The 141357-nt window shown below is 40.6% G+C and overlaps 12 protein-coding genes across 21 annotated transcripts in view; 8 read left to right on the top strand and 4 right to left on the bottom strand.

The window, feature by feature from the left end:
* The first annotated feature begins 497 nt into the window (after positions 1–497).
* Positions 498–40794, top strand: arhgef39 (Rho guanine nucleotide exchange factor (GEF) 39). 2 transcript variants are annotated; one of them, XM_028398683.1, is made up of 12 exons: positions 498–574; positions 2756–2924; positions 3672–3766; positions 12794–12914; positions 18113–18231; positions 24724–24794; positions 27948–28076; positions 32008–32237; positions 36040–36128; positions 37233–37338; positions 39015–39112; positions 39889–40794. In XM_028398683.1, the coding sequence occupies exons 2-12, from the start codon at positions 2778–2780 to the stop codon at positions 39923–39925; spliced, it is 1242 nt and encodes a 413-aa protein (XP_028254484.1). In that variant the 5' UTR covers positions 498–574; positions 2756–2777; the 3' UTR covers positions 39926–40794. The 2 variants fall into 2 exon arrangements, with proteins under 2 accessions (XP_028254484.1, XP_028254478.1); XM_028398677.1 differs by having other exon boundaries at positions 39886–40794.
* A 1960-nt stretch (positions 40795–42754) lies between these two features.
* On the bottom strand, positions 42755–45720 carry rergla (RERG/RAS-like a). Its single transcript, XM_028399646.1, has 5 exons — positions 45559–45720; positions 45400–45456; positions 44242–44315; positions 43181–43329; positions 42755–43101 (listed from the first exon to the last, which is right to left on the bottom strand). The coding sequence occupies exons 1-5, from the start codon at positions 45608–45610 to the stop codon at positions 42816–42818; spliced, it is 618 nt and encodes a 205-aa protein (XP_028255447.1). The 5' UTR covers positions 45611–45720; the 3' UTR covers positions 42755–42815.
* Positions 45721–59345: 13625 nt separating this feature from the next.
* LOC114432565 (uncharacterized) lies at positions 59346–60344 on the bottom strand. Its single transcript, XM_028400642.1, has 4 exons — positions 60245–60344; positions 60019–60125; positions 59647–59925; positions 59346–59495 (listed from the first exon to the last, which is right to left on the bottom strand). Exons 1-4 carry the CDS (start codon positions 60342–60344, stop codon positions 59346–59348), a joined length of 636 nt encoding a protein of 211 aa, XP_028256443.1.
* Positions 60345–74667: 14323 nt separating this feature from the next.
* Positions 74668–78689, top strand: tmbim4 (transmembrane BAX inhibitor motif containing 4). The gene is made up of 7 exons (XM_028400465.1): positions 74668–74889; positions 75601–75709; positions 76040–76145; positions 76592–76625; positions 76699–76816; positions 77210–77255; positions 78121–78689. The coding sequence occupies exons 1-7, from the start codon at positions 74799–74801 to the stop codon at positions 78325–78327; spliced, it is 711 nt and encodes a 236-aa protein (XP_028256266.1). The 5' UTR covers positions 74668–74798; the 3' UTR covers positions 78328–78689.
* Positions 78690–80354: 1665 nt separating this feature from the next.
* Positions 80355–82217, top strand: LOC114432445 (beta-2-microglobulin-like). The gene is made up of 3 exons (XM_028400466.1): positions 80355–80508; positions 81269–81541; positions 81698–82217. Exons 1-3 carry the CDS (start codon positions 80439–80441, stop codon positions 81709–81711), a joined length of 357 nt encoding a protein of 118 aa, XP_028256267.1. The 5' UTR covers positions 80355–80438; the 3' UTR covers positions 81712–82217.
* A 601-nt stretch (positions 82218–82818) lies between these two features.
* LOC114432446 (beta-2-microglobulin-like) lies at positions 82819–85703 on the top strand. The gene is made up of 4 exons (XM_028400467.1): positions 82819–83049; positions 84482–84754; positions 85197–85225; positions 85633–85703. The coding sequence occupies exons 1-3, from the start codon at positions 82983–82985 to the stop codon at positions 85208–85210; spliced, it is 354 nt and encodes a 117-aa protein (XP_028256268.1). The 5' UTR covers positions 82819–82982; the 3' UTR covers positions 85211–85225; positions 85633–85703.
* A 1255-nt stretch (positions 85704–86958) lies between these two features.
* Positions 86959–96634, top strand: hspa14 (heat shock protein 14). Its single transcript, XM_028400464.1, has 14 exons — positions 86959–87080; positions 89727–89807; positions 90166–90248; positions 91103–91151; positions 91616–91721; positions 91820–91910; positions 91990–92094; positions 93194–93355; positions 94335–94490; positions 95089–95191; positions 95399–95614; positions 95727–95891; positions 96317–96384; positions 96472–96634. Exons 1-14 carry the CDS (start codon positions 87024–87026, stop codon positions 96554–96556), a joined length of 1527 nt encoding a protein of 508 aa, XP_028256265.1. The 5' UTR covers positions 86959–87023; the 3' UTR covers positions 96557–96634.
* Positions 96635–98071: 1437 nt separating this feature from the next.
* Positions 98072–99476, bottom strand: prl2 (prolactin 2). The gene is made up of 5 exons (XM_028399992.1): positions 99455–99476; positions 99095–99282; positions 98686–98793; positions 98360–98539; positions 98072–98266 (listed from the first exon to the last, which is right to left on the bottom strand). The coding sequence occupies exons 1-5, from the start codon at positions 99474–99476 to the stop codon at positions 98072–98074; spliced, it is 693 nt and encodes a 230-aa protein (XP_028255793.1).
* Positions 99477–106454: 6978 nt separating this feature from the next.
* Positions 106455–118351, top strand: rint1 (RAD50 interactor 1). Of its 3 annotated transcripts, XM_028398341.1 has the most exons (15): positions 106455–106713; positions 109779–109904; positions 110492–110607; positions 110861–111034; positions 111135–111275; positions 111577–111748; positions 112525–112635; positions 113086–113311; positions 113686–113823; positions 114103–114197; positions 114421–114525; positions 115394–115614; positions 116562–116742; positions 117288–117406; positions 117822–118217. In XM_028398341.1, the coding sequence occupies exons 1-15, from the start codon at positions 106510–106512 to the stop codon at positions 118033–118035; spliced, it is 2343 nt and encodes a 780-aa protein (XP_028254142.1). In that variant the 5' UTR covers positions 106455–106509; the 3' UTR covers positions 118036–118217. The 3 variants fall into 3 exon arrangements, with proteins under 3 accessions (XP_028254142.1, XP_028254144.1, XP_028254145.1); XM_028398343.1 differs by lacking the exons at positions 116562–116742; positions 117288–117406; positions 117822–118217 and adding an exon at positions 116176–116549; XM_028398344.1 differs by lacking the exons at positions 106455–106713; positions 110492–110607; positions 110861–111034; positions 111135–111275 and having other exon boundaries at positions 109790–109895; positions 111610–111748; positions 117822–118351.
* Positions 118328–121547, bottom strand: LOC114429642 (E3 ubiquitin-protein ligase TRIM39-like). Its single transcript, XM_028398350.1, has 2 exons — positions 121433–121547; positions 118328–120798 (listed from the first exon to the last, which is right to left on the bottom strand). Exon 2 carries the CDS (start codon positions 120789–120791, stop codon positions 119145–119147), a length of 1647 nt encoding a protein of 548 aa, XP_028254151.1. The 5' UTR covers positions 120792–120798; positions 121433–121547; the 3' UTR covers positions 118328–119144.
* A 1317-nt stretch (positions 121548–122864) lies between these two features.
* Positions 122865–130777, top strand: caprin2 (caprin family member 2). 4 transcript variants are annotated; one of them, XM_028398307.1, is made up of 21 exons: positions 122865–122955; positions 123470–123749; positions 123846–123908; positions 123981–124067; positions 124540–124778; positions 125479–125561; positions 126222–126335; positions 126440–126477; positions 126567–126797; positions 126894–126935; positions 127009–127137; positions 127229–127313; positions 127840–127889; positions 127970–128074; positions 128147–128248; positions 128332–128472; positions 128646–128790; positions 128871–128975; positions 129160–129221; positions 129400–129454; positions 129637–130777. In XM_028398307.1, the coding sequence occupies exons 2-21, from the start codon at positions 123483–123485 to the stop codon at positions 130209–130211; spliced, it is 2718 nt and encodes a 905-aa protein (XP_028254108.1). In that variant the 5' UTR covers positions 122865–122955; positions 123470–123482; the 3' UTR covers positions 130212–130777. The 4 variants fall into 4 exon arrangements, with proteins under 4 accessions (XP_028254108.1, XP_028254107.1, XP_028254102.1 ...); XM_028398306.1 differs by having other exon boundaries at positions 128871–129035; positions 129640–130777; XM_028398301.1 differs by having other exon boundaries at positions 128871–129035.
* Positions 130778–132984: 2207 nt separating this feature from the next.
* Positions 132985–141357, top strand: part of ipo8 (importin 8) — a 15180-nt gene continuing 6807 nt past the window's right edge. For all 4 annotated transcript variants that reach the window (XM_028400193.1, XM_028400192.1, XM_028400195.1 and 1 more), the window contains exons 1-14: positions 132985–133196; positions 134894–134975; positions 135564–135720; positions 135804–135962; positions 136150–136306; positions 136955–137044; positions 137161–137255; positions 137360–137444; positions 138200–138334; positions 138884–138983; positions 139127–139203; positions 139350–139466; positions 139560–139649; positions 141018–141183. In XM_028400193.1, the coding sequence (XP_028255994.1) occupies positions 133113–133196; positions 134894–134975; positions 135564–135720; positions 135804–135962; positions 136150–136306; positions 136955–137044; positions 137161–137255; positions 137360–137444; positions 138200–138334; positions 138884–138983; positions 139127–139203; positions 139350–139466; positions 139560–139649; positions 141018–141183 (1594 nt within the window). In that variant the 5' untranslated portion in view covers positions 132985–133112. The remainder of the gene's footprint in view (positions 133197–134893; positions 134976–135563; positions 135721–135803; positions 135963–136149; positions 136307–136954; positions 137045–137160; positions 137256–137359; positions 137445–138199; positions 138335–138883; positions 138984–139126; positions 139204–139349; positions 139467–139559; positions 139650–141017; positions 141184–141357) is intronic.

The raw sequence follows: 141357 nt of genomic DNA, 5'->3' as shown, positions 1-141357 counted from the left end.
CAGGGACTAAATACAGTATCAGCCTATCAGCAGATTAAAGCAGGACAAATTAAATAAGAAAATTTAAAAGGGGGGGAGTTTGCTTTTGGGTTCCACGATCAGTTTGTTTTCAGTTGTCATGATGGAGCTGATTAAATAGCAACACCCATATACAGTTGTTTTAGTATGTTCGCTGTAAAGTTGAAACAGAGGTCTATGGTGACTGACTTACATTTTGTAGTGGTAGGACTGACAAAAACTAGCTTTAGAGTTTTGTTTTAAAAGTCATTTTAATGAACATTTAACACACACAAACAATAATGAATACCATTTTAATCATTCTCTGTATTTATTATTAAACATTACATAAGACTGAGCTGAACACTGCAGTCATAACAAGAAAAAAATGTGTGTGTGTGTGTGTGTGTGTGTGTGTGTGTGTCCGCCCCGCTGCCTCCGTCAGTTCTCTTCCGCTTTCTGAAAGATGCATCCTGTGTGAAGCAGCCAATCGGCGTGCGCGTCAACATTGCAACCCGGAAGAAGGAAGCTCAACTAGAAAAGAGCGCTACGATTAAATTTGGAACGTTACCTGAAGGTAAGCCTCATTCGTACTTTTATATACGTGAACAAGCCATATAAAAAGCCACATAAATATGTATTTCAGGTCAATGCAGCACTTTTGTAAAGCGAAGCAGCTCATCCTAAACGTTAGTTTGTTGTTTGAAAAGTTTTGAGGAAGTTGTTTACGACGTTGACGACCTAAAACAGCTTCGACTGATACTACCCTGTGGACAAAAAAGACACTTCTAGTTTAAAAATAACGATTCTTTAATGGTAAAATCACGATCACGATTTTATCACGTTTTGTTTTTACATTGACACTAATTTGCATGTTTCTGTGTAAATGACTTCAGGTAGCCTACTCTGTCACCTCTCAAAAACTGTCAGTAGATTTTAACAGCAAACAACAACTCTGATAACGTGCACTCAGTATTAAAATGAAAATAACAATTACAGAACAAAATGAAGTCTTATTTCAAATAGGTTAAAAAGAAGACTAATATAATAAAGTATTATTCAACAGTCATTTAAACAGACTGAAGTGTGCCTCCTAAGGTTAAACAATAAATACAGTATGGAGACTTAAGTAACTGTTAAAATTCAATGTGATTTAGAACAAATGATCAAACTTTATTGGGAATCATATCTAAGGAAATACGGAGCTGCTCTGTCTCCTCTGTCCACCGTTTACTAGAGTCCTCATATGGAGCCTCTTCATCAAATGCCTGCGATATCATTGTTTTGGTTTAATGTCATTAGCTGTTGCCTCTGTCTGGATCTAGACAATTTTGCGCAATATGAGGGAGGTGAAAAAGGCAGTTTTATATGAATAAATGACAAAGTCAAAGATAACTCAGGGCATTGTCAAAACCAATCAAATCGTCGATCAAAGTAGTGTTAGAAAAAAATCACAGCAGGGCTATGAAACAACAAATCAGAGCAGGTCTATAAACCAGCCAATAAGAGTAAGTCTAATAAATAACCAATCAGAGTTACTGACTAAAAACCAACTAATCAGAGCTAAGAAACCCCCATTAACTTCTCTTTACAATCCGATAGCAACCGATTAGTTCGGCAGTTTCGCTTTAAAACGAAGAATATTAATCATCTGTGGAAGCTAAAAACATCAGCCAATCCTACGAGGCGCACCTGCGTGTAGAGTTGGCTGGTTGGCTGCTCTCTTCCTGCTCTGCGCGCACCAGAGAGGTACGTGCATGATGGCCAAAGTCACAGACTGGTTGGGAGGCATGGCTTTGGGGTGAACTCCGAGAGAACGGGGAGTGTGTTTACCTTTGAAATCTGGCTGACTCACTGAGTTTTCAAAATCTCCTACCCTACCTTTAAGACACAACCAGCCAGAGCATAGCAAAACAACACTTACAGCAGGGCTACAAAGCTACAAAACAACCAACCAGAGGCTAAGATGCATCCAATTTGAGCAGTTTTCCGAACAAGCAATAAAAGTCAAGTCAGGGCAGCGCTTTAAACCGATCTGAGGGCTATTAACTAACCCCTGAAAGAAGGGCAAAGAAACAAACTGCCCTAGCAGGATAACACAACAGTCAGACAGGGTCAGAGCCACACTGTAAACCAACACATTTAGACAAGAGTCAAAAACAAAAAGCTTTGGGTCAAAAATAAATGCTAATTACAGTAGGTTTTGATATACTGACTAATATTCTGTTGTTTAAAACACTGAATGCAATGGAATGGCAAAACAAAGAGGGCTAACAGTGGGCATTTCAGATAAAAATTAATAAGAATTTAAAGAAAATAAGAATGTACACACACATTACTGAACTTTTATGTTTTTGCTTAGTGGAGGGATAGAGTCTGTGTAGTAACCATGAGAATACACCTGACATGGCCCATTACTTATGAATGAGTAATGCATGTCTGTGTGTGGTTGTTGAGCTAATTTAAAGTTGCTTGTTTACATAGCTGGTAAAGTACAGCAAATGGCAATCTTTGGTTAGCAATTTTGTTTACAGTGCAGGGCTCCCCAGGGACAACACAGGGGTTAATTACTGCTAGTGCTATACTCTCTTGTTACTTGCTATGCTAATGCAAAGAAGATGACACTGGTGTAGGTCAAGTGATGGAGCTTATTTAGGCACAGATCAGCACAAAGTCAGACAACAACCAGTATCATATTGCAATGTGATTGTGCCTTTCTATGAATCTGACCTGACTGGCTGTTTGTTTGTTTTTTCAGTGTCCTTCTCTTCACTGTGACCATGAGTTTCTCACTTTGTCCAACTGGTCCCCCTGGGTGCAGTATCCAGGAGCAGAGGGACCGCTGGGAGAGAAAGCGCAGTCGAACAGCCAAAGAATTGGTGCAGACAGAGCAAAGCTACTGCCAAAATCTGGAACTGGTCATCACTGTATGTAGTTTATTATACAGTGAATTTCAATTTCACTGTTTTATTCTGTACTTATTATTTTTGCTCAATTTGCTAATTTCCAAAATTTGTGTCCGCAGATATTTCCAGATTAGAGGGGTTTGACCAAAATTATAAAATGAAGAAATAATAGAACAAACAAAGGCTATTTACACCATCACTGCCACAAACTCATACCAGCTTAGTGTGTACATTCAAACAGAAAGGTAGTCTTGCCCTACAGTACATATTCATGTACCCAAGGTAGCATTTGTGGTACTGTTCCTCCCTGTGGAGAGAACAGACTTTTTCAACTGCTGCTGCAGCCTAATTTCTACACAATTACTCACCCTCCATCCGTTCACTCCAATTAGGAGTCATTTTAAGCCTAATGCACATTCAATTTGCTAATCCCATTTTCACTTCAAATGACTTGAAACCAACACAGCTGTCGCTTTGTCCATGTTGTGGCACAACAGCGCCCCTCTGCATTAGTGTTTAGGATGAGCTTTGCCAATGTTCAACCGGGCAGCAGAGGCTGTGGGCTTGGTATTTTTTTCCTGCTATTAGATGTTACAGGTTTTGCACATTCAGGTGTTGTGCCCTTAGCATTGACCGAGTAATTTAGGTGTCGGCTGTGAATGTATCTCTTTCTATATCCCAAATGCTTATTCAAAAACCCAATTCTAGCTTTTACGAAAAAAATCTGAGGAATAAGATCCTAACGGCTTCCTGTGTTGTTTCATACAGTTCTTTGTGGAGATCTTGAAGGCCAAAGGAACGCTGAGGCAGGACATTAGAGAAGGCATCTTCAGTTCAATTAAAGCCATTCATTCAGCAAACCAGTAAGTATTCTCTGAATAATTTAAAAATATCAGTGCATTAGGAATGTGTCTCCTACATAATAATGCAGTCCAGATAAGCCCTTAGTTTACCACAATACAGTCTTTATCTTCACCATTAGCAGGAGTCAATGCTATTGTGTTCTTGTCTCTGGTAGATATATTACCAAATGTGAGATGTAATCACTACAGGTAATAAGTGAAATTATGGGGTATTATGGTTACCATAGGGAAGTCATGAACTCTCCTTGGCCCCAATGTGCTCTTTTCAGTATGCAGCAGAGAGAAGCTGATCTCACCACATGCTCAGACATCAGACTGATAGGGTTATGCAGTGCTGCTCGAAAGTTTGTGAACCCTTTAGAATGTTCTACATTTCTGCATGAATATGATCCAAAACACCAGCCGATTTTAACACAGGTCCTAAAGGTAGACAAAGAGGACCCAACAACAACAATTGAAAAAGAAATATTAGACTAAATTCTGTTTTATGTGAAAAAACATGCAAAATCATCTGATTGTAGTGGGTCAGTAGTTGTTGAAGATAGCATCACTTAAAGGTAGGGTAGAAGATTTCATTCTGATGCACTTTTTGTTAAATTAGTGTAACTTCTCTTTACAATCCGATAGCAACCAATAAGTTCGGCAGTTTCACATTAAAACGAAGAATATTAATCATCTGTGGAAGCTATAAAACACTAAAAACATCAGCCAATCCTCTGGGTGGACCCTGTGTGGAGTATTGGCTGGTTGTCACTCTCTTCCTGCTCTGCGTGCACCAGAGAGGTATGTGCATGATGGCCGAAGTCACAGACCGCAGCTCGTCTTCAGGTAATGCGCGTCCATGTGATCGGAGGCGTGGGTTCGGGGTGAGCTCCGAGAGAAAGGGGCGTGTGTTTACTTACTTACTTTTTTGCCTTAAAATAAGGCTTACAAAATAGTAATAATATTACAGAATAACCGTGTTTCAGGTCAGAACAGACACCTGGCAGGCTTTATGCTGTGCGTCAGGAGTACATTACTATAAGCACTCAAAGATAGAGTTAACCAACAGCTAACTGTTATATGGCATTATGTAGCTTGTTATTCTCTCAGCTGCAAAGCCAGCAAAGAGAAACCAAAGAGGATTGTTTGAGGAACTAAAGACAAGAGAAAAAGAAAAGCAAGAAACTGATGGAGAAAGACTTCTGTCTGTCTGCACTAGCTGCTCTCTGTAACCTTTGTGAACTTTTTGTCGCTGCCCGCTGCTCTCTTGGCTCACTAAAGATGAGAATGCTGATATTAAAATGTAACAAAGAAATACTTTAAGCCTGCATATGTCAACCCAACTTCAAACTTGGTACTTCATTTTCTTTGGGTTCCCAGAAATAGAGTAAATCGGATCAGGTGAACAGAAAACAGAAAGATATGGCACACAAACACATTTAATGAGCCATTTTGCTTTTTAGATTCATGTTCATTATTTTAGTTGACTCTTTTAGTCTGTGTCTAAGTCTAGGTCGCCTTGTGACATCAATTGCTTCCCCCAAAACATTCTATTCAACGTAAATTTAATATGTATTATATATTTAGATGACTATTATTGACATGCCATATTGTCAATCAGCTTATGTACTTATTTAAGACATTTTGCAGATTTCATTGTGCACAGTCCATTTGAGGAATCTATCAGGTTTGTCTACAGGCTGAAGTCTTGGACAAATCATCTACAGTTCGTTATCAAGCTGCACAGAATGGTAACTGTTGAGTCGGTGGTTTGAATACCTTTGATTAGGAATTCCATTTCCAGACTAAATAATGAGTGGTGTGTTTTCCCTCAGGCCCTCATCCTGAGACTGACAGTCTTTCTTGTTGAGAGTGCTACAATGAAGATTGAAATATGAATTACGCAGTCTGATATATTGGATAAACAGTTCCGCACTTCCCATACATCTTCATTATGACCCCCCTTATTGAATCAATAGTACATGCTCTCCATTTAAAAAATGGTCCATGGAGAGACAGTGCTGGAACACTTGCTCACAACTGATTGATAATTTGTTTCCCTCACATTCTACCACTGTTTAGGGAGTAAGTTCTTCTAGTAATTATTAAAAAGAAATCAAATGAAATCCGTAGTTGACATTTTGACAAAAAAAATACATAATGACAAATTGTTCAACTATTTAAGAAGATGACAAAGTTTGCAGACAAGACAATCTTTCTGCACAAGGATGTACGTTGACAACTTAGTCAGTCATCACTTTTTTATATACCTATATATTTAACAAGTCATACTGCTGCCGTGCTTTGCCCATAAATATATGTGTCATCTTTCGCTTTTAAATCGTCACCCTGGTGTAGGTTTACTACAGGTTTGTACTGAAGCTCCAGAACCCATAAAATGGATGCTGTGGCACAGAAGCAGAATTACATGACCGGGAGGCCTTACAGACTAAGCAGTGGCTACTATATGTTTTGCAGAATGCTAACATCCTGTTGCTCTCCAGTTTATTGGTAATCTCTATCCCTGCTTACACAACAAGACCTAAATCGAGACCTGTAGCTAGCAAACTTAGCTTGTTGTTCTGTCACAAGCTCCTTTGGATTTGATGGTTCGCTGACATGGGCACTTGTCACTTTGTTCTCTTGGGGTAGTTCTTCAATTAAAGAGAAGTATGCTTTGGATTGTTGTCATGCTTGGAGAGAAAACAACACAAGTTGTGCGGCTGACTGCTTTAGGTTTAAGATATTTAAATGGTCTTTTTTTCATAATTTCTTCCACTCTGACAAGATGCCCAGTTCCAGACTCACTGGTGCATCCCCACAGTACTATACTGTTGCCATTATGTTAGACAGTGGAAAGTGTGTTCTTTGGGTTATACACCTCTCCTTTTTTCCACACAAAGACAACATCTCTGTGACCAAGGAGACTCTAGACTCTGTTTCATACACCCTTTTGTCTGGCTTGGAAGTGTCTTTTCTGCAGAAGTGGAGTTTTTCTTCAATCTAGAATTTCATTCCTGTGCAGGACTTTAGTGACTGTCTTCTCTGACACTTCAATTCCAGACCTGGCTAAATAATTCACAGGTGTCCTAGCAATTGTTTTAGCCCCTTTAGACACATTTTTGATAAGTTCAGAGCCTTCCAAAATTTTCACTTCTTACCAGTCTTGATCTACACTGTTTAACTTTCAACATCTTGATAATGGAAGTTTTTTGACAAATGTGTATATGCTTTTCCTGCTTTGTAGGCATTTACATTCATTTTTCTCAAGTACTTCTTAGTAGTGTGGTTAAACAAGCAGTACAGTTTTTAAAGTGACTACCGTAATAATATCGACCCTGGTAGTTAATAGTTTTGTCTCTAAATTGTGTACCTTCAACCAGATAATAGTATAGGTTTTTGCATCATTTTCATGTCAGGTGACACTGGTCTTGTTTGAACTGTGCAATCTTGAGATCTGAGCAGGAAACATATAAATTAATTAATCACCATATCCACTGCAGAAAGCTTGTTACAGGATCTCCTAACCTCAGCTGACCATCTGTAATCCTTGTCCCTCTGACACAGCCATCTGAATGTTCATAGCAATATTAACCACAAGGTAGGCTATGTCTGATTACAGTTCTACTTCTATAGCATTTTTATTTTATTCTTATATATATATTCTTATTATATCTTCAGCTGTGGACATATCAATAAAATATCCAATGCTGCTGTAATTACCCATAAAATAAAAAAGTGGGAGGATTCTAATTTAGTAATGTATTCAGGGTATTCTTTTTATATTTTATTTAATCACCGGTATGAAATTGGCTACACTACATATGAGTTAACTGCTGCTGTTGAAATGATCATTTGCAATGAAACCATATCTGCTCGGTCTGAGGCGCAATAATTGAATTTAGAACATTTTTTAATAATGATTAGAATAGTAAATGAATGATTTACTTTTACTCCAAGGATCTGCAGAAATGTTACTAATTTGGAAGGTGTTTATTTGATGTTTCTGGCTTTAGTAACTCAACTCCAGAGTGAAACTGCAATAATAGACAGTAATACAAGGAAAGGAGACATAAACACATGAACATTGATATGTTGTGCTGTCCTTTCTGTTCATGAATGCATTCAGGAAGGATCCAATTATCTATGACAAACTAAAAATTAGCAACTTTAAATTGCTCTCAGCATATTCAGTGTGTCAACAACGGATATGAAAGAAAGGGGGGTCATAATGAGAATTTGAGCTAGATCAAAGGTGTAGTGATAAATATGGCATGGATCACCTCGTACAGTTCATTGAAAGCAGCAATTATTGCTGTTCCTCATTGTCTTTGTATAAGAAATAAGAATAAGAATTTTTTCCACTAAGTAATTCATTTAGCCAGGTCAAAGTCTTATTTGTAATAATGACTTGAACAAGAGAGCAGCAAGAACAAACGGCTAATGAAAACTGAACGCAATATCCAGTTCATATCCAATTACAGATCAAGTGAAATTTAGCAGAAATCACACTGACTAGGCTGTGCTAAAAATGTATTTCAGTTCCTCAGGTGAAGGTGTCTTTTGCTCAGTTGTTTGGTTGAGGTTGTATTCACCAAAGACGTCACGACTGCTTGGAATTAATGTAAATGAACGTGACACACACAGAATGCTAATGTTATCTACATCTTGCTGCTGATGGCCAGACAATTTAATTGCGGCGAAGAGTATAAAAATGTAATCTGTAATTTCATATTTATCATAATAGCCTCTGGCAAAGAGAGAGGGGGGAAAAAAGGAAACACAGTTTTTCCCGCCCTTTGCCCTCGTTAGAACCCTCTCGGCTGCTCCTGCATCTCCTGATTATGAACAGAGCCTACCTTGGCGCGCAACTTCATTAAAATCTATTTAAATCAACTTCAACTGCAAAGTGCTCCTTCTTACAGCATGTACGAACAGAAGTCTCTGGGAACATCATTAGAGGGTAAAATTGTGTATGTACATCCCTGTGTGTGTGTGTGTGGTACTTCTAAGTTTGGATAACAAGCTCCTTCACAAGTGTCAACACCCCCAACCAATTGCATCCATGTTACTGTAATGTGCCTGACAGGTTGAACGACTGCTTTGCCTTTTGCCTTGATCCACTTGTTTTGTTCCTGAGTTCAGCAGCCTTGTTCTCACTACAAAGTGGCCCAGGGTGCCCTGAAGGTAGACCTACTGTCTGGGTCCCAGTAAATATGTCACCCACAGGGAGAGGCCTTCAAACAACACTACAGAGCCTTGCCTGCTAAAACAGTCATTAGCTGGGAAGCGATCATCTGGACTTTGCTCAACCTCCGCACTTTCTCTAAACATGCACGCCTTTGCTGAAAATGACGCTTCAGATGTGGCTTTACTATGTAATGCACATATATGAGCTCCTTTTAATAGAGGCAGAGAAGCAGTGCACTCTCAGGCAGTAAATTGGTGTATGTACGTTGGAATTTAAAGTTAAAGTATCTACTGACTACCTAATATTTCTAAGGCTTCTTGCACCCCTGAGGCTGTTCAAAACTAAAGGGCTGACAAATAGCAGAATAAGCAGTTGACCCTGTCTGAATTGAAGAAAGTTCATTAAAAGCCATGGTGAAATATTTGTAATGCATATAAACCTAACTTTTACAACCACCTGCTTTCCTGCTAATGAAGAATTCTTTGCATCATAAATGAAATTCTCCCACCCAATTCACCAAACTTCATGCATGCCTTTAGAGTAAAAAGGAAAATAATTATACCAAAACTTAATGCAAAATGAAATGAACAGTTTTACTTTTATATTCTGGCTAATGAAATCTTTGCAGACAAATATATGTTTTCAGAAGGCTGAATAAAGCTCGTTAATATGCAGAGAATGAGGTTCGGACATTGTCCTCTGTGTCCGGTTAACACTTGCCGCTCGCAGTGGGTGGCTTTCTGTGCCAGATGCGCTGTCTATATATATATATATATATATATGTGTGTGTGTGTGTGTGTGTGTGTGTATGCAGAAAAAAAAGTATGCGACAGTAACGTCGGGTTTAAAATTAAGACTCACGCCCACTCACTGTGAATGTACCAGGCTATTACCTGCTGCATTTGCTCATTAGCTCATTACTCGGATGCAGTACTGTCTTAACGTATTGTTACCCATCCAGGAAGCTTCAAGCTGCACAGTACAGGGAACAGCTGTGACTGACGCCCACAGGCATGTGGTCGGACAGTAGTTTAGGTAGCATTTGCTTTACATTCATTGGCAGAGCATGCATTTTCAATATCAGGAAATCATGTTGTGGGAAGCTAAAATATTATAATGCAGCAGCAAATTTCATCATAGAAAACTTATCAGGCAAATAAGTTTGAAATTCATATATGATTAATATATATGAATTTTTGCAGCTCATCCCACTCATGCTATCCAGTCTATTATATAATAATTTGCTGAAACATTAGTGCAGTGTACCCACAATCTGGTCACTGCTTTACATCCACAACCACAACACCCATAGTTTGAACAGTATACAGTGGCAAGAAAAAGTATGTGAACCCTGAATTTCCCCGTTTTCTGCATTAATTGCTCATAAAATGTGATCCAATAGTTCTCTGTACTAGCAGACTTTTTTAACATATAAAATATATCAGGATTGAGCTTTTGGTGCTGATCTTGTCATCTAAGCTTCAAACAGTGCTTGGCAGACTGAAACTTTTGAGGGAAATGCAGTGGAAGTTTTTAGCAGACTCCAGTACGTGGATATAGAAGAGGGGAAAGGGAGCAGGCTTGTATTTATGCATTTATGTAAACAAACTGCTCCTTAGAAGCAACCATAACATCAACCCCAATATCTACTGAGACAGTTCCCAGCCATGTTTATTTTTTCCATCTACGTACCTCTGCATTCTTATACCCCGTTCACACTGGGGGAAAAATTTGGCTCAAGCAGGATTCGGGACGGCATGCTACTTCCGGTTAGCGATGTGCTACTTCCGGTTCGGGGCGTGACACGGGACAAAAAAACGCACGACGCGTGCGCACACGTGGTCCTACTGCAGCCTGAACGGACTCTGTATATTACAAGGCGCCACCTAGTGGTTTGGAGGACAGCAAACACACTGGATGAAGCCGGATTGAGTGCGGACACAAGTGTGTGCTAGCCAGATTTGAAAATAGGCGAACGCATCCAGCTTAAAGGCTGTCTGGGCTCAATCCTACTCTAGCTGGAATGACTTTCTCCAGTGTGAACGGGGCCTAATGGTAACAAGGCCTACCCGTTCACACTGGGGAAATAAATCTGGCTAAAGCGGGATTAGGGCCGCATCCAGATGTATCCAGATGGTTTTTTTTTGTGTGAACACCTCGAATCCGGCTGTATCCGGTTTGATTTCAATTAGGCTAGATCCGGATTGGCTCAAATGTGGCTCAGGTGTGAACGCAAATGTGGCTAGCAAATCTGGCTAGCGATGTGCTACTTCCGGTTCACAGGGTGCGGCACGGGACAAAAAAACGCATGACGCGTACACATGCGCACACACGGTCCTACCGCGGCCTTAATGGACTCGGTATATTATGAGGCGCCACCTAGTGGTTTGGAGGACCGCAAACAAGCCGGATTAAGCCGGATTGAGTGCGGACACTCTTGTGTGATAGCTAGATTTGAAAATAGGTCTAAGCTCCAGCTTAAAGACTATCCAGATACAATCCTACTCTAGCTGGAATGACTTTCTCCAGTGTGAACGGAAAAACAGACATAGAGCTTTCCCCCGCCCCCACCTCAACTCCCCACATCTCCATCAGGGGTAATGTGTGACATTTGAACACCTCACTGTCTCAGGCCATTGTTCCAACATACCTTAAGACATCAACCATCATCCCTGTGTGTCATAGTGTCATGTCTAAACGATTATCGGCCAGTCGCACTGACCCCAGTGTTGAAATCATCTCTATTTGTAGCCTATTTGCTTAACTGTAAACTGGTGAATACCTAAAGTACTGTATTTGAGATGACTTTGTAACCCCTTGCAGTCTTATGCAGCTCAACAAGGCTTCACTTACTTTTTCCACCAGCCCTCTGAACATGTATGGTAATAAAAATAAGGACAATATATATATTCTAATTTTTTGATTTTTTTTTGGTTGGCAGACTTGGTTTCCTAGTTTGTCTTTTAATCATTTTACACAAGTAATTACTTTTCCTTCATGTGCGATTTTAGGACAGTTTCAAACTGCATGTTTGGGACTATGCCACTGCTGAGGTGTTCAGCTTGTCTTCCCAGTAACAGCATCAAGCTGAGGTGCTGTCCAGGAAATATTTAACAGTGATTTAATTAATGGCAGATATTAATAAAACAAAAGCAACCTGATATTTAGATTCATGCCTGTTTTGACATAAGGCATCGACATAAACTGATCACCTAGTTTTACCCTAGCGCACACAGAGTTATTTTTTTTTCAATATTTCCCCCAGAGTGATCTTTTGATTTGATAAACATTCTTTGAACAAGATAAGAACTGTTTTTATTAGGCTAGCTCAGATTTATTAATTGTTGTGTGAATAGGTTCAATCAATCAACCTTTATTTATAAAGTGCCTTTACTACAACCGGTGATTGCCCAAAGCGCTTTACACATAAAATAAAATTAAAAGCAAAGTGCATAATTAAGAACAGTAACGAAACAATAAAACAGATAAAAGAATATCAGTAAGACACACTAAAAAATTAAAAACATAAAAAGGGATAAAAGTGTCACAGTGATGTATTAAAAGCCATCCTGAACAGGTAGGTCTTAAGTTGGGCCTTAAACAGTGGCAGGTCCGTGATTGTGCGTAGCTCAAAGGGAAGGCTATTCCAGAGTTTAGGACCTGCCGCTGCAAAAGAACGATCACCCCACTGTTTGTATCTGGACCGAGGGACCTGTTAAAATCTTGGATAAATAAGAAGGTGCAGGACCAGTTGTCATAGGTGGCCTTATATCTTTTTAAGACAGAGCTAATTCAAAGCATTTTGAATCTTTGAAATAAACCCATCTCTGTCAACATGTTCTTTTTGTTTGCAGATCTCTGTTGGTCCATTTGGAGAATGGCTACCTGGGCCGAGGCTTTGACCAGTTCTGTTTACATTTACACCACTACAAGACATATGTGGACAACATCTACAATGCCAGGAAATTACTTGGGGTAGGAGCAATGTTTTGTCATGGCTTTATGTAGTATTTCACCAGCTGTGTAATCCTTTTGTTACTGGACCTTTGTCAAGTTGTTGTAAGAGGCATGCTATACTAATGTGGGAACCAGTGATCACCTGCTCAGTGCCGTAATGAGAGTAAGTCTAATTGACTTTTAATGGAATTCTGCTCAATAATAAGATTCCAGCTGCAATGAAATTGCAATTATTACGTCTATGAAGAGTGCAGTTCATTATTTTACACATCTGGTTCACTTGTATCTTATTACACACATGTAGATGAAGATTCTCATTCATCCAAGTCATTCAGTTCAAAAGCTTGAAGCAGGGCAATTGGTCTTGTAGAATTTTGCTGCTTGGTGGTGGACTCGGACATCTTTTAGCCTCATGCAATGCAGCACTAACATCCACCCCCAAGAAGTTTTACCTCAAGTCACACTTGTCCAGTAAGAACAAAGGGTTCTTAACCAGTCTCACCACCACAACTTCCCTGTAGTCTCATAGTCGTTAGCCTGTCATTAGACACGCCTGAGCTTCAACAGACAGTCAGAATAACAAACACAGGTAAGTATGGAGACATTTTGAGCTTTAGTCATGTAAAAACAGTAGGGATGCACCGATGCATCGGCTAAGCATCGGTATCGGCCGATGTTTGCCCCGTTAACTGCCATCGGCCATCGGCAAATAAAGATGACAATTGCCGATGGCAGTGGCCGATGTTTATACGTTACTTTACATGTCGCATGAACGCTGTGCTCATGAGAAACTCCGTTTTCTCCTCATTTTTGGGAGATGTATCTCTGCCGAGACGGAAGGTGGCGCCCGCGCACTTTCCCCCGTAGAGTAATAGAAGATGGCGGTCGTGTGGCAATACTTTACAGTTTCGGAGAAAGATGCGCGTTATGCGGTTTGCAATACGTGTTCTATTGAGATTTCAAGAGGGGGGACGGTAAGAAAGTCATTTAACACAACAAATCTCATTGGACATTTGAAAAACAGACACGAGGAGGTGTACAGGGATTACCTGCAAGCTGACCAAAAACGGAAAAATGAAGCCGCCAAGAAAGCACAACCCACCGCCAGCAAGACTCAGACTTTAATTGACACAGCATTTGGGAAAGCCAAACAGTTGCCTCCAGACAGCGCCAAAGCAAAACAAATAACAAACAAGGTGATGGAGTTCATCGCTTTAGATGACCAGCCTTTCTCTGTAGTGGAGGACATGGGATTTCGGGGTCTGATGAAGTTTATGGAGCCACGCTACGTGCTACCTAGCCGACGTCACTTTGCAGAGGTCTGTCTCCCCGAAATCCACAACATTGTGGCCACACACATTCATGAACTACTGGCTCGTGACATCGCTGCGATCAGTTTTACCACTGATATATGGAGTTCCGATGTAAGCCCTGTGAGCATGCTTAGCCTCACGGCACAGTGGATTGACAAGGACTTCAACTTGATAAAGGCAGTGTTACACTCCCAGGAGTTTAAAGGTACCCACTCAGCATCTGCCATCTCGGAAGCATTTGAGAAAATGTTCCAGACGTGGAAAATCGACAAAACCAGAGTGCATGCTGTCGTAAGAGATAATGCTAGGAATATGACGAAAGCTATGACGGACAGTGGTCTGGCTAGTTTTGGCTGCATGGCACACACTCTGCAACTGGCAATTCATGACGGTGTTTTTAGCCAGCGCAGCATCACAGATGTCGTGGCTATTTGCCGAAAAATTGTAGGCCATTTTAAACACTCACCCCTCGCCTATTCCCGTCTTCAGGCTGTGCAGATCCAGTTGGGAATGAAACCAAAAAGGCTCCAGCAAGATGTTTCCACTCGTTGGAACAGTACCTTTTATATGATGGAGAGCCTGCTGGAACAAAAGCGCGCACTTGCTACATATGCCTCAGACTACGACCTCCCGGCCACTCTCAGTGCGCATCAGTGGCAATTAATTGAAAACTTTATAACACTCCTCTCCCCGTTTGAACAATTGACAAGAGAAGTTAGCTCATCAGAGGCATCAGCTGCCGATGTTATCCCCTCTGTGACCGCCCTGAGACGTCTTCTGAGTAAGCAGGCTGACACAGACCACGGCGTTAAAACAACAAAGGCCTCATTATTAGATGCTGTAAATAAACGCTTCGATCAAATCGAGAATGATCCAATGTTCTGCATTGCTACCTTATTGGATCCCAGATACAAGGATCGTTACTTTGATGAGGACGTTAAACAACGCGCACGAGCAATACTTGACGCGCACCTGTTGCCTGCTGCCGGTGCCGAGGATGGCACACGCGATGGAGAGAGCGCATATCACCCACAGCTCAAGAGGCAACGAGCCGACGGAGGGTCATCCCTGCATGATATGTTTGAGGAGATTCTGGAGGAAAACGGACCAGAGAGGCCAAGTACTTCTGTATCCCAACAACTGGATATTTTCTTGGCAGAGACCCCTATTCCCAGAAGCGAGACTGCACTCGGCTATTGGAGAAATAACCACCTGCGCTTTCCAGAAGTGGCACAAATGGCACGCAAATACCTTTGTGCGCCATGCACCAGCACGGAGAGTGAGCGGTTATTCAGCTCTGTGTCTCATGTCTTGGATGAAAAGAGAAATAGACTTTGCTGCAAAAAGGCAGAGATGCTTATCTTTGTAAAGAAAAACATGCATCTTACTAAAAAGTAGGCGAGAGACACAGCAGGTGACTTATGTATCATTAACGTTCAGAAAAGGAAGTCCGCTGTATGGGACTGTTTTTTTTGTTTTATAAAGATGCCCCACGTTCCAGCCTGTGAGTTCTGAAACACTGTAATGTTTTAATATGAGTATTATGAGTACATAAGTACACAAGGTGAAAGGTAGCCCTATTTATGTTTGTATTTTGTATTGTATGAAGAACATAATTTATTTTATTTCCCACTTATTTTTTTGTATTTTTATTCATACTTGATGTGTTTTTATTTTTTGCAAAAATATTTTTATTGGGCCATAAAAAATCTTCTTATTGAATAAGTTTTTGTTTATCAGGCTAAAACCATATTTTGTTTTGCAATTCAAGTACAATTTATTAATTGATTAGGTAGCAGTCCAAGAAAAAAAAAAAAGAGGGTTTTTGAAAGTAATTTTTAAGAAAAGAATTTACATGTGAATCTTAAATGTCAATTAAAAGGTGACATTAAAGGTTGTGTCATAAATTTGTCTGAATTTGTGCTCATTCAAGGATAGTATGATGAAGAGTTGAAAGACTTGTATGTTTCTGTGCACAGAAGAAGGAATAAATAACAAAAAGAAAAAACATCGGCATCGGCCAAGTTATTATGTTAAACATCGGTATCGGTATCGGCCCAGAATTTCACAATCGGTGCATCCCTAAAAAACAGTTTGTGGAGGCAATGCTAGCTTGGACTAGGGTATGCACGTATAAATATTAGTATCAGATATTGACTAAATAGCAAATTAGGTCTAATTTTCTTTTGGCCTATCTATTCACCTCAGTTCTGTCTTTTGCAAAGTGTCCTATGTCATGTAGGCATGGGGTGGTTCAGGAAAAAAATCAGAACAGTTCAGTCCACGTGTCTCAGTTCGGGGCGTGTTTTTGGTTCGGTTCAGGACATTTAATGCAGGGAGGCATTACTGGGACAGCCAATAGCTACTTGTCTTACTGAGGAGCTGGCAACACTGGAGCATCTCTCTGAATCACTAACACAAGTGGTGACAGAATTAAACTTCAGAGGACTGATTCTTAAATGTGGTAAATGTTGGATAGGGCTAAATATTTTATGCTGAACTATTCTAGAGTGTTAAAAAAGTAGAAAAACCTCAACAATGTAAACTGAACTGAACCGAAAAACGTGACATCAAAACCGTGATACAAACCGAACCGCGGAATCCACTTTTTGTTCTTATGCAGACAAAACAGCAGAGCTAGCTTTTTATCCTTAATCAATAAATCTAATCGTAAGGTATTTTATGACGCTAACTACTCTCTGCTTAATTCCTCTCACACTGTCGCCATCATTTTACTGACTCCTCACCTAACAACTGACAGTCTCTAGCTGCCACAGGCATAACAAGCAGCCGTATGTGAGCCGTGCACACTCTATCTGAAGTCAAGTGGCATACAGTCATATTTTTAAAGCTGTGAAACATGGATGAGATCTCTGCGGGTCTATTTAAATAGAGCTGCAATGTTTATTTTGACAATTGACATGAATGACAAGATAAAGCTTTTTGTCATGCAAATGTTGACACATACTCATTCTGACATGATTTGAAAACCCATATTTAATGACGATGTTTCCCTCTACCTCCCCATAACACAAGTGGAAAATGAGGGATTTATGCCCATCATAAATTCCATATGCATTAGATGTGTCAAACCTATGTGAGTTTTTCTATGGTAGATGCTGATCTTTAGGAATCAGGGCAACCAATGGCCAATACAAAAGTATAATACTTTAATAATAATTGATGCACTGCTTACCTCAAATAAAGGTACTTATATACACTTTTATACCTACTCAAAGGCACTCAAAGTGCTTTACACTTCTCATTTACCGTTTCGCACACACAAGCACACTCTCATTTACACACCAATGGTACAACCGTTGGGAGCAACACAGGGTTCGATGCCTCTGGGTTCTCAGGGTTCAATGCCGATGTGCCCAAAGACACATTGGCATGCATTGGCATAATCACAATCAAAATTTTGTCTTCCCACAGTTAAATGAACATGATCAGCTAATAATAAAATGTGCGCTCCCCTGAAATGCAAAGCAAAAGCAAATCAAACGCTTCCTTACCCACTGCCCGACCACTCGCCTCTCTGTGCCAGTCAAAGTTATTCCCTGCACTGAGCAGTTTGCACTTTCCTGGATGTTGTCTGGATGAGTAACCATACATTGAAAGACGGTGATGGTGTCCAGTTTATGATCAATAAAGGCCTGTTATATATATTAATGTGAAACGGATATTATTCCTAACAAGTCCTCCTCTTCTCCTGTACTCCTGCTGCATGCCTCCGCTCACTAGAAGGACCAGGAATATACAACAAGTGTGAAAGCAGAGTCAGGAAGTTTTCTTATGGAGTGATCAAAAACAAATTAGAACACATAGCTAAATCCTATTAATGCATAAACTAAATATCCATTCATTCATTTTTAATTAAATCTGTCTCATGTGTTGTTTCAGATCCAGTTGAAGAAAAACAAGGCATTTAGACGTTTCAAGAAATTACAGGAAGGCCGGACAGAGTTCAACAACCATAACCTAGAGGAATTACTTCAACTCCCCGCTCAGCGAATTGATCAGTAAGACTTTTTTGTTGTTGTTTAAAATAAAAGCCCATATATTGTTTCGCTTTTTCTCTATTTCTCTTTTTAACTTCTTACTGTTTGCTTGTTGTGTTTGGTGCTAACAGTCTACAGTAGTGTGTACTGGAGTGTCAAAACTGCAGTCCCTTAAATTACCTCTGGGGGCAGGTTTAAACAGTGTTTTATAATAAAGCCTAAAGTTGTCCAGGATTACAAGCATGACCAAGGCTGTAGCCCTACTTCAAGCTTCCTTTTTACGTACCTTAGCTCCAACCACGCTTCACCACTTTGTGGATTTTTAGATTAAATTAGGTGGTGTTAGGTGCTGTTAAAAGCCAGAGTCTCCACACAGACCTTCACCACCACTCTTTAGGAAACATGTAGGTAACATCACCAAAGGTTCATTCATCTTTATTTACAAACTCCTTTTAGTCAGAGGTGAAATGCTACATTTGTGCTTTCAAAGGACACGCTGGTGTGCCGGGTGTCAGTTGTTTACAGTCTCATGGCCCAGCTCAGAGGCACAGCTCAGCAGTGAGGTTGGTTAACGGTGCAACAGTGCCACATGGAACAGGATATTTAGCCACAGAAAGTCATGAGTTTCTTTGCTTGTTGACCGCTAGGACTGCTGTGGTCACAATCATTTTAACAACTTTGCAGATTAAAACAATACAATACAAACATGGTGGCAATGAACAACACAATGTAAGGTCAACCAAAATCATTTAGTGAAACTGTTGGGTAGAAGTGGGTAATGGACATACTGAGAAAGTTGAGGAAGAGAGAGGCTAACAGTATAATATTCATCAACGTTTTTTGTTCATTTTCAGCTTTGCACACATTTCATTGTTTTTCCACCAACTTGATTATTATTATCACCACATGCGATGCATAGATCCTCAGGGAATTCACAGGACATAAGGACTACATCATAGATTACTTGTGCTTCTGATTGATTGTAATTGTCAGATAAACCATATTTCCGGTACATCATCTGTTTGTAATTAGCATTCTCTGTTTAAAATAAACACTGCTCTTCCACCACTGAGAGCATTGTTGTAGGTGGGTCACAGATTTCATGCTTAAGTTCTTTAGTTGTTTTCCTCTCTGGAGTCATCCACCACACTGCACAATGTATAGTCTCTGTGACAGATGTAATTATTATTATTTGATGATGATGTACTCAGGCTGTCCAGAAACTGTCAAAATCTCTTTTGTTAAGCAGCAGCTTTTGTTGGCTGTAATTTCATGGAGTCTTGATCTTGCTTGTTAATTAGTGGAACAAGAGGAGAAATGGGCTGAAACATGCTTTCCAAAGCATCAGATATCATGACACTAGTTTATCAAGCTGCTAGCTTGTATCTTAATTAGGCCCTTATCTTCTCATCTCTCCAGATGTACCGTCAAGCACATTCATCCATCATACAAGAGAGAAGTTTCCAGTGAAATGAGCCTTCACCTTAAGATCTGAGACACTTTAGTTTTCATCTGATTTATGTCTGCTTTTTCTTCTAGACAAAAGAAATCCATTTTCTTTACATCAATTTTGTTCTAATCCAAACAGTTTTGCAGGATTTTTCACTCCTGGTAGTGTTTACTGCAATATAAAGTCCTGCACCTCTGTGGAAACAGCACAATCATGGCTAGAAGTGGAAACTGCAATCATAATGTGCAAGATGTTTCCAAGTGCTCACAGGTTGTTACCCTTCGTACTGCCTCAAAGTAGTTTATTTCACTCTACTCTGCTCTAAGTATACTGTCTGCAGATATCAGGAGAAAAATAAAATTAAAAACAATTATCATTGTTTTATGCATGAAGTAGCGAAACAATTCAATTTTTGAATGTATGGCATGAATGAAAGTTCTTTTTATCAACTGGTTAAGAGACCCAGGTAGATATTTAAATGATAGATAAATCTAAATAATTTAAAATGTTAGATTAATTAAAAAATTTTTAGTAGTAGTCATACAAAATTTAAATGAACTATCGATCAATCACAGATTAATTAAAAAATAATTAGTGCTCATAGCCCTGGTTTCCAGCTGTGGATACATCAGCAGAGAGTAGGTAATAACTGTAGGATATGTAGAAGGAGAGAATGGCATGTTGGGAAAGAGCCTGTGAGGGTAGAAGAACAAGTATTATTTAATAATTCATTCATGAATGTGTGGGTGTACTTTCTTTTATATACACACACACACACACTTACCTGGACTCACACCCTCTGTCCCTGTGAGCGACTGTGACAAATAGAATGTAACTCTGTGGTAAACACTGCAGAGCACGTTGTGAAAACACATTTGGGTGTATTTGTCTGTGTCACTGAACATGTCCTTTACCAGTATTATGAAATCTTTAGGAAACAATTGAGTAGCCTTGTTTTCTCATTTGTATTGTGTCCACAGTCAGGCTCATTCTGTCCCAGTCAGCCCTCTCTTGCCTTTTTCTCTACTCTTTCCATCATCATCATTGATTTGTCAGCCAGTCTTGGGGTGGGAGTGGTGGGGGGGAGTGAACTCATGCGACTCGAGGGAAATGTGTAATTGTTTGATGATTTTCAGTGGCAGGTCTAGATAATCATCCATGTCTGCAGCCTTACTTGCTGCAGCCATGGTTCTGTGGATGTGAAAAGCAGAATATTGTTGTCACTTATCACCATTCAAAGATGATAGATGGCAAGCAGGCTCTGGAGTGTGGCTACTTATGTTGCTGCTGGGGGGAGGAATCAAATCATTGCCTTTATTAAGTGGCATTCACTAGAGCTGGCTGAAGCAGTCATCAGCGTCCTCCCCACTGAAATCACCATTATGACAGTGATGGGGTCTCGAGTTGATTGTGGCATTGCTCTCTCTCTCTCTCTGCATTGGTTGTGTTTGTTCGATAATAGAGTTGCAGCACTCAGAGAAGGCCGCATTTGGTGGCCTTGGGATATATCTGCTCTAAGCCATGCGCCATTTAAATATAACAAGGGAATGGCCCAGTGGTCGGCTCGTTGTAGAAAACAAGCCTGCTCTATGTAAAGGCTGTGCAGCTCTAGAGGTTCAGGGTCATTGTCATGCTTGATAGGCATTGAGAAGCCTGGAGCAGTGTGCTATATGAACCATGGTGAATTTTTTTCCCCCTCTCTCTCTCTCTCTGTTGTCAAGATATTATTTCAGATTGGCTTTTTTATGTACTTAGTTCCATCATCTCCAACAGCAGCAAGGTTCTAACCACAAGGTCAAGTTCTGATTAAATTTGTAAAAGAATTCTAAAGGATAAGAGACTCTCTGAAGTGGTGGCTGTGCAGGTATCAAGTTGTGATTCAGTTAATAATTTGCTGTATATTGTTGAACCTGTAGTTCATAAGAAAGTTTAAGGTGAGCATAGCAATTAAACAAAGTGCATAAGTTCTGGTTTGAGTCGTCGGGTAATTTTCTGCACCATGAATGTAAAGAGACACTTAAGTTGAGAAGTCAACTTCAATATTCACATTATTCAATATAATCTCTTGATAATCAACAGACCTGTACAAACTTACTTGAGAGTGTAGAACCCTGTGTTTTCAACAAGTAGTAACCTCTGGGGCTGAGATATGAAGCCTATATAGAAGTGTTATAGTTCATCCTGCAGTCAAACAAGTCAATCCCTATAGACTTCCTTTTGTTGTAACAACTGTGTACTCATTCATTTTAGTTATATGAGGACTTGGAGTGACAGGTAGGTGCTGCCTGCTGCTGGACTGCCTGCCTGTCTTAGCTCCATTTGCGCTCCACCTCTGTGGTTACAAATTTAGATCCTGATCCGAGTCTTTTTAAATAGTCAATCTGATCGGCCATTGTCGTAGAATGACGGCCACGGGCAGTCTGTCAGTCACAAATTTTAACATATCGCCCAACCCTAGCCTTTTGTGACAGTGTTCATTCATAAAGCTGCAGCCTAAAAATGCCGTAGGTCATTGATGCTAGTAATTACCCAGAACCCCATGCTATGTTCTTTAACCCATGCTGTATCCTCTTGTCTCTTAATTACAAATTTGAATCACAATGCATGTATAGGAGGCAAAGTAATTATACAGATATTTCTTCCATCTCTTTTTACTTACTGATGTGTGCCGATGCCCAAATGACCTCACACACCGGCTCGGGGAGAGAGCCTACATATCATCTGCATATTACAAAGGCATTAGCAACAGCAGGTACATCACTACACCCGCTCATGATTTCTAAAGTGGCATTCCTCATTAGAATATCTGAACTGCTAGGAATATGGTTCAGATTACTTTTATTGTCTCATTATTTTTTTCTTTGCGTTGCTACTAATGAGCGGACAGGGTAGCTAAACGAGAGCGTTCCATTTACATTATTTGAAATGTGCCGTAGTAATGCTCATTAGAGTGTTCCCTTTTTGTTACACAGTTACTTTAATTAGATTTCAGCTCTACTCCTTAATTTAAGAATGAGGGCATCCATTGCTAATAATGCCTGTAAAGTATTTGTTATTACAAGATGAGACAAGAAGAAGTGAAATTATTTCTCTATTTAAGTGTCTCTTAATTGAAAGCGGCTTAACTGGAGCTTGTTGGGTGTTCATTTTATTTCCAATGTGTTATTGACTACATGAACATTACTCAGCCCTCTTCCTCCTAATCCATCCTACAAACCCACCACAGTGCTAACTTTCTGTTCTGTAGTTATGCTCCTATAAATTCATGGCAGGGCAAGATACAAAAATTCAAGTTTTCTTTCCTACTTCATGGTCTCTTCTGAGGAGATGTTCAGTTAGCATGGCAGAAATGTTCTCATATAAGCAAAGCCTGGCTCCACTGAAAGCCATCACACAGTGATGGCACCTAAATCTCAGCTCACAACTCTGTCACTTGACACTGTTACATTTGTTTTGCTATATTATGAATATTCGGTAAATTAGCTACCAAAGAATGTAAAAGTAAAAAATCACTAGTTTACCATGAATAACATAAAAATCAGTCTTTCCTCTTGTGAATTTGCAATGAATGTCATATTTGAGAGAATTAAATGCTTGGTTCTGATCAACATGTCTGTGTTTATTCAAGACTAAAAATATTAGGATTTGTTTGTGGAGGACTTTTTTGTGGGTAGAATGTGGCAACGGTCGTTTAGCACACAATGCATTTTCTTCCATGTGGCTGGTCATTGGTGATAACGCACAGGGCAGCTATCTTGAAAATGATGTCTACATAGGTTGGACTAAACCGTCTGTAATTTTGTTTCCCTTTATTAGAATGAAATGAAACTTGGCAGAGATAATGTCCACATGCTTAGCTACAGCTTGATATATTGGTGCTGCAACTGCATCATTTCAAAAAGATATTCATTGTAAATGTGTAAATTTTCAACAGACAAGGAAAAAAGTTGTTCATACACAGAGGCATACAAACTAATACTTACACATCTGAGCAAAGGTGTTCCCTTTATTATGACATCTATATTATTCAAATACATCTTGTGGTTGCTGAGATATACTCTATTCATCATGGACATGTCATTTTCAAGCTGAGGCCTTAAAAATAGGTTTGGGTGGAATGGGTTAACTGGCTCTATTTTGGAGCTGCATTAATAAAAGTGCATGACCCCTTCATGATGTCACCCATATGTTTCTTAAGAGAGGTTCTGAAGCTGCAGCAGAATTTTTCAGTTAATCCATATATACATCCAAGGAGACTGAAAGTTGAAGTGTAGCAGAGGTTGGGTTAACCCTTCACTGGCTGCTTTTGGCATTTCTGCAGCTATAAGCATCTCAATGAAACACCTTAGTGATCACCCTACACAAACACTATCACACTTGACTGCTGTCACTCCTACCTCATACCTCTCACGCCACTAAATGGTCCAGTAACAATGATGTGCCATCTCCAAGCATCACTAATGGCCTCTTTTAGTGGCACCAGTGTGTCGCTAAAAGAACCCCAGACTAAGCAAAGGGAGGGCTGCAAAAGCAGAGACAGACATAGTGGAAATCAATGTCAACTGTCAATGCACTTCAAGGTCACATCATCTTAGTTAAAAGGATAAAGATTTTGGAGGAAGCTGACGCTCTCGACAGCTGTTGGCAGTGTTTCAGTTTCCATCATTTACAACAAATTGATTGCACTTCCGAACTGTTTTCCCCGTTCATTTAGACCAAATATATAAATATATTTAACATAAATATGAGTGACTGCTAGAACAGTGGGTAATTCCTCTGTACTTTTCTGTTAATAATAATAATAATAATAATAATAAAATGTATTGTGTAGGTTTTTGTTTGTGTTGTGTGTTTGTGTCTGAATCCAGTTTGCCTTTGCAAGACAAAGGATGTAGTGTTCCAACACTGGTTGCAGCTCTACGTGACATTAACTCTTGGCAGAGACTCATTCTGTATCACTGTTTTTCTAGTGTTGTTCCAGTTAACAGCTATCCTTTTTCTGAGTAATATTTTTTCAGACAGTGAAAGCAGAGTGACTTTATTTATTTCTCATTTTCCCACAGGTATAAGCACTTCCTACAAGACCTGACTGCCAACACAAGTCCAGAAAACCCAGAGTTTGAGCAGCTTTCAAGTAAGTGTCTTTTCCAATCATGCTGCTGCCTCTGTAATCATTTTTCGCTGCATTTCAGGGACAGTTTCTGAAGATTAACCCCGAGTGCTTTCATTGCAGAGCAGGGTGTCCACATTTGCAGGTGTAAAGATGAGGTTTATGTTGTCATGTTTTTCTCCCTCACTGTCAGTGTTGTAAGGGTTTGTTCGTTTCGATTTGTCAAAGCAGACACCTAACAACAAGTGATGTGTTGTGCGATGATGTCCCTTTTAATCAGACATCAGACGTAAGAAGGTTGTGGTGCACTCACAGTAAACCTAATCTTAAATGCATGTGACAAGGAACACAGGAGAATTAATTAGTGCTGTATAATTATAATATGTATGGCATGTCCTCCATCAGCAGGAAAAAAATAAAATAAACAAAAACAACCTGCAACAACTTGCATCACAAGCAGACTCTGTCGAATTAATAAACAGCACTCATTATTTTAATTTGAGAAACAAAGGAAGAAGCTCTCTTTCCGTTTTATTGCTCATTTGTTGTTATTGTCACAACAGCATTTGGCTAGCAGAGAAATTAAAGCAGAGCTTCAGTATGTATGTAAGCTGGAGTTTGATGTGGATTTTGACATAATTAATTAGGAGCGGACCAGAAGACATTTAAGTGGGAGCTAAATTAATAAATAAAATCTTCAACATCAACAGGAATTCCGATAATGACTAATTTAAATCGTCAAACATACAGCAAATCTGACCGGAATGCGAATGTACACAAGGAATTATTTATGTGTATCAATTAAAATCTTATTGCTGTGTGCTGCCTTTGCTTACAAATTAAAACAGCCTCTGATGCTAAGATAAAGGTACATATCTGCTCCAAGCATTGCTTCTTCCTCTTCTCATTAGAGATCTTTTTTTAAAACTGCTGCTTTTTATCTGTGTGTGCGTATGTGTGTGTGTTTGTGTGTGCGTGGGTGCAAAAACATCCTATAGCCAGCCTGGTTGTATTGTAAAGGGAATTGTTTAAAAAAGAAATTCCAGACAAATCATACTGTATCTGATTAGACAAACTAGCAGATAGAATCACAAGAGGCTTTGTTGTTTGTGTTTTCTCTTGTTGTGCCACTTGTTGTGTCATTTTGCACCCCCCCCCCTTAAGCTTCCAGTTTTCCTAGATTGTACTCAAATGTCTGACTCTGCTGTACTAACCCTAACCAAACCTGACCTGACTAGAAACAAATCTACATCTCTCAGAGATTTAACAGTAAAAGTTAACAGTCCTTGTTCCATGGTCAAACACTATTTAAGCAGAGAATAAATGGAATAAAGAGCTGTAAGAAGTGGAAGATGTCATCAGAATGTCTAATGGGTTAGATGCATTATTAATGCCTCAGCCAGAGCTCAGCCTAAGAATACTGTAATTAGACGTTGTTGTTTTTCTAAAGCAGACAATGGAATATATTCCAAACATGTACAACAAAGGAAAAAGTCTACACGGATGCCTTGTTTGGTTTACATTGTAATTGTTGTGAAGTTAAGCGAGCCAATTAGGCCGTGCTTATTTTAGTGTAGACAAGTTGCCCTGAGGATCAAGTTCATCCTGTGAGTTTCATTGCTCAGAACAAAAGCAGGAAAAGTTGAGCTTGAAATTACAATCCATCTGATGTTGTTATTTTGGACGCGTTAATGATGTAGTTCTAAATGTTTACAGCAATTATTGTGGCTGGCACGCAGTAATTGGATGCTTCTTTCTATTTTGACTATTTGCCTATTTGTTCTGGGGCAAAGATTTTTAAAGCTTTGTTCACAAAAGTGAGAAAGGTAGTTTGGAAAAGGTTTTTTTTTTATTTTTTTTCCCCTCGCAGATACAGTAATCACTGGATAATACAGTGAGCAGAATGACAGGACTATGAATTCACAGGGTTCAGGTTTGACTGAAAGAATAGCACTGGGTTTTTGCATGTGGTCTATTTTAAGGTTAAAAAACACTAACCTCTTTTGATGTGACAAAGTTTTTGTTAATGGTAAAGTTGGCAACATATTTGTTATATTTTTGTTTATGATGATATTGGGAGTTCAATGAATTGTACCTATGTGTACACATCATTTACATACACAAGTAATCTGAAATCCAAAAAGAAGATTAACAATTTAGCTTTATTGAGAGAAAATCAAAACATTGTGAGTGTCTTTTATGACTGGTTGAATGTTTTACCAAAATATATGTAGTATTTAATCTGGGAGGGACCGAGGTAGTGTCCTAGACTAAGACTTTGACCTCTTTTTTGAAACCACAACATAACATTTTGTTTTATTATTTAATACATTTGGAAAATGGATGGAAAAAATAAGTCGTTATTATCAAGTTGTATTTCCATTTCTTCCTTTGAAAGTGTTCTGGTTATTATCACTTCAGAGGATCCACCTTGCCTGGTTTCACACATTAACAACCTTATGTGCACTCACAGGTCCCATGAATTTTCAGTAATGATATCAAGCCCAAGGCTATGTTGTCCACCTGGTGTGTTCCTCAGGGAAATATGATACTATACTAAATACCATTTGCAAGCAGCAGGTTTTCAGCTCAGAGTCGTTGTCGACACAGACACAGGCTGATGGAAGATTTAGGTATTTCCACTAGTTCCTCTACATCACTGAACCTTTTCTCTTCACCTTTCTAGTTCATCAAAGATAATGGCGCTCAAAAAAGACACTATATGGTCATTCAGGCTTAGTCGTATTTACTACTACTGTGCCCTCTAGAAACATCCAAGAGCTCAGTCTATACATTCTCTTCTCTGCATCCTCAGCATTGCTCCATAATTATTGTGCTATTGATTTTATCTTAAAAAATGTTTAGATGTATGTGTTTTATGTGTACGTGTGCACTTTATTCAACCTTGACATTGTTTGTCAATATTGTAAAGAATATTTATATTTAAGAAAAGCATCCTAACAATTCTTTACTAATTTTTTGTATTTTTGAAACATCATTTAAATTAAAAAAGAAATCTGTAAGCAAGATAATTAAAGACCATTTGGATGTTTTAGAGAGATCAACAATCTGGTAAAGAAGAAAAAAGGGATGAAATTTAAGAGATACATCATTAAGCTTAAGTTTTGTCTCTAGGCATTGATTGACTGAATACAAATGTTTGTGTTTGTGCCACAGAGGCAGTGACTGCAGTGTGCGAGGTGTCCCAGCGTATTCAGGACAATGCCCGGTGCCATGTGAACCACCTGCAGCTTTGCCGTGTGCAGAAGCTGCTAAAGGGCCGAAAGACCAGGGTGTTGGCTCCAGGTTAGACCATCTGATCATATATTCCTTTTATCCCTATTTCCATCTCCTCTTCACCTACTTTTGCATCTATCTACTGCTTGATGTCCTGTGGGACACAGGTGGGCAGAGCTAAATCAAGACGAGCACAGATAAACAGACAGGAACCTGGAATGATCTAAATGTGTTCATTTATTTGGGATGTTTGAAGGGGAAAGACACACACGGAGTGCAAATAGTAGAAATAAAAGTTTGCAAGCGATCATGCGCTGACCATTTATCTGCCTTCTGTCTTGTCCGTGTTTCTTTCCACTCTTTCGTTCTGGTTGCCTCTCCACTTGTGGAGCAATGGCCCTTTTCTTCCTGCCACTCCCCCTCCTGTTGTTTGTCTCTAGAGAATCTGGCCTCGTTGATGCTCAGCTCGCCCTGCCAACCTCCCCCAGGACCAATTAGAGCCCAGCCGCATCTTGCGGACCAGCAGATAAAAAGAAAGCCAAAGTGTGTTTGTGTGGGTGTGTGTGTGCACGTGTGCGTATGTGATGGTGTGTGTTTTCTCAAATGTAAGTGTGCATGGTGCCACGAGTGTGTGTTTGTTTGCTTGGATATGCAGGCTTGTTTTATCTGTGTATGATGTGTTGGGATTGGCTGGGAGCAAATGCTGAATAGCAGCTCATCTCTCTAATGCCGGTGTGGGAAGTTTCAAAAGCTTCCTCTCATTCAAGTTCTCAGGCCCTCACAACTCCGCCGGCTTCCTTTCCAGCCACTAAAGCTCCAGTCCCACTAGGCAGACTTCAGAGCTGCAGCAACACCACCCCGCCCAGCAACCCCGCGCCGACCCATTCTCCTTCCTCCCTTCCAACCATCACCTCTAATGTGGGTAAAAGAGAAGCTCTGTCTTTTACAGATGAGAAGCATTGGATCCCCTCTAACATATTAAGTAGCTCTGTAGGAGATGGGAGGGGGGGGCGATTGTGAGACACAAAGCCTGAATCAATGGGACATCGATACAGCAGACAGTCAGCCCCTTTCCCTAGGAGGCCACAGATTTGTGTCTGCCTGCTGATTTCTTCAATTTAAAACAAAGACGTCTTACATTTCTATCTTGTTTCACATTGATCTTTTTCCTGTTTATGTCTCTCTACATTCCTGTCTATTGCACTGATTTTATTTTCTGCATGCCTTTTTCCCTCTTAAGCTTGATGAGACTTGCTCATTGAACCAGCATAGAACACACTTTGAGAAAAAGAGAAATGATGATTTCAAAATATTACTGCCAATCAAATTCCACAAATATAATTCTTCTTTTCAGCGCTAAAACATTTAGAGAATTTACACTTTATCTTGTCATTGACAAAAATTAATTGGCAACATGTTTGATCATTAAAGGTCTTCATTGAGAAGCAATGCAATGATATTCTGGTTAGAATGTGCTGCTTTCTTCCAAATCAATGTAGTGTTTTTTCAAAACTGCTGTTTTTATAGAACCCAAAGCCTAAACCTCCTGTTAACAGGAGAAAACCTTGAGCAGCACCAGGGAGGTATTGGACAGAGGAAGAGTGAAGAGGATGAAAGCTGGAAATCAGAAATAATACACTTAATACTAGCAGGTTTGACAGTGAATAATAAAAGAGAGAAATTGCAGTAGTGTCTGGAAAAAGCTCAGTAAGAGATGGAGGGTAGAGGAGAACTCCTCAGTGAATGAATGGTCCCTAGCAGCTAATGCTCATACTAGTATTTTTAAAGTATGGTTCACTGTTACCCCATCCATCCCAAAATATCTTTTTTTTTATCTTTTTATGATTTAAAATGATTATTAAAAAATGTAAACACAAATAATGTATGTGTGTAGTGTAGCAGTCCATTCTCCCTGGTCTCCCGGGAGCTCTGCACTCTTTTAAAGGTTCTGGATCGGAGGTGTTTATTGTTTATTGATGTCAGAATATTTCTGAATGTTAAGTTAGTTATCAGGTCTACAGACGCTCCACTCTCAGCAATACAGATACCAAACTGGACTTGTTCTCATATTGTCACTGGCTGACCTTTGCTTGTTCCTCTTGTGACCTCAGACACATCAGGAGGAACAAGAGCCTTTGTAGATCAACCTTTATTTCCTACCCTACCTTGCTTAGACCCCCCACTACGTTCAGCATAGACTTGAAGCAGAGGTGCTCTGTGACAAGATAAGCTGAAAGGCCTGAGCATGCAGAGTGTTCAGCACTTCCTTCTCTTTGAACCTGCTGTGGCTCAAAGCACTGTGGATGGTCAGATGTAGGCAGGGGGGTCTGACAAGAACCTAGCCCACAAAGAGACTCCACCCTCTCCTCACATGTTCAACTTTGGGATGTTGGATACAATTTTTACCTAAAGTATTAGGAATCACATAACCTGTTTTGTGTTAAATTTTTTACATGTGAGCACTGTATGTACTGGACAGAATATGTAGATTGAGACCTTAACTACATACTTCCTGGCCAGGTGTACAATAACTAACAGAAGGTATCCCAGCATGTCTGGATAATCAGCAAACTTTATGTCTACTGAAATGTATCAGTTTCAGCACAGTGAACACTGGCAGCAAATATGTAACACATTACTGGCCATGCATAGATTAAAAGTGATAACATATTTTGTTATCACAGAATGGTTATGCATTGTGCTTTTACCCGGTCCAGATGTTTTTACCAGATTTGGCATGATGTTTTCAACATCACAATAGTTTGCATTTAGTCTTATACTGATCAATAAACGCCTTTAGATAACGATAATAAAATAATTATGAGAGGTGCTTAGGCAACTTTGTAAGTTGTCATAATTTTGTGTTAAAATTGGTTGTTTTTGGCTTTTCTTGTACATTTTATACAAGCTATCTCTGTCTCCTCTTGTCCAGTGCAACTACAGTATGTGTGACTATATATATATATATATAATCATTTGCAAGAACCCCAAACATGTCTGTTAATAATCACAGTATAACAGGACTGGGTTGGCTTGTACATGTGTACAATGAAACCCAATTTTATCATATATATATATATAATCATTTTAATGTATGTACATTAAAATGATAACTTGTACTCCAGAAAATGTCTTACAGGATGCAATAGGCTCAAACAGGGCTTCATTCATATCATATTTAATAGAACGATCACAACCACTTCTCCAATCTCCACGCAACACCTGAGAGAGTCATGGTATGTCTCCTGACTGTTTTTCTGTTTGAGACCCATGGCATTTTAAAAGCAATTTGACCCCCACCTGGCCCCACCACTTAATCTCAGTGGGCATGTCTGTGGCTGGAAATGTCCTCTGTGAGCCCCAGAGGCAGTGCTCCAGCCACTCAGGCTAGCTGCAATCACAGACTGCTGGCTGGGGCAATTACAAAAACACTTGGACCCAGGCTGAATTTTCATCTTATCTATCCAAATGTCAGCCTCTTGCTTATTAGCTATCATCACACCGCTGCCAATCACAGGGGGTGGGGTGGCGTGGGGGAGAGACAGGAGCTTTCTTTAGCAGCCACACCCCATAATGCCTACCTCCCACCAAGTCTGTCTTAGAATTTCTTTTGCCTCTTTGCTCCCTTCGGTTTATCTTTTCAGTTTAGCAGGCTTATTTAGTCTCATTATTTGTGTTTTCAGCGGTTTGATGCAAATGAGTGATGAGTGATGTTGTTTAGAACAGCACTGCCACGCTATTGTGATTCATCATACGTAAGTTGTTATAGCAATTAAAAAACATAGGTTTTATTCGGATCAATATGTGTAATTCCATTGTGTTTAAATACCTACAGCTGATCATGTTTGTGTGTGTTTGTAATTAAGCCATAGGGCAAATGTATCTTCAACATGGTGTGTTATTATGTGTAAACAGAATGTCATTTATAGCATGTTTTCAACACAGACTGAACAGTGGAATATCCATTTATGTTTATCTGTTTGTTCTTCCCCTCTCACAGGGAGGTGGTACATCCGAGAAGGCTGGCTGAAGGTGGTTCCTCCAAAAGGTGCGGAGGCTAAGCCCAAGATGTTTTTCCTGTTCTCTGACATACTGCTGCAAGCCAGTCGTTGCAGCCAACTGCATCCCACCAGGGGAGACAAGTTCACTGGCCAGCACGCCTACCCACTACAGGACTGCGTTTTAGAAAAGGTGTTTGGCCACACCAGGAGCCAGGGAGGCCTTCTCAGCGTGAGTGGCACTCTTTAATAATGTAGTAATGTACATCCTTTGAATTATGTTACATTGTTCAGGGGAAAAACAAAAACAAACTAACTGCTGGGTTTGCTTGGTAAAAAGGTGTTTCCTTTTTCAGATTTCAAGCTGCTTGGAGACAACACAAAAACTTTATTGCACATTTATTTATAAAATTAAAGTACATAATTATAGTCATTTAATATATAACTTCTGTTTTATAGGGTATTAAACGGGGGAGTAAGTACTTCATAAAGGATGCATCCTATAAGTCACAGATAGGCTTGTTGCTAGGGAAAAAAACAGGGTGCATTTTTCCAGCTATTGGAGGTGGGTCCATCGCTTGTTGCTTGTCAGATGTAGATGAAAGTAACATTTGTACATTTGCACATAAAGAAAAAACGTCATAAAAAAAGAGACAGCATATTTATTCAACATTTAATCTTCAAAGATTACACAGTATTCACAAAATCACACACGTCATGCAGATTAGTGATGACGCTTACAACTCAGCAGCAACATCTGCTGTGTCTTTGCTGCAGAGGGCGCTTTCTGGTGTATTATATCCACACAGAAGTTTCTCCTCAGTTGTCATAATTGTGGGATGACCTGTTGAGTAGGTATGCTCAGACAAACACCGAGTGCTGTAAAGGCTGGGCCCAAGGATAAACATCCAACTGTGAAAACTTAGTACAGTACATGCATGTATTCTCTTCTCAGTGTAACTGAGTCTACAGATTCCTTGTATTATAACTACAAGAAAAAAACACATACATTTATTAGTGTAAACTAGCAGTGAAACTGCCAGGACCTCCGTGTCTTCAGCTCTTCCTTGGCTAATCCTCACCTTCTCCTAGACCAGCTGGAAAACGTAATACCTCCCGTGAGTCCTGGGTCTTGTAGCCTCCACCCAGCTGACCACGCCTGGTTACACCTCTAGAGGAAGGCTGTCAAGGGGCAGCCTCTGCAAGTGTTTAATTCACCTCAACTGGCTCGTTCATTGTGCAGGAGCAGCAGCTCTACTTTAAAGCTCTCATAGATTTTTTTCAAAATTCTCATCATGTCTGTAAGTTAGGGAAGGGATATCTTATTGCTTAGCTTCCTCTTTACTTCTCTGGCACTGTACCACCATGTGACTGCAGAACCCAGCTGATCTCTCTGTATATGTGAAGCATTAATAGAAATTGAGGCCACTTTTAGGCCACTATTTTAAAACCATGTCTGACATAATATGAGTAATTACATGTCCCAAGCTGAACTTCAAAAGAAGATGCTCAGAGTGGTTCTTGTGCAGCAGGTGGGGAGACATCTGTTTACTGATTGGACTATACACATGAGTGAATCTTAGCATAGGTATTATTTAATTTCCTGTTATGATGTGTGTACTCTTGCTGTGATTTGCATAGCTTACTTCGCCTTGACAGTTGTTGTACAGTATGTCAAACAGAGGCTCCTGAATGTTTCACCAGTCTCACTCAATGAAGTGTCATTTATGCTTGTCAGAGGAGACCTGTGTTCCCACACCTCTTCTTCTCCCTAATCACTTCGAGTCCTTTGTTGAAGTAGCCCAAAAGTTGAACTTCTAATGTGTCATTCCTCTCAACCTGATCTGTCTGACAGGTTTTAGTGCAGCTGCTGGCTGACAAATTGTGTTTAAATGATGTAGTTGCTGTCATGAAACATTGAAAGGAACGAGTCATGCATCATTGAGCAAGTAACCAAAACGTTTATGCAGCGTTTATTGTCAGTGCTGCATGATATCAGTATTCATTTCAGCTGATGGGCTCGAAGTCAGAGCGCTCTTTATGTTGTGATGTTAATTTGCTTCTCTATGAAGTGCAGCAGTTTGATCACTCTAATGTCCACTTCTCTCTCTATCTCTAAATTTTGGCTAAATTTACTCATGACTTGTTGTATACTGTACTGTACTGTTTTCATAATCAGTTAAATTGTCATCAGGTTTCAAACATTTATTTTAATATAGTGATTGTCACAAAGCTGACTTTCTTGGCGAGGCTAGACGAAGGCAGACTGTTAAGAGCATACGGTCCAAAATTACACACTTGTGGGACTCACAGTCTATAATAACATACCTGTGTGTGTGTGTATATATATATATATACACATATACATATATGTATGTGTGTGTGTGTCTCCTCCTCGGAGACTCCTTTCACCACCCACACTCTGTGTGTGTGCATATGGAGCTGAGGAGTGTCATGATGGCTGGCTGCTGTAACAGAATCCCTCACTTGGTGGATCAGATTAGGCTGCAGATCCATCTCTTCCGGGCCTCCAGTAAATACATCTTCCTCAAGCCTGTCGCCGCTCTTTGCGATCCCGCACCACGTTATCTAATGGCAGAAATGGCATTTCATTAGCCTCTTATCCCATCGAGGCCCGAATGCATACTCAATAGCATTACACGTAATTTCTCATAAGGACACATTATTGATCTTGGGCCCCTGCTTGAGCTCAAGGAAAAGGGCTGTCAGCACTCCAGGGCCCTCCTCATGCAGGGCCATGAAGAATTAAAGCCAAATTAAATTTGACAGCTGTAAATGCCATGGCAATCTATATGCAAAGTTTGAAAAAAAATCAGTTTTATTAAAATTCCTGGTGCCCCCCCCCCCCTCTGTCACACATGTTTGTAGAGTGCCGCCTGTTATTTGTGGCTTACCTCCTTTTTTCCTCTCCCTCCGACTGTCTCAACCTTGCTCGTTCTTTCTTCTCTCCCTGTCTGCAGCCTTCCTCCTGCTAATACCCCCTCACTACTTGAATATTTTCCCACATCCCTGACAGATTCTCTTTGATGTATAAATAATCAAGCTAAATTATGTGCAGCGATGAGGCTCCGTGCTCTGCCGTTCTTATTATACAAAGTAATTTCTACCTAAGAGGGTCAGATTTCCTGACAAATCCCTAATTACTGCATTGCAAGAGAAGTGGAATCTATTTATGCATAAATAAACCAACGTCCCCCAAGTGGCGAGTGGCTAATATCATGCGCAACTCCGTTCGGCCTCACTCGCTGAACTCTGTAATTAGATAATACTTTTGATGATGGTACATTTGAAATCTTAATCCATTTAAAGTATAATGAGAGACACTCCCCTCCACCTGTGTAAAAACACCCTAATGTTTGATGAGCTATATCCAAATACACATGGAAATGATCGATATGTCACTGCTCAACAAGCTAGTTTACCTTTGTAAAGGCAGCTGCTGCAGGTAAATGTGAAAGGTCATTTAATATGTGAAAGGCCTAATTTTGATCCCCTGTAATAGCTTTCTGAATGTAATTATGATGCTCTAAAAGCCCCTTTTGTTTGGGCTTGGACATCTCTCATTGGTTTATTTGACAAGGACAATCTGAGGCTGGTCTTAGCAATGCGAACCAGAGTTGATAATTACTGTTGACTCAGAGAAAGAGGACTGCATTACTCTGTGGTCAACAAGAGATCTGAGCTGAACATTTTCTGTCTAGCTGCACACAGTGTGAAATGTATGTTTCCTGTAAATCTGGTTGCATATAGTTCTGTCATGATGAATGCCTTCAACAAGAAGCATTATTTTTGTTTGTTTTTTCAGATTGACAGTCTGATGGTAAGCCTTTGTTGGTTTTGGGCTGCCCTCTACTGCTCTTATAATGTTACTGCTTCTAGTATCTGTAAGATAAGCAGCAACACATTTTTAGTCTGTAGCACATGTTTACAATGTTGGTATAGTATGTGTATTGTGACACACCATGCTGCCAACGACATCTCTAACTACTGTCCTCTACCTCTTCTTGCTTTAGTTAACCTTCCCCAAAGCCAAACTCCTGCTGATGTCCAGCAACCAGGAAGATCTGAATGACTGGTACCAAAGCCTAAGCTCAGCTATCAGGTGTGTTCCTGACATATATGGGGTATCTGTGAATCAAAGGCGAATCTTACATTCACAAACAACTACTATCTAAATACAAGAACTGCTTTAAATGATAGTTAATGTATTGTTTAGGATTTCTGACTGATGTGAGGTAAATGTTCTTCCTGGCTTAAACTATGCACTGTAAGGATTTTATTGTCAGCAGATACAGAATGACTGTAGCACTGTACCTCAGGGCTGCCTGTCTCTCAGACAGCCTTTCAGCATTGATCAGCCAGACCTCAGTAACTCTAATGCCAACCCGCCTGGCCCCAGCTCCCCGGAGGAGGGTCCGGGGTCAGCCCCACTATGTGGAGGGGCTGGCTATGCTGAGGGCCCCCGACCTTGGCGTGCCCAGGCAGGCTAATTAGTTTATCACTTTGTCAGAAAAGAGACAGAGGGGGCTGTCAAAGAGCTTGGACCACCCAGCAGATGGGGGCCCAGGCTGCAGGCTGAGGGCTCTAAACTCCAGGGAGTGTAATTAGCTGTGGTGGAGGACTGAGGAGAGGACAGGCTGGGAGGACCAGGGGTCAGCAGCACTCACACCACTGGGGAGGAGTGCAGGGCTGAAAGGTGTGCGATTGTCTACACATAGCTGAATTATTGATTTAACAAAGACTATGGACTGACCTGACTGACATCTTTGAGGCTATTGGATGCTGCTCTCAGTGATGGTCACAGATGCATTGTTTTGACATGTCATTATGTGTTATTATGTGCTTTTGTTTAGTCTAAAAAATATTAAGAATGGAGCAAGTGGCAGCCCTCTTTATTCCTGCATTAAATTATCTTTCTAATATAAACAAAGCTTAAACACATGAACAAATTCTTATTGTCGCTAATGCTACAGAAAAGAAAAAAACTAATTATAGTATCATACACACACACACATCTGTTGGTGGTTGGTGCACAAATGCATATAAATAGTAAAACCAATAGCTGAGGGACATATTATTCTAGAACAATTCTTCTTAGTAAGGAATGAAGGCAGAATGAGGTTGTCAGTAAGATGTAGATGTAGACGGCATTAGGCATTAGGGTGCCATTAAAGCCAATAAGTTACCAAGTGTGCTGTCTTTACAGGAAGCTGCAGTCCAAACAGACAGCAGTCCATCGACGAGATGAGCCGTGTGGTCGACCTCTCCAATCCGCCACAGATGGCCACAATCCCAGCAGGAAAAGAAACATGGTGAGTCTCATGCATGCGCACAATACAGAAAATAATTTCTGCCAGCACCCAATCATGCATTTATCTAAACAGCTTGCGTTTCATGGCAACTGCTTTTGGACTGGAGCAAAACTGAGCCTGAAAATGCCACAAATAGACATGTGACAGAGCAGAAGGTATTATAATCCATAATCATAGTGCTGGAATAATAATCATAATCTGAATTTTATTCTGACATAAGACACAGAAATGGTAGCCAGTAAAGAGGACGTGTGTACTGTGTGTAAGTGGTTCCTCTGCAGCATTTGTTTTTTTTTTTTTTTTTTGCTTAAAGGTTTTGCATAATTTGTATCTAACTGTAGTAACTTTCTCCAAAATGAGGTCAGTGTTATTTCTGTTAAATAGCTCTGTGATACTAAAGCAACTTTCACCAAACTGTAAAAAATCCCTGTGAAATCCTCAGTAACTTACCGTGTTTCAGGGCAGTAAGTTACAGTATACCAGTTTACAGTAAAATACTGTGTGTTCATAGAGAAATTACACTATTTAAGGAGTTGCTGTGAATAATACAGTAACTACGCTGTGCTATAGTTGCACATACAGTATTTGTGTTAACTGATTCATGTGTGATTAAAACAGCGTAGAGGGAGAGCAAGAAAAAAAATGACATGATTTTTACACCATATATTTGACCAGATACTATAAGATAATACACACATACAGCAGACTGGGCACACACAAATATGGAGAAAAGAACAAACCAAAAAACAAAAATGTAATATGTAAAACAGACACATACATATATACATACATATATACATGTCAAGCACACACACATATATATATACTCAACAAAAATATAAACGCAACACTTTTGTTTTTGCTCCCATGTTTCATGAGATGGACTTGAAGATCTAAACTTCATTCCAGATACACAATATTACCATTCCTCTCAAACATTGTTCACAAATCTGTCTAAATGTGTGATAGTGAGCACTTCTGCTTTGCTGAGATAATCCATCCCACCTCACAGGTGTGCCACATCAAGATGCTGATCTGACATCATGATTAGTGCACAGATGTACCTTAAACTGCCCACAATAAAAGGCCACCCTGAAATGTGCATTTTGTTTCTGCTTTATTGGCGGTCTGGGGACTCAGAACCAGTCAGTATCTGGTGTGACCACCATTTGCCTCATGCAGTGCAACACATCTTCTTCGCATAGAGTTTATCAGATTGTCTATTGTGGCCTGTGGAATGTTGGTCCACTCCTCTTCAATGGCTGTGCGAAGTTGCTGGATATTAGTGGGAACTGGTGCACGCTGTCGTATACGCCGGTCAAGCACATCCCAAACATGTTCAATGGGTGACATGTCCGGTGAGTATGCTGGCCATGCAAGAACTGGGACATTTTCAGCTTCCAAGAATTGTGTACAGATCCTTGCAAGTCAGTATATATATATATATATACAGGGGTTTATATATATATATATATATATATATATATATATATATATATATATATATATATATATATATATATATATATATATATATATATAAACCCCTGTCTATGTTCCATATGTTCTATGTCCATTTCCTATTCCCAGAAAGTTCATTTTTTTTATTTAACTTAGTCATTAGATTTTGTACATTGCTGAGAGCAGCTTCTATTTATTCATTTATTTATTTTCAGATGAACACTGACACCAGAGAAAATGCTCAGAGGCCTCCGGATGAGCCAGAGTGCAGCGCTCCCAAGAGGATAAAGCAGCCTGACGCTCCAGAGCACAGGTGGGCCCTTCTATTCTGTCACATAGTATAAAGTTTTCTCCCTCATGCAAAAATGGGTTTAGCTGTTCAAAAATTCTGCTTCATTGTGTGTGCTTGACAAATACAAAATCATCTGCTGTGCATAATAATAAAAATACCTTTTATGTATAGGCACCCATAGCCAACACCCACCTTACAGAGTTTGCAAAATACCACAAATAAATAGAATAAACACTGCAGCATTAGAATATTACAATATAAAATAAAATAAATGTTACAGCATGATATACATCATAAAAACATGAAGGAGAATGATAAAATCTAACTAGGCTAGTAGGCTAGTTTCAAAAGTCGTGTTCTGAGCTGTGGCTTGAATGCAGGCAGAGAGTCAGAGTTACGGATGTGTGGTGGCAGAGTGGCTAAGGGCTCTCTGTCCCTGTAGTGGACAACTGTCAGACAGGTGGACTCACATTTGTCTCTAGAAGTCTCTGGTATACAGAGGAGTTCAATGACTGCAAGGTGTCCAGGTGCCTGTGTCTGTCCAAAGCATCAGTCTTCCTCCACCGTGTTTGACACTGTGTATAAGGGGTAAATTTGTTGGAAAGATTGGCAACTGTCTGATGATCAGCAGCACCTGCTGCAGCTCACCTTCTATGATCCTATGGAAGCAGTGAGAGGGCATCTTAATTTTTAGTGTCCCACCTGTTGACCCTTTTAAAAGTAGTCCGTGCATTAGCAGTGATGTCTTCAACACTGTCAAAAAAACACTGACTGCAATTGTATTGTGTGTCCAGCAGGGCAGAGCCATCCACCTCCAGCTGTGTGATCCTCTGATGTGTTTCCTCTTCAATCTGGGAGTTTGAAGAGGCACACATGCTGCTGCTGACACTCCATATTTGATGTTTGTGCATTCTTATTAACAACAGGCTTCAGCTTTTAAACATTTGGTGAAATATACAAACTACCCTGATGTGTCAAATGTTACCAAATGTCTGATGATGAATGTAGCTTCTGTTACAGTTTTTATTCTACACCTTCTTATTCTACCCTCCTCTGCACTTTATTCAGTCTGTGCATTTTACACTGTTTAAGTGTGTGTGTGTGTGTGTGTGTGTGTCAATGTATCAAAATACTCAATGTATTACCCATGGACCACGATGGTTAAAAGGTATCAGCAGAAATTGATAATTCAGTTGAACTGTACCATCTGTGAGGCTTCACATCTCCATCCACACCACTGATTTTGACCTCCACTTCAAATGCACAGTCATATTGATATTGCCTAAGATGGCCACTATGAAAACATGAAAAATATATCATCATATACATAGGAGAGTAGAAAGTATATATGAATATTCCAATTTGTTTGATCCTTAACCAAAGAAATCAGATGGTTTTTTGTGTTTTTTTTCCTTCCTTTCTTTTTTTACAGTGGCAGTCATGAGACAAAAAAAACTAGTCCTACCGACCTACTAGCTGCATTACACTTATTTTATTTTATTTTTTTTTAGTCCCCTTACAGCTTTTGGGATGCCTCCTTTGATTGATTGTGTTTACTAATAGGCTAGAGATTGTTGTAAATTCTGTCTGCTGCCAGGCAATCCTGCACACTTATGTTTTATTATATTTATTATTACAGCAATAGTAAATGTACTCTTAATTCTACTACTTTTTAATTACTACATTATATCCTTTATCAATACATCGACAAATATTGATTTATATTCTACATATATATTATAATCCTGTTTCAGATGATTTATGAGTTGGAGATGATCACTTCCCAATAAAGCTCTACAAAAGTCATTCTGTATTTTTTTTCTCTTACACAAACATCCACTAGGTGGAGACACAAGATGATGATCTCTATTTAACAACTTATAATTTATTATTAATTATATTTAGTATGCCAGCAAAAGTGACCCAATACATAGCAGCCTATACAGTTTCCAGTTCCAGAATGTCCTGTTACATCTGGCTGCATTTTTAAAAAAATAAATAAATTATATATATTTAAAAAAAAAAAATACATTTAGGAGTCTGATGTTTCAGCAGTATTTAAAGATCAGATCCACTGGGTCCTCAGACTTGAAAGCATTTAATGGTAAAACTGTGTCTTTAATAGTGAATTGGATCATTAATTCTTGTGCAGTAGCAGGTCTGCACGATATTGATGAAGATATTTTAAATATTTAACATTTCTATATGTGGACTGTAGAGAGAGTGAGAGAGAGAGTGATTGGGGTTCTATTTTAGATGACAGGTAATGAGTGGTCACTTCATCTGCACCGTCACTTTCTCAGAAAGTCACTTAAACATAAGCTGGTTGGAACAAAATGTCTCAAACTGCAGTACTGCTCATGAACACAAGATGGAGGCAAAGAGATTCTCTGAGTCAGAAACTACTTACCCTGCTCATGGCGGTCTACATCAGTATTTCCTGTATTAACTGGAAATTTTCCAGTTTCACTTACTGAGGGAAAATTTCTCTCCCAGATTTGAAGATTTGTGCATCTGTGCTGCGTTCATTCTCAGAACAGATGGGATGGTTTTGGTTACAGAATACAAACCCTGGCTCTGACCTCAGTTTAAGCCATTCATATTTCCTGATTAAAGGAGTGGAAGTGACTTCAAAGCTTCAGGAAAAGGAAATGTTTCTGAGAGCTGAGAAGAGATGAGCACAGCAAAGCCAAGCTCTGTGCTTAAAGAATTGTTTACAGGCAAGCTTTGGCAGTGAGTTTGTGATACTATTTAATGTTATAGTGTTTCATACGTGGTAATATTTGAGTTGTCTGAGGGAGAGAGGTAAAGGTTTCTGTCTTGTCAGAACAAGATGTGTTTGCTCAGGTAAGAACTACTCTGTGTGGGATAAGCTGAAGGTATTTTTCACTGAGCTGTCAGTCAGGCTGATCTGTGGAGTAACAGTGAGTAAAAGGAGGGATTTATAATGGATGGGATGGATTAAGTGCCAGCATGCACAGCGCATTGTCATAACAGAAGGATAAGATCAGGCGGCTAATGGCCAAATGGACCGTCAACGAGCTCAAAGCGTGGCCATGTGTTAGCCATCATGATGCTTCGCTACATCAAACAGATTCCAGGCCTCTAAAGCAACCGCAGCCCTCTGACCTTCCCCTGGATCCAGTCAGGATTTGGGTACGCTCTGCTGCATGTGCAAACCTCTCAGGACCCCCACTCACAAAGACATACAGCCAGTATGATGGTTGCATAGAAGTGAATGTGCGGAATGTTCTGTTAAATCAAAGTCAACATCTACAGTAGTTTGCATTAATAACAGCAGGTGTTCAGTAAGAGTCCCAACAGAAAGACTTTGTCAGAGACCGAGAGGCTCCTCTCCACTCAGTCTCTGAGAGTAAGTCCAACCGCTCTGTGGACAAATATCATTTCTGCTTTATGTATTTGTGATATTGCTCACCCGGTTCCAAATGTTATGACAGTCGGTTAGAGTATAGATGGACATAGACACCCTGTTGCTCATAACATTAGAACAGAAAAGATATTTATTTAACAATGATAAATGGATACTTAGAGAACCATCTTCAGTGATGGTATGATAGAGGGGAAACTACTCAGCACATAGGTCCCAATTACATGCTCATTAACAGCAACACGAATATGAAGATACAGACAGGAGAGGGGGTATGTTTGAGTCCGACACCACTGGTCCAACTTTTTGATTGACAGCTGTCCTCGTATCAGATGCTTACACCGATTTCCTCCTCTTGCCGAAGACGTTGTTGATGAGTTTGGCCATGGACTTGGAGCCGCTGGGGCGCCTCCTGCGATCCTTGGCCTTGCCACTCAGGCTAGTGTTTTGCACCGTCTTGGAGAATACGAGTGTCACTTCCTGGTAGTGTTCGGCCGCTGACAGCTCAGAGAACTGGCAGCGAAGCTCAGTTGCCAGGCATTGGCCTTCCTCGTGCTGCACCTCTCTCACGTGGCAAAGGTCCTGTTTGTTACCCACCAAAAATATGAACGAGTCTACGTCTCTGTGGGCCAAAGAGCATCAGAGTTATTAACTCAATGATTTCCACTGGTTATATTTGACATGTGAATTCAAGTCCATACCTCTTGGCGCTCCTCAGCTGTAGCTCTCTGATTAGGCGCACTATGGCTTTGGCAGTGAGGAAGGAGGAGCGGTCGCTTATATCGTACACCACGATGAAACCATCAGCCCAGTGAATCTGGTCATTTAAAGTAGGCTTTCCCTCACAGGCCTAAATAATAAAAATATTAATATAATTTGTAATATACAAACCTCACACAGAGTTTATAGATTGGTGTACAAAGTACATTAGTCGACATGAATGAAGGCAGGTGGCGGAGAAGCTCATGGTGGTGTGGAGGTCGGGTGTTAACTGGGAGGGCCTTGCTGTCTGTGTGCTTTGACTCAGATTAATGGACTGGACTGGGGCTGAGGTGGTTCAGCTCAGGACAGCTGCACACTTGACTGGCTCTACACACTAAGATGGATGGTGCTCACCACCAGCTTTGGGTTTCCACTCACTGGGCCTGATGTAAATCGCTGTTCGGTCCAATCAACAGTTTTGTTGTATACGAATGGAAAATATATTATAATAATTATAAATATACAGTCAGTCATGTTATTGAGCCCATCTAATTCATTGTTTATTTATCATGGACATTTTTGTCCATTTGGGCATTTTTTTTGTTCTCATTAACTGACCACCATTTTGTCTGTGTTGGTGTTTTTTAGTTTTGTTTTTTTTGTAACAAAGAGTCTCAAATTTTAGAATTCAAATTTTAATTTTAAAATGATATAAATTTTATAATAAAGTGTCAAAAAACTGCTATAAAACTTGATTAATGAACTTGAACATGATTAATGTTTTCTTTTTCCTGCATAAATCTATCAAACAACTTCAGCCCTGCTCAAAACTACCACATATTAAATTTGGTGAAGGAATTTAACCCTTTCAATATATCAATTTCAGTCATGATTCAGTCGACGAATAAATATTGACTAATTATCATCGGGACTTCAACCCTTTAAATGCCTCAATTGCATGATGCTAATTTTTTATTTTTTTTATTCTCACTCAGGTCTCATTAACTATAACTATACGTTCCTTTTGCTGTGTGCGTGTGTGTATGTGGTGTAAACTAACCTGGGAGCAGGGGTCATATAGCTGTAGATTAACCTGCCTCCCATCTACAGAGAGAAGCTTCCGGTATATACACTCTGTGGATGAAAACAGAGTGGAGAAAAGCAGTTTAAACAACAAAACAGTACCTAGTAGCTTTAATACTTATAATACTGTAGTCTAAGTGAGGTGAAGATAAAAGTGAAGTGACCATAAGACCCTCCAAGTACATTCACACATTCTTATGTTGCTGAGGCGGTAATGGTAAAAATAGAATCAGAGTAACACACAGCAATAACAAGGTAAAGGTTCTTAATTAATAAATAAATAAATAAATGTAGGGTGTCTGTAAACTGCACAGCATAGGTACAGACTGAAAATACGTCAGTGAATCCATATCTGTCTGGATAAAGGAAGGAAAGGCTCAACATCAAAGAGAGAGAACCTGGGTGCCAGTAATGGAATGACACGTCTGACTGTCCTGATAGACAGTTTCTGTCACCTTGTCAGTTCAAATGTCAAACAGCACTGAATATGGACAAGCTCAGGTGAAACTAGATCATACTCAGGAAAACAAAGACCAGCTGAGCCACTATCAGAACCTGATGTGACTCATTCTGCTCACAGGTGATATATACAGTGACTGCAGAGTTCAGTATTAGTCACTCTTTATATTCATTGTAGAACTTCAACAATGTCACCTTTATTATTCAATAAAACGCAGTGTTTGATACCTTTTCTTTTATATATTTTTTCTTTATTTATTTGACCTTATTATGGCACTGCTAAGATGCTGTACCATAAAGGATTATCTTAACTGGTAGGGGTTTTGTTTGTGTTTTTGTTTGTTTTTTGTTATACCAGAGTGCAGACTAAGTTTAGTTTCCAGCAAACCAAAAAACAAACAAACACTGAAATATGATTTAGCTGAGAACCTTAATCGGCACTGGTAAATATGATATCCTATTATAATGCATATTCATTACATAAAATAAACCATCAAAACACAACAACATATCGACAACAAGACTGCACAACTGTGCGTCCTGTTCCTTTTAACCCTGTCTCACTGCTGAGTTACACCATTTGAACTTCGATAGGAAATTGTGTATATCACCAGAGGTTGTGCATATGTCAAATTACAAAGTACAACAAAAACAAACGTATCGTTGACGCACGTACCTGAGGAAGACGCGTACTCGCCAATAAAGCGCCTGGTGAGGAAGCGGACGATCAGAGCTGCAGACAGACACACAGAGAGACAGACAGACAGGTGGGTCCTTCAGAAAGCATGCTTGTTTTTCTGATGCTCATCGTGGTGCGTCACCACTTCTATTCTACCTGATTTGCCGACACCGTCACTGCCCAGCACAGAGATCTTGATGTCATTCATGTTGAGTGATGTTTATGTCAAAGTGTGACATTTGTGTCACACTTTGAATAGAGAGACAAAGTGCTGCCTGTATCCCGCGGAGCAGCTCTGTGTGCGCTCTGTGCGCGCAGCCAGGCTGACCGGTGGGCGGACTGTAGGCTAGGAGCGCCAGAGCGCGCGGGGACGGGGGGCGTTTCTCTCCTCAAAATAAGGCGACGGCGACCTCAAACAGCTTCTGTTGAGTTTGTACAAGTCTAAATGTTGCAATCTATAATAATCATAATCATAATAGAGCTTATTATTACGCATCCAATGGACACACACTGGCACTGCTGCGCTCTAAAAGCTCATCAGTACGGTTCCTGGTGCAATGCTGCATCCAGCATTACCAGTGCTGGGACTTTATTTCATTATATGGATTTCTACTGCTTTATATCATATGTACAGATGATGTGACCAGCGCCTGTCTTTGAAAGTGTTTCGTATCTTCTGAAGTGTGTGTGGTTTCATGTGGAGTGCTTCCAGGTGTGATAATGTGTTCCTTGATGAAATATGTATAATATAACTGCATGTTTGTGCAGTCTGATCCTCCCTGACATTCCATTTCTTAAAAAAAAGCTTGTTACATAAGCTCCATGTTTCCATCAACTGTTAACACACTGCCTAAATAGAACAGCTGAGCTGCCAGGATCCCTTTTTCCTTTTTAGGGCCCGAGCACCGAATGGTGCAAGAGCCCTATTGAAACCCTTAGGATTATTATTAGGGCCCGAGCACCGAATGGTGCAAGAGCCCTATTGAAACCCTTAGGATTATTATTTTTCATTTTTAGGGCCCGAGCACCGAATGGTGCAAGAGCCCTATTGAAACCCTTAGGATTATTATTTTTTTTTTTTTTTTTTTTTTTTCCCCCTCCGAGATCGCCTTTTTGGAGGCCTTAACATGCCCAAAAACTCACCAAACTTGGTAGAAAAATTCATTCGCCCGAAAAATTTTGAAATTTGCTGACTTTTGAAATGCACATATAAAAATGGCTCTATAGCGCCCCCAACGCGTAGCCCCTCTGGCCGGTTTGACACAGGATTATGAAAATTGGCACACATATGTATCACCTCAAGACGCACAAAAAAGTCTCTTGGACCCCCCCTCCAAACCCAACAGGAAGTCCGCCATTTGAAGGTTTGTGGCCATTTTTGGCGATGTGTGACCCTGCTGCCAAACTTTTCACGCCTCGCATACTTCAACGGATTGAGCTGAAATTCGCCGTGTCCACTCAGGACACCATAGGGAATAGACGCATTCCAAAACTCTTACAAAAGTCTGACGGTGTGGCCGGGGCGTGGCCTCAAAGTTTGACCATTTCTGAGGACACAGAAAGTCTCTATAACTTCTTCGTTTTCTGTCCGATCTGTACGAAATGTCACATGTATGATCAGAGTCTGACCCTAAACACATCTATACAACAATATTGAGGCTTTGACAGAGCGCCACCTACTGGCTACACAAAATGTTGTGTTTTCATAGGTTTTTCTGCCTGCCCCTGTGGCCTGTTTTGAGTAGGGTCACGAAAATTGGCACACATGTGTATCACCCCAAGATGCACAAAAAAGTCTCTTGGACCCCCCCTCCAAACCCAACAGGAAGTCCGCCATTTTGAAATTTCTGTTAATTTTTGGCGATTTGTGACCCTGCTGCAAAACTTTTCACGCCTCGCATACTTCATCCAAATGAGCTAAAACTCACTGTGTCCACTCAGGACACCATAGGGAATAGACGCATTCCAAAACTCTTACAAAAGTCTGACGGTGTGGCGGGGGCGTGGCCTCAAAGTTGACCATTCGCCATTACAAAGGAAGTCACTGTATTTATTGCCCTAATGCGTAGCCCCGCTGGCCAGTTTGACACAGGATCACAAGAATTAGCACACATGTGTATCACCCCAAGACGCACAAAAAAGTCTCTTGGACCCCCCCTCCAAACCCAACAGGAAGTCCACCATTTTGACTTTTTTTTTGTAATTTTTACCGTTTTCTGACCCAGCTATAAAACTTTTCGTGCCTCGCATACTTCATGCAATTCAGCTGAAATTCACTGTGTCCACTCAGAACACCATAGGGAATAGACGCATTCCAAAACTCTTTCAAAAGTATTACCGTGTGGTGGGGGAGTGGCCTCAAAGTTGACCATTCGCCATTACAAAGGAACTCACTGTATTTATTGCCCTAATGCGTAGCCCCGCTGGCCAGTTTGACACAGGATCATGAGAATTAGCACACATGTGTATCACCCCAAGACGCACAAAAAACTCTCTTGGACCCCGCCTCCAAACCCAACAGGAAGTCCGCCATTTTGACTTTTGTGGCCATTTTTTGCCTATTTTTGACCCAGCTTCAAAACTTTTCACGCCTCACATACTTCATGCAATTGAGCTGAAATTCACTGTGTCCACTCAGGACACCATGGGGAATAGACGCATTCCAAAACATTCAAAAGTGTGGCGGTGTGGCCGCAAAGTTGGGCAATTTCACAGGGAACAGGAAGTTCCTATAACTTCTGTGTTTATTGTCTGATCAGTACCGAATGGCATGTGTATGATAAGAGTCTGAGCCTTAACACATCTATACAACAATATTGAGGGTTTGACAGAGTGCCACATACTGCCTACATAAAATGTTGTGTATTCATAGGTTTCCTGCAAATTTTGTTTTGTTACTTTTTACACATACAACCTTCATTTAGTTGGTTTGAAACAAACAGAATAATGAACATATGTGAGCAAAGAAAGCGTTATGTAGTACTCACAAGTGCATGACCACATTAAATCCTATTTCCTGAACAATTTGGCATGTGAAAAAACCAACAGAACAAAGCTAGAACTACTCAAGGCAAGTTTATTGTAGTGCAACAAATACTTACAGAAATGGTGTGGTATGTGTACTGTATATAATCATTATATAAAAAAAATAATGCCACAGTATTGCTGTATATGCCAAGACATTCAAGCTGTTGTCTTCTTGTCATAGATGTACATTTGTACAAACGTAAAGACAGATGCACTCACAGGGTAATGCAGTACTCACAAGTGCATGATCACATTAAATCCTATTGCCTGAAAATACATGGGGAAAAAACAACAGAAGTAAAGTTAGGATTACTAAATGCAACTTTATTGTAGTGCAACTAATATTTATACAGAAATGATATTGTTAAGGTGTACAACACATTATATATGTTATCATAGATACAAAAAATTATGTCATTGTACTATTGTCTTGTAGCTGTATAAATGTGCTTATGACAGAGAGGAACATGCACAAATGTTATACATTACAAAGAACAAGTGTGACAGGTTGATGTATGTGAAATGTAGACAAACAATGTAATGTATTTATATGTATGGTATTCAATAAAGTTATAGTAGTACTGCATCTAAAATCACATAGGCAGGTCTTAACAGCAGACAGTGGATTTTGTCAGCGAGCCGGATGTTGTGCAGGATGTAGGCTGTCTCAATCCTCAATTCAGGGTCTGCATGCTCCGGAGTGCGCATTTTAAGGCCGCTTACGTCACAAAAATGCGCGAAGGCTGTTCCAATTCGCCAAAAGTTGAAGGGTCCTTCAAATGCATCCTCCAAATGCGTCCTCCTTTTGCCTGAATTTGAGGATGTTTCGCTACCATCCTTCATGGCCTTACATATCCCAAAATGCTTTGCGGGCCTACTTTTTGTCCAATAGTACAATGACGGAGCAAGCCAGCGGCAGCGGCACCGGCAGGAGTGCCGAATTCACATTTAAATGTAAGCAAAGAGCAGTAGTTGAAGTTTTAAAATGCTAGTAGTTAAAAAAATTAGTTTTATATTACAAACATGACGTCCTGTTGATACGAGGCGCTGTAAACTAAACGCTTTGATTGGATGTTGTTTCTTGTTGTTTACTGTAGTATAGTATAAAGTATAGTTCACGTGAGGAGCAATATTATGGTTATTATATCAAACGGTCATTCTGCCTGTTGTCATTTTGTTGTAGGAGGAGCAGAGGGAAACAGAAGAAACCTGACAATTGATAAAGGAGGAGATGATGCTGGATAGGGAGGGAGAGAGAGAGAGAGAGAAAGAGAGGGAGATAGGGAGAGAGCGAGGGAGAGGGAGAAAGAGAGAGAGAGAGAACGGACAGACCTCAGCTCATACAGAGGATGTTGGACAGCAGTGATTTTATGTTCTGTGTTATTTAAATGTTACTTATTAAATTGTATATTAAATCGTTCTTGTCTTTGTGTTCTGAAACTCTTCTAACCTTGTTACATCATGTGTTTCATTACCTACTTATAATTTAAGTAAACTTTTGAACAACCTCTCAGTGACAACAGTAAATTATTTATTGTTCTGTTATGTACAATATTTACAAAGACACAGTTTGAACATTTCTAACTATTTACCAGTGGGCATTATGAAAATGTACAGTTATATTATTATTTATGAAAGATCATGAGAAAATAATATTTACAAAGAACATATATATAAATGTTTGGCTGAGCAGGAGTCCTTGGTGCTGCTGGACTGGATGGATGGAAGACCTTGGAGTCCTCTGGCTGTGAGTGGGACATCATCTGGGGGAGGGGGGTGCCAGTTTCCTTTGTCCACCACATCGTCCATCAGGGTTTGCAGAGCTGACGATCGGCTGCAGCCATGTTACTAAAGATGTTTGTAAAAAGGGCAAAAATAAAATAATAACTTCAACAGAGTGGTTTACAAAGCAGCTTAAAATATGGAAAGCTATAAAATATGTATCCTCACCCTCCAAAGGTGATGATGGCCAGTACACCTCCTCCAGGACAGACAGCTGGTCCTGCCAGGGAGCACCACTCTCCTCCACCCAGCAGTAATTCTCTGGTGTAGTGACAGACAAGGGGGGCACAAGGACACTATACATACATACAAACACATAAACCATACTATAGCTGATGTTTTTACAGACCCGCATGTGTAAAAGTACACAAAATACCCTCGTGGTCACTAAAATACATAGGCACAACTGTAGCTTCCACAACATAATCCAAAGACTTCATATATACATGGTCAATCAGAGTACCTTTCTCTGTTGTTGCCTGAGACACCACCTGAACATACCCTCTGCTTGTCATATGACTGCAAAATGATGAGTCTTTGAAGATATCATCGTTAAAATCTCCCACAATGGCTACTGTCTTACTTAAAGGTTCAAGCAATTCAAGGAGTCTGTTTACATTTACTTTAAATAGTGACATGGGATAAGATGGTGGACGATAAACAACAGCTACTAAGATGTTCTGCCTAACACTGTTGTATACCAAACATTCCAAATTCAACACAGGTAAATCAATGATGTTATTTCGTACATTGTCTGCAATGTAGAAACCAACACCCCCATGTTGTTGTCCTTGTAATGTTGTCAATGCTGGGTGGCTGCTATTATATGACAGAGTCCGAGGAGAAGCAGTAAATGTGAAACTGTCTATGTGCACTTGTGGCCTTGAAAAACCAGGAAGTAACCATGTTTCAGTAACAGCAATACAGTCAAGCTGTAAATGTTGTGTACACAATGCCAAATCAGAGACATGACTAACTAAACCCTGCACATTCATGAGGAAAACATTGCAGTCACCCTGTTTTTGCCCGTTTTTAAGAAGGAATGGGGGCATGCTTTGAATTGCATCTTTAATGTTGTCTTTACAGTATATCTTTTTCTCTGAAAAATCTTGAATCACCAAACCAGATAAAGTGCGAACTCGGCTTAAGGCCACATATGCCTGCCCTGGAGCAAAGATCTTAGCCAGTGAGACCACTGCACTATCAACAGTTAAACCCTGCACTTTGTGTACAGTACAAGCCCAAGCAAGTCTAAGAGGAAACTGTCTGCGCAAGCCACCTTTCTTTGTGACACGCTCTTCCTCTGGTTCTATACTGGTAGAAGCCTGTAGCTCAGCCGATACACCTGCAGACTGCTTCCTCCTCTCTGCACCAACATGTGCATCATCAAACCTGACATACACTTTATGAGGAAACTTCTTTCCCTCCAACATAACAATATTTGTAACTGTACCACAAACACCATTGACCAAACCATCTGCAACATCGATGTTTTTACATAACATGACACGTGCCCCTATTCCCAGCAGTAGCTCCTCTTCCAAGCATGTATTGTATGTCTTAGCATGATGTGTAGCTAACCTGACCATTTTGCCTGTTGTTTTGTCATGTACAAAATCCTGTGCCTCTATTGCAGCATAATCAGGGCAAACCTTAAACAAGTGGTTCAAGTTGTGCTCTTTAACTTGCTCATTTGTGGCAAATATGTGCAATGCTGACAAAACCTCACCTGTCTCACGACTTTTCAAGAGCTGAACATCACTTTGTAACATTGCTGTCCCTTTTGATTGCATTCTGACCCTGTTCAAGACCTCTGCAAACACTCGGTCTTTTTGTCGAACAACTTCTTGTAACTCTACAACTTTAAATAAAGTAGACCACAGAGGCATTCCCACGTCTTCTACATATAATGGTTTTCCTTTAACTGGTGGCAATTGGAAAAAATCTCCAACTGCTATAACACTCACATTCCCAAATGGGGAGAAATCACCTGTGTGCTTGATTTGCCTCAACCTACCATGCACATATGTCAACAACTTGTGATCAACCATTGATATTTCATCAATAATCAGCATTTGAAGGTCACTAAATTTAGCACGTAAAGTGTTCAGCTTCTCCTCACTCAAAGGAGTGTAAGGTAAGCTTACATCTTTGCTGATGCAAAATGTGCTGTGAATTGTTGTTGCATGCAAATTGAATGCAGCAATCCCTGTAGGAGCTGTTAATAATACACAAATGTTGTCAGGGTGACGACAAATTGTTGACAACAACCTTGTTGCCTCATACTGAATGGCCTTAACTAAATGACTTTTACCAGTCCCTGCTCCACCTGTGAGAAACACATGCAGAGGCTCTGGATTTTTCCCGTTTACCTTTTCTAAACACCAGTGTCTAACCTGATAGAAAACCTGCCTCTGTACCTCATTCAAAGACCTAACTAAAGCCAACCCCTCACTTCTGCACAACACATTATTCCTGTTCTCCACATGGGCAACATGTGCTTTGTTTGTTGTTAAATCAGGAATGTTTTCAATCTCTTCTTCTGCTATAACAACTCTTTCCTTTTCCTGTATACACTCTAAATGCTCCACCTGTTGTTCTGGACAAAGCTGACACCAGGCATCCTCCACAACACCATTCACATCTATGTTATTCTGGATATTAACAAGTTCATCAGCCCCAACTTCAAATCTGCTCCTATTTGCATCCACCAGTAACTTCACCATATGTGCAGACCCATCACTCAACCTAACAGCACCATTCTTGTAAAATTGTTCAAATGTCTCATAACCATGTGGCTTTAGCTCAACAGCTTCTCTATGTGGCAAAAACAGCTGCAAAACAGTCTGATGAAATGCTTCAGAATTGTTAGACTCTGAAAACCTTGGATATCTAATAACAGCAGGTTGTGTCCGTGTTCTTTTAAGAACAAAACCACAGTTATTTTTCAGCTGCACTCTGGCCTGGGATCTTTCATTCTTACTCAACACACGATATTCCGATGCAAATGTTGCCAAACACATATCTGTAAAATCCCCCTGATTTGGTCTATTTTTATATCTATCAACAACACTTGTCATCCACATATCCTCATTTGTGAGCTCCTTAACTGCTGCCTTCTCTTTCAACACATTCAGGGGCAAACTCATTCTAACTGAGTTGTTCCCTGTAGGTACAAACACAACCTTTCTAGAGCACTCTTTCAAATGCATACTGGGAACTAGCCGGTACACTGCCTCCTGAGCACATACGTCCCTGTTATGCAGATAAACAGTCCCCAACTTCTTCAAAGCATCCTTTGCACTCACATTACCATCCTTTTTGGCCTCTCTTTGAGCATTGCCTAATAACAAACCAATCTCCCTCTCTGCCTTTGAAATATAAGAAATTATGTAAACTACACATGCATATGCATCCACAACATACTGGATGTCCATATTAGCATTCCAGCACTTTAACAAAGGCTTACTGTATTGGTTCACCCACACCTCATTAATCTGGCGTTTCAACACTACCTGAGTATTTCTACTGAAACGCTCATACGCAGCCTCAAACACCACCTGATTTATTCCAACACTTTCAAACAACTGCTCCACACTGTCAAAAGTACTGTCCTCTTTTGCCAAAATTTCTTTAACCTTGCTTAAAATGTTGCTGGCATGTTCCTTATCCATGAGATTGTCATCTTTCTCACCCTGTTGTACACATGCACATTTTACTAACCTGTCAGCCTCATCAACATTACACTTACACACCTTTCTCCACTCCTCCTCACTCCTACCACGAGAAATGAACGTCCTACAAGACACCGGCTTGGGAAAATTGAATCGACAGACTGTGTTCTTCTTCTTACAAGTCTTAGAGTGACTCTTTGAATGTTGCTGCACTGATGTGACAATATCTAACAAGTTGTCATCATCTGCTGGAAGTTCACACGTTACATATTTTTCTATAAAGGCAACAACGTCTTCATCTGTGTGTTTGTCAATCACAGGAGCATTCTCTATCCAGAACAAACAATGGACATGAGGTGACCCACGCTGCTGAAACTCGACTCGATAAAAGTAATCCTTGATCTTACCAATTGGCTGCAATGGAGACATTAAAACCTCCCTTAAAAAACAATGGAATCGAAAATCAAACATTCTTGCAGCTGTCACAGGATTACGACGCAATAATTCACATCTTTCTGCCCACTCCAACTCCTCAGCTGTCTGTGCCCTACCCTCCTGTTTTAGAATAGTAGTAAGTAGATTTGTCCATCGCATATCTGCTGAAGAAAAGGAACAAAACCATGTTGGGACACCAAGCTGACGAACACAGGCCATGAGGTCACGCTGTGCTCCCTGCCAAAATGCTGGAGTTCCTCGAATCGGTTTAAGGAATCGGTAACCATTATCAAACTCTAACAGCTGCTTCAAGGAGTCCTCATTATTCAACAAGTCAACATTCTGAGCAGCTGTATCTCCTTTCCCTTTACGCAATGCTATGGAAACACTTGATATCACCTGTTCAACCTCAGACATATATTGAGCATAAAAGATATACTCAACATTACGAGCAAACCTTCCATCCGCATGTAAAATTCTGTTATTAAAATAACGTGACAATGTCAAACGGTGCTGCCTACTTTCATGATATGTATTACAGCCTCGTGGAAATAACACAGGAAAGCATTTAGCTTCATTTGCCCTGTCTGCAAGCAATCTGACTGGATTATTTCCCTCTGCTGGAGCAAGATTCAACACACCATCAAAATACTGATCTAACACTTCCTGCCCTATGTCTACCGGCATAAGACAGGTGTCCTGAAACATACAGTGCTGCTGTCTGTCATGTAACAGTTCATCATCCTCAGCCTGTGCAGACTCACCATTTTCTACATTACCATCATTCACCTGTTGTACCTCACCGTCATCCTCTCTAGAAAACACATTTAGCCACTCAGGGTTGAAGTTTACATCTGTATAATGGACATTGGCCTGCTTTAAATACTGCAATGCTTCCTTCACATGCAAAGGATCAACAAACTGATACTCATAATGGCCTTTATAAGTCAACTTGCGCTTTAACTTGACAGGCAACAATGATCCTTCCATGTTTGACCTTGGCAGTAAATTACTGGTGTGCTCAATATTGGATGGAACACAGGTCACAGGTCCATGTACTCCATTCTGTCCTCCCTTTGGTAAAGCTAACACTTTCATAAACGGAATGTGTTTGGCTATCAAATGTTGCTCTAAACCATTCAAACAAGCCAACTCTGGAGGAATTGTGTCAACATCCAAATTGTTGACAGCACATTCTGGTGGCACCTGACCTTTGTTAATCTTATAATGACAACTATAACAAATCCACAAGCGCCCTCTAGGTGAATCCACTAACTGACATGGCACAGCACAGTCCTCACCGCATTTATGTAAATATACTTCACTGATGCATTTCTCTGCTATAGAAGCTACAAGTTTGCTGTTACCATAGTCTTCCCTTTTACAACGTAGCACCTGGTGCTGGAACAACAACCTATGACAAACACAACACACAAATTCTGGCCCAACTGCCACCTTCTTTAAAAACCGCTCTATAACAAAGTCCAACTGCTCAGACATGATTTTCACTTTGTCGTGTCTCACCTTGTTCCTTCTAATAACACGCTTCTTGAAATCAGCACAGCCATGATATTTTTCTCTACTACTTTCCTTAACGGAATTCCGGTGCAAAACATTTTCTGCATACTTTTTTCGACTCATTGCTTGAAGTTTCTCTCTATACAACGCATCATTGTTATATTTGCTTTTGACAGACTCACTGACTTTCTGCCTATACAACACATCATTCTTATACTTCCTTTTTACAGAGTCAATAACGTTGCGCCTATACAACACATCGTTCTTATACTTCCTTTTTACAGAGTCAATAACGTTGCGCCTATACAACACATCGTTCTTATACTTCCTTTTTACAGAGTCAATAACGTTGCGCCTATACAACACATCGTTCTTATACTTCCTTTTTACAGAGTCAATAACGTTGCGCCTATACAACACATCATTCTTATACTTCCTTTTTACAGAGTCAATAGCGTTTTGCCTATAGAACACATCATGAAAGTATTTATTTGTAACTCTTTGATTTACTTTATCCCTATACACAATGTCTTCCTGATATTTCCTTTTGCGTTGTTGTTTTTTTTTATGGTTTATAAATTTAGAGGTCACCTTAGTACACCGTTCTGCTTCATGATCCATTTTTTTTACTTCAGAGGAGCTGCTTGCAACTTCACTCAAGCCTTTATCAGAACCATTTCTTTTCTGTCCACTCTGTCTACATCTAATAGCATATCCTGCTGAAGAAGGCACATTCACTTTACAATAACTGTAACAACAGACACTGTGAGGCTGCTCTACACAAACAACTGTCTCATAATGGCTGCCATTACAGTTCTCCAGATACACACCCTGACTTGACAAACGTCTGTTCTTACAACTGTATTCTAGCCATCGATCATTAACATAGGTAAAAACATTAACGCCTAACAAATCTGCTGTTGCTTGAATTTCTACTTCAGTTGCCCAGTAGCCCACATATCGCATTTTGGATCTGTTAATATAGTCAGTCATTGAACAATACTCACTCCTCAAAATACTTTTATATGCTGCTGCATTATCCTCTAACTGCTTCACCACCCCAAGTCTAACCTTCCTATGATATTTTTGTCTGCCACAAACAGCTTGACTTACAGCTCTAAAGAAACAGTTGCCATCAGCAACTATTTCCTCCTTCCTACATGGGACCCCCAACGGTCCCACTTTGGTGGAGACAACATCAGCGTTAAATAATTCAACATTTAACTGTGAGCACAACACTTGTTTAACATCTTCTGTAAGAGGATTAAATTGCAGCTCTTCACCTATACTTTCCTCAACAAACACAACATCTACATCACCCACAATAAGATTCATCTTACTTTTCTTTGAAACACATGCTACAGACATATTTCGCTTCACACCTTTCTGGACACTGCACTCAGCCTCTGTCTGCAGTTCACACTCTGTAGTTACAGCGCTGATGCACGGACTGTCCCTTCCTACAACACCTGATGCCACAACACTGCTATGTACTGCTCCTTTCAAACAAACCCCTGTGATCTCAAACCGCTTTGGCTTCTCCAATGTTTTTGAAAAAGCCAATATATGATTAAACAAACAGTCCACAGATCTAAAATACACCACAACACTCTTCCCCGTTGAGTCTATCATCCCATCACTGCTACGTGCATGGGAATCAAACAACGCATACTGGTCGTCTCTCCTAATAATAGCACATGTATACGCTTTTACTGTCAAAAGACATGTGTCATAGTCCTGAAACATGTTCTGCAATCCACCCATCAGACTAGTGTCACCAAAGTCGTCTAAACTCTTTCCTTCAACTACATCTACATCACCAGTAACATATTGACCAAATTCACACTCAACTTTCACTCCATCGACATCCACATCGTTGGGCAACTCTGTAACACACAACATCTGGGACCCACACTTGATCTTTTTTCTGTCACGCAAAGAAGTATATAACGTATCGCCTTGAACAACAACCCTGTCTAAATCTTCTGGTTGCCAAGTAAACACACTGTCAATGCTATGTTTTGCAAGGCCTACCAAACAAATAGCCATACACTGTAAACCACCATACACAAACCTATTATCACCCTGATGAAAATTTCCCCTGACAGACCTTACAAGCCTGGGAGACCTACTCTCTGCTACAGGTAAAAGGTGTGAGACACTCTGACCTTTCACGTGGCTGGCTGTCCTTGATGTGCACGGCACCTCCCTCTCATCGCCTGGCACAGCCATGGTTGGTGACAGCACAGAGGACACAACAGCAGTGGATGACGCCTTCTAAAAAAACACAAATATGTGTGATCAGTTGCACATCTTATAGTCATCATAACCAACACTTTTAACTACCACAACATTTACATGACATTACACGCTCAACAATTTTATTAATACTTTCCACACATGCACCACAGGTGTTTAGCCTTTTGTCATCATTTGATATATCTACAGTTTCACTTACCCGTTGCTGCTTAACTGCCCTCCTTCGCACAGCTACTACTTTCCTGCGACATTCCACAGGCGCTGCCTGATAAACACATCCATATTATTACTTTGTCAAGAATATAACCACGTACACTTCTCACTACACAAACACATTACATTATCACATGAGGCTACAACGACATTTGCATTACCATTCCCTCTTGTTGAACAAAGCTGGACAACTCCGAAGGTGCAACCTTATCCATCTCATCCAAAATGGCGCTGCTGAAATGAATAGGATTTAGAGGAACACTACAATCCCTTGCTGCACTGGCTGTCTTGACCATCTGTGAAATAAAAATGCACAAAGAGCAAATACATTTATGTATGCCTCTTTCACATGCTTATGATCACCATTCACTACAAATTCCATTACATTTTCTTTACAACAACTACAACTAACCTGCTTTGCCACCACCCCCTCTTCACACGCACCAGACAACTGCACAGCCTCAGGATGGCTCCTCTGTAATTACAATAACAAATGTTTGGAATACATCACACATTACATAGACACTACTTTCATCAACTCCACACACTAACATTATATAAACAGTATATTTACCTTCCTGCTCCGTCTAACTTCAGTCCATTCAAACACATTTGATGGACGAGGCACAGCAACCTTTCCTCTAACCACCACCTTTGGAACAATCCTCTGCTTGCTTGTTGTTGCCCTGGGAGACATCTCAGGCTGTGAGGTTGCACTGTGCAGCTCGTAACATGCTGCAAACCGCAAACAGGTAGCCAGCATGTACATTCCTTCATCATCACTCAAGTGGACCTGCAACATTGATGAAATGACAGCATACAAATCTTAATCTCAACATTTCATGACACCCTTGTAAAATATATCGCCCATTTCATAGCTACATGCTGTACTTACACCATCCCTGCTCCACATCTCTAAACGCTTCAAAGGAAACGAGGGCGCAATGGAGTAGTAAGTCACCCCTGTAAAAAAAGAGTAAACATATTTGTTGCCTGTTTACTTTTCTTCACCACACACCCTTCTTCATAACACAATTACAAAGGGTTCCTATCTTTCGCTACATTGCATTTGAAATTCTTGCCCAACGTACCCAGGCGTGCTGCCACACGGCGAAACTCTTGACGCACCACGTCCTGATAAACTGGATCCACAGTCAACCGTGGGGGAAAGTCCACAACACAAACCTACAAAAAATAACATTTGATCACACTGCCATAATTGACATCTAACAACCATGCTCATTACACTTAATCTACATAGTTTTGCTACCTCTCCAACAATTGCCCACCATTACTATGACAACCATGACCTAAGACTATATCACATGATAGTTACCTTTGGCCACCGACTACAGGCACATGCCACCAAGTTTGCAAAGCTGGCCCCTGCCTCCTCAAAGGTCCTACTGGATGTAAGGTTGTTGCTTGGGGCCAACAGACAGACTGCGTCTGGTGTTCGAGGCACATCAGCATGAAGCAGTTCCGCTGTCAACTCTGCCGCTGAGGCCCCAGGCGTGCACATGACTCCAAAGGACATAGAATCCTTGTCTAACATGATTGGCACAATGCCATCTGCAATGGCGCGCAGATGGGAATCTCCAACAAGCAGAACAAACTGCAAACACAAAAACCAACATATTTTCAGACATACATACTTTTTTTCACATCAGCACAACCTGTTTACTTGCAGTTTCTATAACAACAATACCTTTTCATTTGGAGATTCAGGTGGAATGCTCAGCTTGTGACTCAAACCAGTCACAGCAGACCTTGGCCACCTACGCACTCTGTGCCGGTGACCTGTGCCGCGCCGGTCTGCACGAAACATTTAGGTTGTTACACCACTTATCACAACATACATGCCATAAACACCAATCTTGCATAAAACTGCAACCTTGCACACACAAACAAAATATGACTGCAACATTGCATACTTGCAACTTCCTCTCTGGGAGGCTGTGGAGGTCCAAGCTCCACCTGCTGCTCTCCTTCCCTCCTCCTCGCTGCCTGAGAACGCCGGGTAAACCTTGGCATCTGTAATGTACAAAACACGTACCTTACTGGTGTCCATTCCACACACCGAGGACAACATTCACATAACATGTAGCTTAACTTCACCACAACCATTCTAATTATTACAATGACAATACCAGCACTGGTGGAGGTAACACCTCTAAGACTATGGAGCAGCTGCCAGACGTTTGTTACACTATAAGAAAGGATGTTTATTGCCCTCCTTGATCAATGGCCAGGGCAACAGCAGCTGCTTTTTACATGTCTATGAGCACATGGTGATCTTAAACTTAATGTCATCAGAAGATATAGGGACTGCAACTCACATTCTGCATTGATTCTACATCAACAGAAAGTACTTCCAGTGTGCATTATTACCAACGCGGTGTCATTGCTAGATAGTTTATCTGCCTGCTGTATTATCCGCTCCACTCTTGTCTACCCTGTACTGTGGCATGCTGCGCATGCGTGACCGTGTCTGCGTGCGTTCATGTTTTGCACGCAACACTTTTACAACTGTATCTATCCACTCCATAAATGCACAACATGCTTCTGGCCTATGTGGCATGAACATCGTTACACCACTGCGCCTTTATGTAACAGACAGTAAATAATGCTACTTCTGTTTTTGTAAGCTAACATACAGCTACCCTTCTACAACAAACAAACACACACCTATACTCACCGTGTTATTCTGCACCGGTCCTTCGTTGAAGAAAATCTTCAAAGACGTTGTGTATGTAATGTTTTTAGTGTGTATGTGTTTTTCGATGTATTGAAATTGCGTGCTAAATCGCTCGCGGAGTCGCTCCTCAGTATTGCTTCTGCTCACCACAGATGCTCCTGAAAGCAACAGAGGGCCACGGCGCGCTCAGCCCTTGACTTACCTGTGTGGGCGTAACCTTGCAAGAGGCGTTGTGTTCTGCAACCTCATCCACCAATCACACCTCAATATTTTTCTGCGCGTTTACAGAGTGGGAGATGTGATTACCTACAGTACTTTCCATGTCTTTAACAGGATCGCCATGAAATTGCAAACGTTTGTAGAGCTAACGCTTGTGATGCTGACGGTTTTTACATTTTTTTTTTACTTCTTCGGATTGGACACACGAAGCAGTTTGTCAGAGGGTGCAACCCCCATTACAATACATGGGATCTGCCCTGAGAGGCAGAAAAGGAGTTTGACAGCTGTCTGTCCACGCTTTACACTGACAGCTTACCATGGTGACAGGCTGACACACGGAAGCATGCAGAGGACTCATCTTATGTTCAGATTAATTCAGCTGTTGTCACTGCTGTTGTATGACTGATTCAGCTCATGTTTCATGTTTTGAGCATATGTTCAAGGTAATTCAGCTCTTGTTCTCTCATTCCGCTTCTGTGATTAATTCTGATGTGTTTTTATGAATTACATTCAGATCTCACATCAAAGAGTTCAAAGCAATCACTCAAGTAAGCCTTCAGAGCAATGCTTCAGCTGCTGCAATCAAACATGCATTTTCTTCAGGAAATGCTTTTTCTAGGTTGTACTGTATTCTGTTACATTATTCCTTTTGAAGGCCATGTGTGTTATTACAAAGACTTTAAGGAACTAGGAAACACAATGGCAAAATTGTGAAACCTTGTGTTGTACAAATTCTGATGCTTTGTCAAGAGTTCTTTTGCACACCCTCTGTTTGTATAGACTATGCTAATGTCTTCCTGTGTGTCGTTTGCAAAGGTTTCAGATGATAAGCTGTTGTCTGCCACAATGATGCATAATGCTGGATATTTGCATAACACTGAGGTGCTGCCATCTGTCTGGTACTTCTCATGTCATGTGTTTCTAGGACAAGACAATACAGAGTACTTGTGTATATACAGATGTTTAGATGTTTACCAAACATTTAGGAGATATGAACATTATGGAAACAATGTGTCCACAGACACACAAAACACACACATGTATAACTTCAAATTATGCACATACCTTGTGCATGTTATGTGTTTATGGGCATGGAAGTGACAGTATAGGCCTGTTTATTTCTGCCTTTAACACCAACTATGACATTACACTCTACAGTAGCTTCAAAGCTATCAGGAAATATGTGTTTCATGCACTACAACTGCATACATCTCTGCCTTTTTCCAATGTTTTCTTAAACATGACGTTGGTGAATGAAGATAAATAATGACTGATTATTCTTGTGACACAGGGATACAGTCAAACTGCACAGCACAGTGTACCTTGCTAAAAGCAGCGTGTTTACTTGCATTGCTTTGTCATGCACTTCTTGCCACTTATTGTGTTTGTAACGACTATGGAAATGCACTAATGGGTTGCCATTAGCCAGGTGTGTACTTGCCAGGTTTCTGTCTGGCAAGTTCTCAGCTGAATGCAGGCTACTTGTATCACAGAGATGTGTACTTATTTTTTCTGGCAAGTTTGTACCACAACTGCTGGTGTGAATAAAGCACAGCACATATGTCCACATGCAAAATGTCTATATACAATGTTGTGATCAAACAAACCTACACAGTCTTACTGTATTTACATGTGCAGTCAAACACACCGTGTCCACTATGGCAACTGCTTAGGTACTCTTACTAATCATACAGAGGTACTGAGGAGTAGAAGTAATACTGAATGCAGTTTTTGTTTTTGATGCGCTGGTATGCTACTCTGCAAACACACACACATGAGAGAAATCTACGAGATCTGACAAAACAGCTAATGTGACCAAGATGGACAATGAACAGTACCGTGTGTAACAATGTGATGAGAGCCTTTAGAACATTTGTCAGTACCTCGCATGTGTTTTTGGAATCTGGTGTGAGTCATGACGTCAAAGATTGCTGTGGTAAAACACATGAGGACTTGTTATTGGTGATAAAAAAACTAGGTTAGTTGTATGGGCACACTCTGATGACACTGTTACATGTAACACTGGACAAAGCCAGTGTGTTTCATATGTAAATGTTTTGACACAATGTCTGCAATGATCTTTCTTGGGATTGGTTGCCTGGAAAAAAGTGATGGCACAGTCGTGGAGGAAAGGATAAAAGGCCAAACATCTGTGGCCAGCACATACAGACAACAGCTGGAGACTTGGACCGAAGAACCCCAAACGAAGAAGCCCAAGACGACACATTTTTGCAAAAGCAGGTGAGAGAAATGTCTGTGTTTTTTGAGTGTTATAGACATGGAGTGCTGGTGTGCATGAGGGCATTAACCTGCTGGGCAAATGACGATACAGTGGTACTTGTTGTACTTACATGGGAGTCTGGTACTTACAACAGTATGCCAGTAAAACACAGTTTACTGCCAGAATATATATACAGTTTTTGTGCTCAGGTATAACAATAGGTAAAACCTGGTATGTGTAACACATGGTGTCGCTTCAGCTGTTTGGGGGACGTATTTGTCATATTTGTGTATTGTGTTGTTGTTCTCAGGAAATTTGGTCTGTACCACCAACTGTTGTGAGTCTGTGTAGATATTTGCATGCTCTAAAAAGTTGTGTCTGTTGTGTTTTCTTTAGTTAACATGGCTTCACCCGCTAAGTGGCCTAGACTAGCCACCAGTGCTAACAGGAGCATTACACACAAAGTCCATCTGCTCTATGTAAGTATAGACAAAGGCAAGACTAAAATCTCTGACATTACATGATGTATGTATAATGACGATGTTATGGTGTCACTATTCCACACAGTACACTGTGGCGGATGAGTCACTACCACGAGCAGACGCCCAACAAGACGTTGCCATAATTGGACAGGAGCTTACAGAGCACCTCTCCACAGTTGAGCGACGTGAGAGGGCCTCTGACCAACAGTTTTCAGTACTGCGCACACTATACCAACAACAACAAACTCACATTGACAACCTCACAAGACGCTTGGATGCAGCAGAGGCACAGCTGGCCTTTGTCCTGGATGGTATGTTGCCCAGTAACAGTTAACACATGCATACATGACTACCTACTGCAACGTAAAACTGTGTCATCTCTGTGATTGCAGAACAGCAAATTGCACAGAATGATGCAGCCACACAATGCGACCTTGACGTGGAGGAGGTCACAGTTGAAGTAGATGCACAGGCAGAGTAAAAGCAACCTGCCCCACTTCACATCACTCCTGTATATAATGTATATTGTTTTGCGTGTTTTGATTTGTATTTAATAAAAATGTTTGCTGTGGTTACATGTGTGTCCTGAATTAGCTGGTGGTGTCAACAGTCCATAACAGTGGTACTGTAGTGGTGGTGTAGATACACTGACTTTTTACAAGTACTACAAAACATCACAGTAGATAAAATACACTATGCTGAAATAACCTGGTTGAAATGCTGCTGTCGCTGTAGAAAAACAAATACAAAGTATCAAGACTCACAATGTACACGTCAAACTAGGCAGATGATACAAACTGTTGTGTAAGCATGCTAAATATTATACATACAATCACAAGGTGGAAAAATGTTCTCCTATAAATATAGACTCCCTATACAGCTGATTATGTCTGTTTTAATTAGGGCCCGAGCACCGAATGGTGCAAGAGCCCTATTGAAACCCTTAGGATTATTATTTTGCATTTTTTTTTCCTTCCCCCCTAAGACCGCATTTTTGGGGGCCGTAACATGCCCAAAAACTAACCAAACTTGGTAGAAAAATTCATTCGCCCGAAAAATTTTGAAATTTCCTGACTTTTGAAAAGCACATAGGAAAATGGCTCTATAGCGCCCCCAACGCGTAGCCCCTCTGGTGGGTTTGACACAGGATTATGAAAATTCGCACACATATGTATCACCTCAACACGCACAAAAAAGTCTCTTGGACCCCCCCTCCAAACCCAAGAGGAAGTCCGCCATTTTGACTTTTGTGGCCAGTTTTTGCCTATTTGTGACCCTGCTACACAACTTTTCACGCCTCACATACTTCAAGCAATTGAGCTTAAATTCACTGTGTCCACTCAGGACACCATAGGGAATAGACGCATTCCAAAACTCTTTCAAAAGTATTACCGTGTGGTGGGGGAGTGGCCTCAAAGTTGACCGTTCCCCATTACAAAGGAACTCGCTGTGTTTTATGCAGTACTACCCATATACTTCATGCCATGTGGACAAAATCTTACAGTACTGCTATGGACCCGAGTCTGAACAGATATATATGCTAATAGGATGATACGGTCATAGCGCCACCTACTGGTAGCAGGAAAGTTTGGTTGTAAACATGTGTCTGTTGTATATCTGTGGAAATGAGAGGAGGAGAGCATAGGACAGGACAGTATAGGAGACGACAGCATAGGAGAGAAGACTGCGCTGACCCCGCGGACCGCAAGGTGCGCGAGGGCCCGCAATGCTGCTTGCAGCTTTAATTAGGGCCCGAGCACCGAATGGTGCAAGAGCCCTATTGAAACCCTTAGGATTATTATTTTTTTTTTTTTTTTTTTTTTTTCCCCCTCCGAGATCGCATTTTTGGAGGCCTTAACATGCCCAAAAACTCACCAAACTTGGTAGAAAAATTCATTCGCCCGAAAAATTTTGAAATTTGCTGACTTTTGAAATGCACATATAAAAATGGCTCTATAGCGCCCCCAACGCGTAGCCCCTCTGGCCGGTTTGACACAGGATTATGAAAATTGGCACACATATGTATCACCTCAAGACGCACAAAAAAGTCTCTTGGACCCCCCCTCCAAACCCAACAGGAAGTCCGCCATTTGAAGGTTTGTGGCCATTTTTGGCGATGTGTGACCCTGCTGCCAAACTTTTCACGCCTCGCATACTTCAACGGATTGAGCTGAAATTCGCCGTGTCCACTCAGGACACCATAGGGAATAGACGCATTCCAAAACTCTTACAAAAGTCTGACGGTGTGGCCGGGGCGTGGCCTCAAAGTTTGACCATTTCTGAGGACACAGAAAGTCTCTATAACTTCTTCGTTTTCTGTCTGATCTGTACGAAATGTCACATGTATGATCAGAGTCTGACCCTAAACACATCTATACAACAATATTGAGGCTTTGACAGAGCGCCACCTACTGGCTACACAAAATGTTGTGTTTTCATAGGTTTTTCTGCCTGCCCCCCTGGCCTGTTTTGAGTAGGGTCATGAAAATTGGCACACATGTGTATCACCCCAAGATGCACAAAAAAGTCTCTTGGACCCCCCCTCCAAACCCAACAGGAAGTCCGCGATTTTGAAATTTCTGTTAATTTTTGGCGATTTGTGACCCTGCTACAAAACTTTTCACGCCTCGCATACTTCATCCAATCAAGCTGAAAATCACTGTGTCCACTCAGGACACCATAGGGAATAGACGCATTCCAAAACTCTTACAAAAGTCTTACGGTGTGGTGGGGGCGTGGCCTCAAAGTTGACCATTCGCCATTACAAAAGAACTCCCTGTATTTTTTGCCCTAACGCGTAGCCCCTCTGGCCAGTTTGACACAGGATCATGAAAATTGGCACACATGTGTATCACCCCAAGACGCACAAAAAAGTCTCTTAGACCCCGCCTCCAAACCCAACAGGAAGTCCGCCATTTTGACTTTTGTGGCCATTTTTTGCCTGTTTTTGACCCTGCTTCAAAACTTTTCACGCCTCACATACTTCATGCAATTGAGCTGAAATTCACTGTGTCCACTCAGGACACCACAGGGAATAGACGCATTCCAAAACTCTTACAAAAGTCTTACGGTGTGGTGGGGGCGTGGCCTCAAAGTTGACCATTCGCCATTACAAAGGAACTCCCTGTATTTTTTGCCCTAACGCGTAGCCCCTCTGGCCAGTTTGACACAGGATCATGAAAATTGGCACACATGTGTATCACCCCAAGACGCACAAAAAAGTCTCTTAGACCCCGCCTCCAAACCCAACAGGAAGTCCGCCATTTTGACTTTTGTGGCCATTTTTTGCCTGTTTTTGACCCTGCTTCAAAACTTTTCACGCCTCACATACTTCATGCAATTGAGCTGAAATTCACTGTGTCCACTCAGGACACCACAGGGAATAGACGCATTCCAAAACTCTTACAAAAGTCTTACGGTGTGGTGGGGGCGTGGCCTCAAAGTTGACCATTCGCCATTACAAAGGAACTCCCTGTATTTTTTGCCCTAATGTGTAGCCCCGCTGGCCAGTTTGACACAGGTTCATGAAAATTAGCACACATGTGTATCACCCCAAGACGCACAAAAAAGTCTCTTGGACCCCGCCTCCAAACCCAACAGGAAGTCCGCCATTTTGACTTTTGTGGCAATTTTTTGCCTATTTTTGACCCTGCTTCAAAACTTTTCACGCCTCACATACTTCATGCAATTGAGGTGAAATTCACTGTGTCCACTCAGGACACCATAGGGAATAGACGCATTCCAAAACTCTTTCAAAAGTATTACCGTGTGGCGGGGGAGTGGCCTCAAAGTTGACCGTTCGCCATTACAAAGGAACTCGCTGTGTTTTATGCAGTACTACCCATATACTTTATGCAATGTGGACAAAATCTTACAGTACTGCTATGGACCCGAGTCTGAACAGATATATATGCTAATAGGATGATACGGTCATAGCGCCACCTACTGGTAGCAGGAAAGTTTGGTTGTAAACATGTGTTTGTTGTATATCTGTGGAAATGAGAGGAGGAGAGCATAGCACAGGAGAGTATAGGAGACGAGAGCATAGGAGAGAAGACTGCGATGACCCCGCGGATCGCAAGGTGCGCGAGGGCCCGCAATGCTGCTTGCAGCTTTAATTTTTTTTTTTCTTCCTTCCCCCCCTTAGATCGCATTTTTGGGGGCCTTAACATGCCCAAAAACTCACCAAACTTGGTAGAAAAATTCATTCGCCCGAAAAATTTTGAAATTTGCTGACGTTTGAAACGCACATAGGAAAATGACTCTATAGCGCCCCCAACGCGTAGCCCCTCTGGCCAGTTTGACACAGGATTATGAAAATTAGCACACATATGTATCACCTCAAGACGCACAAAAAAGTCTCTTGGACCCCCCCTCCAAACCCAACAGGAAGTCCGCCATTTTACCTTTTGTGGCCATTTTTGGCGATGTGTGACCCTGCTGCCAAACTTTTCACGCCTCGCATACGTCATCGGATTGAGCTGAAATTCGCCGTGTCCACTCAGGACACCATAGGGAATAGACGCATTCCAAAACTCTTACAAAAGTCTGACGGTGTGGCCGGGGCGTGGCCTCAAAGTTTGACCATTTCTGAGGACACAGAAAGTCTCTATAACTTCTTCGTTTTCTGTCCGATCTGTACGAAATGTCACATGTATGATCAGAGTCTGACCCTAAACACATCTATACAACAATATTGAGGCTTTGAAAGAGCACCACCTACTGGCTACACAAAATGTTGTGTTTTCATAGGTTTTTCTGCCTGCCCCCCTGGCCTGTTTTGAGTAGGGTCATGAAAATTGGTACACATGTGTATCACCCCAAGATGCACAAAAAAGTCTCTTGGACCCCCCCTCCAAACCCAACAGGAAGTCCGCAATTTTGAAATTTCTGTTAATTTTTGGCGATTTGTGACCCTCCTACAAAACTTTTCACGCCTCGCATACTTCATCCAAATGAGCTAAAACTCACTGTGTCCACTCAGGACACCATAGGGAATAGACGCATTCCAAAACTCTTACAAAAGTCTGACGGTGTGGCGGGGGCGTGGCCTCAAAGTTGACCATTCGCCATTACAAAGGAACTCACTGTATTTATTGCCCTAACGCGTAGCCCCGCTGGCCAGTTTGACACAGGATCATGAGAATTAGCACACATGTGTATCACCCCAAGACGCACAAAAAAGTCTCTTGGACCCCCCCTCCAAACCCAACAGGAAGTCCGCCATTTTGACTTTTGTGGCCATTTTTTGCCTATTTTTGACCCTGCTTCAAAACTTTTCACGCCTCACATACTTCATGCAATTGAGCTGAAATTCACTGTGTCCACTCAGGACACCACAGGGAATAGAAGCATTCCAAAACTCTTACAAAAGTCTTACGGTGTGGTGGGGGCGTGGCCTCAAAGTTGACCATTCGCCATTACAAAGGAACTCCATGTATTTTTTGCCCTAATGTGTAGCCCCGCTGGCCAGTTTGACACAGGTTCATGAAAATTAGCACACATGTGTATCACCCCAAGACGCACAAAAAAGTCTCTTGGACCCCGCCTCCAAACCCAACAGGAAGTCCGCCATTTTGACTTTTGTGGCAATTTTTTGCCTTTTTTTGACCCTGCTTCAAAACTTTTCACGCCTCACATACTTCATGCAATTGAGCTGAAATTCACTGTGTCTACTCAGGACACCATAGGGAATAGATGCATTCCAAAACTCTTTCAAAAGTATTACCATGTGGCAGGGGAGTGGCCTCAAAGTTGACCATTCGCCATTACAAAGGAACTTGCTGTGTTTTCTGCAGTACTACCCATATACTTTATGCAATGTGGACAACATCTTACAGTACTGCTATGGACCTGAGTCTGAACAGATATATATGCTAATAGGATGATATGGTCATAACGCCACCTACTGGTAGCAGGAAAGTTTGGTTGTAAACGTGTTCGTTGTATATCTGTGGAAATGAGAGGAGAGCATAGGACAGGAGAGTATAGGAGACGAGAGCATAGGAGAGAAGACTGCGATGACCCCGCGGATCGCAAGGTGCGCGAGGGCCCGCAATGCTGCTTGCAGCTTTAATTTTTTTTTTTTTTTTTTTTTTTTTTTTTTTTTTTTTTTTTCCCCCTCCGAGATCGCATTTTTGGAGGCCTTAACATGCCCAAAAACTCACCAAACTTGGTAGAAAAATTCATTCGCCCGAAAAATTTTGAAATTTGCTGACTTTTGAAATGCACATATAAAAATGGCTCTATAGCGCCCCCAACGCGTAGCCCCTCTGGCCGGTTTGACACAGGATTATGAAAATTGGCACACATATGTATCACCTCAAGACGCACAAAAAAGTCTCTTGGACCCCCCCTCCAAACCCAACAGGAAGTCCGCCATTTGAAGGTTTGTGGCCATTTTTGGCGATGTGTGACCCTGCTGCCAAACTTTTCACGCCTCGCATACTTCAACGGATTGAGCTGAAATTCGCCGTGTCCACTCAGGACACCATAGGGAATAGACGCATTCCAAAACTCTTACAAAAGTCTGACGGTGTGGCCGGGGCGTGGCCTCAAAGTTTGACCATTTCTGAGGACACAGAAAGTCTCTATAACTTCTTCGTTTTCTGTCCGATCTGTACGAAATGTCACATGTATGATCAGAGTCTGACCCTAAACACATCTATACAACAATATTGAGGCTTTGACAGAGCGCCACCTACTGGCTACACAAAATGTTGTGTTTTCATAGGTTTTTCTGCCTGCCCCCCTGGCCTGTTTGGAGTAGGGTCATGAAAATTGGTACACATGTGTATCACCCCAAGATGCACAAAAAAGTCTCTTGGACCCCCCCTCCAAACCCAACAGGAAGTCCGCCATTTTGAAATTTCTGTTAATTTTTGGCGATTTGTGACCCTCCTACAAAACTTTTCACGCCTCGCATACTTCATCCAAATGAGCTAAAACTCACTGTGTCCACTCAGGACACCATAGGGAATAGACGCATTCAAAAACTCTTACAAAAGTCTGGCGGTGTGGCGGGGGCGTGGCCTCAAAGTTGACCATTCGCCATTACAAAGGAACTCACTGTATTTATTGCCCTAATGCGTAGCCCCGCTGGCCAGTTTGACACAGGATCATGAGAATTAGCACACATGTGTATCACCCCAAGACGCACAAAAAAGTCTCTTGGACCCCCCCTCCAAACCCAACAGGAAGTCCACCATTTTGACTTTTGTGGCCATTTTTTGCCTATTTGTGACCCTGCTTCAAAACTTTTCACGCCTCACATACTTCATGCAATTGAGCTGAAATTCACTGTGTCCACTCAGGACACCACAGGGAATAGACGCATTCCAAAACTCTTACAAAAGTCTTACGGTGTGGTGGGGGCGTGGCCTCAAAGTTGACCATTCGCCATTACAAAGGAACTCCCTGTATTTTTTGCCCTAATGTGTAGCCCCGCTGGCCAGTTTGACACAGGTTCATGAAAATTAGCACACATGTGTATCACCCCAAGACGCACAAAAAAGTCTCTTGGACCCCGCCTCCAAACCCAACAGGAAGTCCGCCATTTTGACTTTTGTGGCAATTGTTTGCCTATTTTTGACCCTGCTTCAAAACTTTTCACGCCTCACATACTTCATGCAATTGAGGTGAAATTCACTGTGTCTACTCAGGACACCATAGGGAATAGATGCATTCCAAAACTCTTTCAAAAGTATTACCGTGTGGCGGGGGAGTGGCCTCAAAGTTGACCGTTCGCCATTACAAAGGAACTCGCTCTATTCTATGTAGTACTACCCATATACTTCATGCAATGTGGACAAAATCTTACAGTACTGCTATGGACCCGAGTCTGAATAAATATATATGCTAATGGGATGATACGGTCATAGCGCCACCTACTGGTAGCAGGAAAGTTTGGTTGTAAACATGTGTTTGTTGTATATCCGTGGAAATGAGAGGAGGAGAGCATAGGACAGGAGAGTATAAGAGACGAGAGCATAGGAGAGAAGACTGCGATGACCCCGCGGATCGCAAGGTGCGCGAGGGCCCGCAATGCTGCTTGCAGCTTTAATTTTTTCTTCTTTTTGTTTGGCTGGAACATCATTGAGTGAACGTGCAGATCAGAGCAGAGGATTTCCTGAAGGATTTGGTTGATTCTGCAGCAAAACATTACCATTCATGGTGCAAACTGTTCCTCCTGCACAAACAGCTGAATTAAATGGCCAATATTTACATTCACTTTGGAGTTTATGTGATCACAAATGAATGAATGATGCTGCCGATGTTCAAATCAACTTAAAGTAAATGACGCCCCGGTCTTAAGGACATAAAGGGCTGGATGACCTCCAATGTTTTACTATTAAATTCAGACAAACATTAACTGCATGAAACCAAACTTAGAAATGAGGTGGAAACCAAAGGTAAGGATTATGCTAAGAGTTAAGGTCCATGGCTTTGGATAATCCAACCATCCAGCCCCTACCTACCTGACTTTTTTACATTGATCTCATAATAATGATGTTGGCCAATACAATCATATGCTTCGTTAATGTGACTAAATCAGGTGTTTTTGTCAGGGCTTAGCGAAAAAGAGGACACAGACGCAGAATGCGGTGCAGTACTCTGAGCAGAGTCTTTATTAAAAAAGGCCAGAAGGGCAAACAGTCCAAAGACTAAACACAAAATCACACTTGAGGTGGAAAAATGCAAAAAGCAAAACTTGATCTCTAACGAGAGTCCAAAGCACAACACAAGGCAAGGCAAAGTTACCAGGAGATCACGAGGTCAAGGCTGGTAATGTGCACCCACATTACCCAAAGTGACGAGACAAACTGGCACCGAGTGCAGGGAGGACGAAGACTAAATACACAGGGAGCAGGGTAGACAACTAGACGCAGGTGTGACACATGAGGGAGGATCACATAATCAGCGGGAGGAGGAGGGAGAACACAAGGAGGGGGAAGTCAAGACACCTGAAACGAGAGGAGAGTCAGTGATACAGAACTTAACAGGAAATACCAAAATAAAACAGGAAGTAACACAAACCAAATTCAACACAAAAGCCCTGGCTCAAACCTGAAACCCTGACAGTTTTGTTGGGCAGCTGTGAATAAGTGGGGGATTTTAGACAGCCTATCCCTCTCCAGGTGGCATGAAGTGATATATCCTCACTCATAATGAAGGATTGTACTTGTGTGCACTGAACATCATACACTTGGTGCGATGCATCAACCGTATGACTGGATGACATCTTTGATGGAGTCTGATGACCACTTCACTGCATGCTGCCCTTCCTACACTCCAACAGCAGTAGCTATACTTCCTGTATTGGCACTGAGCTTGTAAATGTTAAGACATTACAAACACAGGAACATTTGCTCTGAATGGTTCTGCCTCTGGCTAATGTAAAAACTGATATGAAGAAAGAATGATTGGATTATCGCTGCTATGTGTGCTGGTCGCCATGTCTTATCACAAAATGTAAATAGGCCACAGCATCATAAATATAAGCAGATGTGAAAGTTTGGCAGGTTTTCCTCGTGTTCTGTTCAGTGTATGAGATATTGTGTACTCACTGCCCTAACAGACTATTTATGGGACAACATTCCCGTTCAGTGTTCCTGTGAGTTTAGCATTATACTAAAATATCTAAAATTTTGTCATTGTAGTCTGGTCAGTGTGCATGTTTTTGTGTTCATATAAAGCTGATCAATATGTTTTGATAAGAGATATTACTGTCAGCCACCAACTAATATTTTATACCTTACAGTACCATACCTAACAAATTGCACATGCACAAAATTGCATCTTGTGCTATATTATTATTATTATTAGTTGTTGTAGTTGTTCAAATACAAAAGCCAACTAAGAAGTATATTAAGAAGATATAAAACTGTCATTATTAAATATTAATTTATCAATATTTATAAATATGCATTATTATTATTATTATTATTATTATTATTATTATTATTATTATTATTATTATTATTATTTAAAAATAAAGATTGCTAACAAAAGGCATCCCCATTGGTTGAGACACTGAAAGCTGCTGCAGCAGCTGGTTAAAAATAATTAAAAAGCGATATATAGATAATATAATTTAAAAAGGAGCCTAAGGCAGAAAAAACCCGAGTTATAAAATGGCAACGTATAAAAGTTTAATCTCATTGTACATGTGTATAGTGACAATAAAAGGCATTCAATTCTTTTCTATTCTAAAGTTCAAATAATTCAGGTGTTCACGTAGTGTAACCAAGAGTCCAGGAGGTGGCGCCAGATCGCCATGCAAAATAAAATTATTCCTGGTTGTTCACATTTTCATTTCCATTACAGCATCGATCATATATCAGAACTGAATTCACAGCAAGGCAAACATCCTTTCCCCTCTGTTACAGCTAATGTGACTGAAAACAACCTGTTGAATTATGTTAAGGCTCCGCGCTGGCTGTGAGTTCCTCGGATATCTGTCACAACAGAAGCTCTAATAATGCAGCTTTTTGGAAATCAAAATGGCGCAAGGGTTAATGACGTGTCACTCTTTGTGTCTCAATTGTTTTTTATATTTAAAAAGCCACGAAGAGGAAGCGGGCTGTTGTTTAACCCTTCTCCCTCCGTATATTGAAACACAATCATAAACCGTACCAGAATTAAAGTCGACGTTTTTACTGCAGGTTAGATACAATTCTTAACAAACTCTAGAGCGCCCCCTATGACACTGCGACTTCGCGCTAATGAGAATATCTCTGGTTACGTCCTTACGGTCTATGGTTACGTCAAGCCTGAACATCCTGGGAATGAGCCGTCATTTCGCATTTGTATGATAGCAGTGAAAAGAAGGAGTCCGTGAACCAGCGGGGAAAACGCCGAAAACAACCATGAGCAGTGAAAAATACCCTCGGTCTTCAATTGAAGACGACTTTAACTATGGAACCAACGTAGCTACAGCCAGTGTCCAGATACGGATGGGTAAGTGTTTGCGTGGTTGCCTGTTAGCACGTCGCCTGGAAAGCTGTGGCTACCGTAACACTTCCTGTATTACAATTAATTTAACGAGCTAAATGGATGCAGGACGTGACACGGCGATGTTTACATCGAGGGCGATGTAAAATGTGCGGAGATGATAAAATGAGAGTAAACAGCCTTTCCTTTAATGTCTCGAGTGTACCCAGTGGCAAAATATGTTGTCAATATATTAGTGCAATAATGACACAACTGCAATGTGAACAAATTCACTGCAACATTTTCTGTTTCTGAATGTATATGACAATTTTGAAGAAACTCAAAAGCAGTTATAAAGATTATGTGGCGCTACAGTAAGTTGAGTTTCTGTCTTAAAACAAGAGCTAGACCGATATAGGATATAGGATATAGCATTTTTGCATTCTTTTTTTAAACAATTGATTCTGCCAGTTTGCTCCCCATATACCGAGGCCATAGTCCTGTTGGACTGCCACCCTCTCCCTCTACTCCCATTCTTCCTGTCTCTGTAGTTTGTTCAAGTTGTCTTCGCAAGTCTAGGTTTGGTTATGCAGGTCTGATCCCTCTTAGAGCCTGGAAACAGGTGGTCTGATACCGAGAATGTCTCTTGTTTAAATATGAGTGTTCAGATTTGCATCAGGTTTAAGCTATAATACTGTAATGTTGTGTATCTACTGTTTTTTGTTGTTGTTGTTGTAGGCTTTCTGAGGAAGGTGTACATCCTCCTGAGCTTGCAGATCATCTTGACTACAGCTACATCTGCTGTCTTCATGTTCTCTCAAACCATCAAAGATTTTGTTCATGGCAGGTGAGGATGGTCTGACTGTATAACCGAAATAAACAACTAAATTCTAAGAAGGTGCAAGAGCATCCTGGTCCACTTAACAGTAAAAGTGGGGATTTGTTTTTGTGAATTCTGATGGTTAGTACAAAAACACAACTTGAGTTTCTGTACTACAGAACACAATAAAAATAATAACATAAATGGTGTTAAATTGAGCAGTGTGTTTATATAAAACTGGTTGCAGCTGAACCTGGACTGGCCCACTGTGTTTCACTTTTTGATCTTGCTGCATCCATCCATTGATCCATTGTGCACATGTTTCAGTGACTGTGGTCTGGTTTCTTTCTTTTTCAGTCCGGCTATAGTCTTGGTTTCAGCTCTGCTCTCACTGGTTCTTCTGCTGGCCCTGGCCGTGTACAGGCACCAACATCCAGTCAACCTCTACCTGCTATTTATATTTGTAAGTTTTTTTGTTGTTTTTATTAGTCACCACATACATACTGTCATGCTTTGCTCTTTATATTTATTCAGCTGGTGCTGATGCATTGCCACCAAATAAATACAGCAAACTCCCCATGTAAGGAGTAGGAAGTGAATGGGTGACATCAGGCTCATCCTTAATAAAGTTAATAACAAAGCTGACATAGTAGTAAATGTTGTGCTAGCTGCTCTGTAGATGTGTGTGTTTTCTACTTCTTGTTAGTGCCCCTTTGCTCTGCCCTGGCTTTACTTATTTATATTTATATAATGTGAATCATTTCAATATTATAGTAGTAAACAATCCAATGTTAAATTACAAAGGAAACAGATGAGCTTGCATGTTATGGTGTAGGGCAGTGTTATGTATAATGGCTGCTCTTTGACACTTGGCTATGTATGTGCCACTAATTTTGTGTTGTTTTGCAGACTCTGCTGGAGGCAGTTTCTGTAGCCACAGCTTGTAAGTTGTTGTTTTTTGTTGTTTTTTTGATAGTTTGCCATTTTCTGAGTCCTGACAGGTTTTCTCTCCACAGTGACTTTCTATGAATACGCCACAATACTGCAGGCTTTGGTCCTGACTTGCTCTGTGTTTGCTGGACTAACAGCTTACACCTTTCAGTCTAAGAGAGACCTCAGCAAAATGGGAGCAGGGTGAGTCTCAATACTTGTTGCTACAAAGTCAGCGAGAAGAACACCTTCTCCATCTAGCTTAAGGGTGTTCTCACACTTGGTGAAAGAACCAAAATCCGTCCTCTTTAAGTGGACCAACAGAAAAAGGTCTTAGTTCTTATTTTACTTTATTATTTTTTTGTTATTCTTGTTGTCAACCAAACAGACCTAAGAAGCCAGAGCATGTATATGTGTGTCTACATAACATGAGTGCCGCTTTTGCCAATGGTAGTTGTTGTCAAATACTATAAGCTATAAGAAGTCTGTTCAGACAGTGTGAAAACACAGTGTGATGCAGGCAGTTGTCTGCCACTGTGGTTGTATGCTGGAGGCTCTCTCTACTAGAGCATGTCATGATCTGCTCTGTCTTCACAGACTTTTCTCCTGCCTGTGGATTCTCATCATCGCGGGCTTTATGAGGGTGAGTGGAGCTGCACACCTCTCTGTCTGCAACAGAGAAACCAGAATAGATCCAAGATTCAGAAAGAGAAACATTTTTAGGAAACAAAAAGTGGTTTTACATTGTATTATTATTAAAAATCCTAAAGGTAGGGTAGGAGATTTCATTCTGATGCACTTTTTGTTAAATTAGTGTAACTTCTCTTTACAATCCGATAGCAACCAATTAGTTCAGCAGTTTCAATTTAAAACGAAGAATATTAATCATCTGTGGAAGCTATAAAACACTAAAAACATCAGCCAATCCTCCGGGGGGACCCTATGCAGAGTATTGGCTGGTTGTCACTCTCTTCCTGCTCTGCGAGCACCAGAGAGGTATGTGCATGATGGCCGAAGTCACAGACCGCAGCTCATCTTCAGGTAATGCACGTCTATGTGATTGGAGGCGTGGCTTCGGGGTAAGCTCTGAGAGAGTGTTTACTTTCGAAATCTGGCTGACTCACTGAGTTTTCAAAATCTCCTACCCTACCTTTAATGGAATATTTACAAAGATACACAGAGGCCCTTTTCCAGCAACCATCACTCCTATGTTCTAATGGTATATTGATGATTAGAAAACTCCTGTGAAATTATGTTAGCACAGCAGACCTGTTATGCTGATCAGAGAAGCTATAGAACTGGCCTGGGGTCCCTCTTCCTGGATCTCTCTGTTTTAGTTTAGTTTTTACCTCCCAGCACCCTCCCATTGTGTTTGTTTTGTAATCATACACATACAGAGGAGTTTTATGTAACGTTACACAAGCTGCTGTATCACCCATGAAATATAATCTATATTCAGACCCATCATCATTGGCTTCTTCTGTATGCCGTGTCTGCTCTTTCTGCAGTTCTTCTTCAACAGTGACAGTACAGACCTGGTCCTGGCCGGAGCTGGAGCTCTGATTTTCTGCGGCTTCATTATCTACGATACACACTTGCTGATGAAGCAGCTCTCCCCTGAGGAGCACATCTTGGCCTCAATCAACCTCTACCTGGACATTGTCAACCTCTTCCTGCACATCCTGCGCGTGCTTGATTCTATGAAGAAGCACTGATCACAGCAAGTTGCTCTCAGACATGGTCATCAATCATCACGGCCTCACTCTGAACCTGTGATACGCACATGCTGGGATTATTGTTCATGTGCGTTTTCTGTGCTCACCCAGCTGTGATTTTAAAATTTTCACTTCTTAGAAGGATTGTGTTGTATATCTGCTAATGCTGTACTTAAGTCAATATAAGCTTCTTTCTAATTGGTGACAGTGGTTATGTTGGTTAAGTATAATTTTCTGACTAACTTTGTTATTTTTATTATAATTTATGATGAATTGTGGTGAGTCTCTTAAGCTGTAGACTTGTTAAGTATGGAACTGTTGATTCTGAAAATAAATGTCAGATTTTTGTTGTTACATTAAAAGTATGCTATGAATTACTTAAATAACTTTATATTACAAACATTCAGGCATGCCGATTCACATATGTGAAGGTTTAATAAAAAGGGAAAAGGATATAACTAATATACATAATAATTAAAAAAGTCACCCACTACCTGTGACAAAAGATAATTGCTGAGTAAACATTTCTGAGTAAATATTGAACTTTAAAGTCAGTGATCAGTTCACACTACCCGACTGCATCAAGAATGCATTCAAACACGTTTGATTGACATCGACTGAGGTCAGGTCAGGTCTGTTCCCTTCAAACGATAACAGATTTCAGCTGTCAGACTGGTTCTAACTGCTCGACAGGGAATTATGGGTAATATCAGGCGAAGCTTATAAGTCTTTATTGCTTAGTCTGCCCTCTCTGTTTTGCATTCTCATGTTATTCTCTCCACTCAGGTGATACATAACACTCTTACCACTAGGGCCTGCACTTCCTGCATTGTTCCATCAAGCCTTCATTGTGCCCAAAGTAGATACAACTGTAAAAAGCATATAAGGCTGATAGGTTATGGGGTCACACCAGCCACCGACAGCCTGATGCAGCACAGAGCCAGTCTGTCAGCACAAAACTAGGCGAGGCGCTCCAGAACTAACCTTGTCTTTACGAGATGCAGCGGGTTTTAGCTTTTAGTCAGGAAAGGAAATGCTGCCTCTTGAGGCGGCCATGATGACTCTTTGTTGACACCTGGAGAGAGCTGACTGGCAGAAAGGCACCGCACAGCCACTCATCTCACAGGCATATATGCTGTAGTTAGTAGTATAGTACTGGATAACATTCAGTTGTACATAATAACATTTGTTGATGCTTTCTTTTATCTCTAACCATAATAAGACACAGAGTGCATTTCACTTTCCCTTTTGGCTGCTTCTTTCTCTTTGGCTGTACCGCCCACACTTCTGTCACCACTGGATAAAAAACAAGTTTATGGAGCTATGTGTATCCATCATATTTACATATGGATGTACGATCTATCACAGCTGGTAACTTATGTCATTTCTGTAATATAACTTTTAGAATATCAAAGTCATGCATCAAAATTGCAAAACTGCTGCAACATAATTTGCTATAGTGATGCATATATAGAGTATCCATCCATACATTCTCTTCACTGACCTGACAGGGTCATGGGCAGCCTATCAGACTATCAGCGGGTGAGGTAGTGTGTGGTTAACAGAAACAACAAACAACACCTTAATTCACAATATAGTGTATATTGACACTGTGTATTTACATAATTATATTACATTTGTATCTCATACAGAAATAAAATCTATATCTTTGACATATTTGATGACTTATCACCACCTTGTATAAAAAACGAAGAGGACAGAAAAGAAATAGTAGAAGAAAGAAAAGAAACAATTATAGAAAAAAGGAGTTTAAGACTAACACAAAACCCTTCTGTTTAGTGTGTGTAATTATCTCCTTCCTGAAACCATATGGAGGTCACACTTGTAATATAAGTGCTGTTATGAAACTGGTGACTTTGGATGTTTTAGGGAGTTTCCGCAAAACCTCCTTCGTCCACAATGATCCAAACCTATTTGATCATGTTTTACCTGGTAACAAGGTAACAGAAATTAATGATTGGATGGTGGTGTGGTAATGGGCGGAGCTACAGCCCTTGATCATATAGTACGACTGCAATGCTTTCACTTTAGTTTAGCTCGTCGAGGGAGGCAGACAGACGTCCAGAAAGAAACTGCAAAAATAAAGACAGATGGCCGTGAAACTTCTTCTGTGTTTTGCAGCCCTGGCAGCTGTCTACAGCACAGTGGAGTCCAAACACAGTAAGTATTATTTATACTGGCTCTCCTTCATTATAGAGTTATAAGCTACAGTGACCCGGATGTCCCAAAATTTCTCTCACACGCTCATCGCTCTCTTTTTATCTCGGTCTTTTCGTGTTGTCTAGCTGGTATTTGTGTTCTTTATCCTTGAAAGCAACAGAAAATTCTAGACTTTAATTAGACTTTGTGTTGTTGATTATAGACAGGCCCACACTTAACATAAATTTAAATTTTAACAAGAATACAGTAATCTGTATGTTACAGTATGATGAAATGTTACTGTAGAAACAACGAGAGAGGTGAATATGTTTTTAGTTTGTATTCAGTGGAATTCCCCTCTGCAGTTTGTTTTTAGTTTCGATTTTCTGTAAAACCATTTTCCCCTGTCTAATATCGCCCTCTAGTGGCTAGGACTCACAAAACAACAAAAAGTTCATCTTCAAAGTCTTTGTAATTTAACGCACATTTGTTATTTTATGCTATGAGGCCAGTTACTCTTTAAACTCTTTATTGACTGAACCTTGTGACCAGTAGGGAAGTAAATGTTATGATTTTGAAATGTAGATTTTACATAGGATTAATAGATAATCCCAAAAAAGAATAATAAAATAAATACATTTGGGAATAAAATATGTTGACAGCATAATCTATTCTACACATCTATTAATCTATTCTACACATATTATTTTGATGTGTAGAAAGCTGTATTTTAGTCAGTGAATCTACATAAATATCTTTTTTTTGCCTTCTTTACCCATAGCTCCACCCAAGGTTCAGGTGTACAGCCGTGACCCCGGAGAGTTCGGCAAGGGTAACACCCTGATCTGCCATGTCAGCAACTTCCACCCTCCTGACATCAAAATCCAGCTAATGAAGAATGGAGCTGAAATCCCTGATGCCAAGCAGACTGACCTGGCCTTCAAACAAGACTGGCACTTCCATCTGACCAGGAATGTTCCCTTCACACCAAAGGAGGGAGAGGAGTACTCCTGCAAAGTCACTCATGGGCAGAATGTGAAAGTTTATGCTTGGGGTGAGTCAAACGTGTTATTAATACGCATTAGATAGATAGATAAATATACTTTATTGCAATCCAGCTCCAGCTTTGTGAAAGGAATGAAAGCAGACGGAGAAGGAATTAGTGATGAAATCCATAATTTTTTTCTTTCTTTCGTACTTTTTTTTACAGAGCCAAACATGTAACTGTGGACAACTGCTCACTCTGTACCAGACACAGCTCATTTGACTCGTTCGTGTCTGCAGCATGATACCACTGCGCCATGTCTTCGTCATCTACAGCAGCATCTATTCAACATAATTCAGTTTCTTACTTTTCTTCCAAAAAAACCACCAATCAATCAATAACAATGTTTCATACCCGGTGATAGAAAATTTGCACTTATGGTTTTTACATTCTAGTGGGCTGCATGTTATGTAGTTACATAATTTATGTGTGTGTTGCTTAGATTATTTGCCTCTTATAATTGTGTTTATAAATTGAATACAAAAAGGCTTGTGTTTTTTTCACATATGATTCTTTCTATTTTAAAACTGTTCTTTTATCAGCTGTAATGACTTATTACAACTGTTTTTCTAAATTAAATGAGGGGCTGAATTGGTAACTGGTTAGATCTGTACCAAATAGAAGTGTGTTATTTGAAATGAAGATATTTGTAAACACCCTCAACAATAAAAAAAATTAAAAAATGTCTAAAATGTGTTGATGTCTTATGATTTGAAATTATTTCATAAATCAGTCCATAATCAGGATTCAGCTTTAAAACTTTGTCTGTTTTATCCGGGTGAATATTGATCAGAACTTACAACAGAAAAATAACATTGATGATTACAAAAAAATACTAAATGAAAATGTTATGCTACTAGTGCGGTTAATGCACACAGGTTTATTGTATAAAAGGTACAATACATGCATTGCTGTTCAAATTGAATTGCATAAATAAATTTCATTTAAAATTACCCTTTTTCGATTAGTAGTAGAAGTAATCCCAAAATTGTTATACCATTTAAATAATAATGGTCAGATGGTGCAAAAGAAAGAAGAATATTAAAATAGTTTTTCGAAGTCAAAGGAATAAGTTACATTCAAAATTATTATGTTGATTTCAAGCCTGTATGATCTTACATATTATGATTTTCTCCCCACATTAAACTCACGTCTTTGTATCAAATCATTTACTTAAACTGCGCCATCAGAAGCAACATGTCGGAGTAAATTCTGCCTAGCAACAGTTCTTGATAATATTTCATTGGTGGAAAATGTGTCCAGGAGGAGGGTGGGGTGAGCTCCTGAGTATCAATGCAACAAAATACGGAACATTTTTACTTTCGGTTTGCATTACACGTCAGTGTCGTCGTTTTCCCCCTTCCTGCTTGAATAACATCGCGCTTTAGGTTACATTGACTCATTTTCTCGTCCTCCCGTTCGCTGGTGTTGCCGCTGTGAGGGTGAAATCATGACGGTGTATGTCTACGCATTCCTGGGGTTATTTTGCCTCATTGGTCCTTCCGCGGCCAAACAAGGCAAGTATCAGACTGTACAGAGAGTTTAGGGGAAACTGTTTATTGTTTTATCTTTACTGTGTTTCCCTCTAAGTTCCTGATCAGGAGCAGCTGTTTGTTGTGAGTTTAATAGCTCGGCGCCATTATGCGGAGTTCTGGTGTGTTTTATGGCCTCCCCCTGTTCTTCTCGTATATAATTGTTGTCCTGTCTTCTGGTGGTCGCGTGGTGTTAGGGGCCGCGATATAAGACCAAATTTCTCTTTTCAGTGACGTCATTTGACAAGTTTGTTAAAATATTAATATATCTTTTTTGAACGATCTGAACTTAAACTCCGCCTCTGAGAGTGTTTGAGTCGCAGACCTTATCCAGGAAGAACAAGTAGGAGACATTAAATTAAATTAAATTCCTCAAAATGATTTAATGTTTGGTAGTTTTGAGCAGGGCTGAAGTTGTTTAACATATTTATGCAGAAAAAAGTAAGAGAAAATATTAATCTGTTAATTTTTTTATAGCAGTTTTTTGGAAGTGGACGTTTTTGTCCACGAATGATACAAAAGGGTAGTAATTTAGAGTGACGCCTGAGGGTTAAATTAAATTAAATTAAATTAAATTAAATTAAATTAAATTAAATTAAATTAAATTAAATTTCCCAGCAACTAGAGAAAAGAGGTGAAAGGATAAAATATTTGTTGATTGATTAAAAAAAACATGAACAAACTCAGGATTTGTATTCAGGTAAGAATTTAAGTGTGTTTTTAATATGCTTTAAAATGTAACAAAAAAAAATATATAGTGTCTTTACAATAACATCTTAATATTTATGGCTGCTTTTGCTGAATTTACCAACCCACAGAGAATACTATGCTTCAATATTTAAAAACCAAAAGAAAATCACTGTAGTCTCCAGACTCTGTCCATCTGAACCAGACCTGGTACAGATTAGCTGCAGTGGATTAGTTGTTTATGGCAATGACCTGTTAAAAGTGGGTGATCAGTGAAAGAACAGGACTTTTTACGGCTGTTTTAAGACTCAGACACAGAAGTGTCCTAAACTCTGTACTCTCAATGCAAATGTGGCTAGTGAATCTAGTGACATCATTCACCAGCCTGAACAGTGTCTCAGTATCAGAATTAGTATCACAAGAGCACTGCGATGTTTTTGAAGACTGGCACAGTATTATCAGATCACAAAGCAAAATGGAAGCAGCCTACATTTCTGGTTGCGCTAAATATATTTAACAGAGCGTTTGTTCACCCAACAACACAATACCAATGAATACTCACAACAGTATATCCAGAAGACCTGAGTGACAAGACATAGTAAATAAAACGGCAACATTAGCTTCTTTTTGATGTGTCTGGCTTATTATAGTTTAGTCAGTAAAAGTGTGGGAAATCTAATTTTGTGGTCTTACTGTATTTTCCTTATATGTGTTTTCTGTTTCTGGTTAGCAAGCCCCAACGTTCAGGTATACAGCCGTAAACCAGGAGAGTTCGGAAAAGCAAACATCTTGATCTGTCATGTAAGTGGCTTCTACCCGCCAGAAATCAGCATTCAGCTGCAGAAGAATGGAAAGGAAATACCTGATACCAAGCAGACTGACCTGGCCTTTGAGGAGAACTGGCACTACCACCTGACCAAACATGGGAATTTTATTCCAATCAAAGGCGAGACGTATACCTGTGTGGTGAACCACATGGGAAATTCCAAGACCTACACGTGGGGTATGTGTGTTTTTTTGTCTCTCTCTCTTTCTGTCTCTTTCTGTGTGTGTGTATGGAGGCTGAGAGAGAGGTCATGTTCTGTCTTTTAGCGGCGAGTTGTAAGCAGCACGAATTATATGTACAGTACGGAGTAAAACAATAAAGCTGCAGCCCTGCGAGGAAGAGCGAGTAACTCTATTCAAATGTTTAGTTTAAAAAAATTAGCTTCTTCCAGATTTAAAAATAAAATGTGCAGTTTACAGGTTTTGTTTTGTTGTTGTGTTGTTGAATGTTAAATAAATAAATATGTCTTTTATTGTATATACTATATACTATACACATGTACAATGAGATTAATTAATTTATGTTACACGTTCAATGTGATGTTAATGCTTAAGCAGATACTACCATATATTCTACTGTGTAGATGGAAGCTACATACCTGTTTTTTTTCCTGTTGCAGATCCTGATTTGTAGTTTCGTCATGTACAGGTATGTCCACTCTGTGCTATTTAACAACATGGTTTTTGAAGAAGCAAAATGCACTGTTGATTCTAAATGATTTTTATTGTTAAGAAGTATAGTTGGCCTCAGATACAAACAAAACTACTAATAATTTTTCTTATATTTAAAATGTTATTATATATATGTTTATATGTTTATATATTTTCAAAACTAAGTTGTAGTTTTTTCACCTAAATTTCCTTTTGGAAAAGTCACTGTCAAAATGAAGTCACATTATAAATTCAGTATTATTTAACTAGTAATTAGTAACTAGTAAGTAATGTAATGTCAATAAAATAAATATTTTTATGTTTGATAACAGGCTCTGTGTTTAGCTGTAGTGGTTTTATGGCATTTACAAAGTGTGTGTGTGTGTGTGAAATTCTTATACACAGGTGAAGACAGGAGATACGGCCACACGTAAAAACAGTCTGGAATCAGACGTTCATGAGAGCATCGGCAAATTTAAAAAAAAGACTGCAATGAAGAAAATATAAAGAAAGATCATCATTGAGTAGCTTTGTTTTACGAGGTGTACTGACAAGAAATTATTCTAGTGAATGAGAGCAGTTGTGATTTACTGGCATCAAAATTTCAATAATCAAAAGTGTAAAAGTGTCAACACATAACCAACCACTGTTATCATTTTAGTTAATTTTATATATATATATATATATATATATATATAAATATATATATACTGCCTTCCATTGAGCTTCATGGAAAATACATAATGCAACTCTTACATCAGCTACAATATTTTAATGAAATTATATAAGTGTTTTGCTTTTTCCTTTTCTTTAAGCATATCTTGCTCATTTAAATGCACCTTTTAAGAAGGATGGATGTTTTTAATTGTAAGGGATTTTGTTGATACTGAGGTATTCTTACTGGAATAATGGTGTTCTTCATTGGATGTATATACAATAAATCTGGCTTTACAAGTCACATGTTGCTGTTTGGGTTTTACTAACTTCCAACAAGGGGCTGAAAGCGGACTGACATCTTACAATTTTGATGAGTTTATACATCAGATTAGACTAGATTTTTTAATTCTACCTAGAGGAAATGCTGACATGATACTTATTTTAGCCTCAGAAATGTTAGGTATTTATTAACTCCATCACTATGACACTATTTACTAAGTTGAGGACAACAACGTTCACATTTTAGACAGGGAGGAAAGGTGGTATGAAAGAGGAGTTAAGGAAGCCATCTATGTTAAGCTGGAAAAACCTTCCCTTAACAGAGGTGGTGGCCTCAGACATCATCTTTCTACCACATACAATGCAGTGATTCCATCCATTCCCAGGAAGTTTGCACATACTCACAGTAAGAACAAAGGGCTGTCAACCAGTCCCCCTCCGGCAGTTTCATAGTCGTTAGCCAGTCGTTAGACACACCTGGCCCAGTCAGCCAGAACATCACAGGTAAGTATGGAAACATTTAGTGCTATTGTTTGTAAGTTTTTTTAAAGTTTTACCCAGACCCACCCACTGAGGTCTGTAACCACATATAAACCATGTTTCCCCACCAAACAGTTAGAACTGATGAAGCTGCTTGGATGAGCAGCGAAACGTCTTCTAGAAAACTCTACAAGTCCAGACGCCTTGCTTCTATCTTCTCTACGTATTTACTAACCAAATAGGAAAATCAGACACACACTCCAGCATATAGGTGGCGGTAATGCGCTTCAACCGCTGGTGGCCATCCGCCGTTAAACAAAAAGAAGAAGAACTCCCGGAAATAGTTTCTCAAGGCAAAGATCTGCACGGACCTTTACATCATGGCAGCGATTGGGGTTCATTTCGGTAACACATGTGCCTGTGTGGCGATTTTTAAGGTGAGTGCTTTCACTTTAACGCTGCGGGAGGTTTTAACGTGAGGGACATCTTTTTTCATGATCGTTGGGTTATCAGAGGTTTTATAAAGATTCGCAAATCCCACGGAAATCGTCCATGTAGCCTACAATGTGGTGTACATGTATGAATAATTCCCCTCCATCTAAACACGTGTAAATATGTGTTGGGATGTTCACATTATCAAGTCATATAATCTCCGTATTTGTTGTTTTTAATTTTTACAATGCAGGTACAGCTCAAAAGCTATTGTGCTGAGACAACTCCAACTTGTCCTATATTATGCTAGGTTGACTGAATATTCTTTAAAATACATAGTCTGATTTGTGAAATCATTATTGTATAACTTTAGAAACATTGTATGTGTGTTACATGTTTTCACAGCCTAAAAAGTTAATTCTGAGGTCATGACACCATGGTGTAGCATTCCCTACAACACTCTGTGAGGAGGCATAGTCTTCCCTTCTTCATCTCAAAAATAGTTCAGTTATATATATATATATATATATATATATATATATATATATATATATATATATATATATATATATATATTAGTATTTTATATATATATATATATATATATATATATATTAGTATTTTTATATATATATATATATATATATATTAGTATTTTTATATATATATATATATATATATATTAGTATTTTTATATATATATATATATATATATATATATATATATATATAATTAGTATTTTTATATATATATATATATATATTAGTATTTTTATATATATATATATATATATATATATATATATATATATATATTTATATATATATATATATATATATATATATTAGTATATATATTAGTACACTCAACAAAAATATAAACGCAACACTTTTGTTTTTACTCCCATGTTTCATGAGATGGACTTGAAGATCTAAACTTCATTCCAGATACACAATATTACCATTCCTCTCAAACAGTGTTCACAAATCTATCTAAATGTGTGATAGTGAGCACTTCTGCTTTGCTGAGATAATCCATCCCACCTCACAGGTGTGCCACATCAAGATGCTGATCTGACATCATGATTAGTGCACAGGTGTACCTCAAACTGCCCACAATAAAAGGCCACCCTGAAATGTGCAGTTTTGTCTCACAGCAAAATGCCACAGATGCCACAAGCATTGAGGGAGCGTGCAATTGGCATGCTGACAGCAGGAATGTCAACCAGATCTGTTGCTCGTGCATTGAATGTTCATTTCTCCACCATAAGCCATCTCCAAAGGCGTTTCAGAGAATATGGCAGTACATCCAACCGGCCTCACAACCGCAGACCACGAGTAACCACACCAGCCCAGGACCTCCACATCCAGCAGGTTCACCTCCGAGATCGTCTGAGACCAGCCACTCAGACAGCTGCTGAAACAATTGGTTTGCATAACCAAACAATTTCTGCACAAACTGTCAGAAACCGTCTCAGGGAAGCTCAACTGCATGCTCATCGTCCTCATCGGGGTCTTAACCTGACTCCAGATCGTCGCCGTAACAGACTTGAGTGGGCAAATGCTCACATTCGATGGCGTCTAGCACGTTGGAGAGGTGTTCTCTTCACGGATGAATCTCGGTTTACATTGTTCAGGGCAGATGGCAGACAGCGTGTGTGGCGTCGTGTGGGTGAGCGCTTTGCTGATGTCAATGTTGTGGATCGAGTGGCCCATGGTGGTGGTGGGGTCATGGTATGGGCAGGCATCTGTTATGGACGAAGAACACAGGTGCATTTTATTGATGGCATTTTGAATGCACAGAGATACCGTGATGAGATCCTGAGGCCCATTGTTGTGCCATACATCCATGAACATCACCTCATGTTTCAGCAAGATAATGCACGGCCCCATGTTGCAAGGATCTGTACACAATTCTTGGAAGCTGAAAATGTCCCAGTTCTTGCATGGCCAGCATACTCACCGGACATGTCACCCATTGAACATGTTTGGGATGTGCTTGACCGGCGTATACGACAGCGTGCACCAGTTCCCACTAATATCCAGCAACTTCGCACAGCCATTGAAGAGGAGTGGACCAACATTCCACAGGCCACAATAGACAATCTGATAAACTCTATGCGAAGATGTGTTGCACTGCATGAGGCAAATGGTGGTCACACCAGATACTGACTGGTTCCGAGTCCCCAGACCGCCAATAAAGCAGAAACAAAATGCACATTTCAGGGTGGCCTTTTATTGTGGGCAGTTTGAGGTACACCTGTGCACTAATCATGATGTCAGATCAGCATCTTGATGTGGCACACCTGTGAGGTGGGATGGATTATCTCAGCAAAGCAGAAGTGCTCACTATCACACATTTAGACAGATTTGTGAACAATGTTTGAGAGGAATGGTAATATTGTGTATCTGGAATGAAGTTTAGATCTTCAAGTCCATCTCATGAAACATGGGAGCAAAAACAAAAGTGTTGCGTTTATATTTTTGTTGAGTGTATTATATATGTTAGTTTTAGATCAGGAAAAAATATTTACAGTACAGAAATGTTCAACAGCTTATCAGACTGTGGTTACTGTTAGGTGTTATTAAATTTAAGGATTCTTGATGGTGGCCTTCAGCTTCCTGTGGGGATCTGTGTGTGTGTTGTTCAGGATGGACGGGCTGATGTGGTCGCCAATGATGCAGGAGACAGAGTGACTCCGGCCGTGGTGTGCTACAGAGACACTGAGCAGGTATATTTGATGTTTACAATGTCCACCTCAGTTTGAGTCGTGAAATATTTAACAAACATCAAAGATTATAGAACGGTCAGAACATCATCCTGCACCTTAATCAGTGTGCTTGTAATTGTACATGTTGTTCAAAGAAGCAGTAGCATGCTGCCTACATACTGCTTATCATTGTTATTAGTAGTCATAGTGTCGTTGTTGTTATTGTTATGTACACTGTTGTTTGTTATTATACCTATACAAGTACACACATCTTAGAGTGGTCATTGTTACTTTATTTTGGGGTAACCTATGAAAAAGTGGCTTTGTCTTGTGTCTGCTCATGCACTGTTTTTTTTTTTTTTTTTTAAATATTTTGCAGATTGTGGGTATTGCAGCAAAACAAGGACGCGTCCGCAATGCTGCCAACACAGTAGTTAAAGTGAAACAAGTACTGGGGAGAAGGTAATATAATCTTTACAAAGTTTAAACCTGCAGAACACACTATATCATTATACAGTACCAGTCAAATGTTTGAAGACACCTTGAGTACCTATGAGTGCTTTATAAGTACAGACCATTTACATTTAGCCACCACTGCATTCGTTGCAACTGATCTGAAGACTCTTCTGAACAAGAAGAAGAGGGATTTCATGCCCAAAGACCATGCTGAGCTCAGGAGAGATCAGAAGAAGCCACAGTCTAAAAAGAGCATAGGGATACCTACAGGAGGAAACTGGAAGGAAAACTGGAGGAGAACCAGAGCAGGGACATGTGGAGTGGGATGAAAGGGGAGTTGTGTGGCTGAAGGGTTTTAACTGGTGTGAGTTCAGCTCACCCTCTTCTGGGCATCCACCTTGTCAGCAAGCTGAACTGGTTCATAAACAGGAGGACAGCAGGACCAAGCTGCAAATGTTTTACTGCTCGGTGGTCTCCAACACTATATTCTATGCTATTCTCTGCTGTGTTGTGCTGAAGTGGCAGGATGAAGATTTCTGACACCAGCGGACTCAGTAAGGTGCTGGGAGTTGAGCTGGAGTCTGGCAGATGTGACAGAGGAGAATACTGGGAACACTCATTATTTTCAATGCTTGGTGGCTATTGTGAACAATCTAAAAGTTTAATAGTCTTAATAGTCTTGATGTCTTCAGTATGAACATAGAAAATAATCCAAATGAATAAGAAGGTGTGTCCAAACATTTGACTAGTAGTGTTGTTTAGTTCACTTGTATTTAGTTTGAAGTAAATGTAACACAGATATGACTGTTTATCTTTTTATTTATTATCTAATTGCAATGACTCTTTCTTTGAATATGTAGGTTTGATGATCCAGAAACCCAAAATCACAAAAAGGAGACAAAGTGTCAGGTAAGTTGATAAATTTTTTTGTGTGTGTGTGTGTGTGTGTGTGTGTGTGTGTGTGTGTTTAAATATGACCCAAATTATCTAGGTACACGTATAGATAATATACAGAAGACGCTCCCTGACTCCCCTGGCTTACAGTGATGGCATTGCTAGATAGTTGGAGTTGGAGCACACTCTGCAGGACCAACAATGCAATGACATCATTTCCTCAAGTGATAAAGCACCTTTTAGTATTGGACACTTTAGGTTCAGGTTTGGATAGGTAATTACGTTTTTTCAAGGACCACTGCCATCCACTTTCATTAAAAAAATAAAAGAACCATACTACTCCCAATCTAACGTGGACCTTGTTGAAAAGTTCTGCGGGCCCATTCCAGCCCAGCCATATTTTGCCCAGGTCAGGCATTAATCTGAGCACTTCTCTGTGTCCTGTACTGACAAATCTAAGCAGTCAGTTCTGTTTTCAGGTAGTCAGCAGGGAAGAGAGGCCTTATTATGAGATCACAGCAGGGGCTCACCCAGAGTATATTGCTCCAGAGGATGTTGCAAAACTCATCTTCCACAAAATGAAAGGTATATATACACACACACACACACACACACACACACACACACACACACTTCAGCACTTACATAAACAGTAAATTGGTTGTTTATTCTGGTTTACACAGAAACTGCTCAGTCTGCTCTGGGTTCTGACATTACTGACGCAGTCATCACTGTCCCTTTTGAGTTTGCACATGCTCAGAAACAGGCTCTAAGGTAGGTGGCACAGCAGCTGCACCATTGCTTTTCATGTACATGTCTCTCTAAAGTCTACTATTTTGTGTGGCATGTCCAGGGATGCTGCTGAAGCTGCTGGGTTCCGTGTACTGAGGCTGATCCATGAGCCAGCTGCTGCTCTTTTGGCCTATAACATTGGACAAGAGTGCTCATCGGGAAAGAGGTAACACACAGGAAACAACTGTTGTTTCTATACTGAGGTTTGCTGGGAATTGTTGTTAATTATTAGTATGTTAAGATTACGTGGAGAAACTTTTATCCCCTTGTGAAATCACAGGTATCTTTTTTTAGCCAAAAACAAGTACCGTAATTAAAAAGAATTATTTGCCACAGTGTGTAAGCTGTCTACAAGTCTAGAAAGGCACAAATATGTGTATAAAGGTAGAAACATGCTATTAGCGTAATGTAAATTAATACAATCTGCAAGTCCATTCTCCTTTTGTGCCCTACTTACACAGGCAGGTGTGAGAGTGGGTTACTATGGTTACAGTCATTATCTCAGATGTTCTAAAACCTACTCTAAGTAATGTAAAAAAATTACAAAACAAGTGTATGTAAAAAGCAATATGCATAACATCGTTTAAACTGCCCACCAGGCTAACTAATGTGATGGGAGCAGTCTTAGTCTTTTTGAAGGTGCAAGTTGGGGTATGATTCAGTCTTCTTGGAAGCAGTGGGGGTAGGGTGGGGGTAGGGTGGGGGTAGGGTGGGGGTAGGGAGGGGAGAGAGTTAAGTCTTCTTACAGCATGGCGGAGACACAAAGGCGGAAGGAGCCATGTTAGGGGTAGGTGGGGTTATATAATATGCACATCCATCTTTAGAAAGGTGCTAATTTGCCTTTTACTTGCACAATTTTCAGAATCTTGCAAAAGTGCACATCGCCATGGAAACTGACAAACATTTGAAGAGTTGAATTAAGGGCAAGATTAAAGATTCAGTTTCTCATAAACATTTAAACCAATTAGCTGAACCCATAAGTAATCAATAACCATCTCTCAATTGTTAAAAACAACACTTGAATTACATTCTGACTGATAATAAAGCAGCATAAGAGTGTGTGTGCCTGGTTTGATACAGTGTTTTAGATTGTTCTCTGGCCTTTACAGCTTTTGTGTTTTATAAATGAGGCTCCTTTGTGTTAAACGCATTAAGGCAGTTTTTACCTCTCACACGTGAGCCCTCCTTGTTGTATTATCTGTCATCATGTTCATCAGTTTTCAGACACGTGATGGTATGACGATGTTATGCACTGTGATTGACAGCCATGTTCTGGTGTATAAACTGGGCGGGACATCCCTGAGTGTGACGGTGCTGCAGGTAAACGGGGGAATGTTTCGGGTTCTCAACACTCGCACTGATTACAGCATCGGAGGGGAGAGCTTCACACAGGCTTTGGCACAGCATCTGGCCTCAGAGTTTAAACGGTAAGTACTGTTTTTGTTGCTTTGCTATCATATATTAGTAGATACAACGACCTATGTCTTTCTCATCTATATAACACTGTTAACTATTTTCACACAAGCTAGAAATTACTGTAAAAGGATATTACTATCACATCTAAGAACAATCCTCTTTCTTCAGACATAGTACAAAAGAAAGTTAATGCCTACAAAGCAGCAAAAGTGCTTCTATGGTTTAAAAACTGGAGTGATATGTTTTATCAAGAAGCTCAACCAGAGCATATTTAAACAGGCAGGGGTAGGAAGAGAAACATTTGGAAGGTTCTCTAAAGAAGGTTGTACAGAGTCTAGAACCACTGACAGAACCCTAGTTTAGGATTTTATCTGGAGCTGAGGTGTCAGAGAAGACAGTCACTAGAGTCCTACACAGGAATAAAAGGCCAGATCAAGTCCAAGAAAAACTCCACTTCTGCAAAAAACCTCCAACCCAGATGGGACAACCTGGAGACAGATAATACATATGAGAAGTGTCAAAGTCATTTTGTCAGATGAAACCAGACTAGAGCTCTTTGATCACAGAATTATTGCCTTTGCTTGGACAAAGATAAGGGATGCGTCAGTGCTTCTGGAACCTTCAGGAACCTTGTCAGCGTGGAAGGAATCATTTAAAAAGGTGACTGAAACTGACTGAAGACAGGCTCTTGGTTGTTGTCAACAACCCACAGCATACATATCTGCTAAGACCAAGGTGGATGTTATTGACTGCCCTCCACAGAGCCCAGACTTAAATCTGATTAGAAATCTGTGCATTGTACTAAAGACCAGGATCCATGCAGGAGACTTTTTGATTTCAAGGAACTCGAGATTCACCAACAGGAAGGGGCTAGGATTTCATTATCAAACAAAAAGGATATATAACTAATGTAGTTGAACTAGAGGGACCTTTTCATATGTGCAGTAATAATTTTGTCTCCAACTGTATGTGTCTATATTTGTTGCACAGAACCTTTAAGTATGATGTAAGCAACAACGCTCGAGCAATGCTGAAACTGATGAATGGAGCAGACATGGCCAAACACTCGTTGTCCTCTTTGGGATCAGCCAACTGCTTTGTTGACTCTCTGCATGATGGCTGTGACTTTGACTGCAACATCTCGAGGTGAGCAAAATGATTAGAAAACATAGGTTATAGTGATGTTATAAATTGATGTACTTCTGTACTGAGCAATGCAGAACCAGACTAAAGGGTAATTTTATGAAAAAGCTGTTTAATTGATGATGGTAACATTTTTATGGTACTATAGTGATTACAGGCTAACAATCTATGAGAGACGTTAAAATAATTATAACACAGCCAGCAAACCTAGACAAGGTCAGTGGCATCCTCAAGTTATGAATGAGATTATGCACTTGTCTTATGGGGTGGGAATCCATGTTAGGGTGGGATGGTTAGAAATGTGCAGGTTCAGGCCAGAGAGCTGGTTTATATTGACACCAGCGGAGCAGACCAAGTCCAGGGTGTGGGTGTCCACAAATTCAGTGGCAGATTTGCAACTGGTGGACATCCAAATCTCATAGAACAAGAACAGGGGTGAAGATGGTGATGACTTTAAAATACGGCAATGCCAGATGACCGCACTGCTAATACTGGTTAAATAACAATTAAATACAGTGTTGTTACATATAGAAATATTATTTGTATGACATTGTGGGTGTAGCTGAATACAATCTTAGTGTGGGTCTTTTTTTTCCTCCAGAGCTCGATTTGAGCTACTCTGCTCCTCACTGTTCAACAAAAGCATCCAGCCAATCAGACCTCTGCTGGAGGAGGCAGGACTTTCTACCAGCAACATCAACAAGGCATGTCATTAGCGTTTGTGTTCACAAGAAGCCGACTTTGCATGCGCAGCATTGTTTTTGTTGTTGTTGTTATACAAATCTAAAGTGCCTTTAGCACACCCTGCTAAAGATGCTAATGATGTAATAAATAAGAAGTAGTTCAACTAACTAACCATTAAAACTCCAGAAAGATGTCAATAGTAATGATATGCTGTGTGTGTGTTGTAGGTGGTTCTTTGCGGTGGCTCTGCTAGGATACCACGTCTCCAGCAGATGATCCAAGACATGTTTCCTGATGTGGAGCTTCTTAGTTCAGCACCTCCTGATGAGGTCATTGCTGTGGGAGCAGCTCTTGAAGCAGGCCTACTAGTTGGCAGAGAAGACCTTTCTCCTGAGAAAGAGTGTGTCAAAATGGAAGTTTCTGCCACTGACATATTAGTAAAGGTACAGTAATCTCTTCTAGATTCAGTGTGTTGTGTATCATTTGCAATAGTGAGAGATTGCATAGATGAATCCTCATCTGTTCTGTCTGTTCTTGGTTGTGTTTCTGTTACAGGAGGTGGATGAATCTGGAGCTGAGATTTTTACTGTTGTTCTTCCGTCCGGAACCCCACTCCCTGCTCGTAGACATCATATCCTGAGCGGAGGGGGGAAACTGTCCTCCCTTTGTTTGGAGATATACCAGAGATCTGTCACAAAGCAACCAGAAAAACTCTCCAAGGTAAAGGACTGGATCCATTTTCAAGACTGCAAATATGTTTGCCCAACTGCAGATGCCCGACGCCGTTGTGAACCCTTTGAACTTCTGCATTGCTCCTCTCCGCCACGGTGCAATTCACCACTAGATCGGTAGAGACACATTATGCCAGTTTAGACAGTGGTTGCTAGCATTACATCTAACAGGTGGGTTCATTAGTTTCAGTGCTGCCAGACACAACACACTTGCGTCCAGCATGTGGTGTGGGTGCACCAAACTGCAAATACGCAAGCTGCAGCTGATGCAAAAAAGGAGACAATCTAATGGAACACAGAGTGATGTAAAAATGTTATCTTAGACTCCTACATTCAAGGATGGAACCACCTATTCACTGTCAACTGCGAAAATACAAAAATATTTTTAATGTAAATTGTATTCTCTCTGCACAGATAATCATTAAAGACCTGCAGCCTGGAGAAGAGAGCCACAAGATTGACACTGTGGTGACCATGAAAAGGTATCTGTTCTTTGATTGTCAGTGCATTGACCGCTTGATTTGATTGCTAGTATTTTATTTTTTATTTATGTATTTTTCCTTTTGCAGAGATGGTTCCCTTCATGTTTCCTGTGTAGAACAAAGCAGTGGAAAATCAGAGATCATCACCATAGGAGCAGCAGCAGCATCATGAGTCCGCTCCATAACACACAGTATTGGTGTAATGTGTTGTTTTTTTCCTTAATAAAACGTCGTTCATAGATGTTATGAATTTCAGATCATAATGTGTTAACACACTTTTGGGCAATATTTTATTGGACATCCATCAAGGTATCCATCAAGTATGCCTTACCGTTTGTAAGGCATACTTGATGGATACCTATTACACACTGCTGTCAGAGAGCATTTAGGTTCACTGTAATTACAGTATGATTAGAGCAACACTCAATTCTAACACTAACACTAGCTTGGTTAAGATGTGCCTTCCTTTGAAAGATATTAAATATTTATTGATTCGTTGTAGCCATTAAGACTTTATCTATTGGCACAAGATTAACTGCTAATACAGTGGTATAAATCCAGCTTTCAGATTATGCATTAGTGGCAAAGCAGGCAGCGCCAACAATCAGCCAAACACCACCGGGAGCACACAGTGACTTAATCCCCATAGAGCAATGTGTTTTTTTTTACAGATAAAATAAACATTTACAGCCTTGCACTGTTTTTTAAGGTAACTTACTCTTTTTTATTACATTAAATTTAATATTTTGAGTAATGAAGGATGGCACTGCTTCAAGTGACTGGTTCACAACTGCCTGCCCACTGCTCCACTCACGTTCCAACTGTTTGCCTGTTGTTGGATTAATGGGGAGTTCAGTGAGACTCTTCAGTAAAGTATGTTGAAAAAGGTCAAAAGAAGGAAGAAAGATGAAATGGGTGAAATGACACCTGTCAAATTATTTACATGGTGCCAGCCCGCTGCTGATTGGTCAATCACCCATCGGCCTGTAAACTAAATGAAGTTAACCCGAATGGTCATTCAATGGTGAGGGCAGAATGTTAACCGTCAATCATTTACACCCAGAGCAGAGTGGGAGCAGATTTAATGAGCCCATTTAGATATATCCCGTGTTATTCTTTTAACTATTTGGTGCTGTTGCCACTTTAGGTTTCACTAAAACTAAATGTTAAACTGTTGTATGTTAATTAGACAATCACTTTAAGTAAGGAGGGCTTAGCCCCACTAGCCCATTTACAGCAGCCATCCCTGATACCCTGATGTCCCTGACTTTTCTTTGTAAAAATGACAAAAACAATGAATAATGAATGAATAGTTTATATATAATAGTAGTGTATAACTACTATATTTACACATAAATGCATTTGCTGGAGTCAGTCACAAGCCAGGAATTTGATATATAATTTTGAGTTTTGAAATGTGGCACAATATTTATTCCATAGAAATATGCTTCCATTGTTCATTGTATAAAGTTTGTCGAGGATGGACTAAAAGTAAATATTTAATGCAGGGTTGGGCAGAGTATTTGGGCTCTAGAGTAGCGTTCCAGTCATAATTGTACTAAACATACAGTATCAGTAAGTATCTGATAATTTGCAAAGAGAAAACACAAAAACTACAAGCCTTTCCGTGTCATTTTTAACCAAAGCTTTCCCAATAAAATGTTAGTATTTTGTAAAATACAGCATTTTAACATCCATACTCTGGAACAATGCGACATTTAAGGATTTTCAGGTAATTCTGGACCTTGTTGGAGTCCCGACGAAAACAGTAGAGAAGGTCATAGTTTTTCATCAGACGCCATTCAGCACTGTCTGATTCCAATAAAGCCTCAGGAGATGCCAGGCTGCTGACAGAGTTACTCATTATTCCCAACATTTGCATCTGGAGCACAAGAAACACACAGATGAACATCAACATTCTACAATTACAAAAAAAAACAAATAATACCTACGAGGGCAACACATACACACATACCTTTTCTACCATTTTCTGTACTCCTTTTTGTAGTTCGTGCACCATGTCACTAATTTCAAGAGATTTGTTGGAGCTGAAGTTATTGAAATCATGATGGCGAGCCATGCTCTGGTGGAAATGTGACAGCGGATCTCTCCACGCCACCAGAAGCTTGAGAATGACCTCTGTCAGCTCCTCCCTCTATGGTGACAGAAATACAGTTGAATCAGTTCAAAATGTAACAGTCTTCCGGGTCATAGAGGTCAAAGGATGAGAACACTACATTCTTATTGTAAACGTGACGTACACTGCTGATGTCAATGAAATGTTTAAAAAGGTTAATTTACCGCCATTCTCTGAGCATTTTCCTTGCCATTTGGGGTAAGGATGGAAGAGGTGTGACAGTTGCGACTGACCCGGCCAATCTGATTCTTACTGGGCAGGAAGTAAAGTTCCTGTCAGGATAAATATGAATGAAATACCAGAGGTCAGATGTCACCTAAATGTCAGCTTTTGGCTTGAATACAGAGTGGAATCAAATTTTACAATGGTCTGCTCTGCACACACGTTTGTTTACGTGGCTAAATATTTATTTAGTAGACCAGAGATACACTGTGTGCACACTTTTACTCTCTACATTACATGGTTACATATATACTTTCACTGGGGTAAAGTTACAAACCTTTAAAATTATTTATTATTATTAGCAATGACTAAATCAAAATAAAACACTGTTAAAATCATAAGGATACTCACAAACTCAGAGTGTAGGTCATTTGAAATACCATGCATCCTGGCCGAGTGCTGAATGACCCGATCAAACAGGTTGGCCAGGGAGAGGACATGACACCCAGCCTGGGCATTGGTACAGGGGGGTGCTGCACCCACAGTGGTCAGCCTGCTACAGAACATCAGACACACAAACACCACCCACACGACACACACTAGGAGAGACCAAACAAAACAAAAAAAAACACATGGAAGAAAAAGTAAAATCAAACCATTGCTAAAGTGAAAAAAAGAACAGTTTTAACCCGAGCTGTATAAATGAATAGGAACAGGAAGAGAAGAGGTTAATGATTCCTTATTTTATAGTTTTATTCCAGAGATACCTGCCTGATCTGATGTGTCCAGGCATCCTGTATGGCATGAATCAGCTGTTGTCCAAAGACGTTTTTCTTTTGTTTTCTTTTTTAATGCTCTGAGTTTTAACTGAGCTTCCTTCACTGACAGTTTTTCATTTATTCTTCCATGGCAAAGAATAGAGAGGCAGAGAGAGGAGAGGCTGATTAGATATATATGGAGAGAGAGAGAGGAAAATAAGGGAGTGAGGGAGGGGGGGACTCTGCCTCTTGTGACTGGACAAGAATAATGGTGAGAAATAAAAAAATAAATTAATAGCAAAAATAAATGGCAATGATGAAGAGAATACATGAGCAGAAATAGCCCGTCTTCCTGACTGTTCTTCTTTAACCCTATAGGCATCGTGAAGCAGCGCAGAGGCCTCCTCCCCATGTGACATCATAATATAAATTCAGGCCGATGCACAGATGGCTGCATACACACCATTTTTTGTGTCTGTTAGGAATGACCCCACAAACCCAGACTGTTAATTAATCCAGTGCTTTTATTCTGGTAAGAAGGAGAAGTCACAAACGTCTCTGAAGGAACGCTCAAGGTCTTCTCTGAGCACGCTTCTTATACCTTTTGTTATCTGACAGTCACAAGTAAGTCATAACAGAGCCATGCACAGTTAAAAGTCACAGAAGCATAAGCATGCTCACAAGAGTCATCTCTTTAGGATGAGGTTAAAAGTTTATGCGTTGTACATTACACCTGAGCACATGAGGAAGCATGCTGCATACATAATTCCCAGAAAAAGGCTTTCACTGTTTTGTTTTCTGATTCAGTTTCTTGGTTATTTTAGTGTGAGTGTGTTTTCCTGGTGTGTTTTAATTGTTTCCTTGTCATCCTGAGTTCCTGTTTTTTTTTCTTATTTTTGTATTTCCTGTTCTCCTTGTGTATCCACGTCAGTTTTACTTCACCTGCTCTGCCCTAATGTGCTTCACCTGTGTCTCATTGTCTTCCCTGCCCTTGTGTGTTTAGTGTCTTCCTTCACTCCCTGCCAGTTTCGTCTTCTGTGTAATTGAGTGTGTTACTGAGCACTCCAGCTGGATTGGATTATCTGCACACCTCAGCTAGTCTTGCATTTGACACAAATAGCACATGAAGACGAATCTCCAGAAATCTAATAATAATAATAATAATAATAACTATCTAGATACCCTCCTGTTGAGACATGAACTAACCCATGATTCAAAAGAGCAGCCTATCTATAAAGACATCATTAGGGCCCGAGCACCGAATGGTGCAAGAGCCCTATTGAAACCCTTAGGATTATTATTCCCCCCCCCCCCACCCCCCCTTTGATCGCATTTTTGGGGGCCTTAACATGCCCTAAAAATCACCAAACTTGGTAGAAAAATTCATTTGCCCGAAAAATTTTGAAATTTGCTGACTTTTGAAATGCACATAGGAAAATGGCTCTATAGCGCCCCAACGCGTAGCCCCTCTGGCCGGTTTGACACAGCATTATGAAAATTGGCACACATATGTATCACCTCAAGACGCACAAAAAAGTCTCTTGGACCCACCCTCCAAACCCAACAGGAAGTCCGCCATTTGAAGGTTTGTGGCCATTTTTGGCGATGTGTGACCCTGCTGCAAAACTTTTCACGCCTCGCATACTTCATGGAATTGAGCTGAAATTCACTGTGTCCACTCAGGACACCATAGGGAATAGACGCATTCCAAAACTCTTACAAAAGTCTGACGGTGTGGCCGGGGCGTGACCATTTCAGAGGAAACAGGAAGTCGCTATAACTTATTCGTTTTCTGTCCAATCTGTACGAAATATCACATGTATGATCAGAGTCTGACCCTAAACACATCTGTACAACAATATTGAGGCTTTGATAGTGCGCCACCTACTGGCTACACAAAATGTTGTGTTTTCATAGGTTTTTCTGCCTGCCCCTGTGGCCTGTTTTGAGTAGGGTCATGAAAATTGGCACACATGTGTATCACCCCAAGATGCACAAAAAAGTCTTTTGGACCCCCCCTCCAAACCCAACAGGAAGTCCGCCATTTGAAAGTTTGTGGCCATTTTTGGCGACGTGTGACCCTGCTGCCAAACTTTTCACGCCTCGCATACGTCATCGGATTGAGCTGAAAGTCACCATGTCCACTCAGGACACCATAGGGAATAGACGCATTCCAAAACTCTTACAAAAGTCTGACGGTGTGGCCGGGGCGTGACCATTTCAGAGGAAACAGGAAGTCGCTATAACTTCTTCGTTTTCTGTCCGATCTGTACAAAATGTCACATGTATGATCAGAGTCTGACCTTAAACACATCTATACAACAATATTGAGGCTTTGACAGAGCGCCGCCTACTGGCTATACAAAATGTTGTGTTTTAATAGGTTTTTCTGCCTGCCCCTGTGGCCTGTTTTGAGTAGGGTCATGAAGATTGGCACAAATGTGTATCATGCCAAGATGCACAAAAAAGTCTCTTGGACCCCCCATCCAAACCCAACAGGAAGTCCGCCATTTTGAAATTTCTGTTAATTTTTGGCGATTTGTGACCCTCCTACAAAACTTTTCACGCCTCGCATACTTCATCCAAATGAGCTAAAACTCACTGTGTCAACTCAGGACACCATAGGGAATAGACGCATTCCAAAACTCTTACAAAAGTATTACGGTGTGGTGGGGGCGTGGCCTTAAAGTTGACCATTCACCATTACAAAGGAACTCCCTGTATTTTTTGCCCTGACGAGTGGCCCGGCTGGCCAGTTTGACACAGGATCATGAAAATTAGCACACATGTGTATCACCCCAAGACGCACAAAAAAGTCTCTTGGACCACCCCTCCAACCCCAACAGAAAGTCCGCCATTTTGACTTTTGTGGCCATTTTTGCCTATTTGTGACCCTGCTACAAAACTTTTCATGCCCTGCATACTTCATGCAATTGAGCTGAAATTCACTGTGTCCACTCAGGACACCATAGGGAATAGACGCATTCCAAAACTCTTTCAAAAGTATTACCGTGTGGCGGGGGAGTGGCCTCAAAGTTGACCATTCGCTTACTTTATGCAATGTGGACAAAATCTTACACTACCGCTATGGACCCGAGTCTGAACAGATATACATGCTAATAGGATGATACGGTCATAGCGCAACCTACTGGTAGCAGGAAAGTTTGGTTGTAAACATGTGTTTGTTGTACATCTCTGCAAATGAGAGGAGAGTAGAGCATAGGACAGGAGAGTATAGGAGACAAGAGCATAGGAGAGAAGACAGCGATACCCCTGTGGATTGCAAGGTGTGCGAGGGCCCGCAATGCTGCTTGCAGCTTTAATTTTCTTTTGTTATTTGCGTGCTGGAACGATTTGTTTTCTTTTGTCATCCAAGGTGCGTCCCTCACTAGACAAGTTATAACCCAAATATTTGACAGCTGTTTTCCAGAGCTACAGTGTGTTTTTGCTGACATTGTGCCCTTGATCTGAGAGGTGGCACAGATGAGCCAGTGTGTCTGCTTCGCACTGTTCTTCCATCTTTGAAAAGATAAGAATAGCATCAATATCAACAATATCTGACTCCCAGAGGGCGGTGTGAACTTTGTTGTTAGTTGACATAGTTTGGGAGGAAACAGTTGGACTCTCTCAAAATCCTGTGGTACACTTCGTATATATATTGTGGTATATTTCTTTTGCTCAAACTGAAATGCAAACCAGAATTGACTGGACTTTTAGGTGTTTTATTTAGCCCCTATACGTCTGCTGGTTCAGTGGACCATAAAGTTTCTTGCACTTCCTTCAGGATTGTTGAATGGTAAGGTTAGCTGCAAAGGACAGGAGGCCAGTCACAGACCGTGACTACACTGTGTGACTCACAGTCTAGTCTACTGTCATGCTGCTGTCAAACACGAGCTCTGCTATCATTGGAGCTGATAGAGCCACCTGATTGGTTTAAACTTCAGAGATAGCAACACAATCCATATTTGTGTGTAGATAGAGGCAACATTTTGGCTAAACTGTATAACTCACGATGTTCGTCACACACACATGCATAATGACGTCTTTTCTTTGTAGAATCTGTGCTGATCTGTCTCAGACTTCCTTTGTCCTCGGGCTGTATCATGATGTCACGGGTGAACTGATTCATACGAGACCTTAACAGGAAGCTGCCGTGACTCTGTTGATGTCATTTTCCTGCTGCGGGGACAGAGGACAGACAGCCAGGACGTAGTTGCTTGTGGACATTATGAGTGAGTTAATATAATTGCTTTCCCTTTTTAATCCCAGTTGATTGTGTTCTCTGTTAAAAGTCTCCAGGTATTTTTTGTTCATGCTCCCTTCCTTTTTTCCCATCCATACTGTTTTTAATGCTCTGTGCCCCCCCCACACATCAGATTCTGATTTATTATATTATTTGTAGTGCCCATCACCTCATTTACACTATTTACGCCTGTCTGGATATTAGTGTCATCTGTGTACTGCACAGTCTTGTGCACAGATATTAACCCCTCTAATATGTACAGTTTGGCCGACCACTGTCTCTAGAGGCTCTGGCAGATGGTTTGCTGACCAGTGATAGCTTACGACATAATCATGTCAAGGTGTGGGCTACAGGTCAGAATTCATTGATGTCTTCAGTGACATCATCAATGACATTATAACTTGTACTCTCTATCAGGGTCTCAGGAAGTACAGTGAGGCACATGGAACAAAAATGTGCAGACATTCTGATGGTGCCTCATGGTGCCTTCTCTTATGGTGGACTCGACAGGTTAACCCAGATCTATCTGTGTGGTCCTTCAAGCAGCCATTTGAGGACCTGCTGTTTTTAGGACTAATGTTGGTCACTCCTTATCAATTCAATACGGGACAGCAGGAATTACACTGACATGCAGTAACTTTGGCTCAAACATTTAATATAATCCAATCGTAGTGATTATTAGATTGATTGATTTATTCATGTCACCCACAGCTGAAGTGTCCAACAGACAAGAGAAAGAAACGGGTACACAAGACTTTAACCATCAAAGGTACACTCTTCATAATAGAAACTTAAAAAAAACTTCAGAACTTGTACTTGAATGCAGCATGAGTGACACTGAGGGAAATATGAGCAACGTGTGTACAACTGTTAACAAAATTCTTGTCTTTTTAAAAATACATAATTTTATGATTTATGTCATTACTGGACAAATACACAGATTCATATTATTCCTACTCATATTAATGTTTGTCGATCTATATATTTTATATTTATGTGTTTAATGTGTTCACTACACTGCTGTTATGTAATGTTTATTAAGTAAAGCAATTAAAAATTATGTTTAATTGTTCATGTAGTGAACTCTGATAACTGTATATCACCTTAATATGTATTTGCAAACAGGCAGAGCAGAGGGATTATAAAGTAACACAGTTTTTTTTGTATCATCTGTCACAACCTGGTGTTTATTTCTGGTTTTGTTTTCCTTGTTTTGGGTTTTTTGTTTAATCTGTGTTTAGTTACTGTTATTTTCTGGTAGTCCTAGGGCTAGTGTTTTGTTTCTCTGGGTTTTTGTTTAGTTCTTGTGTCTTGTTGTCCTTGTGGTGTTTGTCTTGTCTTGTGCTTCCTGCTTTACTTAGTCTTGTCCACCTTGTGTATTGTCTTTAGTTTTACTTCCTGTGGTTTCTGCCCTGCCCTAATGTGTGCCACCTGTGTCCTGTTGTCTTCCCTGGTCCTGTGTATTTAACTCTTTGCCAGTTTGTCTTGTCGTCACCTAAGGGGGTTGTGTGTTAGTCTCGTCTTCGCCTTGCCTTGCCACAGCTACGTTTCTCCAGGTTACCTTGCCTCGTCTTGTTTTTGAACCTTGTTTTTGCCTTACTGAGTTTTAGCCACATCTAGTGTGATTTTGTGTTTTTGTACATTAGAGTTTGCCCTCCTGGCACAAAATAAAGACTGTGACTCTGTTGATTTTGAACCGCTCTGCGTTCTGCACCTGTGTCCGCTCACCTGCACAAACCCTGACATAATCAGATATTGATGAAATGTGGCATCGGATTTTGACAGTCAATTATAAAAACAATAATAAAATAAAAATAAATCACAACAACGACATGGAGATGCTGCTCTGAAACAGGGAGTCTACAACTATAAACACACATTTGATCACAGTTCTTTATCTGATCAATACTTTAACTGTAACAGCTATGTTGTCATTGACTGTTTTCATCAAAAACAAAACAATAATCAATAATCAGAAAGAGATGATATATGAAGGATGCCGCTAAAATGTTGGTGATGGAGAGGAAAAATCTATAATAACATCCATTCATTTAAATGTGTATTCTACATCCCATTAGGAACACATGTAAGCTCCATGAAGGCACTGACATAGATCACACCTTTATTCAATGTCTCTAAATTTGATGTCATTTGTAAGAAGGGTCAGCTCAGAATGGATGGAAGCATGTTGTGTTGTTATTAAAAAAATGATAATAACACAATCTCTCTCTCTCTCTCTGTGTGTGTGTGTGTTTGTGAAAGGAACTGTGTATGTCTTCAATATGTCTTCAGTATGGCAGAATGGCTCCACCTGCTGGATGCATCCAGTAAAATCAGCACTGTCAAACTGCAGTTAGAGAATGGTGATCAGCAATGTTATCCACCAAAGTAAAACTGATTATTTATTATAGCACTTTACAGAAAGCCTGCATACTACATAATTTGAACCAGCAGTTTAGGTAACACTGCAGCATTCATCACAGGTCATATCCTCAGGTCACTTCCTCAAGCAAGGTTGTAAACGCATGTGTTCATGGTCCCCTCATTGTGTGAAAGTGCCCCTGTTTCTTCTAATTACAGTACAAACATTTATAAACAGGAATAATGAATCTGAACAAGTGTTCAGACATGCACAGAGATAGGAAATAAAAGTGAAGTTTTTTTCCCCGTCGAATCTCCTGTCCACACTCCAGTCCGGTAGGTGGCGGTAACGCACCTTGTCGCAACCCGCCAACTGCCAATAAATTTAAGAAGAAGAAGAAGGCGGAAGAAGAAAATAAGAAGGAAAAGGAGTAGAAGAAGAAGTGCGCACAACTGGACAAACGATGGACGAAGTGACGGATTATATTGTAAACCGTGTTCACACGACTAGGAAAGGAAGCGAAGTTTTCTCAGCAGGTTTAGAGAAACTAGAGGACCATGTGTTGGATTTTATGGAGAACGAGCTCGGGAGTGAGCTAAAGTCTCTTAAGTATGCTGAAGAACTGCTTAAAAAACTGCAAAAGGAAAACACTGTCCTGGAAGAACAGGTGAATTAAATTTGCTATTTTTGTGTGTAGTTAAGCCCTTAAGCATATAAACCCCCTTTCTCTTTACATTTGGTTATATATTATACTGTTGTAGGCTACTCACTCTCAGATCATTTCTGACACATGCTCCAGCCTGTATTACGTCTGAACTCAATACGTGTCCTAGTTCGTGTGAGGACGATGATCAGGGGCGGCTGTAGGAATTTTAAGTGCGCTGGCCTCAAGGTGGGAAGAAGGAGAGCTGTGATACAAATAACAGTATGAAACACAAATCAACACTTAATTAACTGTTAATATCAGTTTAGCATTGATGTTACTGCAGTTTTGATTGTGTTATTTGTAACACTGGTGTATCTGCATACTTTCCTTTTTATGGATAATTTTATTTTGAATATTATTTTTCATTTGCTAAATGCTAGTTTTATATAATCTTAACTGGTTATATAGACAGGTTAACATTACTGTTATCAGAGGCGCTGCTTGTCAACAGGCAACACAGGCAAATGCTTGGGGGCCCCAGGCCAGAAGCCCCCCCCCCCCCAAGGGCTCTCTTATGTAATCAAGTGATAGCGACAATGTTATAATGAAGTGTTATCCTTCTGGCAGCGAAAAAAGAAAGCAAGATATTGGCGAGTTATTTTACTTCAGAGCAGTGTGTACGTCCTGTGTTTGTGTGATCTGCTAGTCCTGATGTGACATAGCCTGTGTCCGTAATCACTTCCTAAATACTATATATGGCCCATTGTAGTGCCTCCACCATTTTGTAGTGCATGAGTGAGAAATTGTAGACCCCATATAGGGCTCTCAATGTATCCCACAATGCGTCATGAAAAGTAGTGTCCATCCGATGGTCACTACAATGAAGTGATGGGAATGAAAGAATGGGATGGAAGTCTTATAACTATAATGATCGTTTAAAGAATGTAGCATGACCGGTTGTTTTTGCTCTATTAATGTTTTGCCATAAAACACTTGGGCTATAACAGCGCGTTTAATTTGCAACAGCAATGATGTAAAATGTAAAATGTGGAAGGTAGAGTCTGAAATGTCATCATTTCTGCCATATTCTCTGAAACACCTTTGGAGACTGCTTATGGTAACGAGATAAACAACCAGATAAACACAACCAAGTCCAGCCCATGACAAATGGGAACAAAAACAAGTGTTGCATTTACATTTTTGTTCAGTGTGTGTGTTAGTCCACATTTACACACAGACGAGATAACAGACTTTAATATTGGCAGTGAGGAAAATTGTTCAATACAGGGATACAAAATCTGCTGTTACAGAAATACAAGGAAGAGCCTGCGGGTTGAGTGTTGTGTGTTTCCTCTCCTGGAGCATCACATGGGATTACATGGATTACATGGGATTGGTAAACATAACTTCTCCAACAAAAACCTGTACATTTTGAAATACCTCGTCAAACTGCTTCTTTTACTCATCACCACCTACAGCGAACTTGTTATTGAGTCATCTGTTGCAAGGATCAGACAAGCCCCTCCCAAACCCGACCACCCTTTTATCCTATTATCAGCCTCTCTGTTTGCGGCCATCCCTGCAACAAAAATACACTACAGAATCACAGATTTCTGATCCAGAATAATTTTGTGATGTGACCATCATCTGTAGAGGGTGAGAGTAATATGTTTCTGACATTATAAGGCAACACAAGCTGAATACTGTTTTATATGGCAAGGATGATGCCCCCTCTGTTGGCCTCCACATGTGAGACCTCATCCAGGTGATTTTGTCCTTCAAAAGATGTAGAACTGTGTACATTAAAATGGGACATCCACTTTGAGCTAGTGCACTTCTGCAATAGTGGGTTATGTAGTTATACCACAAATGTAAAAAAAAGAGGCAGCTTGTCCAAGACTCCAGAATAACTGTTTCCAGTGTTGAGTGCCACATCAAAATGCTGCTTGTGATTATTTTTTTAAGGTAAATAAGCCGCTGCCCTCTTGACCAGGTCTTCCTTGTAAAAGAGATATTTGATCTTAATGGTACTAACCTGGTAAAATAAAGGATAAATAAATAAAGTAGTTATGTGAAAAAATGTGAACACTGTTGTCCTCAAAGGACAACAATGTTCACATTTTAGACAGAGAGGAAAGGTGGTATGACAGAGGAGTCAAGGAAGCCATCTATGTTAAGCTGGAAAAACCTTCCCTTAACAGAGGTGGTGGCCTCAGACATCATCTTTCTACCACATACAATGCAGTGATTCCATCCATTCCCAGGAAGTTTGCACATACTCACAGTAAGAACAAAGGGCTGTCAACCAGTCCCCCTCCGGCAGTTTCATAGTCGTTAGCCAGTCGTTAGACACACCTGGCCCAGTCAGCCAGAACATCACAGGTAAGTATGGAAACATTTAGTGCTATTGTTTTTAAGTTTTTTAAGTTTTACCCAGACCCACCCACACAGGTCTGTAACTACATATAAACCATGTTTCCCCACCAAACAGTTAGAACTGATGAAGCTGCTTGGATGAGCAGCGAAACGTCTTCTAGAAAACTCTACAAGTCCAGACGCCTTGCTTCAATCCTCTCTACGTATGATGACCTGGATGACTGAGAATCTTCATCAACATAAATAAAGTAGTCAACGTGTTACATAAAACTTAGACCTAGGGTAATGCAGATGCATATCTTTGAGAGTAAGGGTGTATAAACTTTAAGAAATGTCCCCCCGTGTTGTGCCACAACATATACTCGCCCCTCTAGCTGATCGAAGAGAAATAAGGCCCCATGCATTTTAAAATACTTCTTAGTGTCCTGTGCAATAACATTAGAATCTTACTTCTCAGTCCAGGCACAACATAGATCTTGATCAGATCCCGTAAATAATTAACAGTTCATTCGACAGCACACTGTTTTCTTATCGGTCGAGTATCACATTGTAACTTAATTAATTTATAAAATCACCTTATAACATCAAATTTTTGTTATATTGTTGTTTAATCGGTTCTAACAAAAAACTTGCTAACCTAAACTTGTAATGTTGGGTTTGTCAATAAAAATGTACACAATTCATGTCAAATCTGCTTTTTTCTCATTTAGGTTCTGACTGTATCCAGTTCTATCCCACCCAAAGTTTCTGAAGCTTTGTCTGCTGCTGAGGAAGCCAGATGTTCCCTGGAGGACCTTCTACAGAAAGAGCAACATATCTCCAACATACTGCAACAGGTAAGAACTAAAGAATGCAACAAAAGTATAACGTTTGGATTTCAACACTGTAGATAAGAGAATTCTTGTTATAATTTTTGCTGAAATATTTGAACTGATTGTTCAGACTGCAGGAAATTAGTTCATTATATGGGGCTTCTTTGCCATCAGGCACCAGAACAGCAGAGAGGATCTGGTGGATTTTAAAATTAAAATACAAGAACTGGACGCCGGCTTGTAAAAGAAACACAATTCAAGCCAACTTGGATTGATTGATTTCTTCTGTGGACAGGTGTCTTTTATACAGGTAAGGAGCTGAGAGGGCTCCCAGTGTCAGATCCTTACCTGTGTAAAATACACCTGGGAGCAGAAATCTTGCTGATTGATAGGAGATTTTCATTCATGAAAATGAGAATTAATGTATAGCTTTTTTGAAATGCATTTTTCTGGATTTGTTTGTTATTGTTCTGTCTCTCACTGTTTAAATAAACCTACCATTAAAATTATAGACTGATCATTTCTTTGTTAGTAAGCAAACTTACAAAATCAGCACTTTTCCCTTAACTCTATAATTTATTATGTTTTTTGTTTTATGATTTGTTTTCTAGCACCTGCAGGAGGCCCAACCTTGGATGGATAATCTCAGCCAGACGTGTAACCAAATCGATACTATAGAGAGACACTTGAGATACCTCTTGTGCCTTCAACACATAGAAGAACTCAGGTACTAAAATGGGAGAAAGAGATGGTGGTATTTTTCATGGGAGACAATATTTCTTAATAAATATTCATGTAAATACACATGTATCACATGCATCATCATCATTGCAAATCTGTCTGTTGGGTGGATATTTTACTAACTGTAAAATAATTACATAGCATAATCTGTGATGAAGTTCTTTACTCAGAGGACCACTCATGCCAAGTTGAATATAGGTTTGATATGCTAGTAATGTGCAAAGTGTGTCTGTCTGCAGTGCTGCAGTCCAGCAGTGTCTGATGACCAGCAGTGTCTGGGAAGCCATAAGGGCCCTAGATGGCATGGCGGTGCTGGACTCTAAACTAAGCCAATCTGGATGTTCCCATATCCAGGGCTTCCTCCAAGAAACACTTTTTTTCTGGCACAAAATCATCAAGGACCGACTGGCCAGGTAATACCAGGTTATTTTGTAACTATGTGGCATAGTTAGGAAATTTAAAGAAAGATACTGTATCTTAATTACAAGCTAATACTCTTTAATTCTTTTATAGTGATTTTGAGAAAATACTGTCTCAACTTCACTGGCCGATCATCTCCCCTCCTGCTCAGTCATTGACACCCACTGCCAACTGTCAGGACACAAACAGCGAGCTGGACCTACTCATCACACAGCTGCTTGCCCTGCAGACCTCGTATCCTTTTATCCAAAGCACACAGGCGTATCACCACTCACTCTAGTGAGCTTTCCTTGTTTAATAAACAGCACGACTCCTGACTTTCTGGACTGAGCAACCCAACCACAATGACACAATCAGCAGCACATATAGTGGCGACCTATGTCAAATGTACTATGGAGATGTAATATTGAACAGCTCTTCATGATTTTTTTTTTATATTCTCAAAGTACATACTTTACCCTATAGCTCAACTAATACCTTTATTGACATATCCACAAAGAAACACTGTCTGTGTTTCTTTAACATTCCCTGACAGTGATGACCTCATATCACAGAAGACATTGGCCTCCTGCAGAGGTCCGTCCTTGGTTCCACCTCTACTGCAAGATCCCCCCCTCTGTCTGCCCATCCAGATCATGCTACAGCCACTCAGCAGAAGGTTCAAATACCACTTCTATGGGAATCGACAGACCAACTCCCTCAGCAAGGTCTTTCACACACAAAGCACCTATCACATAGTTATAGTGTATGTGTATGTTTTGTTTATGAGTATGATCTTACCAGGACCGCATAGAATTGACACACACTGTAAGTTTAAGTAGTATTTTCGGTGTCTCGATCTTTAATTAAAATATATTCAAATCATGCTGCAGGTCCCAAAAATGCCTGCAGCAAATCTTCCCTTCTAAACATGAACTCAAACGGTCGGGTGCTTGAAGACTGAGAAAGTCAATCATGTCATGAGCCACTGCAAACTATTAAGCTAGAGGAAAGACCCTGAAATGTGCATTTTGCCTAAGGTCTTCCATATGTGAAATGGATTTTTTGTATTTTCTACAAAAGTGTTTTGTTAAAAATAGAAAAATTAAAATGGTCCTAGGTTGGAATTTGATTTGATCTTTAATTTTTTCCAATTTGTGCGACCTGGAAGTTAGTCATTAAAGTTGTACAGTGTATTTACAGTGTTGGGAGTAACACATTACACAAGTAACATATTGCAGTAATATATTGCTTTACTAACAAAATCCTGGTATGGTAATATAGTTGTTACAAGTGCCACCTGCCAACACGTTTGACATTTACACCTTTTTAAACACTTAGTAATCATAGCTGAGTTCTTCTTGTATGTCAACTGTCATGTGTGCAGCCAAGTGCATGATCTTCCAGCCAAGAGAACGATACACATGGAAAATTATCACCAGATAAAAAAAAAATGTTTACAAACACAGAACCTCAAATTCGTCGTCCTTTCTGTTTCTTTCAGCCTGAGTGGTACCTGACACAGGTTCTGATGTGGATGGGTTACAGCTCAACATTCATGGAGGAAAAGATCCAGCCTATCCTGGATCGAGCTCAGGCGAACGTCTGTGCCAAGGTACTCAGTTTATTAAAAAGGTTTAGCAAAGTGTAGTCCAAACCAGTATAGTATTCTAACTCAGTTCAGTTTTATTTATATAGTGCTTCTTACAATCAGAATGGTCTCAAGTTGTTTTAGCCTGTTTTTATTCACATTAATAATTCATGTTTTTCTCTTTTTCATTTAACCGAGAAAACCATCATGTTAAATTCAGGGTCTAGTCTGTTGTTGATGGACATGCCATTGGACAGCTCTGCTCATCAATCATTTTGATTTTCCCCCAGGAATCAATAAAGTATGTATCTTAGAAATTGACAGGAAATTATGTCAGTATGTCACCAAAAAAGGACTGAGGGGGTGCCCATAACTAGAGCCATCATCAAGCTAAAGGCCTGGGAAACGTTTGTCAGTGATCAACCTAGTTAGCCTCTGTTGTAATTGTTATTGTGTTATTGTGTGTGTTCCTAGGTCGAATTGTGTCGAGGGCTGTTATATCTCGTCCAGGAGAAGGTTGCCCATGATGCTTCTAGACTACTGTACGATGACACACTCTTCTGTCACCTGGTCGAGGAAGTGCTGCAGTTTGAGAAGGAGTTACGAACTAACCAGTCATACCCATCAGTGCTGCCTGGCCTGCTTCACTTATTGCTCGAGGACACAATCCTTCAGAAGTGGCTCACTGTGGAAAAGAAGAGTGAGTTGTTAACTAAGAGGGTCATGGGCTGCTCAAGTTAATATCAGTGAATTCTTTTTCAACTTGTTTATGGATTTTATTGTTACCCAAGAGCAAGGAAAGAAACTTCTGCTTTGTAAGCCACAACATCCAGCCTAACTGCAGCTTGGACTGAGTTACATGGCAATATAAATAACTTCCAGTATAATCAACCATATTCTTACGGTTATTTATTATTCCAATAATAATTTAGCTTTTCTTGAATCTTTCTATTACCCTATACAAACTACAAGAAGTGGGCAGCTTTTTTTTGACCATCAAGATGAGACTCAAGAGGCTTGATTTAGAGCAGTGAAGGTGCATCATATAATGTAGCTTTGTCTTTATACATGCAGTGGCAGTGGAAAAGATGGATGCCATGCTGTCAGCAGAAGGAGCTTGGAGTTCTCAGTATAAAGATATCAGTGATATGGATGAGCTGAAGGCTCCTGATTGTGCAGAGACATTCATGACTCTTCTTCAGGTCATCACTGGTAAGATGTTTTCACAGATGATTTTTTTTTAATTTGTGTTGAATATACTCATACAAGTTATTCATTTTCTTCCCAAACAATACATTATTCAATTGTAGAATTCAGATTGCAGCATGATCAATCAACAATATTAATAAATACTCATATGCGTCACCTTCCCACTGGAGTTTAGTCACTCTGTGTTGAATGGTGACTAGGAAGCAGTTTGGACATATAAAACATTTCCAGTAAAAGCCTGTGTGTGTGTTTTTAATTATCCTGTTTTATATGTATATTCAGAGCGGTATCGGGACTTGCCCTGTCCTTCTGCACAGCTGAAGTTTCTGGGACTACAGAGAGACCTGGTAGATGACTTCCGCATACGACTAACCCAGGTAATAATGACACTGATAACACTGTGTGTGTCAAGACTTTCTGATACTAGCTTTAGTATAACCTGTATAGGTATAAATAAAAAGCAGTACACACCAAAGCCCACAGAAGTGTAAAGTTCTTCAGACAGCTTAGCTCTATAACAACACTGTGCATTACATGCCCTCTTTTCTATTTTCATAACATTAATGATGTTTTTTATTCTCTTTCTGTTGTCGCTTCCAGGTTATGAAGGAAGAGTCTCGCTGCCCACTCGGAATCCGTTACTGTGCCATCCTTAATGCTGTCAACTATATTTCCACAATCCTGGGAGACTGGGGAGACAATGTGGTGTGTGGTATATAAAGTACCTTTGTTTATTCTGTAGAGAAACAGCTCAACTAGAGAGTGGACAACCTTAACTATTCACTAAATGATATGTCTCAATCTGTAGTGAAATTCCATTGTACCAATCTTTACAATTATTAGTTTGATTGCCGTTGCTAGGCAATCAATCTTCACCCTCTTTCTTCTTCTTATTCTTCCGTACGTTTTTTGGCGCAGCGTATCTTCAGCATACATTCACCGATTTCAACCATTCGACTATCAAAATGTTCATCTCATAGAGGAGATTTTTCAAAAAATTATAGTTTTTCAAATATTAAGCAATTTCGGTGTCATTTTTGACATGGAAGTCTATGAGAGAGCCCTTCAACAAGGGTCATCTGCCAAATGTATCTCCTACAAATTTCACGCTACAGACTCCATGTTAGTCTTAAAACACTCATTAGATGCTGCTCTATCAAACTTGTTTAATACTTAAACTCAATTTTGCTTGTCTTTGTTAATGTAACCCAGTTTCTACAAGTGGGATATTACATTATATATTATTAACTTAGACAATATACAATGACCTATTGTGTGTCTGGTGTTCTTCTACCTTGTGTTGATCCAGGTAGTACTAATCCAGTTTAGTCAGTGTACCTCTTAGTATTTCTAGGTGTGCTGAAATTCAGATTGGCTGGCTTGCCACATCTTTACAGTTGGTAGGTCATGATTGGTTCAGTGACCTCGAAGCAGAGCTGATGCTAACCGAGTCACACACTCCAGGCCAAATGTGAAGCAGATCAGATTATTGTTTTATGCAAGACAAAGCTGCAGCCAGATTTTTGCTTTTGTTTTGCTGCAAATTGTATATTAACCACTCTTTTTTTATCAGTTTTTCCTACAGTTGCAGCAAGCAGCAGTATCACTCAGTGAGCAAATGGTACTCGGAGGCTTGGGCATGATGGAGGTGGGACGCCTGGCTTCTCTGGAAGGCTCTCTTTTTGATGGTCTGTTAGCATTACTGGATCGATTGAAAGGAGACATGTTGGGAAGATTGCTGGAATGGACCATGAGAGAAATCATAGAAAAAGCTAAACCTTACTGCAAAGAAAGGTGAGAGTTTGTTATTCCCTATAAAATAAAATTAACCCAATTATCTGCATTGCCCACATGCCGGTCAGGGCGCTCGGCCTCATAATCACAACCTCCCCTACTTGCCGGGTGATAACAAAGGGCCCTTGCCACTTGGCAAGCAGTTTAGAGCTGAAAGAAGGAAACAATATGAGTACTTTTTCTCCTGGTCTCCTGAGGTATCCAGCTGAGGATGTCTGTTGATGTCCTAGGACATTCTCTTGGGTAAATGTGATGTTTCTGTTCACCGTGTTAATATATTTGATGAAGAACTCCTCTTCTCAACCAGTGAGTGGGAGTGGCTGTTTGGAGAGAGGCCAGGGCTCTTGCCTCTTCTTCTGCTATGTAGATGCTGGCCACTTTTGGGGAGATTGGTGATTCTATTGCACAGCTGTGCTTTTGCACTTAGAGTTTCCCATTGTATTTAAAATAGGTTGTTGTTAGGCAGATGTCCAGCAGGTCACATATCGGGTCTGGGTTTATGTGTGTTCTGTCCAAGAGGGTGTGCCACATGCCTGTTACTAGTTTGCATTGTGTCTGTAGTGCGGATGTGTGGAAAGAAGTGACATCAGAGGCCGTAGTGTCCTCCGTGTCCTTTGTTAACAAAGTCCTGAATTTGGAACATGATGATGTGCCGACCACTGGTGAGAGAACTCCATTTTTATGTATCTTGGGGAGTCCCTAGTTATATACTGTGTTCCTAATTGTTATGTGAGTGACTTATCTGTTTTCTAATGAAAGGTTATGTTTTTCCTGACTTCCTTCTGAAATAACTGGGATCAATCTCAGCCTGGTTTGTTTCATAACATGGTACAAAAAGAACTGTTTCATCTGAAATAAAATAATTTTCATTCATGAAAATTTGTGCATAATAATTATATTACATTACAGTTTCGTTCTTGTTGTTTCGCTCTCTTCTGGTGTTTCAGGTGGCTGCTCCTGCCCTCCCAGCATGACCAGTCCACCATGTCGCTGTCCAGTTCGGCATGTCCCATGATGTTATGCGTGAGGGACAGATTGTTGAACCTTCATCAGAATCTGAGTCTTTCTCTCTTCCAAAAGGCTTGGCAGGGACTGGCCGAGAGAATTGACAACTTTCTCTACCAAGATGTAAGCAATAAAAAAAATCTAAAACTCCCACTATAAAAAAACAACTCAACATCAGTAAACAAAACAAAAATCAACTCGTAATCAACAATCATAAAAAAAGTTAAGACAATGTCATTTCTGACATGTTAAGAAAAAAAAAACTGCAACACAAGACAAGCAAAGATTGTTTTGAGTCTTTGTTGGTGTGACTGAAGGATCTAATGCTTTTCTGTTATCGAATATTCTATATTTATATGTATATCCTTGAGTTGTTACATTTTTCAAGTCATTCCCAAAAAAACTTCCATTGTTCTACAAAAAACCAGTATTAAGTTTCATACGTATTATTTCATCTCTCATTTGTCTGACTTGTCCTTTTACTATCACTAACAAAAAAACCTGTAGTTTGTTGCAGGTGCAGTTATTTTTACAGTACATCCTATGAAACATTTACTTTGTGTCATTCTATATCAAATATTGAACTAAGATGAATGTATCAAATTTATATCAAAAACAAAATTAGTGATACAATACAAGTAATAATGACTTGTGTGTTTCTTTGTCAGGTGATCCTGTCCAACCACTTCAGTGATGGTGGAGCAGCTCAGCTTCACTTCGATATGACCAGAAACCTGTTTCCTCTGTTTGGTCATTACTGCAAAAGACCTGAGAACTTCTTTAAACAGTAAGTGTGTGTGTGTGTGTGTGTGTGTGTGTGTGTGTCTGTGTGTGTGTGTAGCCACACAGGATCACCTGGTACATAGATAGTTTACATATTTACATTCGTGCTTAAAGGTTTCTGAACACATCAGCAGATTTTCCTGAAGTTAGAGAGAATCCAACTAAATACATGCAACAAATATTACATTCGATCATTTATTTAATTAGGGTTAACAATATACAATGTTACATATCTGTGTGTGTTGAAAAGGGCTAACCCTGATGGTTCACATACCTTTTCAAATTGAAAGCAAAAGTAGACTCCACCCATTTAGAGATACAGCACTTTGATCAGGTGTCAGTGAGTGTCCTGTCCTAGTAGTTCACTTATAACTTACATTAATCAGTATTGTCACCATTTGCTCTCTGTTTCTTTACAGTGTAAAGGAAGCTTGTGCCATATTATGTCTAAATGTGGGCTCTGCTATTCTGCTAAGGACTCTCCTCAAAGATGCAACAGATGAAACAAGAGATTTGGCAGGTTCAATGGATCCTTCACCAGAGTCTGCACTGAATGAATTAGGGGTTTACTATTTAGCACCATGTGATGTGTTGATTCTCCTCAACCTCAGAGCTTCATTGCCTGGACAGTAACTATGTTCCCTTACCATATTAACATGAAGTGTAAATCAGATATTGTTCTTTTTTTTCTTTTTCTTTTTTACATATATCCATCACATAATTAAACAGGATATGATCGTCTATGATCTTTATCGGACTAACGGTCACGTTTTAAACTGATAACCTCTACAGCATAAAGGTTTGTGATCCTTACTGCGATGATGCGCAGTGAGACAAGTCTGAGCGAACTGTAATTTATTCAAATGTTGAAGATGTATAACATAAAAATGTTATACATAAATAATATACATACATAAATAAAGCCGTTTGACCTAAATACGTCTGCATTTTTGCTTTGTTCGGGGGACTCTGCTATCTTGCATGCTTTTACTATTTTGTGTGTACTATAAAGAATACACACAAAAGAAAGAGGAAGGAGAAAAACTTGAAAACACTTTTTATAAATAAAATGAGGAATGTGGTTATCTGAACTTAGATTCTCAAAGTGTCCATTTTTGAGAAACAGCAGAATTTATGCATTTGGAACTGGTTCTGGGAGGTGTTTTAACAAGACGCTACCTCTAAACCATTATTCAGGATCTCGGTGCATTCAAGCTCTAAGGGAGAACCAAAATCTACTATCTGCACGTATCCCAACCGGACACCCTAGATTAGCGCTAAACTCAAAGCCCAAACCTCAGCGTTCACCTATGGAGATGCTTACAAAGCAGTCGGATATGACTATCAGTTTGAAGTGTCACACTCTGCAAAGTGTCACAAAAGTTTCAGTATCATTGAGATTTTTAATATTACAAGAGCATTTGAGAGTGTTTTACACTTTTTTTGTTAAGAAAACATTCTGTGAGATACTGTGACAAGGTATCAGGCTGTTAACCTGCATTGTAACATTACCTGGTTTACATGGTGCCATGGTCATGGTTCTAGAAACAAGCCAAATATTACAGCATTTCATATATTATAAAAATATTAGAACATGAGAAATAAAATTACATTCAAATTGTAGATAAGCAAGATTTGTTTACACTTCTTATCTATATTACTATTTTAACCTTGTCCCCAAGAGGATACAGCTACAGAACACAACTCATGATAGGCTAAGATGGAAACGCAGATACTAAATGTTATGGAACCATGTCTCCTTTGTAAGGGACAGGCGTGATGATCAGAGGCGCAGAGTTGATTTGACCATCATTAATACAGGGACCAAAGAAGGGATACATTTTCTCAGTGAAGTTACAGCCAGTAAAGGAGTAGATATGAGCTGGAACATCTACATCATAAAAGGAGACCACACCCTCCTCATAATCCACAAACACCCCCACCTTCTCAGGCTGAGACTGCAGAGAGAGAGGTACATGTGGGTCATCAAGAGCTTTGTACTCAGTTCTGTTCTTCAACCATATCATCCACAGTCCTGCCATAGGGGTTGCTACAATTTTCCCCTGCCTGTTAATGGACTCTCTGGCCACTCCTAAATCCCACTTTGTCTTCTCTTTAACCTGGACTTCAAAGTAGAATCTGCCTGAAGAGAAACTCTGTTTTCCTAAGAGACAGGGACTAGAGGAAAATCGCTTCGGACTGTGTGGTACTCTCTGCTTAACATCACCACAGCTGACACGTTTCCCATCATCAGACAGGATGAGCGCTGCATGAGCCGTTTCAGGATCCAGAGTCACATCCACTGCAAACTGCTGGACCCTCTTCAGTTCATCCTGAAGCAGCTTCTTCATCTGGTCTCTGAGTGAGTCCTCCAGCTGAGCCACAGCTCTCCTCACTGTCCCCTCATACGAGGAGTGAACTGTGACCTCAGTCCAGTCTTTGGTGGGTGGAGCAGGGTTCAGGGATGAGAAGCTTTGGAGGAGGTGGAGGTGGTCTTCAGTGTGTGACAGCTGCTCCACCTCAGAGCGCCTCTTCATCAGCTCAGAGATTTCCTCCTCCAGCTCTTTGATGAAGCCTTCAGCCTGTTTCTCTCTTGTTTTCTGCTTCTCTTCGATCGTGTCAGTGAGCTGAGCCAGACCCCTCTCTACAGACTGGATCAGAGCAGTGAAGACCTGCACACTGGCTGCTGTCTCTCTGTCTGCATCCTCCTTGCTGAGCTTCACTGACTCTTTGATCTGCTCCATCTTCACTCGTCTCTCCTGGATCATCTGCTGAATTTCAGACTCTGTCTTTTTAAGTTCAGCTTTCTTTCCTTCATATTCTTTTTTTAAAGGAGCAAAGTTGTGTCTTTTATGATCTGTCCTAACGCACGTCTCACACACACACACCTGCTCGGTCTTACAGAACAGCTCCAGAGGTCTGTCATGCTTCTTACACACCCTGTCCTCCAGGTTCTTCACAGCATTGATCAGCTTGTGTTGTGTCAGGCCTGTAATTTTCTGATGAAGCTCCAGGTGAGTCTCACAGTAGGAGGTCAGACACACCAGGCAGGACTTCACAGCCTTCACTTTGGTTTCAGTGCAGGCATCACAGGGAACATCTCCTTCTTTGGCTTGGTTTGACTCCACGGTGCTGACATTCTTTAAAGTTGACTGTTTGAACAGAGCAGCCATCTCAGATACGAATCTGTTGATGTTGAGCTCAGGTTGTCTGTAAAACACATCTTTACATACGGGACACTGACACTTTTCATTAACCTCCCAGTGTTGTGTGATGCAGCTCTTGCAGTAGTTGTGTCCACATGGTATGGTGACTGGATCAGTGAACACATCCAGACAGATGGAGCACAGAAACTGGTCTTCAGAGAGAAGGCTGCCAGCTGTCGCCATATCACACCTGTGATACAGAATATATGTAACAGTAAATATTAGTACTTTAGAATAGTATAATATTCTTGCGTAATGTTTCTCTTTCAGGTTAACATCAGGATGTTTTTCTTCAGTGCTGCTGGACAGAATGTGAACACACACTCTGGTCAACTAATTTGTCCCCCATGACCTCTCCTAGGATGAAGAAGAGGTTTATTAGTCGCTATTTTGACAACCATAATGATGTCATTGCTGCTGTGGACCATGCCAACTTATACAGAGGAGAGATCCAATGGTGCTAAAAAACAAATATACGAGACTGAAAAGTTCTTTAAGGTCTTTGAAAGTCTATCAAACCACAGAAACATCAGTCATCTCAGGGAAAAACAGTTCCGTTCAGTTCAGTTCAGTTCAGTTGTTCCAGGAATGTCACATTTCTTGCCACACCATCTCACCCTGCGTTGTTTCTATTAACCCCTTCTTGCAAGTATTTGTTTACAAGGCTAACTATTGGAACACCATTCTCTGCTCACACCTTTGACAAAACAGTGTTGCAATTTTTAGTAAAAAAAAAAAAAGATAGATAGATAGATAGATAGATAGATAGATAGATAGATAGATAGATAGATAGATAGATAGATAGATAGATAGATAGATCTCACCAGTGAACTCCAAAGTGTCTTGATAACAAATTGACTCCTTCCCTTCAGTGAGCGTTTTACTGACTGCAGCAGCTCTTTTAAGTATGCCAGGATTGTAATGATGTCACATTTCTTGTCATGCTCCACCTTTGAAACTGAAGCATTGTTACTAACTTAGGAGAGGAGGGGAACTTTCTGTCATAATAATCTCTTTTTGTTTTTGTTTTGTTTTCCAGGAAACATAATTGGGTTTTACCTGAAGTCTAAAGCACAGAGGGTCCAGAGGTGTACCACAGAGATCAAATCTGGAACCTCAGATATTTTGTGTCTATAAAATCTTTAGTCTTCTGATTATATGTAACAAATCCATGATCCAAATGCATAGCAATGATAGTGCACACTGACTATATGTGTTCAGTTTCTGTCTTACAAACAGTACGCTAAGGCACTTTACAAGAAGCAGAATACAGATTGGCTCTTCCCCCGTCTTGGTACTTTCTAACAGCAGTAACAACAACAGATGATAGACTGATGGTAAGGGATTGTGAAACACCTTGGAGGAGGGCCGCCTTTAGACAGTTTGCTCTTCCTATGAATACTTATGATGTGAGAAAACATTTCCTTAGTTGTAGCTCACATTATTTTACAAAATGCATTGATATCAATTAAACTAATAATACTTGATTAATATCAAACTGTGTTTCTAATGGTTACAATCCAGCAAAGGGTTAACAGCTGACTCTGCAGCTCGTGAAGCATTTTACCATCTTTCTGCTCATTGTTTCTATGTGTTTTGGATCTTGGACTTACACATGCATTCGGAAAACCACATATGACAGCAGAATGGGATCTTTAGTGTTTGTGTGCTGCATATTCTATATAACAGTGGAGACCGGAATGAGCCTGAAGCCAAAGTGAACATTGTATATGAGTTGGGTGATCATGTTAGAAGTTGTGCTGTGATCACATGAAGAAGCCTAAAAACCTGCCAGCTGAGTGTCACAGGTATGTTAATGTTTTTACTGCTACTATATTTTGGACTATTAAACATGGATCCAACAAAAATACTGCCCAATGTAGAATTTTACTGTCTTTTAGCTTTTTTAGTTTTGGTTGTGAGGTTTCAAATTCAGTGTGTGTGTGTGTGTGTGTTTAGTGATATCCAGGGTTTCATAATGTTATATATGTATAAATAAAAACATTATCAGAAGCCTTTTTTAACTTTTACCTCTAAACTGAAGGTAGCTTCCTATTAATTGACATAATCAACATTAAACCACTGTTGGAATATTCCAGTGTGAGACATCATGTGATAATGATGTCTCAGTCTGATCCGGTGCGTGCACTGACAGGTGCCAGAACCGGATGTGGATGCCCCCCCCAGCATTTGTGTGTGTGTGGCCCAGTCGGCACAGTATATAAAGGTATGAGCGGACACCGGCGCCGCCTCTGCGAGCGATTGGGAAAGAAAAGCGGGGGATCGGACCGGTCAGTTGTGGGGCTCTTCAGGTGAGGATTTAACGCCCAAGAGCCACAGACACGAGGTGGGTCCCGCTGTGGGTTTTTTATTTGTTTGTTTGTTTAATAAGATGCTGACGCATGTGGCGTTTAAACTTGAAATCCGAGGTGAGGTTTAGAGTCATGGCACCAGAAAAGTTGAGATTTGGTGCGTCATTTTGCTCATGCTTAATTGTTATAATTGCTAATATGAATCTCCACCCAGCGATCAGGATAAGTGTGGCTGATATATCACACGTGCGCAGGGATATCAAACCCAAAACACAAAGCGTCTGAAACGGCTCCTCGTTTTGTTTGTATTGTGCGTGTTTTGAAGCTTTTCTGCTTGTCCTGTTTTCATGATTCATCCAGAGAGAGCACGCTGTCCAGTGGCCGCTGTAAATGCAGTGTCACGGGGTTGGCAGCTGCCCAAACTGGGCTGAGTCCATCTCTATTGAACGCTTGGCACCAGTAGCAGCAGCAGCAGCAGCTGCAGCTCTTCTCTCTGTTGCAGCTGCACAGCTCTCGGCTAAAATGTGTCCCTTCTTTCTCTCTCTCCAGTGTGAAACACATCATGGTACAGCTGTCTCCTTCCCCCAACCTGGATGTCACCCCTTCACCTGAGCGCTCGGCAGAGGGGGAGGAAAGACAGGAGGACCAGGGATCCGGTGGTGATGGTGCTGGTGGTGGTTGTGGTAGCCCTAAGGTGGCCTCACCCAGAGGGTCAAACACCTTGCAGCTCAACCTGGAAGTCTCCACCACCTACCACGGCTACGAAACCTACATAGAAGATGGCCTCATCTGCCTCAAACACAAAGTCCGTAACCTGGAGAAAAAGAAGGTAGGGCAGGTTGTGCGGTGCTTTGAAATGCTGGATGTGGGTGTCCACTTGGATTTTTTTTTTTTTTTTTGGTCATGTGTCTTTGTGTGTCCACAGCTAAAACTGGAGGACTACAAGAGGAGGCTGGCTGGAGGCGAAGGGCTGAACAAAGATCAGATGGTGACGCATAAAGGCAATGTGACAGTGTGTCCTCATGAATGGCACAAATTACATGTGTCTCTGTCTCACTAGGCCTCTGTGGAAAAGTACGAGGAGGTGCAACATAACCTGGAGTTTGCACGGGAGCTGCACAAAAGCCTGGATGGTTTAACTCAGAATGTAAACTCAGACTTTCAGCCAGAGTGATTTTAATGTGTTGATGATGTGATGATATTGTACCTCACACTGCAGGCTAAATATTACTTAAATTCCTGCCTCAGAGCATTAGAGGTGTAATTAAAGCTCATTTTTCAGAACCCCCTTTGTCCTGAAATACGTGGTCACAGGAGGCTATCCCAGCTGTCCATGTGTGAAAAGTAGGGGACACCCAGGTCACAAGTCAATCACAGGGTTAAAAAAATACCAGGTACCTGGTACTTCTGATAACTCCTACTTGCCATATTGACCCTGAAGTGATCCCAAAGTCTTCCTGTGCCAAGACAAAACTCCACTCACCACATTGCCTACATCCAGAATGTTCTAATGTAGCAGTCTCATGCATCTTATTTGGGCACTGAAGTAAAGTACTTTTGACCCAGATAGATGATTGAGATGTTATGCTAAGCTAATTGACTTCAGTCTTATTCTGTAGCTGCTGAGAGCCCAGAAGAAGGTGCTGAAGAAGGAGCAGGTGGCAAAGGTGGATGCAGAGAGAAAACGTCTGACTACGGTGCTCCAGCTCCAGCACCTCCTTGCTAGCCTGCAGCAGGAGCATGTCAGGGAAGACCTGCTGGCCGGACACAACCAGGCACCGCATGTCCCTGCCCAGCAGCTACACAGCCTGAGGCAGCTCGCCACCCAGCTGGGAGTCGAGAGGGATAACCAAATGAGGTGAAAGTCACAGTCTCTCACACACACTAAAGATTGGGCTGCTAGTAGTGGTGGACTTTCTGGTGTCTGACTCATGTCTTGCAAGAACTGTTCATAATATGTCTAATGACTCGCATAATTAAATGCTCTAAATCTATGCATTGACTCCCTAATTCGCTATGAATTCTGGGTAAATTGCAAAATAAACCTGCAGTGTAACACTACATGGATTATTAATCCAATGTGTTGCTTGTATTCAATGAAATGATCTGGAGGTAATGTTTGAGGGTACCCTGGCTAGCCATGCCCATTCAAATTGTCTCTATGAAATGGGTCTGGAATTCATTGCTTGCAGTACAAACCATATCAAGTCGGTTTATTTAAAAGGGGGCAGGCTTTATGTGATGACTTGCTGTATGCATATAATATCGGCTTGGATTTGAGAGTTTTTATTGCAAAGCCAACCACATTTACTGGTGTACCTTCTCTACTGCTGTTTCGGATGCTTTTTGTTGATACTAGTCTGGTTGAGACTTCCTATGTCATATGCTTTGTCTCTGTGTCTGTTGGTACAGAATGCTGTCAATTCAGCTCAAATCCACAGAGAACACATTAAGTCCTTGTATAGAACAGGGGGAAAAAGATGGGATAGCTAGCCAGGCTAGTTTTTGGGTGTAGACCAGTGTAAAATCTTGTACCCTTTCTTGGCTGTGCGCTTCAGTTTAGAGAAGCAGATGGAGCAGGCATCTGTGGTCTATCTGGACCTGCTGGAGGGGAAAGACAAGCCTGTGGCTGGAACCTCATGTAAGTAAGACAACAAGATCTCTGTTGGGTGCTTCTTCAAGATATGCCTAATGTGATCTCTACAAGATTAATCTCTAGAGTACCATGTATTAGTTTTTATTAGTGCCTATTGTCATTATTGCCAAATTAGTGGCTTCCTTCATTTGCTGTTATTTCTGACACTGGATCTAGATTTTAGGTTGCAAAGGGTCAACAAGCTTTTAGATAGGATGCAACAGCAGTACTTCTGCACTCTGAACCTGTTGTGTGATGCAGTGACCCTTGTCTGCAAGCACAATGTGACTGGTGAATCCTACAAAAACATTTAAAATCCCATCAATGACCTTTTCACCAGATTATTGGGACCTAGACCTGTTAGGTTTTCGTAATGTACTCCCAGCTCTAGTGAGCAGTGCCAGCAACCATCGTGTCCTGAAAGGACGATTACAGTTTCGTCGCAAATTAAATTCCTCTTGTAATTACAGAATACATTCTCAGTTACTGTCATTTGACGCTTGAAGACAAACTGCAAGCGATTTCAGCGTTCACGCCTGGTTTTCTTTAAGAAATGCAGTCTTGTTTTCATATTGTTGTATGGTATCCATCTATGTTTTTGGAAGCTTAAAAATTAATGACGTCATGCAGATTGCAAACTTTTGTACATTTATCCTTTCTCTTCAGTTAAACTGTTGAAAGAAGAACTCACCAGGCTGCTGAAGTCGAAGTACTTCAGTTGTATTCCACCTCCACCCAACAAGACTCAAGAGGTGTTACTGAGTTCTACCAGCCACAGCAGTAAGATCATGCCTACTGTAAACTCGAACAATCTGTTGCTAGATATTTTTTGTTATAAAACCTGCCAACAAACCTATAATTTGTATAATTCTTTTCTCCATCAGCCATATTAAATTTAAAACCGAAAGAAGTTTCTAAGGAGGTAAGACATTTGCGCTCTTATCTTTGTCTTGTGTGTGTGTGACTGAGCATGCTCCAGGATTCACTGATGCTCTGTTGGTGATATGGCAGTTTTTCAACAGACTGTACCGGACTGACATGGAGAGTCCTCCCACTCAGAACTGGAAGGAGGACATCCAGGCTATGAGGGATCGGGAGCCTCCTGATTGCTGGGATATGGAGTTCACAGACAGTCCCTCATGCCCAAAAACCACAGTCCATAAACCATGGAGGGGAGCTGCCACCTTCATCCCTAAGGTTTTACCAGTTACTACCAAGAAACGGTCTGCTGACTGCAAAGAGGTAAAAGTGCACACTAAAGAGTTTGTTGACTCAGCCATGAATGGGGGGGTTATGGTTTCTACAGATCAGATGATTAACACCTGATATCCTCCTCAGAGAAAAGGGAGGAAAGCTAGAGGAGACCACAGTTCCAAGTTGGTGAGTACACAAGACAATTGCGCACGATCTCTGTAAACAACAAGTATGTAAAGCATTGTGTGATTCCTGACAGACACTTCACTTGGATATGCCTGTAGAAGTTTTTGACTCCCCATCCACCTTACCCAAAGACCCCATCCTGAGGAAGCAGCGCCTTGAGGACCTTATGACGAAGATCCATAGCTCCTTCAGTTTCATGCAGGTAGGTTGTTTGTGTGCACAGAGTTTGTCAGTTCAATATGGCATTAGAGTTCGCTGCTTTGAATGTTTTAAAAAGATGTTTTCCTGTTTAGGACTCTTTCCTAGAGGGTGAGAGCTCTCCTACAAATAGCCACCCCAGGCTGAAGAGACGACCGTCCGGATCTCCCTCTCCCCTGGGTACATTCAGAATATTAGTTGCAAGTTGATGGGTGGTTGTTTAAGTGTTAGGTTACAGATTTTAAAAATGTATATTAAATTTATCTTAGCAGATGTTTATGTCGAAGCACTCGACACATTTAGACCTCAGGACTATTCTTGCCTTGATTCCTGCCATACACTAATATGGACAGCACTTAGGACTCCAAATGAATAGTTTAGGCCAATCTGAAGTGAAGTAGAACTTACCCAGAACAGGGTTTAGTTTCACTGGTCTGGACCAAAACAGGAAGTTATATTTTTAATCGGGCTTAGCATTTACACTTGGTAACAGGAAACTAAAGAGCACATGGCTGAAGTCCCAACCTGAGTATAAAGAACTGTACAATGCACCCCTTCAGAGGCTGATGTCCACCCGCACAATATTAGCATCTCAGAACCAAATAATGCAGAATATTCAACGGAAACATACAGCTCTGGTTTTGGAGTGTTGTTTAACAGTCTTTTTTTTTTTTTTTTTTTTTTTTTTCTCCTCCTCAATAACCAGCTCAGTCGGGTTTGAGAAGCCCTGCTGACGTCCTGCCCAAAACAATGCATGTAAGCAGTCTGTTCTTTTTCTTCAACACTTTGACTGTGACTTTAAATAAAACCACTTCACTGTCATCTGCCACATTCAGTCTACCCCACTGCCTACCAGGCTGTTGGAGCGGAAAGCCAGTTTAACCAATGGAGATGAGTGTCTGGAGACCAGTGACCTGGAGCTTTCAAAGGACCTACCTCATGTAAGGAGCAGGTGACTGTCAGACACGGCCTATATTTGGCTTTAAAACTGTTAAGCGGTGTTGTCTCTGCAGGAGTCACTACAGCTGACTGAAAGAAAGATGTATCCTTCACCGCCACTGTACTGCAGGGAGTCCACCATCTCTGTTGGTCTGGAGGAGAAGAGCTGCCCTCTTGTGAGCTGGCTTTCTGTCAGCAGATGAAGCGTTAGATGCTATTAGGTGTATTCACAATGCGTTGTATTTTTAACCTTTTACAGACGCCAGTAACCAATTCAGGAAAGCAGTCCCCCTGTAATGGGGTGACATCTTGCACCTCCACCCCTCCCCAGGGACAGGCTTTCTCTACACCCCCCACCAGGAGAAGTCTCACCTCTGCACAGTTTCAGAGCATCCAATCAGTGAGTCAGAGTACACGGTGTTCACCAGTTTTTTTTTTTTTTTGTCGTCGTCCCACTTTTGTCCATGTTTGGATTTAATAGGAGGGAGTTAGAACCATAGTGTGAACTATGGTTGAAATTAGTCTATGTGCAGCAGCTGCACAGGACTTACAGGGTTTTCTGCTTTCTTGTAGGTCTTCAAGGTGAACACCTCCTTACCTCAGAATGGGGAGCTCAACTACAAACAAGATTCAGCAGGTTTCTCTGGGCCCAGGTACTGCAGTGCCAGTACCCAAACACCTCCAGAGTTTGCTCTCTCAGAAGAGGAACCACAGCCAGGTATGTTGGGGAAGACCTTTTTACTCCAAGAATCCCATGGACTGAACAATCTTGATGCACCTCTTGCTGTATGTTCCCAGAGTACACCGTGGGTAGCGGTGGGCAGATCTTCCTGTCCCCTGGCCAGTCAGGTGGAGGCGTGATTCGACCTGGCCAGCTGTACTACACCAGAGGACCCGTGAGAGGTATGGCACGTGGCGGCAAAGGACTGGCACAAACCTTTCGCTCCTCTGGTTGGCACCGAGGTATCTGTCCCCAGCTTTCCTTTTCTTCTTTCAGGGTTTGCACCATTTCCTCTTTCTTTCCTCCTACTAGTTTGTAGTCCTGATTAAAGATCAGAGGTTTCTGAAATGGGTTTCTGCTCCTCAGGAGGATCCTATACTCCCCAGTCTCATCTCAGGGACTCTGGCCCTCTCCTCTATACTACACGTGTAAGTTGATTATTTGATTTTCTTATTCATTTCTACTGTGTTCGATGTAACACCAACAGAAATCATCAAGCAAACTTGCCATGAAACATAATGGAAAGGACTTATTCTTGTCGTGGTAACTTTTGGATCCTAGATTTAGTCAGAAATTATGTTAACCAGAACGTAATGCCTTTTCTAGGACTCTGGCTATCAACACAGCTACAGGCGAGGAAGTGGGAGACATAACTCTAGTGGTAAGGATACAAGTGTGAATTTCAGCTTAAAGGTTCTACATGTGAGAATTGTTTTGTGGACTAAATGTTTTGTTTGTTTTTCTTTTAATAAAGAAGTGATGCAACCAATCACAATCAAGTATCCAGGAGGCATTATTATAACATGCTCTGCGTTCTATTTACTGTTAACTTTTGCTCTTCAGCAGCCTGGAGTGACTCTTCCCTGGTGAGCAGCCCTGACCGGGACGGAAACTTCACAGTAGTGGATTCTGGTCATGGAGATTCAATGTCTGTCTCCACCGTGGAGGTCCCGCTCACTCCCCACGGCCCCCACCACACCACCCTGCTGCCCATGCAGCTGTACCCGCTCTCCCAGCCTTTGCGGGTGGCTTTCACTGCTTCTCGAACGGCAAACTTCGCCCCCGGCAACCTGGACCAGCCAATCGTGTTTGACCAGCTGCACAGCAACCTGGGGGAGATGTACGACACCCACATTGGTCGGTTCACCTGCCCTGTGAATGGAACCTACGTCTTCATCTTTCACATCCTGAAGCTCGCCATCAATGTGCCACTCTACATTAACCTCATGCGTAATGAGGAGGTGATGGTGTCGGCGTATGCCAATGACGGAGCCCCGGATCATGAGACAGCCAGCAACCATGCCATCCTCCCTCTTTTCCAAGGAGACCAGGTGTGGCTAAGGTTGCATCGTGGCGCTATCTATGGCAGCACATGGAAGTACAGCACCTTCTCTGGCTTCCTGCTGTATCAGGACTGATGTTTGCTTTGCACTAAATGGTGATTTCAGCAGTGAGGTCAGGCTGCATGCCGGTGCCTTTGCCATCATAAAGCCCCTCTAACAGGAGGTTTGTGAGTATAGAACATACCATTTGGCCACTACATCTATCTAAAAAAGGACATTCTGACTAAAACCTAGACATACCTGTGTGATTCTTCCTGTGACTGTGATACTTGAACTCATCTCGCTGTAAATGAGCCTGTAACACACCACCTGTTCCGCCCACAGGTCTCTGATTTCAGCGAGAACTCTGATGCAATGTTATGACATGTGCCTTTTTTGGTTTTCTGAATGGCTTTTTGGATGATTGGCCAGATATGAATGAACTTTATCAGGTGATTCTACTAGCAGCACTTTGCTTGATGCTGGGCTCCTATGCATTCGTCCTCACGTTGCTCTGTGTGATTGTAAAGCCAAGGAACAGGTTGTGATATTGGTGGTGGGTGTGCTGTCAAAACACTTGAGGCCAAATTGTTGCACTGAAATGACTATTGTGGAGCAACAAGTGGTCCTTACATATACCAAAATAAAAGATGAGCAGTTAAGTCTGGGCTTCTGATCTTTATTTTAGTAAACCAATAAGAAATAAGATATTTCACTTACTTTAAACTATATTTATACATCAATAACAATAAAATATGATTTTGTTATGTTATCCTTAAAAAAAGAACAATACTACAGAGTAAAAATATTCATGTAGAGTTTATACTTCAGTTAAAGAACAAAAATATGAGCCACTGCTGTTTGAGGGCCCCTCATGGCACTTTTCTTTGGTTTAGACCTGTGTAATATTAGGAAACCAAGTCCCTTAACCATGATTGAGCTCTTGTTTATATGATCTCTGCGTATTGGACATCTCAGAGAGGCTCTATATTTAGTTGGGCCCATGCACCAGGCTTCTGGATGCAAGCCTGCCCTTCGGATATCAACCGTAGCTCAGACTCAATCAAAACGGAAGTCTTAATAAATGGTCTTGAGGTAAAATAAACAAACCTTAGATTAGATGCAGATCTTGTTGCCTGAGTCAGGCTCGTTCTCTCTTAAGCCGATGCAGAGACACTAATAATAAAAGTGTGCATATCTAAAACAGTACTGCAATCATCATGATGATAGTTTAGTTAATGATCTTAGCTCAGGAGATTAGCCAGTTGCACAACTTGCCATGTTCTATTTACAACAAAATTAATGCAGGTGCAACAGTAGTTGTGTACAACTTAATGAAAAGTTCTAAATCAGTGTTTTCTGATTATAACAATATATCTACAATTCTAGTGCCAATCACATGTACCGTAATGTCTAGAACTGTGGTAGGTGTGATGTTAGGCAGGAATGGTAGGAAAAGATGCCAAATTGTGACATTGAATACACTGTCTGCCATCAAGTGGTGACATGTAGGAACTGCACTTCTTTCAAACTCATTTGGAATGGTCTTTTGTATTCATATTTTTTAATAATTTTCATGATTCAGAATGTCTCTCTGCGATATTTTAACACATTTTTCTTCTCTAGTATATTAGAAATATCAAATATTGAGCACATTGTTTATGATATAAAATCTATTTAACACTATGTAATCATATTCTAGAAACTATACATATTTGGACGGTACAAGATGCATGCTAAACTAAATGAACTAATAAATGAACTAAAATCATTTGTTTAACTGTTTTAATCACTGCATAGCGTTGTCATGGGGCCTGCTCAGTTGCATTGCATTATGGGACATTAACATGCCCATTAACAAAACATTCAAAAATCTAGTCTGCTATTTTAAAAAACTTTCTGCTTTATGACTTTCTGCACCTTTCATGGTATTTTGACACATCTGGACAGAGCTAATTCCAGTAAGTGTGAACATACTTAATTAAAAGTAAACAAAAAAGTCAGATTGTGCTAATTGTAAAATGATGTATTGATTTATAAAATGTATTATGAGCTACAGTCACAAACCAACTCAAAGAAAGTGACACAAAGGAGGTGGAGAGTGGGACACACTGTGTGAAGTCTTCTCCAGCATATCCCAAAGATTGTCAGTGCTTTTATTCTCGCAAGAAGGATACATGTCACATAAAACACATGTGAGGAGGAAATATGCTGCATACTCCCTGACAAAGCCTTCACTAAGAACATGAACTGGAATTCCTAAATCACACAGACCAGGAGAAAAGTTCAACGACATGGAAAGGATTTCTCCAGAATTCTCCAACAGGTTCATCTAGACTCTGTAGTGTGAAATGATGGTGAATGATGTCTGATGCTGAGGGGAGACATAAAAATCCATCCAAGCTGCTTATTGGTGGTCAGATGAACCCAGAACTGAGCTAGGCAACCAAAAATCATAACACCGCCCCCACAGGCTGCTATGGTAGGCACTGGTCAGGATGGGTCATGATCTCTTCTTACCATGATGCAGCCATCACTCTGGATCAAGGTCAGTGTGGACTCATCAAACCACATGACTCCTTTTCACTACTACAAAGCCCAATAAACAGAAGCATTTTTATTAGCCTCACTGATGGTTTTCTTAAGGATTCACAGCTGTTTAGTCCCAGCCCACTGGGTTCTCTTCACATTGAGTGTGTGGAAATCTTCTTACTTTCATTGTTTAAGACAGCTGGGAGTTCTACTGTTGATTTTTGTTATGCTTTAAATTTCACTAAGTGGTTAGTGGTTTAGCTGCTCAGCTCGTTAGCTAACGAGGCTTTTATTTTGAATGTTACAGGCCGGAAGTTGTACTTGTGAGTCCCGGAAGTTTTCCCTCACTCAGGCCACACTGAACGCAAAGCCACAGCGGTCGGCCAATTTTGGGATAGAATCATTAGCTAACGGTGCACATATATGAGAGTTAAAACACAGACGGAACCGTGAAACCAAACACACATGGATCCCAACCGGATAATGCAGGCTCTGAAAGGGACCATCGACCCTAATCTGAGAATAGCTGCGGAGAATGAACTCAATCAGGTGGGAGAGCTAAAGTTGTTTTTGTTTGTTTGTTTTCTCCAAAGAATGGACCTCACGGAGCGTTTATGTACCGGATTGATGCCGGCGTTTATGGCGGATGGTAGGCCGTGTTTTGGTCATCGCGCTCGGCTTCGGCCTGGTGAATCTTCAGGTCCGGTATGGAGAGTTTATATCAGGCCTGAGATCAGCAGTTTGACTAGAAATTGCCACCCCCCTCACACACACACACACACACACACACACACACACACACACACACACACACACACACACACACACACATATTTGTATATATAGGCCTATATATACACACACTGACTGGTGCTGCTGCAACCAAGAACAATAGGGGGCAGATCTGACAGCCGTCATCATCAGCCAGCTCCGGTGGTACCTAAACTTTCTCATGTCAACACAGGAGTCCACAGAGAGCCCCGCTGCAGCTGCTGCACACACGGATTATGAAACCAAATTATCAGTAAATAAAGAGCTATTATCTTTAATCAATCATCGATAAATCTGTCCAGGCGTTTTACTGACTGATAATCATCATCATTATGGTGTTGTCTTTATTCTCTTCATTCAAATGTTTGATTATTGTTTATACTATACTATTTAAATAGAATAATGTGCCCCAAAATGTAGTATTTATTAAATAATTCAACTTCAGTCAATATCGAATCAGTGACTTTGATGATAATTATATTTTTTTGCAATCAATTACCACTTATCTGGTGTTAAAGGGTATTTGCAATTTAGGGTTTAAAAATATATGTAGTGTAAAATTGATAAATAAAGTGCACTAGAATAAATGAAATAGAAAAATCTCATTAAACATACTGGACTTGTGTGACTAGGTGAGCCTGTGCACAGGAGGGCAGAAGACAAAAAAACTAATGTTCAGCTATGCTAGATGTTTTTTTTATAGTGTAAAGCAAATGTTACCCTCGAGGAGTTTACTCTACATTTTTAAAACAGTCCAAAATAATTTTCAAAATATGTTCCAAATATATGTTAGAACAATGGTATTGCAATAAATAACTTTAGTTAACTAGAGAGTGACTTCCACATTCATTCAAAATGGAAAATGTATTTTTAAATCTTTATTTTCCAGGAAGCTCAGACAGTGTTACAGTAATTCATGTAACAATGTGAAACATCTGGGGGCAACTAGAAATGTACAAATGTGTGTAAAGACATAGAGCTCTGGCAGACCAAAACATTTGGTATTTTCTTCAAATCAAACAGCGATGAAATGCTTCAAGACAGGAAGACCAAGAATTAGCAGGTTCATCTGCTGCCTCCACACCCTGCAGCGACGCTCCATCACATCTGGTTTGCAGCACTGTCATTAGTCACAACACACACCTTCTTCCAGACTGCAGTAAAGTTCCACATTCTGACCTCATACAGCTGGTGGAGTGAAAGAGAATAGAGCAAGACTGGAGAAAAATTTGTGATGTGTTTATCAATGAAGTACATTTTAACATGGAGGTCTTTGGTACCAGCCTCAAGTGGCCATTAAAGGAACTGCAGCTTGACTACAATTATACGAGTTATCGGATGCAGATTAGACAAGTGTTCCTGTCTCTTGTGCACTCACAATAAAAGCTGTTTCCAATAAGAATACCCCCCCCCCCACCACAAAAACAAAATCAGAACATAATGCTGATCCCTCAATCTGTTTATGTTTATTCCAGTCCTATAAGATCATCAACTTCGCCCCCACCCTGCTTCAGATCATCGTGTCGGAGCAGGTGGAGTTTCCTGTTCGCCAAGCAGGTAAGACACCAAGCTGTTTTTATGTTTTTAGACAGTTTGGCAGATTTCACCTTCAGAGGTGATACTGACCTGATTTTAGTCTGGGCCATTTACCTCTCCCTCACACAGTCAGTCAGTGTGGGCTCGTTGTTTATTGCTTCTCTATGCAAACAGCACTATCACAGGTACAAGCGTGACTGTAGTCAGGATCTTCAAAAACGTCCTGTGACAAAACATCAAATATGTTAAAATGGCATTGACTCTAATCATCATGGTTAAAAAACATTGGGCCTTATTTTTGTTCCTGCCCTACATTTTCATACATTGTGCTAATCAAGTTTTATCAAAGCTGTTAGGTAAGTGCTGAAATCTGGACCTTTTCTTCATCCTTCACAGCTGCCCTGAGCACCCATACCATAACACCTTGTATAGAATCCTTGTATAAGCCAAGCTTTTTATGTTTTTTTTTTTATCAAATAAAAGTTTATAATTTATGTTCAAACAGATTCCTGTGTTTTGTGTTTGGAGAAAATACTGCAAAATTCGGAAGAGGTTATTTTTATGCCACATTTATTGCCCTGGTGAGTGATTCTGTGTGTGTGTGTGTAGCTGCCATCTACCTAAAGAATATGGTGAGTCAGTACTGGCAGGATAGGGAGCCATCTGTGGGCGAGGTGGTCTTTCCCTTCAACATCCATGAGAACGATCGGCAGCAGATCAGAGACAACATCGTGGAAGGCATCATCCGCTGTCCAGAGTCCATACGGTAAACTGAGATTTTTAACAAGTTTCCAGCTTGTGAGACTACCAGACAGGATCCTGATCCTTGTTGTTTTTTTCTGTCAACAGAGCCCAGCTAACTATGTGTCTGCGAGCGATCATTAAGCACGACTTTCCCGGCCGCTGGACCGCCATTGTGGACAAGATTGGCATGTACTTGCAGTCTCAGAACAGCGGCAGCTGGTACGGCAGCCTGCTGGCTCTTTACCAACTGGTAAAGACATATGAGTGAGTAACCTACTCACGTTGCAGCTCACTGCTCTGATCATCCCTCTTGTGGAGCTGTCACATCAGGACTGCAGGTTACACACTGCAGATCTACTCCAAAAAACACTACATCTCATTCATTTGAATACAAAATTAAAGGTACTTAAACATGTGTGTGTGTGTGTGTGTGTGTGTGTGTGTGTCTCAGGTACAGAAAGGCAGATGAGAGGGAACCCTTGCTGGCAGCTATGCAGATCTTCCTGCCGAGGATTCAACAGCTCATCAGCCAGCTGCTGGCTGATGCCACCATCTTCTCTGTCCTTATCCAAAAACAGATCCTCAAGATCTTCCATGCCCTCGTACAGGTATGTGAAATCACACACCCTTTTTTAAACTAATAATATTTAATTAAATAAAAAGACATTGAAAAAAAAAATACATTTGAACACAGTTTGCTGGGGGAAAAAAAAACAAGCCGTAAACCATCTGTGGGAAAATTTATCTTTAGTTTTTTGTTAGGTTTGTGTACGGGATTTTATGACCTATACTGCAGCCAGCCACCAGGGGGCAATCCAGATGTTTTGACCTCACTTTTTTTGGGAACATAATGGCATCCATGTTTATATGACATATGACCACATCATATATTGAAAAGGTCATTAGCAATCCTTAGTGCATTCCTTTATAAATATGTTACCTTTATAATCATTCATTATGTGGTGATTTAAAAAAATAGATTTAGCTTAGCTCATCTCAGCTACTGTGTAACTACTGTACTCCTTTATAAATTAGCATGTCCATACCTCTTCAACACTCAGTACTTGGCTATAATTTTCATCAATAATTGATTCTATTTATTTTCCCTCTCAATCCTATAAATACACACGTCAAAATGATTCTTTACATTATAGTGCATTATTCATCCGCTTCCAAATTAGTCATTTTATTAGCAAATACAGCAGATGAGCTGTTTTAAACAGGATTAATGTAACCATGCTTCTGTTGTCCTGTAGTACTCGCTGCCTCTCCAGCTGATCAACAACACAGTGATGACTCAGTGGATGGAAATCCTCCGAGCAATAATGGACCGAGATGTCCCTGCTGTAAGACACACACAAATATAGATATATAGATATATATTAAATTGGTCTCTAAAAGTACTTTCAGTCTGTGTGTGAGTGCCGGTTGCACAAAAACTGCCATGAGTTGTGTCTGTTAGGAGACCTTGGAGGTGGATGAGGATGACCGTCCTGAGCTGGCGTGGTGGAAGTGTAAGAAGTGGGCGCTGCGCATCATCACCCGATTGTTTGAACGGTGAGTTTCTCAGCTGATCTCACACACACCAGTCAGCAGACTAGGAGTTAGAACCCCCTTCAGGATGTTACCAAACATATTCATCCCTCTGATCGTGATTACAGGTATGGAAGCCCTGGCAATGTGACAAAAGAGTACTACGAGTTTGCAGAGTTTTTCTTGAAGACATACGCAGTGGGCATACAGCAGGTGAGCATACATCACTGAACCTCTACGCAAAGAAGTGTGTGTGTTTACAAAACAATATTTAATGACAATAATAGCAGAGGTGCTGCATTTTCAGTTCTGTTTACATTTTAACCTTCACCAAGCCTTCCTTCCTTTTCCTTTCTTTCACATTTTTAGTCATTAATGTAACCAGTCTTGAAAAAATATTGGACTTCCACATGCCGTTATTTTCATTTTTTACATTCTTTACAAACCAGTTTTTAACTCTTCTCTCCACATCAGCTATCGAATGACTGCAGATCAGCCGGATACTTGCTGAATTTTTGACACGTGACTGCTGCTCACAAGTCAGTCAATCATGGCTTCCTAGTTGCTCTGAGAAATGCAATTTTTTTGTTTTTTACAGACATTACTATAAAATAATAATTTTTAGTTTATTTTTTCTTTTTAATCAAGACATGTGATACGTAACATTTAACTCATACATGATGAATTTAAGGACACCCTGGAAGCTGAAAGTCATATTTTTCCTTTAGTTAATGTTTTTTTGTTCGTATTTATTTATGTATGTTTTCCTAACCCCAGGGGTGGACCAAAACAATGCTCCCGGATAATGCCATTATCCATTATGAGTGTCTCACAGACATGCCATCAATGACTGCATGTCATGTCAACACACCCATAAAACAAGGCCTGTTGGTAATCCCGACTCCTCACTGACTTGTCTAGGTTTTTTAATGTTGTCCCTGTTTGTGTGTGGTGTGTTTCTTATCCAGGTCCTGCTGAAGGTGGTGGACCAGCACCGACAGAAGCAGTATGTCACGCCTCGTGTCCTGCAGCAGTGCCTCAACTACCTCAACCAGGGCTTGTCACACTCTCTGACCTGGAAACAGATGAAGCCGCACATGCATGTAAGGATGCCACAGACCAGTCACTGGTGCACCTCACATAAAGGCTAACAAGGTTATCCCCATAGAAAAAAAAGACCTGAAAGAAAGACCTTTTATTTAGATTTTTTTTAACACCGGAGGGAACTGCAATGTGGAGATTATCCAATCAGCAGCAAGCCTGTAAGCTATTAGTTCTTCCCTACAAAAGTTCCCACTGGGCAAATTTCCAGAGGTGGAAGCATGCACAAAGTTGTGTGCCCAAAATGGCCTGTAAATTCCTGTTCCTGTTGCAACAGAAGGCTAAAGTCCTCAGTCATTCACCAGATGACCTCTGATTGTCACCCTCTACTCAGAACCCTGGTTCCACATAAGGTGAACTGGTTCCTGTTCCCCAGGGAAAGGTTCCTACAGTGGAACACAGTCCCCTTTGTTCATCCCAAAAACTATCCATGAGTCCCAAAGGTTCCTGAACACTCCACTAGAGCCACTAGAGCAAGATCTTACTGTTTCTGATTGTTCTTACAAAGCCAGTGAATCTTTTGGTTGTACACATACCATTGTCTCTTACAGACCATCTGCCAAGAGGTCATCTTTCCTCTCATGTGCTACAAAGATGAAGATGAGAAGCTGTGGCAAGAAGACCCCTATGAGTACATCCGCATGAAATTCAGTGAGTGAATATCCCGATGTGATGACTGTACAGTAAACAATGATGACACTCGCAGAAAGTGTTGTTGTTTTCCACTTGTTTTTACTAGTGCGGTTTTTGGGTGCATTGTTAATTCTCTCTATGTGTGTGTATATGTGTTGCAGACCTCTATGATGATCACGCCCTCCCAGCCACCGCTGCCCAAAGCCTACTGTGTAAAGCTGCTCGAAAGAGGAAAGAAGTGAGGCGGAGCCGTATTTTGTGTTATTATTTTTAACGCAGATTCCTTTGTGTTTCTATGTTAACACACGCTGAGATGAGATGTTTGTATGTCTGTGTGGTACCTGCTGTGACCCCTTATGCAGCAATGTGCCTTCCTCTTTGCAGGTTCTTCCTCAGATGATGGAGTTCTGCCACCAGATCTTGATGGACCCCTCCGTTGACCCGCGCAAGAAGGACGGGGCGCTGCACTGCATCGGAGCTCTGGCTGAGCTCTTACTGAAGGTGCTCTGAGATGCAGAGACGTTTGTGTGTGTGTGTGTGACTTCACAGGCTGGATAGAAGTATTTGAATGTGTTTCAATCACTTTTGCTACAGAAGCGGATGTACAGGGAGCAGATGGAGCTGATGCTGCAAAACTACGTCTTCCCTTTGCTCAACTCTCCTCTGGGATACCTTCGAGCCAGGGTGAGTGAATCCTTCACCCCCTCCCTTTATCTGTATACATGGTGCGTCCCTGTCAGTTATTCAGGTTTCTCTCCTGTAGCTGTGGGGTCAGTGGAACAGTGTGCACACTGCACTTATGTCTTCATACAGGAATCTGTTTGAAGCTGATGGACGTGCTGTGCAGTGAATATTAATATTTTCTACTCGGTTTTATTTCAAAGTACCAAACTAAGACTGTCAGAGCTGATCTCTGAATCCAGTAAGTGAAAGTGATCGAACACTCATTTCACTTTGTAGTGGAGAGTTTCAAACTTTGATTGTGACTTAAGTGTAATTAATATTGACGGTTCTCTTAGTAATTGTGATTATTATAGCATAAGGTCTGAACATGTGACACATAGCATTAGGCAACACAACATTCAAAGCTGCAGTCTTGTTTGTGCTTGTTCAGATGAATCATAGTTACTTTAAGGTCTAATCTGCATATGTTGTTTATTCAAGGTAAAAAAGTGGTGTATTCTATTTCAGGCTTTTGTTTTGGGTTATATGCAGTGTTTTAAGTGTTTTAAGTAAGCATCCACTACATCAACGCTGGTATCACATAGCCTGGATATCCACCACCCCCCAACCCCCCCGCTCTGGTGGTGCAATCCGTGGTTCTTACTGCATGCCACCATGTCTCTGGGCAAGATGCTTAGCCCAAGTTGTTCTAAAGTAGTGGCATTTTAAATATAATCTAGTATGGCTGCCCGTGTCACCTGCCTGTGCCTGTATTTTTATTGGTTGTTTGTCTATTCACATGCAATCAGAGGAAGTTTATTCTGCATCCGTTAGTGCTGCCACCCTGGATATCCAACTTTGAAACCACAGAGACCAGACTAATTCTTTACAGGTCACCAGGTCCCAGTCTTTGCTGTGACTTTCTTGGTGGATGAATATACCCGATGATTAGGTTAGACAAGAAATATCCCTGGATACAGTACACAAAATGTTTTCCCTCAGTCTCTGCAAGGAGATTAAGCTCACACAGCTTCCTGGTTTTGGAATAAGGATCTCTCTGTTTCCCTAAAACAAGTGATCCACTATCAGCTTTTATCATGTACTGTACTTGCTGCTGTGTTTTCAGCAGATGGCGCCACATAGCTACTAAAGGGGTGCTTTGTTAGGAGCATCATTTTATTTTATTCTTTTAAATCCTTAACTGCTTCTCCTCTCTACAGTCCTGCTGGATGATCCATACAGTCAATGTGAGTCTCAGTATCTCGAGGCACACACTAACACACACCTTGTGGCAGCAGTGGTGATTTCAGAGGTCATGAGCACTCTATGGGTGGATGAGGTAGAATATATGTGTGTGTAAACTTGTGTGCTCTCTGCTGTGTTCTGCAGTCGTGCTGGGTGCTGCACTGCTTCTGCCCGCTGCGTTTCCACGACGAGCTGGTGCTGAGAAACGCCGTGGAGCTGGTCAAGCAGGACCTGATAGACGACAAAGAGATGCCAGTCAAGGTGGAGGCCGCCATCGCTCTGCAGACGCTGGTCAGCAACCAGGAGCAAGGTCTGTGGACATACCAATATGTACATTACAAACACATAATGCTAATACAAGTACAAATATGAGTCAGAGAAAGTCACACAAACTTTGGGGAATAGTGTACTTTGTGTACAGTTGTTAACCCTACTCACTGACAGCTGGAATAGGTCCCAGGCCCGCCTGTAGTAAAGGAAGCAC

The sequence above is a fragment of the Parambassis ranga genome, chromosome 2, assembly GCF_900634625.1.
Source record: "Parambassis ranga chromosome 2, fParRan2.1, whole genome shotgun sequence".
In the NCBI taxonomy this organism is placed as follows: domain Eukaryota; kingdom Metazoa; phylum Chordata; class Actinopteri; family Ambassidae; genus Parambassis; species Parambassis ranga.
This window is presented reverse-complemented; position numbering and strand designations above follow the sequence as displayed.

Excerpts from the sequence above, each read along its gene's own strand:
- hspa14 (XM_028400464.1), top strand. The coding sequence starts at position 87,024 with ATGGCAGCGATTGGGGTTCATTTCGGTAACACATGTGCCTGTGTGGCG. Across the intron at positions 92,095-93,193 it reads GAGTGCTCATCGGGAAAGAG|CCATGTTCTGGTGTATAAAC; the intron begins GTAACACACAGG and ends TGTGATTGACAG. Across the intron at positions 95,192-95,398 it reads CTACCAGCAACATCAACAAG|GTGGTTCTTTGCGGTGGCTC; the intron begins GCATGTCATTAG and ends TGTGTGTTGTAG.
- arhgef39 (XM_028398677.1), top strand. The coding sequence starts at position 2,778 with ATGAGTTTCTCACTTTGTCCAACTGGTCCCCCTGGGTGCAGTATCCAG. Across the intron at positions 24,795-27,947 it reads AGAGTTTGAGCAGCTTTCAA|AGGCAGTGACTGCAGTGTGC; the intron begins GTAAGTGTCTTT and ends TTTGTGCCACAG. Across the intron at positions 32,238-36,039 it reads GCCAGGGAGGCCTTCTCAGC|TTAACCTTCCCCAAAGCCAA; the intron begins GTGAGTGGCACT and ends TTCTTGCTTTAG.
- LOC114432565 (XM_028400642.1), bottom strand. The coding sequence starts at position 60,344 with ATGCCAAGGTTTACCCGGCGTTCTCAGGCAGCGAGGAGGAGGGAAGGA. Across the intron at positions 60,126-60,244 it reads TCCCAGAGAGGAAGTTGCAA|ACCGGCGCGGCACAGGTCAC; the intron begins GTATGCAATGTT and ends TGTTTCGTGCAG. Across the intron at positions 59,496-59,646 it reads CCTGTAGTCGGTGGCCAAAG|GTTTGTGTTGTGGACTTTCC; the intron begins GTAACTATCATG and ends TATTTTTTGTAG.
- tmbim4 (XM_028400465.1), top strand. The coding sequence starts at position 74,799 with ATGAGCAGTGAAAAATACCCTCGGTCTTCAATTGAAGACGACTTTAAC. Across the intron at positions 74,890-75,600 it reads CAGTGTCCAGATACGGATGG|GCTTTCTGAGGAAGGTGTAC; the intron begins GTAAGTGTTTGC and ends TTGTTGTTGTAG. Across the intron at positions 75,710-76,039 it reads AAAGATTTTGTTCATGGCAG|TCCGGCTATAGTCTTGGTTT; the intron begins GTGAGGATGGTC and ends TTTCTTTTTCAG.
- prl2 (XM_028399992.1), bottom strand. The coding sequence starts at position 99,476 with ATGCCTGGACACATCAGATCAG. Across the intron at positions 98,794-99,094 it reads ATGACCTACACTCTGAGTTT|GAACTTTACTTCCTGCCCAG; the intron begins GTGAGTATCCTT and ends TTATCCTGACAG. Across the intron at positions 98,540-98,685 it reads AAAATGCTCAGAGAATGGCG|AGGGAGGAGCTGACAGAGGT; the intron begins GTAAATTAACCT and ends CTGTCACCATAG.
- rint1 (XM_028398341.1), top strand. The coding sequence starts at position 106,510 with ATGGACGAAGTGACGGATTATATTGTAAACCGTGTTCACACGACTAGG. Across the intron at positions 106,714-109,778 it reads ACACTGTCCTGGAAGAACAG|GTTCTGACTGTATCCAGTTC; the intron begins GTGAATTAAATT and ends TTTCTCATTTAG. Across the intron at positions 111,749-112,524 it reads AGACCAACTCCCTCAGCAAG|CCTGAGTGGTACCTGACACA; the intron begins GTCTTTCACACA and ends TGTTTCTTTCAG.
- LOC114432445 (XM_028400466.1), top strand. The coding sequence starts at position 80,439 with ATGGCCGTGAAACTTCTTCTGTGTTTTGCAGCCCTGGCAGCTGTCTAC. Across the intron at positions 80,509-81,268 it reads CACAGTGGAGTCCAAACACA|CTCCACCCAAGGTTCAGGTG; the intron begins GTAAGTATTATT and ends CTTTACCCATAG.
- rergla (XM_028399646.1), bottom strand. The coding sequence starts at position 45,610 with ATGAATGACATCAAGATCTCTGTGCTGGGCAGTGACGGTGTCGGCAAA. Across the intron at positions 45,457-45,558 it reads TGACGGTGTCGGCAAATCAG|CTCTGATCGTCCGCTTCCTC; the intron begins GTAGAATAGAAG and ends GTCTGTCTGCAG. Across the intron at positions 43,102-43,180 it reads CAGCTGAGGAGCGCCAAGAG|AGACGTAGACTCGTTCATAT; the intron begins GTATGGACTTGA and ends TTTGGCCCACAG.
- LOC114432446 (XM_028400467.1), top strand. The coding sequence starts at position 82,983 with ATGACGGTGTATGTCTACGCATTCCTGGGGTTATTTTGCCTCATTGGT. Across the intron at positions 83,050-84,481 it reads TCCTTCCGCGGCCAAACAAG|CAAGCCCCAACGTTCAGGTA; the intron begins GCAAGTATCAGA and ends GTTTCTGGTTAG.
- LOC114429642 (XM_028398350.1), bottom strand. The coding sequence starts at position 120,791 with ATGGCGACAGCTGGCAGCCTTCTCTCTGAAGACCAGTTTCTGTGCTCC.
- caprin2 (XM_028398301.1), top strand. The coding sequence starts at position 123,483 with ATGGTACAGCTGTCTCCTTCCCCCAACCTGGATGTCACCCCTTCACCT. Across the intron at positions 123,909-123,980 it reads GGCTGAACAAAGATCAGATG|GCCTCTGTGGAAAAGTACGA; the intron begins GTGACGCATAAA and ends CTGTCTCACTAG. Across the intron at positions 124,068-124,539 it reads TGGATGGTTTAACTCAGAAT|CTGCTGAGAGCCCAGAAGAA; the intron begins GTAAACTCAGAC and ends CTTATTCTGTAG.